Source organism: Anopheles stephensi, unplaced genomic scaffold, assembly GCF_013141755.1.
Source record: "Anopheles stephensi strain Indian unplaced genomic scaffold, UCI_ANSTEP_V1.0 ucontig69, whole genome shotgun sequence".
NCBI classification, from domain to species: Eukaryota; Metazoa; Arthropoda; class Insecta; order Diptera; family Culicidae; genus Anopheles; species Anopheles stephensi.
Genome location: NW_023405437.1, coordinates 1 through 110,000, shown reverse-complemented (window position 1 = coordinate 110,000; position 110,000 = coordinate 1). Strand labels below are relative to the sequence as shown.

Below are 110,000 nucleotides of genomic sequence, written 5' to 3'. Positions count from 1 at the left end.
CAGTCTAAAGTATCTCTTATTAGCGATGTTCATCAAGATTACCCGTTTCACGATAATTTATTTTCCTGCAGTCATCTTCTGTAGGGAGATTGCATATCATAATCGAACGAATGGCTTCGAATGGGGCTTATGCTTAGCAATGATCATCTCGCTCAAAATTTTCTGCCCAAACGCTTCTGCTACAGTTCAAGGCTATACGGAAATTAACATCCATTTGAAGCTTTCGTGTGTTAAACGTTATTAAGAAGTATTACAAGATTTGTCAGCTCATCGAACAAATGTAAGAATAACGAAAACAATACTAGATGTACAATATTTGCAGTTCCATAAGCGGTAACTCCGGCTTCATACTGTAACGGTAGCTAGTGCTCCTTTAGAGAAGCGTCATATCCTAGCAGGTAGTAGTGCAGCGTCAGATGCTGCAAAGGTCTCATTAGTTCTTTCAGTAGCCAGAGTTGTCCGTGAAGCCAGAATATTTTAACCAAGAAGTCATAAAACTTCAACGACTTCTTGGTTAAACCGTTTTAATCGTTTATCTTTGCTGGTCACTTGGAAATGTAAGGCGGAGGTTTTATTCATTGAAAATCAGCTAGTTCCCAGTAGTAGTAGTAGTAGTAGTAGTCTCCGCTGTAGGCCTTGTAAATGCTCTCTGTGCTGATTAACTCCATGAAAAAACAAAAATAACAATTTCCATCTTCATCTTTACAATTTCAACTCGCCATCAAATATGTCTGGCTGACTAGGGAGCCAGAAATGCCTCTCGAGGTTGTAGAGCCACGTAATTAGAAAAAAATTGTATGCTGATGTCCCTCAGCAAAACATTTTTTGAATCATGGTTCGTTAAGGAAGTTAGAAGAAGAACAACTCGATTTGCTATTAGGCTTCTTCCACGGAGACCTGATGAGTGATACGCCATGATTACATCAGTGGCTGTCTGGATTGCAAGGTTTGCAGGAATTCCCAACAACATGAACGAACGCCCAACGCTGGACGTCTTTGGCCGAGTTCGGTGAGTGTTTTTGTTTGCATGTGTTACAGCCTAATCTAAGATTCTGCGATTCAGTGTAATGTCCTGTTAGTCTATAAGTATTTCGTTCATTACTACTTCAACTTTATCCGAAAAACAGATAAAATAAATAGACAAAATTAGTTGGCAATCATGATGTTCAATCTAATTTCAAGGAGTTTCTGTTCTTGGTTTCAATGAATCTTCGGTCGTGGTCCTTCAACGATTCAAATAGACATATCAGTCTTATTAGTAAGAAAAAATCAAATATTTAAAATAACACATCATTTAATTTTCGAATGTCTGACTGCCTAAACAGGGTTTTTATTATTGCTGATGAAAGTGTTCTGACGTTATCCTTAACCTAGCAATAACAACAGAATATATCAATTTTCCATGAACGGGACCAAATAAATTTACTCATTGATTTATTTTCAGGATAACCCTTTTTATTGTTAGCGTTTTGTGAGTAAACCACTTTATTATTCATTAAAAAAATGGCCAGGCCGTATTGCTTAGTTAACGTTTTAGACAACCGTCATTCAAATATGCTTTCAGTTAATGTTAAAAATGTTCAAAATAATACATTGCAATTTGCTAAACCTATTTTCCCACTCAAATGCCAGCTCCATTAACAAACGACTAGATGATCTTTAACCTTATCTTTAAACCAACACCAACTACCTTGTGACAGCAACTATTTCCATACCGATAGATTGCACCATGTCGTTGGACGAACTATCCTAAATGCTGCCGCCGCTTCGAATTCCGTCCAGTGGTGGAGCTTTGGCTGCTTCCGAGAACTCGGTGAGCGTTCATTAACGAAAATCACTCCACACTTACACACCTCCGGGACAGGTTTCGCTTCGACACCCGTCGGCACAAAGCTGAAGTGTCCTCGTTAATATCCGACCGTCGAAATATGATTCCTGCACTGACACTGGCATTAAAAATACCACCGGAGCGCCCTTCAACTCCGCTGCCCATCCCTCTCCAACTACCTCCACCCCTCCCACCCCATCACCCATCCCTTCCAAAAAAAAATACGGACCATTTTCGGCCGCTTGGTAAATTTGCTTCTGCGTCACCTTTGTCCACAATGGGGACCTTTCAGCATCGTGGGCAAACACACCGGGCTCTTAATGAAATTACACATTTCCTGTAATATACCTCCACACGTCCTTCGCTGCACAGGTCCTGCGGTCCGTGGTGGCGACGGCCGCGGCCCGTTCGGTTTGCTGTCGTGCCTTACGCCGCCATACGAAGCGCCACAGGAAAAATGAATAGATGGTTGCGGTGCGTGTTAATAACATTAAAACGCTCTCGTTGGTAATTATACACCATGTCGAGATTTTAATGAACGTTAGCTCACTAAATCGCGCCGTTCATCGCGCGTGGATGTGACGGTTGACCGAGTGTGGGCCGAGCTTAGCTTGAACGAAGCTGTTGTTTTTTTCGCCCCCTCTAATGCACTCTCGGTGCATGTCTGAAAGGATAATTCTGGAACGGTGTGACACGGTGTCGAAAATAATTCAGACCAAACGGAGAGATATGTCGCGCAGAGTAAACACATACCTTTAACGATCAGCCTCAACTTCAATCAACTTCAACATCAAGAAGTTTCTTTAATGGCTCGTGGAACGAAGGAGCGAGCAAACAGCGGGCTAATAATTTTCCCCCGGGACAACCTGTTGATGGAAGGGGAAGGGAATTCTTCCGAAATCTCCGTTTTGCCTTTGTTTTGCCCCCACACTCACGGTTGGGTATGGCTAAGGCATCAAACAATTAATTAAGGGGAAATTCCACCGTGCTCCTTACGGTAGTCACATTCTCGGTATTCACGTTTCCTTCATCCTTCGGTCTGTGAACGCAAAAAGGGGTTTAAATGTGATGAAAGTGATTGGGAAATCCAATTACAGATACATTTACCGTTCCGGAGTGGAAAAGCATATTTTCCAGCCACCGAGTGATGTGAACTTAATACCCACAGTGACAATTACCTGGGAGCTTTTAAATGCTGGAAAATCCACTGGTTTTGTGAGGCTTAACAGCGGTGGATTCTTAGCACCGCTTGCTTTAGCTTGAGAGTGCCATAAAGCGCGAATAACACTTTTTTTCTCTCGTGTCCTTAAGCCTCGTTTTCCGAACGCAAAATCTCACAAGACATAACATTTTTATACGGCACGATGGCATATCTCGGGAGCAAATAATGTTCCCGTGCACTTAATATGATCGTTCTAACTCCGGATAACATCTCACGTCTATCACAACACCGGCGAAGTAGGAGGAAAATGTGTCTGGTGTTGGTTTTTGTCTTGGATGCAAAACTCCCACCCAACACGGCCAGCCAACCAGTGAGATAAACCAACCAGCCACCCAGTCGAGCCAATGTCGGAGGTGATCCATAAAGTATAGTGTGGCTGCCCGGTTGAAAGATATATTGCGTGGCCGCAATATAAACGCGACGGTTTACGGTTGGCCAGTACTACTCACCGGCGCACCGGCATGTGTGACCTTTCGGAGGTTGTTAATATTATGGTCCAGAGCTTTTGCATTCCCATGCATTAGTATGCATCTCGGTACGCTTGGCTGCAGTGTGAAGGATCTGCCGTGTGCATTATCGCTCATCGCTGGCGAGACGCGATAGTGCAGCGGATGTTTGCCTTTCTCGGAAAGATGCACCGAATGTTGTGCACCTACGCGATGCTTTTTGCCACACGTGTTGGCGTTGAACCCGTACGATGTATCCTTCGAACGGGTAGAGCTACAATTGTGTCCGTGCGCTTGTACGCTAAGAACATCCGACGCATTTGGGGTGCAAACAGAAACGAGCAATGCTTACACAGTGCTTGGAGAAACTTTCAATGTCAAGATCATTTTCTTAGGGTTCTTGATGTTTGGAGGGGAGTACAGTTTCTAACAAACGATGGAACACTTGTTGGAAAATTTTGCTTGATGAAGACATTTCAGAACAACCTTGTGTTCAATAACTTGCGTGATAATCTATGGAATGCTCTTGTCTATATAACGTTTAAAAATGTCAATAAACTGAAAGAAATATGTAACAAATGATGCAATTAATTATAATATTTGAAAAAAGAGCATTTGGTTTATTTTCATTTTTAATGACAAAATGCTTCATGAAGATGTACCAGTCAACTATCAAAGTATACATTCTGCCTGGAAGAAGTACAAAAAATTGTTTTAGCTCAAGAACAATTCCTCTTCTGAAATTAAATAATAAAACTTTAACTTCAACTGAAGAGAGATGGGGAACACTAAAAGAACAGTTCAAATTAGTACAAATAACTCAAGCAGGACAAAAGGTTTTACAAATATTAAAGCTTTAAACAATCCACATGAAATGAGCAACCGATCGCCAGTGGTGGGTCAGGATACATGGGACCCGAAGTGGAATGGCAGTTGATGCAGCTCTGATTAAGATATTAGAGGGAATGATAGGATTTCCCTCGCCGACAAGGCCTCTCTAATGGGTAAGGCCCCAATAATATCATCCAAATCATGGAAACATTCCTTAAAGATGTGAAAGATGTGAATGTGTGTAAGGGGTTAAGAGTTAGGAAAAAATCAGCAGGAATATGTCGGTCGAACGAAATCCGATCGTCTGCTGGGTGTCCTTCCTTCTCAATTCTTTCACGTCACCTTTTAGTAAAGTGACATTGGAGTCCTTCTTTCATACAACGTTAACGAATATAAAATCTTGAACAAAAATCTCTTTAGAATTTCTAAAAAACCAATCGTTTTTCCTTCTTCAAATTCATCATCCAACACGTGTTTTAACCCTTACTACATTTAATTAAAGTACCTACGTTTAATTAAATGTTAAATTGCCACGTTAAATTTTTATTGCACCCATCCCATCTGCTTGCTCGTTAATGTTCATCAGATCATAGAAAACTCACAAAGATAAAAGATGTAATAGAGGCCGAAACAAAAAAGACGCCCGCGTCACCGAACGCAAGCAACCGTATATCCTTGTCACGGCACCACGTTGTCACGTAGGCCGCACTGTTGCTTATGCAACCTTGAAGTGTGCATCGTACGCCAGGGCTTTTGCAACAGCACATTGCATGCTGCCGGCCAGCACCGACGGTCATCGACATCATCATCATCACCATCGTCATTCTGCATAGGAAAGCCCGAGCACCGAAAAGCAACACAATGTAAAGGCGTGTGCGTGGGCTACCTGGGCCGGCAGTTTGGCGAAAAAACTAACCTGCTTCCATCCATTTTGTGCAACCTTGCAACTTGGCGAGGCAAACATGCCGGCCGAGAACATTAGCCGCCGACTAGCAGCCGCAGCGAGCAAAAGGGGGATGAAAGATTGTGAACATAAATCTTAACCCCGATCCTACACCTGCCATCTTAGGCAGGTAGGGATGTGGACTAGTGTTTTTTTTTTTGCGATGCATTTATTGCCGATCCTATCCACGCCAGGTGAACCATTCCACTCTCGGCGTAGTATGGCGGTTATTGCTAGGCTGAAGGTGTACTCGGTGGCGTTAATGTGCATGTACCGGACAATGGACGCCCAAATGCACGTGTGCTTCGGTGTACAGTGGATGCCAGTTAACAAAGCAATACACGCGTTACGTTATGTTGCAAGGCGCTTGGGTTGAATAAATAATGTAGGTGAATTAATTTGAACAAAATTATTGCAGTATCTCTATTTGCTTTTTGAATTTGTGGGGGTAAGTTCATTCTTTCAGACGGTGTTTAGTTATTTGTTTTATTTTATTCGGGATTTATGATAGTTAAGTTAAGTTTCGATTTTACTAAAGTACTTGACTTTTCTCATTTTCATAGAATTTTTTCAAGTAGATATTTTGGATTCTAGATTTTTAGTCACTTTTAAAGTGGTGGTTTAAAATCTATGGTCTTCCAGACATCAGAATACTAAGAACGGAGAATGACGGACTTCACACAGGAAGATCAGAGATCGTATTCCATCCGGGCCTTTCCCTTGTATTAAGAACAAACTATCTAACTATGAAGTATTATCACATCTGGTAAGCCGTTAGATGTTCGACATGGTCACGGAAGTCGTTAAATCAAGAAGAAGAAGAAGGAGAATGGTCTCCTCGCAATCGTAGTTCAAAACGAATTTTGAGACTACCAACTTATTGTGCATCAAAAGGTTTCCCGATCAGGATTGGCTTAAATTATCGGTTAACTTGAGCTATTTTGTAGAATCTTTTGATGTTAAACCAAATTGTATTTTAACAGTGAAGATTTCAATTTTATGTTCCAATATTTATCAAGTAGATCAACCGATCATGCCCGGGATATGGCAAAGGACTAGGAAGAAATGCCTAGCCAATTTTCTTTCATTGTTTGTTTTTCGTGAATTTAATTCACAGTCACCACATGCGGTGGTGATAATACGGCATCAGTCCGTAATAATTAATTAATAAATAAAAAAAATATTTATCAAGTAAAGTTTATTAAAATAAACATTCCTTGGAGGTATCTCTCCGAGAACTTCACCTGTTTCATGATTGCAAGAATCCGTCAGTCCTTTATCCATTTCATTTATCACAAGAATCCAATAACTCCTTGAAGCTTGTGTGCTGCATACATAGGAAATTCATCTAACTCAGAGGCTTGCCTGACGAAACTTGATGATAATTGATACCGTCAAGAGTTCGTGGATTGTGTGTTAAAGCAGTTGGACGTAAAAACACATATGTTTTCAAACATAACCTTAAGCCAGAAGATCCAGTTTTGGGCATCGTCATATTTGGAACAGGACCCAGGTTTCTGGATGTATCATCAGGGGTTACTTCTTGGACTCTGACGATTCTAGTAGCAATAAAAAGTAACTGATCGATTTTTTTTAGCTTGAGTTATATTGACTTATGATATAGTCAACTTCGTCTAGAATGCGTAGGTCAACGCAAATGTGAAAGAATGGTGGATCCAACAAAGCGTGTTTCATAGTCAATTACGATACTTTTAACAGGGATTTAATGTAAAGAGCCTCGTCTGAGGACCGAGCCAGGAAAGGAGCCCATTCTTTTAAAGTTGACACTCTCAGTAGCGTAGCTTCAAATAAGTATGTAATTTTATCAATATGTTATCTAATGTAAACTTCAAAATGTATTTTTTTAAATACAATAATTGAAGCAACAATCTTATGTTTGGCTCATAAAAAAAGGTAAATTGCACATCGTTCGTGTCACGGGTCAATAGATACGTCAATAGATAGCTAAGTCTTATTATTGGAGGAACGATTTGGATACTTCCGCCTTTGATGCAAATGCAGGCAAATTTTGCATTTAATTATCTAAGACTTTTGGATTTTTGGCCCCGTATGTGTGGAAGGACAATGGAGGAGCCGCTACAACGACGAGCTCTACGAGCTGTATGATGATCTCACTATCGTACAGCGCATTAGACTCGCCAGGCTCCGGTGGGCTGGTCACGTCATGAGAATGACACCGGACGACCCAGCCCGTAAAGTCCTTTTAGGCCGTCCACTAGGACAGAGGAGGCGTGGTAGGCCCAAATTGAGATGGAGTGATGGCGTTGATGCGTCCGCCAGAACGGCCGGGATAACGGATTGGCAGACGACGGCGCTGAACCGTGAGCGGTATCGAGGATTGTTGCAGCAGGCCAAGACCGCAAAGCGGTTGTAGCGCCTGATAAGTAAGTAAGTAGTCTTCCTCAAGGGCTGAGAAATATTTAATACAGAAATAACAAAGGAAAGAGAAAGGGAAACAGAAAAAGCTATATTTATCGGAAACGGGAATGGGATTGAAGGGGAAAAGTCGAACAGAAGGAATTATGATTTTAAAAAACGCTTTGCTAATAGTATTGAATCTCTGTAGCCTATGGCAATCAATTAAGGAGGATAAGAGCTTATATGACAGTGAGAGGTACAGATTGCAGAAGCAATAAATGATACTTTCCTATGCTGCTGGACCGGACTGTATTCCCAGCGCAGAGAGCCGGACTGTATCATTGGCTGCAGAGAGGCTCTTACTTCAGTTTTAACTAAACTGTTCAACAAATCTTGACAGTTAGGAAGCTTTCCGCTTGTCTGGAAATCCTCTTGGATGTTTCCTGTAGATGGACAAGAGTAATAATGCAAACTACCAAGGTATTTCCATGCTCTGCGCCACCAGCAAACTGTTTGAATTGTTGGTTAGCAAATACTTACACTTTGGTTTACGTCAAATTTTCACTCCGGATCAACATGGAGTTATGACGAACCGCTAGGTTTCTAACAAACCTAGTTAGCTTTATACACAACTGTTACTCGTATTTCAACAAAAACAAGCAGATCGGTTGTGTTTATACTGATTTCCATGCGGCGTTTGATAAAATCGACCATACGATTCTACTGGCGAAATTAACAAAATATGGTGTGCATAGGAATTTTGTTCAATAGTTTGAAAGCTTTCTAACAAATAGGACTATAAGAGTAAATATCGGAGCGTCATTTTCTACTGAATTTTCTAACTCATCAGGAGTTCCGCAAGGAAGCGTTCTTGGACCACTATTGTTCGTTATTTTTATTAATGACATTGCGAATTTTCTGCCTGATGCATACAAATCACTATACGCCGGTGATCTAAAAATCTACGTACGTTACTAAGTTAGCGAAGTATTACAGAATAGTTAAACAAAATTCAGCGTATGGTGTGCTAGGAACCAAATGCATTTTAATGTTTCTAAATGTAACGTCATCACATTTTCGAGGAAAAGAATGCCCCTGATTTATGATTATAAAATAGCAGACTTATCCGTTCCTCGTTGTAATGAAGTTCGTGATCTCGGAGTGCTCCTCGATAGCAGACTAACGCTTCAGAATCATCTTGACTTGACGATTTCCAAAACCCTACGTGTATCAGGTTTTGTCATTCGTGTTTGTAAAGAGTTTAAAGATCCGTTCTGTTTAAAATCGATCGCCAACAAGATAGAATAGTCAGATTAGAAGCCATTCAGCGCAAATTTACAAAAAAAATATTTTATCGATTACCTGGGTCTCGTAATGTCGCCTGTCCAGACTACCGGACAAGGTGCTTACTATTTGGACTCGAATCATTAGAACATAGAAGAATGACGGCACAGTGCATATTCCTTAACAAGACTATTAGCGGAAATATTGACACCCCGTCAATACAAATACAAATGAACAGGAAACAATACAAATGATGGAGACATACATGATGATTTTGATTTTGACGATTTAATAGATTTTAACATGTCAGTTAAAAATTTAAAATCTCTTTAAGGCAACGGTTTTGATGATTATTTTTTGTAACATATCTGGTTCATGTTATGCAGGCAATTATTGTTAGATAACTAATAAACGAATATGAATATAAAAAAATATACTTGCGCATTCGTGCGACGTGCTAAGAGAGTGTAAGCTTGATGCCGGTAGAGGCGACAAAGACGTCGATCTTCATACTTTGGACCGGGGTTCAAATCCAATCCGGACCGTACCCTCTTAGTGAACACTTACTATCCAACTATGCGGTATCATTAAGTCAAGTAAGTCAGAAATGACAGGCATGGCCTAAGAAGTCATTAGGCCAAAGAAGAAACCTAAAGGTTGACAACGGACATGGTACGACGAGAGAGTGTAATGTGACGAACCAACAAATCTACGAACAGTAAAACGCTTGAAATCTTGCATCACCGAGTACACCGTAGGACGTACAGAGAGGGCAGACTATGGAATCATTTTCTAATACAGATCTAACGTGAGCACAATAAAGATCTTTAAAATATAGAGGATCAAAAATATCAGGAGCTAAACGCCGACTTAAACCAAGACTCTAACAGGCTTCAGCAACTGTCACGTCTAAGTGATGGGATGAAGTAAGCATTTAATAGAGCCACAAATCAGATCTTTGACAAGATTCATTTACTCGGCAGGAATCTCGTTTAGGGTTTATCCTGTGGTTTTTAACGAGTAAAAGGTATGATGTGGCTACAAAGGATGATTGCAAATCGCGAATCAGAATTCGCTTTCTGGTTTTTAGACACACATTTAAATAAAGGTAAAGTGCAACAACCTGAACTTTTTTAATCGCTAAGCAATAACTTTCTTCTGCATCAGAAGTTATACTTATCAAAAGCTCATTTCACCTGCACGCTCTCACGCCACGCCAGTACGCTTGATCTGTTTCAAATAGCTCGCAATACGATCGCCGCAGCCCACGGTCGCAGTGTTTGCACACCGTGTAAATGCACGTAAGAAAACTATCTCCACTCGCTCCATCTGCTTTCAGCGTGGACAGTCGGAGGCGGAACGTCGAGGATGCAGGACAGGAACGTGCAGAGCAGCACGCTAAAGTTCATCTCACCTTTCAACGAGCTCGGTAATCAGTACGACTAATGAAGAGTAATGCGTTCGCCCGGATGAAGTTAGCTCAAAACGCCACTATTTTACGGCTTGTTGCGCCTGGTGGGAACTTTGTTCTACGGTACGGTACAGTTCGAGACGGGATTTGCGAAAATTTCGGGGCCAAATGCGGGTTTTCATCCAATGGCAAACCATTTTGGCAAACGTAGTTTCGTGTTGCATTTCAAATGGCACCGTGTGCATTATCTTTTTGTTCTTTTTTTGTAGAAACTACTCTAAATACATATAATACATAACAGCTTTGCCTTTTGTGAAGCGTTTTGCACGCTTGAGAGAGCAGCAAATAGAAAAAAAATCACTCAACAAATCTAAACCGTTACGAGGCTGAGCTTTAAACGAGACCGTCTCATTCGTTGCCTTTGGCCCTTTAAGTGGTCAGCTGTATTTATTTTACTTTTTTTGTTTGGATCGTGTGTGCGTGTGGTTGCGTGTATGTTTATTCTCTCCATGTTCCATTTTTCGGCACGATTCCTATCTCGCTTTGGACCGACCGTCCGCTCGTTCCTTCCAAATAGCCTTCGGACGCATCGGCGGAAGCGGAAGTCGTTTGCATAAAAATGCATTAGAAATGACCATTTGCTGTGCGGCGCTCCGAGCACCATTAGCTTGGAGGACACAATTAACGTAGGACGAAGCAGGGACAGCGCTCGCACGAACTCGCTGTATATTGCGCCCGGTCAGCCGGTCGGGAAATCCTGGTGCGGAAAAGCGTACCTTATGCCTCGGAGCCTTGTTTGCAACAATTAAGTACGCCTCGGTTCGTTTCTCCGCTGGCCACATTGCTGAACAAGCATTATTACTTTTCGGACCATCGTTCGCTGTGTGCGTATATGGCTGTGTGTGTGTGTGTGTGCACGACCGTTTCATTTTCATCTTTTACTGCTTGCTGCCCCGGTTCCAGGTTCGGCTCATCGGCACTGCACTTGAAAAATCAGCTGGTCCGGCACAGCTGGAACGAGTGCCGGGGTTGCAGCAGCATCGAGCTCATAAATATGCTCGATTTCAAGGTTACCGTGTGCCCGGTTTTCCGAACGCCCAACCAACCTACCGTCGACCTGGTCGCCCGAACAGCAAGGACCGCTGGGAAATTGCATCCTTTCCTGCTGTTGCATCCAAGGACCGGTTCGCTCGTTTACAGTCGCCTCATGACGTCATGAGGCTGTAGCTCTCGCTCGCAGCAAGAGCGCAGAGTGGATACGCCCGGGATGCGAGTGGAGCACAAGTTCACGACTGCAGTATGTATTGGTTTCGCGTCGTTGGATGCAGATTTGCTTCAGTCCTATGGTCGCTGGCCGGGGATGCTGCACCTTGAAAAATCTGCAACCGATGACACTATCCGTGAAGCTCCGGTTCACTACCACCAGCGAACTGCTTGTGCGCTTTTCGCGAAATGGAAATGATGTTACATTGCAAAGGCGAATGGCAGATCAAGAAGATGTTTGCCCAGGACATTTAAAAACACAATCGAGTAGAACGACAGTTTGTTGAATAATTCAATAATGGATGTTAAAGACACGGGACAAATATTGCAAGGCACAGAAGCTGGAAAAAGTTTCCATGAAGCCTAGTGAGATTTACTCCAAAAAGGGTTTGCTTATTCACCATATTTTCTCCATTCTATAAAATCACATCGTTTTAGGCAGAGTTTACTTTAGTGACCTAGAACCAGGAAATATAGGATAACACTCTCCTCTCGTTAAGTGACGACTTCCTAAAACATCTGAACGAGATAGTTATTCATTTCTACGAAGCAACGGTCCGAATGACCGCTTCCGTTGCTGAACCGTTCAATTGTAGGTTACTCAACTTGTTGTTTCTTCACCAAACTGACTTTGTTACTTTTTGGTTTTGCAAGGTAATCGGAACGAATTAGTACTGCTCGATCCCATTTCTGGATTCTGCTGAGCATATTTTGGAACACTATCCAGATAGAAAAAAAGAAAGGTGTTCAGGTCATTCATGTTATGTAGATAGAAAAACATCTACATCTAAACTATTGCGAATCAGATAAACTCTAAACCCTTCTACCTAATTTTAACAAAATTGAGTTATAAAATCTTTTAATATTTTTCAGTCCTATCTCAAGATAATTCACTCGAGAGTCCGAACAGGCGGTCTGATAGCCGAGCGGATAGTAATAAAAATTTTAACACGTCAAGACTGGCTGTTGAATCCCGTCCGGACCTTATCCCAGTGCAAAGGGCTGATTATTCAGCTATGTTTCAAGCACTCAACTCAAGGATACCAGAAAAGGCAGGCTGAAGGTTGTAAGGAACCAATAGTAAGACATAATAGTGAACAAACTTGAGGAAAAAAATCTAAATATTTATTTTGTTTCATTCAGTCTTAAAATATACGTTTTTATATCTTCTTCTTCCTTGGCACTACAACCTCGAGAGGTCTCGGCCTGCCATTTCTGGCTTTCTGTGACTTAAAGTTACCCGTTGTAAAGTAGTCAGCCTTACGTACTGGGAAAGGCGGTCTGGATGAGATTTGAACCCCGGACTTGCAGTGTGCAAACCGGCTCCGTTATCGCCTTGGCTACCGGACCGCCCCGCGTTTTTATATAATACTCAATATATTTGGTGTTGAAGCTTTCATCTGCTGTTGAGCCGAACGCAACTCGTATCACAGTCAGCATACGTTGCAGAGACGCTTAAGTTCCTATCTTGACTACATCTTTCTAAACGTCTCTGCAGCAGAAATGCTTACCTCGTTTATCAGCCTTCAAATTTCCTGTTCAAACGAAACCAGACAGAAGCAATGCAATGAACTATCGCGGTATCTCTATGCTATGTGCTTGCAGTAAAATCTTTGAGGTCCTTATTAATAAATTTAGATTTATTGGACCTTTTATTTAACCAACCTCTAAGCATAGCAGCCTTCGATTCTGTCGACCATTCACTACTGCTTTCTAAGCTCTCCGATTATGGCGTCAATGGTGCGTTAGTCCAATGGTTTTTAAGTTACTTTATCAATTGGAGTATTTCAGAATAAAACAACGCTTCGTTCTCAACAACTTTCTTTAATACTTAAGGGGTACCACTAAATCAATAGTGCGCCAATTTTGTTCAATCATAAATTGGTTGGGAAATCAGTTTCTCAAGCTAACGTGGTTCGAACTGTAGGTGTTTTCCTAGATAGTAGGATAGTAGGCTACGGATTGATCGACTAGAATCTATTCACAAAGAAAAAAATACTCGTTTACCATGGTCGCTTGAGGCTTCATATCCTTCTAGGTGCCGTTCTAGGTGCCTTCTATTTGGACTGGAATCCCTTCAGCATAGACGAATGACTCAGATCGGCTCAGTGTATTTCCTATCATAAGCTAACAATTTTTTTTTTCAAATAATGACGGCTTGAAACCGTATTGTCCTAACTAGCAGATTAATGTGTAAAACGGTTCTTGTTCTTTGTTCTACTTTGTTGTGTTCACAAACGAGGTGAATAGTTTGTACAGCCCAAATAAAATCCCAAGCTAGATAGGTATGATTGCAACTTTCCACAACGAGTTGTCAATGTTCCTTTACCCGTTTGAAAAAAAAAACACCGAGTGAATCAAAAGTTCCATTATGTGATTCGACGCTGTGTAATTCAAGACAAAAGGACATTTGAAAAGCATTTTTTCTCCAGCTATGCTTTCTCACAATGTTGTAACGACTGTCAATTGCTGACCGTTTAAGCACCATTGCCATTGAACGGCTGTCAAACAAACCATTACTGGAAATGGAGACTGTCGGCAGCGGGCCACGTTCCCTCCGCCACAGGTACTAGTTTGTAAAATCGTTCTGTTGAAAATCGTTTCTTATATCCCATTCACACCACTCCGCTTTCCGTCCCAGCGAGGCGCTTTACAGCAACGGATTACATGGAGAAGCCTGGAACAGAACAAAAAACACACGCACACTTTTTACATCACGACCTTCAACCTTTACCACTGAGCAAAGGATGATTCGTCGTTGGATGCTGCAGTCCGCGTGCTAGAAAAGCCGGTTGGAGCCGGTTGGTTGCCTCGCCGGGTCGCTGCTTATGCATCTCGGTCCGCTTTCCTCCGTGCCTTATCGTTCGGGGAATATGGAGAACGAGTATGACGTTTGGGTTTGTAATTTACAACCCAACCCGAAAAAGGGAACCGAGGCTCAGAGTGTAGTGAATTTGTTTGCCGTCTGGCTACCGCAAGCGGCAGACCACCAACGGATGATCGGACAGATGATTTATTGGATGCAAAGGAAGGTTTTTTTCCGCTCTCTCTTTCCAATCTCGTGCTAACAAATCTAGAAAGAAAAAAGGAACGCACCAAATGTTACGTTGTCTTTTGGCTAAAGAAAACAAATCATTTTAAATGTCACTCTGTAGGCGAAACGACCTAACGACTTCATCCAACCTCGCTCGCTCGCTGAGAATGTTTCAAGCTAAGTAATTGTTGTTTCGAGTGTCCTGCGATAAGTACTCAAAGCAACAACAAAAAAAGCCATCATTTTGCTACCGATTGTTAAGACACTGATTTAAGTGCATCGGGTTTCGGTGTGGTGCGAGCAAAGAGTGGCAAACAAATTCATTAAATCTATCGCTCATCGTTCGGCTCCTTTGGGAGGGATCATCATTCCGGTCGGTAATGGCACGTCCTCGTGCTCCATGCTTACGGCGCGTCGACTTTCGTCATTATACTCATCCCAAAGCCTTACACCTTCATGTATCATGCATCCTAATCACGGGCGGCACCCATCACCCACGTCTGCCCCACGGTAATAGGAATTTCGACAAAAACTTCCCTAATAGACAAAGTCCCAGGCGCGCACGACGCCCAAACTTTCTACGCCTTTGCAGTGGCTGTCGCTGTCGGTTATAAAAATAATTTCGCCACACCATCGCTCCAGACGTGAGGATAGAAGTGGCAGCAACAAAGAAAAAAAACGCTGCGCACCGCCAGGAGGATACTTTTCTTTGGATTTAGTGAAGCCTTTTCGCCGATACGGGCATGTCCTCAATTAGGTGAAATCTGTTTACGCCTTTGCCTACCACACCTGGTTCCTGGAACGAGGAGCCACTCATTTTTCAACCCGCTCGCCCGGATGCCGCGTGGGGACCACTTGGAGAGGTTCACCGTTCGCCAGTAGGTGGGGTTCGTCAAGGTGGAGTTGACAGTGAAATAGCAATCTCAGCTGCTGGCTCTGGCTAGTGCGTCATCGTGTGTGTGATTCGAGAAGCAACCATGACAGTAATGGCCACTGAAAGCATTGCAGAGAAGCGTTACGAGAGTGGTTTTCAGTAACGGAAAGCAAAACACGAACAGCAACAAACAAAAACGCACACCTTATGCAAGGCTAAAGAACAACGATGCGAGCGATTGTTTTGCTGAGAAAGTGGCCGAAGAGCTCTTTCGGGAAGAACGGGGTGACCACTTGTGGCAGATAAACAATCTAGCGCCTGCTGCAGCTTCGGCTACCCCCAAGGAGAGGTTCTGTGTGTGCGTGGCGCGGAGGAAAATCCAGCTCATCAAGGATAATGAATGAGGGCGGAATAAAAGACACTAAGGCGGTTCGATGGCTATACACCAACAAGAATCTAATGAGTTTTAATTGGGAAATTATTGGAGTGCTCTCGACTCTGATCATCTTTAATCAATTAAGCGTCAGATAAGAGTTTTGTGTCCTCGTGAAATCAAACTAAATTCGAAGCTTCGAGCGGGCAGTCGAGTTTTTGGTGGTGTAATTTTTGAGTTATTAAATTTTGATTTAGGGCATCAACTGTTGTAACATCAATAAGCTACCTTGTTCATCTTAATTTATTTTAATCGATCGCTGTTTTTACACAACCCTGACGTGTTGACAGTCGACGAAAGCACGATCGTGCTTTCGTTTAGTTGGGGCACTCGCGTAGCCAGGATTCGTGTTGAGTGCAGGGGCGCTCACACGAATAAAAGTATTAAATATAAGTGCACTAGAAAAAATAAACTCTCTTACCTGCGAACTTCCAAGCAACACAAACGACGGTAAATATTCATCACTGCAGCAAAAAAACTACATCCGAAAACTCCCGCGAACGAACAATCGCTTTTCGCATTCTTAGCGTGTATAACAGGGAAAAGTATTTCATTGATCTTTTATGTTGTACTGTAATTACTGGCAAACTGGAGCTGTTAACTGGTAAGTTAATTCAATATTCAATATTTCAATTCGATTCGTATTTAATCAATAAAAATAACAATAAAATATAAAACGGACACTGCTAAATATCTACACGATGGGACATTGCGAGTCGAAGCCACCGTATCCTAAAAACTGTAGCTGGTTATCGAGACATAGTGGTTTAATTACGAGGGGAACAGTTTCTTACGTTGGCATAGTCTGTTGATGATGTCGTCTGGAACGCAGGAGATTTTCAAGCCCAAAGTAGTGAAGATTCGAACAATACGCTTCCGAATTTTGCTGCTCAGATTGTTATCCGAATATTCGGTCGTACCAAGTTAGCAAATCCTCTCTGCTTCACCTTGCAGAGCCTCCAGGTGTCAGGTACCATGTCCTCGATTAATTGATCCTTATTCTTATTCTAAGAGACTCACATTACAGCAGGATCGCGAGTCTCGCACACCGTCCATCGCCAGGTGACGTTCAATGACATTCATATCCATCAGAATGCCAAGCTTATTCCCCAAAAAAAATAACGACACACACATTTCATGGGCTGTACTAGTAGATTCTCTAGGAATACCCACTTTTACAATACATTTTCCACAGCTATCTTCAATCTGTGGTGTCGTAGGAGCATATCACTTCTTCTCATTTCTTCTTCTTGTTTATTGGCCTAACGACCTCTTAATTGGATCATCACTAAAACTTTTGGCTTACTATACTTATTGATACCGCATAGTTGGATAGTCAGGCCTCTTTATGGGGGACCGGCCCAGATGGGATTTGAACCCCGGTCCTGCCGCGTGAAGACCGGCGCCGCTGTCGTATCAACCACTGGGCCGCCCCTAGAGATTGTCACTAAGACTTAGACTAAATTATTGGTCTGATGAAGCAAAACGCGCGCGACTTCAATGAGCCGGCCTGTTCGTTTGTACGTTCTGTAATAGAATATGCTGCTGGGGTATGGTGGCTATCAGCTACTCGCTCTTTAGCACACCTTTAGTCCATCCAGCGTAAATTCTCCTGCTTTGCGCTGAGAGTGTTCCGCTGTATTATGCCTTTGCTCTTCTTGAAGTGACACACAATATTAGAAATCTAAAGAATTCATCGGTGGTATATTTACCTTCAAAAAGATCAAATGAAAAATTTCTGACGAAATGTGGTGAATGGTGCGTGAAAGATCCTCTAAAAAAATCCGTAAAAAATTAAAATCACAAAGTCTTCAACATCTTGACAATAAAATAATCAAATGAATACATACATTAGAAAATAAAGCATTTTTCACGAAGTAAAAATTAATTTTTATTTATTTATCTCAAACGCAAATTTACATGATAACAAAAAATTATCATTTTATTTGTTAATTAAAGATGACGGACTGATGCCGTATTGTCAACAAAGAATTAGGTTTTTTTTGTCCAATTAATAAATAAATAATGTGGTAAGGATAATTCAAAAGTATTTCTTCAAATCAATTTCTTCATGCCTTGCCTTCAGCTGTCTCTACATTTAAAGCAAATTAATTTTAAAACTACATCAAATTCAGAGCAAAGCGCTTGGTGAGGACCAAGACGTTAAAACGACTTTTTTAAATTATGCTAACCACAACAGATGATACTGTAACTGTACGTTCGATTAAAATCTTCGCTAGTTTAACCTACCCTATGTTCCAAAAGGGAGATCAATCAGAATAAACTCTACTGACCGACCAAAAGTAATACATTTAATTAATTGATATATTGAGATATTCTACTGTTCTTGTCGGAAAGACAGAAACTAAAATAAACATCACTCGTACTGCCAACTCCGTGGTTACAACTTATCCGACGCTACAACCGCTTAGCGATCACCGGATGCTGCAGAAGTCCTCTGAATGGTTCAAGGTCAAGTGCCATCATCTGCCAATCATGCATACTGGCTCTTCTGGCAGACGCATCAACGCCGTAGCATGTGTTTCTACCAGACAGTGGAGCGGTTTACTGTGGTTCAAACGAATTCTTAACATATTATTTGACATACCTCAGAGTTGCTTTAAAACAAATATTTAAAAAAGCTTGTTTCAGAAGTTTTTTTTACATCAAATCCTGCCTTTGAGCAGTGTGTATCACATTTCAACCAGTTAACACTTAAAACGAATATGTAACAGCTTCTCAGATTTTCTGAAACATTTTATAATTCTCAGCTTAAATTTATCGATTTGGAATGTTTTAACGCCTTAATTTACTAAGGAGCAGTTACTGTAATAAACCAACTACCATTACTGTAATACATGTCTCAACACACTCAATTATTTGCTCGATGAAGTTAATCAGTTCAGTTAAAATCTATTGTTGATTTTACTTTACTGCGATCAGTTAACAGATAACGATGTCCTGAAAAGCTCCCATTTATACTAACTTCTTACATGATTTTCATACAAAAAACTGATTCAATAACACAATTTTCCCTATTCACATTATCTGGAAATCTCATTTCGGCAAATGGTAATGGGTTTGCCATAGTTTTGTTGAAATGTAGTCCCACCATTTCTCCGCTTGCATCAACATTGACCTCAATTTTCCGGACGATGCTTATTAATGTTTATTGCTTTGGCGAGTGAAATTCGCGATGCTGGAGGACAGCGGTTTTTACTTTCCCGACCCTTTCGATGGGGTAAGTTTATTTTGGGATTTTGAAAGGTGGAGAAATTGTAGAGTTTTGCATTTTGAGGTAGTTTGATTAATCTTAATAACATATTATACAAAAACTTCCATTCCCACTAGCAAAAATTAGATCCGGTTCGTCGGTTTAATATGTTTTCCTCATTAATGTATTTCTCCTTTTAGCTTCTGCTAGCAAACAGATGCAGAATCTATAATTTATTTTTCCTCCTTTTTAATACGTTTTGTACATTCTTTCTCAATCTCTCGTCAAAAAACATATTGCCGCTTGCTTTTAGCCGCACAAGCACACACACACACACACACATTAACTGCTTGTCTGTCAGGCCCACGAAAAACAATTTACGCACACTTGACGCTAAATTTGGCCAGCCCCTAAGCGGCGTCAGCTGTTTTGAGAATTCTTTTGGAAAACGACGTGCATTTACACTGCCCTATGGGTGCCCCTAACGAAGCCGCCTATTTCTTTGACGCTCTATCGTCAGTCGGATGCGCACAGTTTGGGCACGCAAGCGCACTTCGACCGTAGAAAAAGGCACAGCAAAGCAGCAGCAGGGAAAATGCAACGTCCCGTACGCTACGGACAGACGTCATAGCGATGGAAAAGATCACCTACTGCCCTACCGCTTGATCCGTCCGGGTTACGCATCATAATGCTCGCCGGCACAGTATTTTTGTACGGCACGGTGCGAAAAATGCGAGAAAGTTTTCCGATCGGCCGACAGTCCGGTACGGCATCCGTCCGACTTGGCAGTGCGTGTTCAGTGCGCAGGCAAAGCTGTGTTAAAGTGTTTTTTTAATACAAACCCCGTTGAGTGTAAAATTGTGTTAGGTCGAGTTTTTCGAACGTTAGTTGATCTTGTGAAGAAACTTTGAGAGTGTAGAAATTACTGTAAAAAGGTGATGATAAGTGCAGGGAGTGATCATATACTAGGATTGTTATGCAACTGTTACCAAACGATGCAAAACTGTGCGTGTGTGCGCCATTAGATGCACCAATGTGCATCTGTGTCATATTTGTGGTGTTGGTCAATTATTTAGTGAAAATCTAATGGGAATTTTATTAATATTTTGTCTCTCAAATATTTGATTAGATATTATAATTTCACCATAAAAAACTGCTTCATTGTTTATTCTTATTCTATAGCAAATAAATTATCATATAAATATTGAACAAAATTTCCTTCAAATTATTCTATCAAATGCATACAAAAGAGGCAGGCATGCAAAACAAACGCAACAACGTTCACACGGAAACAAAATAGCGAAGCAATTTTCAATTTGCACACTTGTTTTTTTTGTCGCTTCCCATTTTTCCACCTCTGCTCCCATCTTGCTCCCAAGACACCTTTCTTTCCTCCTCGTTCGTCAGTTTCTATTTCCATCAGCCACCGCTTCAACCGCTGACAGGCCATAACTCGTGAACTGTATCGATAGCATGCCTCCCAGCATCCTCGCTTGTGGTCGCGCTGTTTCCAGTTTCCGTGGCAAAGTGCCGAAACAGTCGCACTTCCGCCGAAACTTTGTGTGCGTGCGTGTGAGTGCCGTGGACGGTTGTGAATGGTGAACCGCTTTCATTTTGAGCGCTCAAAGCGGGGTGAAAGAACAAACCTTTTTTCTTCGGACAAAAAAGTTTTAATTGAGTGTCACAAGGGTGGTGATGGTGTTTCTGTGCGTAGGTTTGTGTCGGAACGAGAAAAAGGTGTGTTTCTGATAGGTTCAGCGGTAGTGAGATAGTACTTGGAACTAGATATTAGGAATAAGTGTAAGAACTAAGGACATGTAAAATGTTGCATACAACGTATAGAGACGCATGAACTAAGCTCAAGAATACGTGTTGAAGGAAATCGTGAATAAATAGCAAAATTTCAGGCTTCTTTGATATTGCAGCAATCGTGAGACTAGAAGGCGTAGCAGTCGTGCAATCATGCAACCCAACTTAACAAACAAGGTAAGATTCATTGGAAGTGAAGTATGAAAGAACAAGTAGTAAAAATTGTTACTTAATCGTAATTCAATGCTTTGTGTTCGACAAATGTTTGATGACTTACTATACTTTTTAAACAACAAATTAGAAGAAGGTTGTTTGGAGCTCGATCTACGAAGCGATTACTTAACAAACATTTATTTAATTTTTCGCCCCACTTTAATCGACTCACATAGTTTTATGCTACAATTTCATGAACCACCGCAGAGCTTAATATTCCCTTTTGTATGCACTATTGACGTTTCATTTTCATCCCCCCTTTACCAACCGTGTGCAGCGTTTGTCCATCTGCGGATGGAAAAAAAGCGGCAGCGAGAAAACGAAGCTGGTGCCGTGGGATGTGATCGATCGGCTGGTGGTACCGATTATTTGCTGCCACGCTGCGGCAATTCTCATTTCCGGTGCACTGAATCTGCTGCGAATTTCCCAAGTGTCAGCGCTGGTCCTGTTCATCCTGTTCACCATCCTGACCGTCAGCGGTGTGTTCTTCTACCACAGCCTCACGGTAAGTCCAACGACCTATACCAAGAAATACAATTTGCTCCGGCTGCTGCTGCTGCTTATTGAAGCATGCGTTGGGAGTTTACCACCGTTGCATTCAATGTCCCCCGCGGGTGTGAATGGGGAGAATGGGCAGCAAATAATGCAACGCAAGAAGTAGCTACTGGCGAACCAAAGCTGGCAAAAAAGAAGCGAAGGTAGTTGCTGAAATCAGCGGCCTCGAGGGCGTACCATGGGTAGACACGGTGCGAAGCCATGCATAAATCTCAAACTTTCAAACTCTTGTCCCGATGCAGCTTCCTTCGCGAAAGCACATCCCCAGACGGCGTTTGTCCTCGTGCGGTTGCAAGTTGACAAACTAAAAAAGGAAAGAAGTAAAAAACACACAAATCCACACCTACAGTTCCCTGCACCAGCTTGGTTACATCAAAGTGGGCAGTTTTTTCCAAAGAAAGTTAACCCAGATCTGTGCAACATTCGCATCGCTCAAGCATCGTCGTCTCCATTACTCCCGGGGCTGGGCCAAGGCAACGCTGTGCCTTGCTTACTGCTTTGTGGTATTAAAACAATGCACTTGTACGTGGAATGGAAGTTTACACTACAAGAATGTATGTTTTCTTAAACTTTAGCCACTGTTCGGTCGTGCAACAAAAGGATTCATCAAGGATTCAGTGGCTGTGCTGGCTGGATCTTGAGGGCATTGTAGTGCCGTTGTTGTTTCTTGTCTCAACACTCACTTACAAGCTTGCTTCGGCAAGATCCTTGCGAAAGACCTTCAGTTTGTTTCTGTTTCAGTTATGCTTTTTACTATTGACGTCAAAATGTTGTTCAGTGTTCGCAGCATAAGCAGTTTGTTTAGAACAGTTTGTGGAGAAAATGAACAAAACCGTGCATTGTTGGCCCATTGCATCACAGATGGGCACAGGTGCATAAGCTATTAATTTATTTAGTTTATGCATTGGGAAAGATTAATGGTATTGCTCGTTTGTTGTCTATTTTGCTATTTTGATCGGTTTCTGTACCATTGAGTAAAGAGACTCAAAAATGGATGGCCTCTCAACATTGTAACGTCAAAATTAGAAGAATCATTCTTAAGCATAATTCTTTTCCGAGAGTCCTTAGCCTACCCTTGCTTGCTTCCATCGAATTTATTCTTCCCATAACTTAATATTTAGTCTTACTTAAGGTAACGCGGTCCGAACGGGGTTCGATACCCTACCAGCACCGTTGCCACTTCGCACTACGGACAGCCTCATGCTTAACTATATATCAGTCATTGTTAGGCTCTTCACAATCTTTCGTCTACCTATATATTTATAATTCTACTTATACTAAAAAAATGTATATTTTAGCAATATAAAATCACAGTATTTATTTGATAAAAAACCCCAATATTTAAATTATTCCCAAACTTTATAAAAAAACAGGTGTTTTAGCTTATTGTAACAATTCCATTACAAAAACAAATGTAGAGCAAATTAAAAACTTATCTAAAGTAAAAAGCATATCTATATTATGGATGTATCATTGAGACCAGAAACAAGAACTCGCTTTAGAAAAAACATATTCTCATCTGGTGAGTTTGTTTGAGAAGAAGAAAAGCCCTGCATTGATTACATGTGCCTGTCGTATTGCATACTTTTAGGCTGAATTTTACTTTTGCGATATGGGCCGCTGTATCTAGAACCAGTTCAGCCGATAAACATTACCCGAAGAGACTGCATCCGCGCAGTACAGCCCTGATTTTCTTCTTAAAATTTAATATTATTAACTTTTTCTCTGTATTAAATAAAACTATAGCTCCTCTGATTTTCTTCTTAAAATTTAATGTTAATAACTTTTTCTCTGTTTTAAATAAAACTATAAATCCTCTAGATGCAGCAGATGCTTTGCCACTGATTCTACACAATAATCTGTGTCTGTAGGATATCCAAGTTATGCTAAGGAATTATTATCACTATCTTTACACCTCACTAAATTCATAAGAAGACATTCCGTATGAGTTCTTCCTTCGAATGTAAGGGCATTTCCTATTGACTCTGGTTTTGAACGAGATTTTCTGACGATAACTTAACAGTTTAATCTGCAGACCGTGCAGCCCAGTTCATAAGCTTAAGATAAGATAAGATTCAATAAAAAATTCAAACATCCCAGAAGAAGAAGAGTTGTTGACATTCTTTCAAATTGATGGTATGTTTCGAATAGGCTAGCGAATGATGAGTAATTTTTAACTATTTGAATAACATGAAGTTTATCGGACGGAGGGGCGACCACGAGAAATGGTCTTCAGACGTCAGTACCGGGCTTCTAATCTCATTTGGACCGTTCCTCCACAGTGAGGACTGACCATGCAATTATGAGGTAACAATAAGTCTAGTAAGCCAAACATGGCAGGCAATATTTAAGAGGTCGTTAGACCAAAAGATTTTTCGGACGATGTTTGCTACTTCTTACAAAAGACAACACATTCACAGACACACTGCTTCATACCGTTTCTCATTTCCGTTTTATTTTTAAATTAAATAATCTAGCAAAAAAATGTACATCGCACGCGTCGGTTTTAGCTAAACATAGTATACAAAAACAATACACTGCTCCCAGAAGGACTAAACTTCGGTTTGAATGGAGGCTTCGATACGACCAACGCTACTACTAGTACCCAAGCACACACTGTAAACGCAATGGAAGTGCAACCCATGTTCGGAGGCTTAAGCTGCTGAAGTACGGTTCGGACATGGTTGTTCTGTGGCGCCCGCTCGTTGAAGGGTTCGCATCAAGATCTTGAGATCATGAAAGCCATGGACCGTGATGGAGTGATCGTGTTTGCTTAAGTGTGACGGTGTTTGTGCTCTGATTAACTTCCTTAAAGATATTTGCATCCGACTACTGTTTATCCCGAGTTGGTGATGTGTTGTTTTTTTTTAGGCCCTACACTCAAGCAAACTCCTGTGAGCATTCTGGAGCCTGCCGAATTAGGCTGGGGCGGGATATCAGTATCAGTTAACTTTGCGATAGCCCTCATCACCGTGTCCTCCATCATTCTTTGGATCCCTACAGCTTTTTTGCCTTCCCGAATGCTCCTCATCGTCATGAGCTTTACGTTACGCCTTCGAACAGTGCAAGCGGGCAACCCTCGCGCGCAAGAGGAAGAGAGATTATTGTTACGTACATAAACTAGCCTACAGGTCCTTCTTAACCTCGCCCGTCGCCTCGACGGCCGACCGCGTGTTCGCCTGGACGGCGTCCTTTGGTTTGCACTCCAACTGGTTGTTGTTCTCCTCGCCGGTCTTTGCGATACGCTTTGAGGCCGAGTTTGATTTGCGGATGTACGAGTGCACGTAGAACGAGCTGAACATGTAGATGAACAGGCCGGCGTTCAGTGTGAGCAGGGCGGCGATTGATTTCGGATAGCCACAGGTTGGCTGGAACTGCACTTGCACGGTGTGGAAGAACACGATAATGAACTGGACCTGCCCGGGTGAGATGTGCAACAAGAAGAATGCAGAAATTTCGTTAGAATTTTGACCGCTAATGACGTCAGTCAGTGCCACCTCGGTCAACGAGAGAACCTGTTTCGAGTGTTAGCCCGTTTAAGGTGAAAGTCTAACCGGAATACCATATTCGGATAATGACTTCTGAGGTTTCTTCATAATGGGGCATAAACATTCGAAACAAAATTCTTTTGACCTAGAATCGGACGCTACTTACGATCTGCATCACAGTCAGATAACGCTTCCACCACAGATACTTTTGAACCTGTTGAATAGACGGAGGTTTATTAAGTTTTACCAATACGCTGCCGTTCCGATAGAAGTGTACAAATGGCTGCAAATAGTTACCTTAGGGCCCATAGCGGCCAACATGTAGTACGCGTACATGCAGACATGGATGAACGAGTTGATGACGCCCAACAGCGTACCGTGACCCCCTGCAAAAAGTGGACATTTGAAGCAGACGAAACGAGATTTTTATTAAGAACTTTCGACAAAATTTATGACTTTAAAGGCAAAAAGGGCGGACGACATTCGGTGCTTTGCTTCTTCATAACGTCCCGGAAACGGTTAATGTTCTGAGCGATTTTTCTGTGACTTGTTTTTGCTTTAGCCACGACGTACCATTTCAGCCTGCACAGCCCATGGTTTGGCGTGATAATAAAATGTTTGTACGATCATTCACAACATTCCTTTCGAATTAGGCCTCGACAGCTCGGAACATAAATAACATATTTCAATGGAGACGAGAGCTCAAGACAAAGAAAAAACTTCCAGTTCATTTATTAGATTATTCTCAACCTCAAGCTCGTCCATCCAAAACGTGTGACGATCGTTTGTCTCATGCTACCTCATCAGTTGTTTGCTGGTGATGCGAGGTTTAAAATTCGTAAATAAATGGTGGGGACTCTCAAACCACGTCCACAGCACCACGGACTGAAACTGTCCGGGCTTTGTTTTATTTCCACAAAAACCCCTCGATGGCGTTTGATTTCGCCCCTTGGCGGACTTTTCCTCTCGGCGATCATTCATCTGCTCGCCTAATCACCCATCGCACGAAACGTTCAGCGCGATGGGAAGGTCGATGGGAGGATTTTATTTTTGTGATTCGATCGGCGAACTAACGTAAGCAGCCACTAGATTTGCAATCGCGCGTTGCGTTGTGGCGCCCAGACTTAAGTAGCGTTTGTAGGCTTAGTTGGTCGTTTTTGGCGTTAAGCAACGGATCTGATCCTGTCAGCTGTGTCGCTGCTATCGAGCGTGTTGCATTATTGACTAGAGGTGACCGAAAACTGCCGGGTTGCTGCCTGACTTTTGGGAAAGAAAGATTGCTGAACACCGAGTTTTATGTAACTGAACCGCCGTTTCTCGCTCGTAACGCTTTGCAGTGACACGTGGTGTTGAAAGATGCAGTCAATCTAGAGTTGATTAATTTACTGATTGCATTTGTCTTTCAATCAAACTGCAGCCATGTGTATAATGGGATAAGCCGAATTCTTAAATGTTCACACTCGTTTACATGCATTTTCTTAGAAATACATTAATTTAATCAAAACTGATAACGTCTTGACATGCTTAAAAGTGTACAATTTATCTCTTGTTGCATCCTCTTCAAAATACGTGTTCGATTAATAGCACCTTACTGAGCACCTAAGTATCGTCAGTAAAAGCATCTGACGATGTTAAATTAAAAAAAAGATTACTTTAATTAATAAACCAATTTGTTTCAAACACATTCTCAATCTGTTTTTTTGCTAGCATTTTGTGAAGACGTGGCTTCGTTCAATTTTTTTTCCTTTACTACTATTGATAACGACCACTTGCACATCCAATTTTCATACTACTACTTTCGATACTTCTAGGTAGAATCAAAACAAATGTTTGTTAAAGCATCCTTATAATCCTAGTTTTTTTTGTTTATATCATTTTTGATTCTGTTTGGAAACTAACAAATCACTGAGTAGGAATAAAAAAAAAAACAAGGTAGAACAGTGTTAAAGTTAAAGCCCAATTTTATAAAATACGATTCTTCGAATTATAAATTTAATGAAAAGTGTCATTTTAAAATAAGTTTATTACAGGCCATACGTTCATGAAAATGTCAACAAGATACTCAGAATCGACTTTGACAATACGGCGTCATGCCGTAATACTGGAATTATAAATAAATAAATAAATATAAATACTCAGAATCGACATCTCAATTGGTCCGATGGAAGGATCGGTTTCCCAGCATCTTAAACTTAATTCTACAAAAAAGTGAAATCATATCTTTAAATATCAGCATCATACCTCAATGCTACAATATTTAAAAATTAAGAGGCCTTATTCTGCATGATTCCATCAGCATGTTCAATAGCTAAATTTTCAATCACAGTACAGATTATCGTCAGATTTCCTCCACACTTTAGCTTTAGCTACACTTGTACTACAAGCAATTAAAAAAGTCTCAACCAGTAAAGATGACCATTAATATGCACCTGATTAAATTAAAGTAACTCTTGAAATCTGGTGTTGTGACTCCGTGGGTGACGAAACTTAACACTAGTGGAAGCCAAAATAATGATCCAATCGGTTACGTCGTATTTCCCAGCAAGATGCCGATCAACTGAATTAAACTGTACTCACTGGTTGGCATTGGTGGCACGAAAGTGGTGAGCTAATCGGTGAGCCACATTTGCTACATACAATCACATTGCCGGTACCAGAAGCTAATTATTGATTTTTGGAACCAAATCCATTATTCATTCCTCAACAGTGAGATGGATAGTTGAGGTCAGGTACATTGTTCATCTTTGTTTTTCGTTTGATTTTTGGGGGGCTGGTCATTCTGACGTAAAATAGTAGCAGGATGAATATCTTAAGCCATGAGAATTGACATTAAAATAACCTACTACCCGTCCGTCATGCGTGAAGCAGCTTCTTCCAAGGAGAAAAAGAAAAGGCCACGGGAACGCCGGTTTTTTAAAGATTCACTTAATTCACACAAGGAGTCAATGCATCCGAGCGAATCTCCAACCAGATGAGACAACAATTAGCACGATAACACCATGTTGGCCGTCAAATTTTTCCACCGATTCCCACCAACCAACTGGTCACCAGAGGAAGGACGCGCCATCTAGCTTCGGTGTGTTTGTGTTTGGAATTTCTATGAAACATCCTAAACATTTGCCACAGTTTATAGCGTTTTTATGTTAGCAGTTTTCGCTACTGTTTGCTTTTCACACTTTGACGCGAAAAAAACTGCATTCAGCGAAGGGGGTTTGGCTAAGGTTGAGGATAAGGTTAACGCTGACCGCTTCCACCTCGTAACCTTGTACCAGGAAGATTGAGCACACCTCTAGGAGGAGAGCATCAACCGCCGGCATGGTATGTTTACTGGCACCGTTTGCACGTAGCATATGTTCTACGAAACGACACTTACCGGCAAAGTACTTGACGCCAATGAAGCCACAGACCGGCATCAGGGTGTGGTGGTAGACGTGCAGGAACGAAACCTGGTTCTGTTTCTTCCGCAGTACAAAGAACACCGTGTCGAGCAGCTCCACGACCTTGCACATGTAGTACATCCAAACGGCACGAGCCATCTGGAAGATGAGAAACCAGAACACACGAAGGTGGAAGTTTGAAGGTTAGAATGCAGTTTGTCTTTAGACAAGTTGTTGTGGTCTGGCAGTGGTGCAGGAGCAGGATACATACCCTCATTGCTACCGGGTTCCGGCTGTAGTCCACGGGTTGGCAGGAGTAATTGTAATGTTTCCTCCAACCGCCTTCAATTCCCTGGAGAAAGAAAGAAATGTATTAATAACGCTTCCTAGAAATATTTTACCTAAATATGGAGCAATCGAAAATCGATCCCTTCAGAATTACTCAAACGAATGAACTTTATCTTCAAACCGTCATTAATCGGTCTTACTGGTCAGCTGAAGGCGTTAATTGTAAGACAAACCAATCAATCATTATTGCAGGCCAACTAAGATAACTTCAATTGCGTTGAAGCATATAAAAATGTCAAACACTCAGCATTATTTGACCAATAAAACACTGCCTCCGTACGATCATTTGTCCCTTTCCACTGTTGGTTTAATTTTGACCGAATTTATGGCATCTGTTTTGTGCTACGGCTGAGTTGTTTTATCGACAATAGCTCACCCACCCAACCAAAAAGTAATAAAAAAGGAACCTCATGTAAGCCATACAATCTTCGAACGATTCCTGTGATTCATTCTGCATACCATACTCTGCGCGTGTATGCGTGTGCCATCTTTCTTCCAGACCGCAAAAAACTCACATCAGATATTCATTTACATAAACTTGATCTCACTTTTTCTAGCCTTCGATGCCTCTATAGTTGATCGGTCGTCTTCGTTGCCTCTGTTTTGGAAAATCATAACAAGGACGGCCGTTAGCACTCATCGCCAAGAGACAAACAAATCTATATTTAACTTCCTGATCATAGCGTTTCGCCCCCTCCCTACTAGATCGATCGACAAATTTAAGCTACATTTTAATCCGTTCCGTTTTGCTGGGATCGCTTGTTTACTCGGCACACTACAACGGCTCTACACCCAGCTCTACTATTGCTGATACGGGTGTAGAGCTGGTTGGAATTGGAAGCCAACGAGCGCCACTCTTGTTTTTTTTTCGGTTAGGAATTCGGTTAGACGAAGGAATCGATGACGCCACTGCGCGTTGTTGCGGTGAAACGTTTTCACAAGTGATTGGCCAATATTTCAACACCGATTACATAAAAACAAAATACTAAGTCCCGGTTGGACGGGATATGGTAAACCGATCGGCCAACTTTCGCTAAGCTCGTTCATTCGTTCAAGGGTTCATTTCTCACTGGAGTAGGGGATTTCGGTTGCTCTGCTGTTACTTTGAAGTTGTCCACAGCGTTCTGACTACAAACCAACGGGAAGAGTCACTCACTTCGTACACTAGCACAATGCTGAGCAGCACCTGCACCGCGTTGTACGCAATCAGCACATTCTCCAGCTTGAAGGGCTTTCGCTTCGCCATATAGCGAGGACCAGCGTACAGGCAGAAGTACAGGTACGTCACGAGGATCATGATCAGGGGGGTGATCGATCCGGACAGGAACCACTCCTTGGTGCGCTCATCTACAATGGGGAAAGGGGGAACAACGGGACACACAATTACGACTTGGAATCATCCATGCACAACATATCGCACACAAACACACACACGCACCTTGATTATCAACGAAAAATTTCACCACACGGTCCATTATACCGTTGCTGGTCGGTTCACTTATGACGTCGGGATTCATTTTGGTGAAGCTGGATTCTCTGCGCTGTTTTGTTATGCACACTCACCACGTTGCACGTACACTGACGGAATCGTTATCTTAATCAGCTTGCTTTTAAAACTTCCTCACTAGATGCTCTTTTCGACGCTGAGACGACAGAGCAGAGAACGGGTTGACTATTTCTGAATCTTTTGTTTTTTCTTCTCTGGCAGAGAGAAAATCTGTAAAACGAGAACGAATTTAAATAAGTAAGTGCTATTTCTAATCACACTGATGCTATCTTTTGTTTTGTAAAAACTAGCTTAAAGCACGCAGCTGAGCCGTTTAAGAAGAATATCGTTCCACGGGATCGACCGCCTCGATCTCGCACTCTCACAATCGTTTAATCGCGTATCTTGCTCGATCCAGAACAATCGGAATAGCCCGCGGAAGAACAAAACAAAACGTAAAATCTCGAAATGATTACCACTTGTGATCGCGTCAGGGCTTTATCGAAGCAGCAGCATGCACTGTCGAAGTCCTGCCACACCTGTTCCGTGCGCGTGTCCGAATCGAACTGATCGTCTTTCGGCGACAACCCCCGGAGAAGCTCTAGCAAGCAGTCTAAAACCCTAATCGGCGTGTAGCGCAGGCGAACCGGAGCCAAAAACTTTGAAGCGAAAACTGGATGAGCCTGACTGCAGTGGAACCGACGAACCACCAAAAACTACCGAAAACCCCACCCCAACGTTACCTTCCTCGACTGTACTGCCTTGTGCGTCGGGCTGCGAAGAGTCTTCCTTCCCCTACTAGCCTGTCACGAGCAGGCCTGCCCACACACACCAGCACGCGTCGAACGAACGCGAAGGGGAATGATTTTCGCGCCGCCAAAGCGAGACGGCAGACAAAAGACCGCAACAGTGGCGTAAACGACGAACCGGCAAAATCCACACCGTCAGACCCGCACGGTGCCATTTGGCCTGCAGTTAATCAACGTGCAGACTTAGGGGTGGGTTCGTACGAAACTTGTCCCGCCGCTAGGCTGGAGGCTGCCGACGGAGTAGGGCAGTGGATCGGCGCTGCGTTGCCGCGTATGATAAAAGCGGACCGATCAGCCGAAACCGATCGACGCAGCGACTTCTCCCTACTGCTCCGGGGCGCCCATTGTCCATTATCTTCCGACAGGGTGACTAGGGACATGGTCGGACTTCCCATTCGTGGCTTGCTGTTGTCGTTCTGCAACGCCACCCTGAACGATACCGTGTCGAGGATAACACACACACTATATGGCCACGCTAAAAGAGGTCAATCTTCTTCTCCATCTGCTGTAGTTGGAGTAGTTGGAGCTGAGCAGTTTCTATCATCCGGGGACGCATACAATATACACAGCCGCACAAGAGCAAGTAGCGGCCATTACATAAGGAGTGACCCTCCCCTGTGCTGGCTGCTACGGTAATATGCGACACCAGTTTTTGAAGGTCGCGACCTGGTCCACGCGCAGGCCCACTTCTGCTTGGGTGAGGTCGTCTGCACCCGAGTGCTCGTGCGAGTGTCTGAGGGTTGAATCGCAGAACATCCCATTGCGATGTTCAACCCTTTTGCGCAGAACCGGAATGCGCAATCTGGTGCGTCGTCGGTTCGCCGTGGAGTTCAGCCCAGCCCAAACATGGCTTAGAGTTTTGGCATAACAACTGATCAGCTGACCAGCAGGTTTCACTTTCCACGCGACAAAACAACCGATGTCATTGAGGACCCGTGCGAAGGATATTTTGTCGTGTGTCTTTTAATTCATGGCGTTTGAGAAATTTCTCCCATGCCCACGCCATACCGATGTTTGCTGGTTGGTGTGCTTGTACAAAGACGCCCCACAGTTGCGTAAGGCCAGACGTACTGTCCCCCGGTGACAGTACCTCCAGTTCCAGTTTCTATTAATATATCTTGAGTCTATCGGGCGAAAGGTTGTCTACGTTGACTAGGGGAAACTTTAACCTCGAGCAAGCCACCTCGGATTTACAATTCCTTCAGCTGACAATCAGAACGCTGATTAGCCGCTACCACGCACGGTACGATCAACGGAGGTTGGCATGTTTTCTTACACATTGATAAACAGGTTTCGTTTCGATTGATTTGTTTCTCGGTGTAGATGTTTTTTTCCTCCCATGATCTACTGTTTCTTCTAAGCTCCCTTCCATTTGCCGAGCCAGCAACCTGCGGAAGTGTAAATTAGATCTCAAATTCAATTCACCCGCTTGGCTATCTCAATGCTATCCACATGGTGTGCGTGTCGGCGGGCAGGTCGCGTCAACCAAACCAAACAGTCAGGAGGACATTTGTTTAACGCTCGACTCGAACAGCCTTCGGAAGGTTGCACGGCATTTATGAACTTGTGTTGCCTTCGAAGCATATTCATAATATTGTGTGAAAACGCTTCTTCAGGGTATCTGTGAGTGTGTATGTCTTATGAATCTTATCTCTGCTTGTGGTATGCTGCCTTCAAATTAGACGCATAATCCATCTTTTTGATGTTTTATGCATACTTTGTGTTATCCATATCATTGTCTACAGGCCTTGTATCTAATTATAAAAATTATTTCTAGCGATTTAGGCAAAAAACAACATATCTTCGAATGACAGGACCAGGTATCAAAACGTATAATGTTCGTTCCCCCTTACCAAGAACTGACTATCCGGCTACAGGGTATAAATAAGTCTAGTCAATCATTATACAGTGATGAACGATAGCATAAGATTGTTTTTTGAATTGTATAGCTGAGGTTATGATGCCAATTTTCAGCGAAACGATTCCTCTTTTTTGTCATTCTCATGAATATATTGAAAAAAATGTATCATACAATAAAATAAATCTATTTACCTTATCTGAAAGTTAAAAAAAAAATTAGTATACAGTGTTGGGCAACCTCTCTTTCTACTTTTCATATATTTCGTAACTGGTTAATCCCTAACTCCTTATTACTGTTAATTTTTGGCAAAATGATCATGGATATATTTTTATTCACTAAGGATGGCTTGGCCTTATTGCTTTCATGGACATTTTTTGATTTTTCTTTTGTTAAGCACTTCAATAAAATACAACCCTAAAATTGTAATTAGGCTAAACGATTTTAACTTTTGATTTGATGTATTATTGATCACACACATTTCGATCAAACCACATCAAAACACATATAACATCAACATTTGTGTCAATCGCCTCAAGCGATATTTAAATATCCCGTACCGGTATACCGTGCACGAGCAGTATCGTTCAAGGTCTGCTTCTTCGGAAGGTTATGCTAAATACCACTCCACGCCTAACATCTGCAAACAAACAAAGCTGCCAATATCGTTATGATACAGTTGGCCTCGTCCACAACGTCCGCTAGCCTGCAACTGCCAGCCACGGTTCAACAACCTGACTGACCCGCACCGTCGGCGGTGACGAAAGTGCATTCAATGCATGTTTCAAACCGTTCGACGTTGCAAAGTTCAAATAGTCACCAGCCGATGAATTGCCCTCGATACATTCTGGTGTGTCTTGCCTACGACGCGCCAGTAGGTCGATTATAGAAACAAAACATACACCCAAACCACGTCCGTCGCTGGTTACATCTTCCGTTTCGCGTGGAAGGATGACTTGAAACCATGGACCCAAGTCTAACTTGTTTCGTACAAGGAGGGTGGAGTTGCATTTAAATCCTCAGCTAGTCTCAGCTAGTGATCTCTTGTTACTGCTATGCTACAAGAAAAGGCTGCAAGATTTCTTATGGACGGTTATTGCGATACTGGTGTGTAGGAGAGAAAAATATTTTATTTTATTACAACATCTCCATCGATCGCCACAGCCTTCGAAGGATGTGTTGTGAAATCGGCAGACAACTTCGCCCGCGGCAAGTACGCGAGTATTAGAGCTCCATCTAGCTCTCCCACTAAGTGCAGCGTCGGACCGAGCGAACTGGACAGCTCTTTTTGTTTTTCCATTACCCGACGATTAATGAACAAGCTGTCGACGATCACCTGCGCAAGCTCACCATCACGACAAAGAATCAAACGAAGCATACGGTTCTCCTTGCAATAACAATTTCACGCTTCTTGCTTGCATGCATGCAAAGCACACCGTTTATGATCGGTTGATTAGTCTGCCTATCTTTTCGATCATACTCTCATGCAAGCGCCATTCCATCTGGTAGCGTTATTAGAACCCTTCCAAAGGCGGTTCAGCCTCATTCTGTCGGGGTAGGTCAGTTACGATTCTTGCGCTTTCGGAAGCAACAACAACATAGAATGTGAAACTAATTTTACGTCGTCACGAGTAGGCTGTCGATCGGCTGCAAAATGCAACCTAACCAATCATATCACATCATCTTCGCCTGCCAATAAACTCATTTAACAAATCTGCCAAAAGTATGCCACAAAAACCGATGCTGCAGCGGTGGCTGAAGGTCCTATTTGCATTTGCAAACCGATTTGGAAGCAAAGTTTAGCGAACGTGAACCGGTTCACCAGATTCGCGGCTAGACGGGCCAACGCCATAAATCCATACTCAATATTTTACACAACAAAAAAGAGGATCACCCCAAAAATTGGCACGTCCTCATTTTGGATGATGATCTAGGAGTAGAAGCATATCTGTGCGTAAACTTATAACGATATGCGATTGGGACGGATTGGCAAAAAGAGCTACGTTACGTGAACCGTTCGAATGATAGTGAAATGATTTTCTAATCGTATGCGCTTGATGTTCAGCGATAGCTGCACCCTTTTTTGCATATGTCAAACCAACTTTTAAAAGTTGGGGAATTTGGAAAAGAAACTGGAAACAGAAAGTTTCATCACACATATCAAAGCAAACATAAAATAATGATGAAGAGTTTCAAACTTCATACCAGCTAATTTAAATTATTTTAAAATTAGCACCAATGAAAAAGAACGTGCGTTTGACGATATCTTATTGTAGCTTCTGTGATGCAGTTAAAAGGAATACTGATGATCTTTAAGCGCACTATCTGGATGACTTAAATGCTGCTGTTGACGGCTATTTCCATGTCCAAATGATGTCCAGACTCAATGCCCAGCTCTCTCAAGATTTGTGTGTTCATCATAAGTCTACAAGGGTCATATTTCAGACCCTTTGCTTTCCACTGTTAGTGCTAATGACACTACCTATTAATAAGTCCTATAACTGTACAAATATTTGTCTGTGCCTACAAACCTTGTTCCTCTTGATAAATTTTGTAGCATTTCCTGAATCATTCCTCTCGATAAATCCTACAGCATTTCCAGCAGGATGATGAGAAACATCCTCAGACATTTAAAATTGTTGATTAAAATGTTTTTGGAGTCTCGATTTGGGAGTATGCCTGAACTTTAAGTTGTTCTGCATCTTCTTCTGTTTTGGCACTACAACCTCGCAATGTCTCACTCTGCCATTTCTGGCTTCCTGTTACCTTATTTTTCCGTAGTTGGATAGTCAGTCTGGTGCACGTTGAGGCGTTTTTGATGATATTTGATTCCCGGTGCTGTCGTATGTCGTGCCTCGGCCATCGGACGACCCTTTCAAAGTTACTGTCCCATGATTACATCTCAATTATGGTAAGGCCATTATGACCTCATACATTTAGTTGAGGACTTATTTTTATCATCGTGAGATTACTGCTCAGTATAACTGATGAACCATTCTTTCTCTCACACTTTCTTCTCTAAGTGCTTAACCATGTATTAAGACTCCTTTGTCCGTTTTAGATCTCTTCTAGTCCATAGACTTCAAGAATCCTTTGGAAATATGGTTAAGATTATACGTCTTTAGAAAATTTAAGTAAATTCATCTGAAAACTCCTTTTAATGAATATTGCATTGAATGTTTCACAACTACCATATTAAAATCAGCATAATATATGTTTATTTGTTGTTCAATGAAAAATATTGTTTGATGTTGATACCTCTCAAGTTCATGCTAGTAATTCTGCTTCTCCTTTGTCACTATACCCTCGAAAGGTCTCGTCAGGGCAACATACGGGGAGGTGGTCTGGATGGGAATTGAGCCTCGGTCCTGCCGGGAGAAGTCTGGTGCCGCTGTCGCCTCGGTACTAATACTAATATTAACTAACTTTAATTATTTATCTAGTCGACAGTTGTAATTAGTCAGCAAGTTTAAACTTTTTTCCCTACCATGTATGCGTCTGTTTCTAAAGACAATGGAAAAGATTGCTATAACATTAACAGTCTTTAAACATTGTCTTTTGCCTTAAGCACTCTCCTGATACTGCCTCAAATGCATTTTGAACAGCTATATTAATGCAAAGAATTTAATTCATCTGGAAAACACTTCACGGCGGAATGTGCAACAAGGGCTGTATCTATTTTCAAACGACCTTGTAAAGGCTGTGTACACCCGTCCAGTGACTCCGTCGTGTCTCACAGCTTCCATTGCCAGCCAACGAGCTGCATTGTGCCACAGTACGAAAATTTAATTTCCACTCATTTATTCATGCGGTGCGGTGCGGTTGTGGCGAGTTCCCACTCGTTTTTGCTCCCTACGACCCTTTTGGGTTTACATTTCTTCTAATTCCCTCGACTTCACGCGTCTCTGGCACGATTGTCTTTCATTCGTCCATCAGCTTGTGGACGGTGTTGTGGTTTAAAATGAAGGAGGAAGACAACAAAAAGCTACAGCCAGATACGAGAAGGTAATTAATGAGCTTTGCGTAAGGTGTCTGCTTACCAGAGCTGCAGAGCAGTGTCTCACCTCAGAGTCCGGTCGTCAGTGTGCGTGTTACGCGTCCACAATCACTGAAGCACGCGAGCGCAGCGGCTGGCGATCGAGTTTAAGGGTGGGTTTAGTAGGTGTTTGGGGTAATAGGCGCTCGGGGGGTAGGAGGAGGATGCCAAAGACGGTGGTGAAAAACTGTCCCACTGAACAATGCTTTCTAAAACTCAATCTCGGGTTTAAATCGTGACGGAAGCCTATTTGATCTACATTTTACCCACACGTGTCAGGGTCTGCGCTGTGAAGAGCAGTGAAAGATCCAGCTGGGTGGTCAGGCGTGGCGCGTTGCCGTAAGCGCAGATGAAAGTAAAATTAAACCTCCAAAAGTTCACAATGGTGCGAGACGAATGTTATTTAAAGGGTTGTTCTCTTTTGGCAATCGCGTTATTAGGCCATCGTTAAATAGATACAGTTGCTTGCAGGCGTGTGAATTTCATTGCGTTTGCTAATAACTATATTTCTTACACCCCACAGCCCTTAACCATTGCCTAATCTGGTCCAGTGACAAGTCATCTGTTTGTCCTTGAAGGGCTAAAAAGGTTTTGGGAGACAGATCAACATTTGCATGAAGTAACGAAGGCTCTGAGATAACCGTGGACGGTGTATCCCATGTGAGCTTGGCTTGCATCCTATTTAGGAAATTATTTAATGGAGACTTCGTTTGTGTAGGACAGATTAGACCCTCCTATCTTCTTGACAAGATGCAATCATTTAGTTGGATCACTCAAGTTTGTAAAACATCAGATGAGGTTAAAAACTTTAACATTGATCAATTATACAAACATCTGAGCTTCAAGATCTTCAACAACTGAAAAAAAAGCTTGAAGATCACATTAATTGATGCGCTAAAAAACAATTAATCACCCTTCAAATAGCTTGAGATGACTGCAGCAGTGATGCTGGCGAGCGGCTGCGAAATAGGATGTAGCGCCCGTGGACCAATCCCTTTCAACGTAAGCCCTGCTGCTGATGGACAGGCACACAATCGCTTGTCGCGGAAGTGAGAATCGAATTATTTACCAAGCACACTGTCAATCGCCGGCAATCCGGCCAGCCCGGGAAGATGGTACTCGCTCGTGGTGCTCGTGACTGCGTGTGCACCACCAGGCCAGCCCAGGCAATCGCAATTCAATATCGCCACACTTTATATGCGCATATACGCGATTGCCCCCAGCCAGTCGAACGGATGTCCTTCAGGGCGAGCTTACGGAAGGCGTTACGCGTTAGATAATAAATATTTCCATCAGCCGCGCAGTCCCGGTGCCGCCATGTTTGTAATGTCACCCGCTCTGATGCTGCGCTAGTCGGCGCGAGATATATTGCACGACGGTTTGACGTCATTCCGCCGGCATCTGCAATGGTTTTGAGTTACCACCAGCCGGAAAGGTTCTGTCGAGCCCATCCAGGGCCGGCGGTATTAATATCATGCAATTTCTCGGGGTGCGTTATTTGCATAACGTCTACTTACGGCGCGACACATCGCCACAGTAAATCCAAGTGCGTTTGGTTGCGCTTGATCTTGATCGATCGATGCCCGTCTGATCAACAAACTCCAAAACCTGACCTTAACCGTACCGGTGCGGCTCGATATCGGTACGCGATGCAGTGCAACCTTCAATTGCTCGGAAACGCGGTAATCGTTCGGCTGTGCGACCTTCATGCGAAAGGAGAAAAGCAAACCTTGTTTCAAGGTCGCTCGCCAACTACATATTCAAGTTCCTGAGCACCACCGCAAGTCTTGGCACACACAGGCACGGCACCGTAAGTGACCGTGAGATGCGTGTACTTGATTTTCATGTACACACCGGTTCCATGCTCCACATCTTCGGTAGATGATTGGGGATTTCTTGGAGTCGCATTTCACTCTCGACTGAACATTCACGCTTACCGATGCAAACGGTCGGACGCACACACACACGCGCGCACACGAGCCCGCTATATTATGCGTGTGTGCCCATTTCGAAGCCATGGTCCGACTTCTCATCTCGCTAGCAGTGATGTAACGATCGGGCCTTTAGTCACAGTGACTCCAAAAACGAAGCATCACGCAAACACCCAGTTTCCCGTCTTGCGTACCGGTACCGCGGCCCAACACTCTGTTGCCGCACCGGATTACGGAATCGCGACGGAGGTCTCTCCAGTCGACCATTCCACGTCAGGCCGCGTCCAATGCTGCAAAACTTTCACACACCCTGAGGGTGTCCCATAAGCAGCAGATAAATTCCCCTACTCCGGATAGCTGTATGCGAAGGGAACAGACACAGGTGTTCAGTTTTGGGATAGAGGGGAATGCCCTCAACTATCAAAAGAAAACGAAAATATGCCATTCGATCGAGCCCCTGCCGTTGGTGGCTTATGCAGCCATGCTGGTACTCTCAGTGCCAGTACCTTGGCTTTGGCATGCTACCGGTTACAATTATTTGATGATAGTTATTTGGAGTTTTTTTTTTCCTTTCTTCGTATATGACCATGTGAATTGCTTTCATGGTCAAAATCAATTAAACGGTAGTTGACTTACGAACGAAGATAAACAAAGAGACCCTTTTTTTTGAGTGGTGATTGTTGAAACCATCCCGAAGATGCTCTCAAACAGGTTTAGCTGGCCGAGCTTATGGACCGGTTTCCCAACTCTCATTCTAATCGTTCCGGGTGTTACAGGGAACAAGTAAACATCGAACCTTCCTACGCATCCTATCCGTTGGCGGGAACGAATCGATCGAAGATCCAACATTACAAAGATCACTTCATTCAGGTGTACGATCGATGCGGATGTTTGGTGCGAGCAAATAAAAGCGATCTTCGAACAGCATTCAAACCATGGATCTTCTGGTTTAAACATGCGTCATTGCAATAAATTATCCACGCACAAGCGACCTTTCAGACGAATAAGCGGCAAAATAATTGTCAAATTTCTTGTGTCGTCAGAGATGCTTTCCACGCTTTCGAAATGTTTTTGTCTGCGTTTTGTGCAAGTCATAGTCTTCAGAAACAGAATTATTCTTCGTTCTGGTTTCTGAGGAAATTATAGATTTCTACCTATGGCATTGCGGACATTTCTTGCTGATTGTTTTTCTTCAACGGGAACTTTTGTTTACAAATACGTTTAATCCAAAACACAGTAGTTATTAAGTTTTTTTTTAAATTTAATGTTTTACTGATATAATTAATATAATTAATTTAAATTACCAATGTAATAGTAAAAATACAATTTTACTGACCAAAACGAACCATCCAAATAACACATTTAGTATAACCGATTCAAAGTTCGATATGTCATTTTGTGATTCTCGATACCAAATTGCGGGTTTACGGTGCAAAAGTCACAGTTGGTGCAAACGTTCGATTGTTTGATGATCGATTGGCAATGTATTTTAACATTTATCTACCTTTAACAATTTATCAGAAATTATCAATACTCCTCTGTTTTATTTAGAAGATGTCCAATGGCAGAGGCAACTGCGACGCCGATCTTCAAACGCCTGCGTCGGGATTTAAATCCCATCCGGACCGTCACTCCTCGTCGAGTGATTCCAGAATTGACAGGCATGACCAAAGAAATCGTTTGACCAAGAAGAAGCATAAGTCTTTTTAATTGAAATACATTCAAATCGTGTTGGCATGGTCTACCGCAACGATAAGTAGCTTATTTCGAAATGCATCAAACTCAAAGTTCTAGAAGAATCCCAGCTTAAATTAGCTGTATCCACAATATCCAAATTTCGAAAACTAAAGCCAACTTTATCATACTTTCAAATGTGCTTATTCCATATGCTGGCAGTTAATTTTGTTCCATTTATCATTAGTTCCGCTCGAAAAACTGTTTCAATCCATCATTAGCACACACACACATACACACTCATCGCCACCAAATGCACCCTCCCCATCCGAGTATTTCTTGGTTTCGCATAGAACTATCAAAAATCACTACCGTCTGGCCGCGCACGCCTAAATTGACGCAGATTCGGTGCAACGGCCAGCCGTTGGGTGTAACATGTATTAACTTCCAATTAGCCTCACGGGTGACGCACAATTTGAATGATTACATTTCATCATCATCATCATCATCATCACCATCCAGAATCGCATCATCGCAAAGCAAACGTCCGGAAGCTCGAAATTTTGCCCGTAATACTCTTACCGCCGCGAAGAACAATGCCGCGAACAGCCCATATGTTGGCAAACAAATCAATTGCCTTAATTGAAATTGGCACGTTGAGCAAACAGACCGGACGGTCTGGTCCGGGATTGAACCGGATTTTGATTTTGGTGAAGGCAACAACAAAAAAACACATATTAGTTTAATCAATCACCATGAGTTGGCTCATCACGGACAAGAATTCAGGTGATGAAAGAGACAAAAATTAGGGCGGATGAGAAATTAGAATAATAAACAAATAAAAAGATGGAATAAATTAATTAGTTAAAAAATGATAAACGAAATCATGTTATTGATTTTTGGGAAACGTTTGTTTGTTCCGTTTCCTTATTTCTGTATTTCAATCAAAACATTTAATTTCATGCTGAATAACATACAGATGATTATGTTTGTGTTGTATCTTTTCATCTGACTATGACTTTACTTCTCAATTCCTCTATTTTCAGTTTAGAATGTTAAAACAACCTATTTTGGACCTATCCTTCTTTTTCTCGCCCATTTCGAAATAATAGTAATAATAAGTCCTGAAGGAAGCATAAGTTTTCTGAACAAACCTTTAAAAAGGCACCTTTTCATCAGATATCGTTAATAATATTTTTCAATCACATGGCAAAAACATACACTTCTTGAAAAATGCCTAGCAATGCGGTAGGACGTGTGATACGCGAGGAGTGCAGCATAAGTGGATAATTTTAGAAAATGAGTGAACCAGAAGCGATTAGCATCCTCAAATCGTGAAGAATTGCAATGTCAAGTGACCATAAGACATATGCAGCTTATTCTTTCAAGCAATCATCACACGAAGAAGCTATGGAGTTTCGATCAGTCAAACCTCAAAGAGTGGCATAACTCAAATCGGTTAAATATCGCTCAAACTTCTTCTTCTTCTTCTTCTTTCTTGGCCTCCTCCTTTGGAGCAGGTCTAATAGACAAGGCCTGGTATCCAATTCGTTTCCAGGAGACTCGGTCCGTAGCTGTACTCCTCCACCCCCGGCTGCGTCCGATCTCCCTCAGGTCTGACTCCACTTGATCCAGCCAACGAACTAGCTGTGTTCCTCTACATCTCGTGCCGAACGGGTCGCGGACGATCACCTTCCTGGTAGGGCATGAGTATGGCATCCTCATCACGTGTCCTAACCAGCGTATCCTTCCGGCTTTGGCAACCGTCAGGATGCCTGCATCGCCAAAGAGCTCAGCTAGCTCGTGATTCATTCTGCTTCTCCACACGCCCTGCTCACACACGCCGCCAAAGATAGTCCGTAGCACTCACCGCTCGAAAAAGACGAGTGCATTGGAGTCCTCCGCCAGCACGGTCCAGGACTCGTGCCCGTAAAGGACTACCGGCCGTATCAGTGTGCAATATATGGCGCATTTCGTGCGTTGTAGGAGTCTTCTGGATCTCAGGAGCTTGTGGAGTCCGTAGTAGACACGATTCCCTGCACAATGCGCCTCCGGATTTCACTGCTTACGATGTTGTCCGAAGTTACGATCGTGCCAAGGAAGCAGAACTCCTCGACTACTAACCTCGATGACTAGAAACATGTGGAACATTTTGGAAGAAAATATGTTCAACCTGGATGGTTCTGAAAAATGGCAATATTTTGTTGCAAGATCTTCGTGAAGAACCCGATTCTGATATGCGTTGGAATATTGATGCTGATAGTAATTTTGCAAGCTTTTTCATTTAAAGGAAAGCTTCCATTTGCTACCCGTCCACGAATGCTGAAAAAATATAAGTGTCAGGTAGCTCACCATGACCGGGATTTATATTAACACACAAAATTGAAATTGTGAAATGTTTTTGCTTTCTCACATATTTTACATTATGGTTAAGCTGGTTATATGATAGCAATGATTCAAAAAGGTTATTAATAGGTTGTTTTAACGTGTTCAACCAAAAATAGAAGAATTCGTTAATAAATGCTAAAAATATTGCCAAAAAAAATGGGGGAGCTATTCTTCTTTCGCTCAGTGTATTGGCCTACAATATTGCAGAAAAGTAAACAGTTTTCTGATTTTATGGAAAATAAACACGATTTTTTTAAATTAATAACTTCTAAATTTCTGAAGATTGAGTCCAGGTCAAAATAAGGAAAGTGTAAGTAAGTACGAGTTTTTGTCCACTGGAACATAGCTTAACAGCAACTTCAAAACTGGCGTCAATTTGTCTCGCAGTACAGTATCTCTCCGCCTCGACTGCAATATACCATTTATCGTCTAATAATAAAAAACGCACAACATAAAGTCATTAGTAATGGAACCATTAAATTGCCGACAAATCTTTCAACTACCACTGCCTGCTCCCATGCTTACAACAGGCCACAACAAACCCATGCTCGTTTAGCTCACTCGTTCGCACAAGAAATCACCCGCAATTGAGCATTGAGCGCTGCAATTAAGTCGACGTGTGCCGATGTGTGAAGTCGCGTGGGAAGCAACTGCCATGACGCCCGGTCCCTCTACCGAGCTCCCATCAAACACCAAACAACGCGCAAACAATCGATTCGAGCGGGTTACAATTGAGGGAGAAAAATTGGACAAAAACAGGGGAAAACGACGACAGAAGAAAAAACCTCCCAACCAATCGGTTAAACAAACCGACCGACGGCCCCAAGTACAAAAACCCCGTGTAAACAAACATTACAAGTGGGATGCAATGCATGCGGGACCAAACGGTTGCCGGATTGTTTAAAGGTACCGATCATAACATTCCATCTTCTTTCATTCCTCACGGCATATGGGTTTATGAGTGATTTTTTTCGTATGATCACTTATCATTATTGATTGGCGCCACTTACTCGGTTCAAGTGCGGCACGGACGTTGGAAAAGATAAACAAAGCGGTGGGAAAAATTTGACCCGCAGCACGCCTCCAAGACCTGCGGAACAGCTCACCAACACAAGAGTGAGCTGCAAAAATGGAAATGCATATTCCGTACGCCTAACGACTATCGGCTGGCTGAATACATTTGCGCTCAATGCAAGATGTCTAACCCGTCCAACGAATCGCACCCCAGACGGCTTGGGACACATTTACATTGATTTCCGGCAAAGTTGCATGCGGTCGTGATTTCTGCGAGGTTTTATGTTACTTTAAATTCATTCATTCTTCCGCCGGTGCAGCCGCATTACGGGCTGATTTGACCAGCTCGATCCATGCCGGCTCAGAGCTTTCGGCCTGAGCATCGCAAAACCCTACTGTCACTGACGCCACCAGGGTCAACCGGTTTGCCGGGCAGTACGATGCACCGTACGATACGAACCCGTCCGCAGCGATCGGTTTTCTGACCGACCGGCTAGACTGCCCAAATTGCGTCCACCACGCGAGAGTCTCTTCCGGATTGAAGGTCGCACAAGTCGGCCAACGGTTCTGAACGGACGGGGAACATCACCGAAAGTAGTGTCGATCACGACGCAAGTGTTTGGCTCGGAGCTGGAATGTTGCCCCGGAAATGATGGCGGCCGTTATGGCCCGTAAACTGGGTGTTAAAGAAAATTGCTTCTACCATTTACTTTGCAGACATTGTCTTTACGCCGCTCATATTTTTATTGCAAACTTTATCATCGTGCTGGCCGAGGATCGTGTTACAGGGATTACTGGCTGTGGGCACTGATTTTTGTTTCTTCACCTCTTTCCGGTCTTTTGTTTCTGGGTTTTTTTTTGCTTACTCACGGTAAGGTTAAGGATTATAGTTTTTCATCTTTTTTTAGCGTCTTTTATTCTTCTGCAATAAAAAGCAAAAAAAGGCAACCCATCATGTCACCTAAAAGGTGCTAAATTGTATGACAAACGAAACGATTGTGCTCTCATCGCACTAGTCAGATCGATTTGCGTCGATTAGAAGCATTGGTTGTTCTGGAAGGAGTGTCTATTAGCATCTCACTAAAATGATACAACAACAGAGAAAGCTTAGTACAAAGAATGTAGGATCGATTTTGCTTTGTCAGCTTCACATGCATTTGGAGAATTGCCGTAAATGTCATCGAACCTGGGAAAATCCAAGAGAGAGAGCAAAGGTCTAAGAAGCTACTGGAGATTGTTTACCATGAAGAGGGCAGATCTCTTGTAGAGTTCGTATAAGTTACTAAGGAATAATGATTTTTTTCCTTTGTAACTATTTAAACAACATACAAGATTGACAGAAAATTTTGGTATTGTTTTAAATCTAGGGTCGGGATATTTAAGCTTATGTCCCTGACAAGCTTTTTCTTGCAAAAATATAAAATTATGTTTTAGTTTAATCGTAATAAAATTTGAATCGTAAGAGAATATCTTTTTTTTCTCTCTCTCTCTCTCTCTCTCTCTGTCTCTCTCTCTCTGTCTCTCTCTCCCTCTCTCTTCTCCGCCTAACTACCTCCTTGGTCATGCCTGCCATTTCTGGCTTATTTGACTTAATAACATCGCGTAGTTCGATTGTCAGTCCTCTCTACGAGGGAATGGTTAGGATGGGACTTGAACCCCGGACCTGTCGTGTGAAGATCGGTGCAGGTGCCACAACCACCGCCCCTATAGATTCTTTCTGTAGTAATATAACCAACAAAATCTGATAAAGTTCAACATTCCTGCAACTTCATCACGATCGTCGATAGTTGCAACAGGTTATTAAACGCCTTCCTTTTAATCTCCTATGGGTCAATCTAATTAACCTGATCATTTTTACTTACCCAACGTGCAATATAACCTTCACTTTTCCATCGACGCCCCGTTTTTGTTTCAACGCCCATCAATTAACCCTGATCTTCAACCAATTCATTAGCACAAATATTGATCCCAGACCACGCCATTAGTCGATTGAGCAAAAATCCCAATATCCCATCGTATCAATCGATCGAAAGCAAATCTGATCACTCAATACTCTCAGTTGCAAGTAACCTGCTTCATCGTCTTTCAACGCGACTAACATCCCGATAGTTACTAACACCGAACACTAGCGATCACTTCCTGCCCAAGACATGTCGTCGAAACTTTGGCTATAAAAACGTTTGCCCAAAGATCACCACCATGCTAGCTCGTGCACCGGCAAATCATTCCTCTCTCACCAGCTGTACCAGCTCCAAACATGGGCAACAGGTCGACAACTGGCAACATTACATAAGCACTCGAGGGTCGAGGAGAAAAAAGTGTTGTGGCGTTAGTCACTGGTTAGCTGTTTTGTTTGATAGGTTTCCTTGTTAAAACTTGGACGCTGCGTGCATCGTCACTGGCTGTGGTGTGTGACTCTTTGACGGTTGTAGGAACGGTTGCAAAATACTTTAGTTGTCTTAGCTTTTTTTGTGTTGTTTTCGGAAACTGACCGTCCCTTCGCTTATCAACTTCCCCGCCATTTGTAGGTCATGCCTTCAAACATACTGCAACATGTTAATTTCCTCTGTGTTTTCTTAATTGTTGTAAGAGAGCTTTGCATTGTCCCCACAAGGGCACTGCAGAATAAGATTCCATCCCAATGGAATTGCTTATCTAAGTAGCTTTCAATTAGAAAGTTCATCCAGAGGTCGATCGTGAGTGCATTTTCGGTCGTCACGTTCGTCAACAGTCACCAGTCACAAGTTCGGCTTATTTCGAATGCGATCTTGCCCAACTTTAAAGCGGTCGATTGTGCTATCTGTTCGAAACCGGATACTGTAACTTAGGCAGTGTGTTTGAATATTATCTAGCAAAAGCCTAAATTAATTCGCCTCTCGGCGTAATATCTCTCAGCTAAGAATAGAAACAGTTTCATTCGCGTCGTTGAAACGGTAAATCTACGCCATATCAATGCTCTCTGTAAACGACATTGACTGAATTTCCCTCCAGTCGAATGTATGTTAATGGAAGGTTTTTGTATGAATTTGAAACTCCACTTAAAATGTGTGTGTTGTTCAAAGTTCTTTTCGTTTTCTTCGCCATTGAACTCATTCCGGCACAAACATCAAATATTCCGCACATTTGAATATAACGGTACGAAGAATTTAATTATTAGCTACACACTCCTATAGCATGGGCTTTAGTTTGGCTAGATAAAACTAAGGCAATTTCACTCCTGACCAAACGGGCCTAGACAGCGTTCAACTTTAAACCGGTTTTAGCCAATATCCCTTGTTAATAAGATACACACGCGAGACCGATTCGTCCATAAATTAGGTTTTAGTAGAAAATTCTTTTGTAGTCCGATTCAGGGTCCTCAGGACTATCGAACGGAAGATTCACCAATTGATGGGCTTTCTAACGCGTTAGCCTCCCTTTCTCGATTTGACTTTCCATCAGCATCCTCCAATCGCAGCTGCTAATTCTCGATGTAAATTTGGGACGCTGGCTGTTTTGCATATAGATTTACACATTCCCAGACTCAAGGAAGCTATCTGCCAGTGGGGGTTTATAGTCAGTCTCACGTCTGAAATTGAGACCCTTCATTTTATTGCTGTGAAGTTGGGTGTTGGCTGTTCATAGCTATAAATTGTTCACTGATTTTGTTCCTGTGAACGTGATTTAAATTTGAAAATTTACTTTAAGATAACTGGTTTTGTTATTACTGGTCAGCGTTCGTTTGGAGCAGTCAGGCTGTAGTGGAGCAAGTCTTCCCTTCTATCCATATGGCACAGCCAAAGGCGAGGAATAAACCAAAACTATACTAGATACTAAAACCTTGCCCATACGGACGTAACTACACGAGCACGATTTAACGATCATTTGATAACGAAAATCAATAACTGCTGTGCGAAACCATTGCCCTCGGCACCGTAAACAACAAACCTGAAACGTGCCTACCCAATGCGCACAAATTTACCTTCTACCGTGCTAAATTTCGCATGGAATTCCCTTCAATTTGGAAGAATCTTATCCGGTGATCGACCGATCGAAACGCCAGTGACATTGCAAATTTTGCCGGTCCGGTTTTACGCAAATCATACCAGATTCGCTATGGGGGTCATCCACGTCTCGGAACGATCGAACTGTGCGATAAAGCGGTGGAGCAAGTTTTTGGTTTTTCACGTTGCGTTTGCTTGCTGAGGTGAATGGTTTTCCGCGATTGACGTAGAAACTTCAAGAAAAGGAAAATGGGATAGTTTCTCTACAACTACGCCCAGACTACGCCCGATGGTATTTGAAGGTTGGTGGAGACCTGGAACAACAATGGGAACACTATTGGACCACGCTTCCCTCAAGGTTATCGCGTCAATATTGGGCTTTCCGACCGGATTCAAAGCACATGCGATCGATCGCGCCTGCCACCATACGTACACTGTCCTAGCCCAGCTTAATCATAGGAATTATGTGTCTAACTGCCCCGAGACAGTGTGTCATAAACTGCACACCGTTCGCATCCCTTGCGAACCCTTCAAGGGCTCGATGACGCCATTCAGCGACTTGCGACGCAAAGCGGCGAACCATACCAACACCACCCCAAGGCTCGACTAACCGTACCGAGGCGGTTCTAAAGGGCAACATCGCTTAAATGTAAACAGCGAAAAACCACCCACCACTTGGGACGGAACCGGCTGGGAAAAATTGTGAACAAGCATCTTCATCCAGTCCACGAGAGCCTGTGATTACCTGATGACAGTTCCGTTCAGTGGTAATTATCGGTTTGTGATTATGGGACAGTGTGCGGTGACCACGGGCCAAGAATGCATGCATGTGCCGGTTGAATAACTTCTTTACCTCGTGCACTGCGTGCATGCTGTGTAATGTAAAAACAAAAAATAAACGGTGTGACGTATCGGAGAGCGGAGTAACGGAACTGTCGCGAATCGCGAAGCTTCATCGGAATCGGGAAGCTTGATAAGGGCGTTTGTAAAATGGGGATTTTCTAAGAGGTGAAATTCCCATTATATGTCAACAATCGCTGATGTAATGTAATTGTAGATTCGAGCTAAGTTGTAGAATAATACCTCTCGCCCTATTGAACTAGGGCAATCATCTGCTTCTAGGCTTAACGACCTACGTAGTCATGCCGACTAAATAATGAATGACAAGACTTAAGAGATGCCACGTAGTTGGATAATGAATCCCCACTATGGCGGAACGGTCTGGATGAAATTTGAACCCCGGTCTTGTCGTGTGAAGACCAGACCCTCCTAAGGTAATCCTGAGCCAGGGCAATATCACCATTAAATTGAGATATACTGTCTATTTCAAAACTACAGTAAGCCCAGCTACAATCAAACCACGTTTTAAAGAAAACTTTTACAAAAAAATAAAATAAAACTGAGCTCCAATGAAACACCAAGTATAAAATTGAACTAAGAGATGATAGGCTCGAAGGCTCCTCTTTTTGATGTATAGGCTGGAAGGCTCCAAGAGTATTAAATAAAGTTTAAGGAATTCTAAGTTATATCAAACCCACTTTCACACACATGATTATACAATACAAAAAGATTCTTCAAACAACTGATTTCCAGACTCTAGAATGTTGCGGATGAATTTTTCATTAAGATAAATGATCGATTACTGAACGTACTCAACGTACGTTCGTTGTACGTTCAGTACTCAACAACGTTGTACTGAACGTACAACGTACGATTACATTACTGAACGTACTCCACTTCGACTCGAGTGCCAATTTGCATCGAACCGGGATACTAGAATTAATTGAGATGCGTTTACGAACACACTTCAACAATGACCACCATTTGAATTATCGTTTTCGGGTTTCAATGGAAATGAATATTACAAAATAGAAGACTCCAGAAACATGGCTCAAAATATCGATGCATTACAGCTCTAGCTCACAATGGTATATTAACATCTAATACTTGCATATCCAGCACGTAGAAATCGTTCCTGCCGATAGCCACTTGATGCACTTGAAAACACACACACACACTCACACTTTCCAGTGTGACTTATGATAGCTTTTACATCGAAAGTGGGGTTTCTTGATGGTAGAAAGTGTACTTGCTCTAGCACTGGGACTCAACAGCCACACTAGTGTCGAAACACTCTGCAGTCAGCCAGTCGGTTCCGAACGGATTGTCTGTTCTCCTGGACAGTCGGGTGCAAACTAACTTGACGCGATCGCACACAACCCGCAATCGAAACACACGACCGTGTGCACGAGACATCACCCTTCAAGCGGGTAAACGCGCCTGTACGCGCGGTTACAACTTGCGAGTACACAAACCGCAACAGCGGTGGACAACACCTTCCGTTCACCGGGAAGGTTGTACGGCCGGGTTGAAGGAATTTTGAAAGCAGAGATCTCCAGTTTTTTTTTCGTTTATCTGCCCTTGTGAATTAAATCCTCAGCATCCTTGCCCTTGCACTGCTTGCAAACCCTCCACAACCAACGGTGAGGGGAACCCAAGGATTCGTCAAAAATAAAATGTGATGGGTTGTAACATTCGATTTACAGCTTCCTGATTGCTGTCTCCTTGAAGTTAAAGACTAAAATAAGTCAAAACAATGAGCAAGTCCCAAGCGCAGATTGAATCAATTCGACCTGAAACGAATTAAACAAGTAAAAAGATCTTTCTCGACCATCTCGGGGGAAAGTAATGTCAATGTTCACCTGCAGCATCAGCGTCATAAAGGCATACAGGCTGACCTCGACTATTCAGAGCACCACGGAAGGCTTGATGCTTTATTTAAATATTTATTCATTCAATGTCGCCATCGGGAACCTTCGATACTGGCTGGGCATAGTACACTTGTTCACTTGTGCCGAAGAACTGTTGCTTTAATTACACGCCAAATCAAATTTTGCACACTTTTCATCAACATCATCATCTTTGTTTGCTTACAAATCATTGCCATCGACATCCCGTTTCTACCATTTCCTACAATGAGTTCTGATATCCAACCGCACACTGGCAGTGACCAATTTGGATTCATGAGGTAGCATTTCGTAGGGCATAAATGGAACGGGATAAACACACAGTAAACAGGCACACCATCAAATCCCAATTTGGTTCTACCTGCGCCAATTTTTCTCTTCACTGAATTACAACCCGGGTCGAGGACACTTGACGCGTGTTCCCATGTGCGTTGGGCAGCATAACGCCCTGCCAAAAGCCCTCTCCGGCCACTGTGACGTCAGACCAACAATCGGGTCAAATCTATGATTGACATTCGATGGCAGCTGAAGCACACTTACCGGTGGATGTGCTCTTCACAATTTTTTATTATTATAATCTCTCTTCGTACGCCTTCACGGACCTTCATCGTTCTACAATGTGTTTCCTGCGGCTCTAAAGAATGGAAGTCCTCACTGGTTCCATGTTGACTGTTTTAAAGCTTCTCAAAACGCTCCAACAACGACTGTGGTATATTTTCTTGCAGTTTGATGAGACTGGTATACTATTATTGGTATACTGGTATACTATGCGCCTAAAGGTATACTATTGAATGTTCGTTGAATAACTGCTCGACGCGATCATAGCACGGTGGTATAATTTTATGATAAGCGATTGTTATGGCGTGTAGGACCTAAAAAGTCGTAAAGTTAAGTAGAACCTTCCTTTCAAAGACTAGCTACCCGGGAATGTCTGGCCGTATTGCCTAAAACTTTATTACAAAACAGTGTACAATTTACATTAGTTTTAACGTGTGTCCAAACCGTATTCCTTCTACAAACCGTTTATCGAAGGTCTATATCGTGAGTGGACAACATATCCCGTCCGTTCTAAGAGCGTGCCTATGCCATACCAAGCCCTTCCATTAACACACTCATTCATACAATACAATAAATGAATATTTATCGAGTCATTCATCCTCAGACATAAAAGCGAGAAACAACACACAGAACAGACAACCAGTAGAATTGAAAGGAAAGATGAAAAAAAAACTAAACTAGTGTACCGTTCGCTCGGTAGAATCCAAAAATTGACCTCAGGCGTCGACATTGTTTCTTTTGGGATACCCAGATGATTTGAAAATATTTCTCCCTTCCTCACCCACTACGGATTGTACGTCCCTCTAACCTACTCTTGATAGTCATTGTTCTTGGTGTAGTGTGTCGTGGTCACCCACAACTAGAAATCAAAAATGATCGAGACGATCAGGTCCAAGGCCAGATTTATTTTTCGTAAATAATCTAGCCAGCCTATCTCTCTCATACCCAATTAAATGACCAGGTGTCGTAATTAGGGCCTACAGCCTTTTTTAACATTCCGTCAATTGCTCGTCTTCGATCTACTCTTTAACAACAATCTGCAACATTCATCGATACCGCTAACCGTCCAGCGCCTTCATCTGCCAATCAATTATCCCGGCCGGTTTGGCGGACGCATAAACGCCATCACTCCATCTTAATTTGAGCCTACCACGCCTCCTCTATCCTTGTGGACGGTCTGACAGAACATTGCGGGCTGAGGCGTCCGGTGCCATTCTCATGACATGACAAACCCACCGGAGACTGACGAGTCTAATTCACTGCACTGTGGTGAAATCATCGTACAGTTCATAGAGCTCGTCTTTGTTGCCGAGCCTTATTTGTCCTTCCACACATACGGGTTTTAGCCCCTTCTGAGCATCTTCCTCTTGAACGCGGCTAATAGGGTTCCATCATTTTTGGGCAAAGTCCACGTCTCAGAGGCGTATGTGAGTGCTGGGATAGTCCCTAAGCCGGATTATTACGCTAAAACTTTTAATCTGATCTTTTGAGTACAGCTGTGGTAGCATGCTCGCAGACAAACTTATGAATTATAATAATAATATTCTTTGTATTTAATAGTAACAGCCTGACCCTATTGCTATGATAATAATAATAATAATAAACAGAAAATCTGAATAATTTTGAAATGAAAATCGAAAAAGTATGTAACAGCCCTCCCCCCTCAAGGGCATCTCCATATTTCAACTCCCATTTATAATTTGTTAATATTGTCGACACAGCTTTAAACCATCCCATTAGACAAATCCAGCCCCAAACGAAACGCTTCTCGAACGTTCTGAAATGGATTCATTACATTTCCATATCGATAGTGCGCAATCGTTCGTACATAATGGAAACACCCGTAAAACATGAATGGGTAAGCAAGCGAGTGCGGCCACCGACAACCGACCCAACAATGCGATGCGCAAAAGGGTGGGGCCCAAAAATCAACAACAGCAACGAGAGAGAGAGAACTAAACAAAAAAAAATCTGGGAAAAGGATTTTCCAAGCCGTACACCCACGGTTGGAACGCCCGAAACTAAGAAAGCCCTCGGCATGCATAATGGTTGCAAAATGTCGTACCATGTGGGTGTACGACATAGCTCACCGAAATAAAGCGCTCGATAGAAAAGTTTCGATCGCCAGACGCTAGATAGAGTGGCAGAATGGCAGAAAATAGAATCACTTGGCGATGGTTGGGCAACAACGATCGAAAAAAGACACGTGGAGCAGAAACACGTCCGAAGAGACTGAGAGATAGAGAGAGAGAGAAAGAGAGAGAAAGAGAGAGAGAGAGAGAGCATTTCTTCAGTCCGACATGTGGAATCGACTCCTCGCACCGTCTCCATATGTCCCCTCAAACAAAAAAAGCTTGCCGCAATTAGAAGCCCAAACGAAGTGCAAAACTTTTTGCACGTCGGTTACTGATGCGAATCTCGAGTAGTTCATTCCATATTCATACAAGGGGTAGGATTTTTGGATTCGGCTAAGGTTGAACGTGACCCAAGTTGAGTGCAGGGCCGTGCATAGTTTCACACGTCGTAAAGCTCGCGCATTTGTTGAGGTTTGGTAAAGAATGTTCTCTCCCGCTAAGACAAAACGGGCCGACAAGAGGATGCGAAAAGGAATTTAGATCACTCATTCAAGACTCCGGTCACATTCTGGCGCAAAGGTCGACAATACCAGGAAAACGCTCGGTGCTTATGCTTCTGCCGCGCTCGGCACACTTGCGACCTACACTGGTAAGCAGCACTTTGATTTTTCATTCCGAAGAGGGTTTCGCGGCGTGGGAAATCTGAATACTGATTGCCAACTATGCCTATGACGATGTTTCTGTGTGTTTGTTTTGCTTTCCCCTTCACTTCCATGCCTCGGCACCAGGGCAAACATCCGCCCCATCGTGGATGGATATTAGAATTGAGCCATCTTGTCGATCACTTCTTCCGTTTTTGCGGGGCACTTTGGTGCACATTTTTCCGGAATATCACAGTTGCCATCGTCATAAACAATTCTCCCCAAAGGCACCAGCTCGATGGATGAGTCACCAGTCTTTCGGGGGACATCATTGTCATTCATTGATGCGACCGTGCGATGCGCGCTGGCTGGCTGGCGTTGTTTTTTTCCCACGGGCGCGCACTTTTCATTCATTCATTCGATGATTCTGTCCGGTCAAAATGGGATGCCGAAAGACGCACACGAACGGGGGACGATGGTGGTGTGATTTTTATTCAATGAAATAGTGATACCAACACCCGGGAGCAATCCTTGGATGGGGTGCCAGCAGAAGACAAGGCCCGTAAGCGAGCCGGAAGACCTAAAACCCACGTCGGAATCTTTCTTCCGGCACCGGATATGAATACTAGACAAGGTCAGCACGGTAAAAGCGGCTCTATTCTTTCGTACTGGCCGGGTCTATCCGTCAGGCCATCGTTTATGCCGTTGAGTGCTTCCCCTTCGTCGACCTCCCGGCACTGGTTCGGAAAGTTGCCGGAAAGATGGCGTCTGTTACGCACGCTTTCTAACGCCAGTGTCATTCTCGTCTGTCCGCTTTTTCGGTGGTGACGTAGTACCGTAGTCCCACTCGAAGCAAGCCCAGGATCAAAGGGGAAGCATCAAACGAAAGGCTGCAAGCACGCGTAAGGCATAAGGCGTAAGATCGACGAGCAGTAAAGAGTGCGAAGAACGCTAAAATTGATTTGCCTGTTTCCAAGATTATGCTTCGCTCGTTCTTTTTTCTTCACGTCTCAATAAAAGTTCAAACTAACGAGAACCGGGAAGGTAGAACCTGGGGGGAAGATTGGGGGGGCGGGGGTTTGGCGATGAAGACAAGAGATGCTCAGAACAGCCAAAAAGAGGAAACAGAAATAAAATGGTCGCGCGCGTATCATAAAACGCAATGTGGGAAGATTTGTGTAATGGCTTTCTGGTCGATGAAGCGCCTGAATGTATGTGACGCATTCGCGCTGCCAGAGGACTTGTACACGTTCGCACGTCGCACCGAAAAGTTCTAAAGTTGGTATCTGTCTTTTCCCTTTCCTTTCCTACGCTAGCTATCGTCAGTGCATATCGTCAGATCTTAAATGGAGCCTGATTCATTCTCGTTCCGAACTCGTTCGCGTTGGCGTGAGAAGAAAGTTTCTGGCGACCGTCCGCCGCTGGGCAAAGATTGTGTCCACGAGACGACACGACACAGCCAGGTTGCAGTTGGTGCACGGATATTAATTTCGTCATTTCAATAGAATGATTCATTTGGCTTCGATGAGGTAGCATTGTGACCTTTTTTTTGTGCCATAGCGTCTTCGTTGAGGGTTTCGGCAGTTATGGTGGGTAGCAGCGGCGGCTTTCACTCCACGCCGTTGGCATCGCTTCAAACCTTACGGGCAACGCTTCGAGCAGCTTACGGAGGGACTTGGGTTGAATGAATTATGCTTCCACTTCTGCCGCCATTATCAAGGTTACGGAACATTGTGTCCATGATAATCACAATATATTATCCTGCTTTGCGAAGGATGTCTACAGCTACAGGCGAGTGTGTCTGTGTGCGTTTGTAGCAGCAGGAAACGGGCGCTTGGAGACGAAGCTTTTGGCCGTCCGTTTCGTTTCGTTGCATCTTTGATGCGACTCATTTCACTTAACCTTAACCGTGAAAGATGCAAAATTTTGGGTCCTTCCTTTCAGACCGTTGTTTTGTTTTTGATCGTCATGCTTTGTTTTCATTCAAACCCACAATGATAACCTGCGGTGGGGCTTTTGTGACGTCCCAAAGCTATCAAAACAGTTTCTCGCCGTTATTGGTAAATAGTCAAAACCATAACAAAGTTTTTAAATAGAATCTCTGTAATAGCAGCGAGTTCCTGATAAAATTCGATCCAAAATCCACCTGATGCTTCGCAAATTTTATCAGCAAATTTCGTCGAAAGTCAAGCCGGTACCTTGAAGCCAATATTTTTTCTTAGACAAACTTTCGCAACCATTGCCAGCAAGGCAACCTCCTCCACCGAAATGCAAGCAAACTCACGCACAAGTTAAGTTTGTCATGTTTGCTATACTTTATGTTGGAGAGAAAACATTAAACATTTTCCCCACCCCAGCAGCAGCAGAGGATCAGAGCACGCCCGATGGCTCGATACCGATCACTTCTAGCAACATCAAATACTTCAAATTCACCAAGCCACCCATTCGTCGGTTGTTTACTTTTGCTTTGCCCATCCCTCGCGCTCACCCGAGTGGGAGCAGCCCACCGAAGCGATATAGGCAAATTTTCCACCGGCTTTCGCTCTAGCTCGACGCTCGACAGGATTTGTTCGCCGTTCGGCAGTCCAAACATCCGGCACGCTGTCTGTGATCAGCGTCGCAGTGAATACGGCTAGCTTGCGGGAAAATTCACCAAAGATAATAATAGCGCTGGAACAAAATATGAAACACGGCAGTGTTGCCACGTAAAACGGGCAAACGATATGGGATCGTAGCTCATGTCTAGGCGATGCGTGTGTCAGCAGCTTCATCCGGCGAAGCTACGCGTACCTGTAGCGAATTCTTAAGCGAGCGAGTGCTTTCTTTCAGATAACTACTTAATTGACACCGAAACTCTGTGAAACGTTATGAAGTAAATCGTGAGAGGCCCTTTTTGGTATGCACACCGAAGCGTTCGGCATTTATCTTTGCAGTGGATGTCGTAACTTTGTTTTTGGAGCAGCAGCAGCAGCAGCATTAACGCTACGATGCTTGATGGATAGGTTTTTTTTTTCGAGACAAAACAAAATTAATTTCCTCCATTCAAGCAACGTGCCTCGTGGAGGGAAATTTTATGTACCTTCTTAGGTTGTTTGTGTGAGTAACGACTCATTAATATACTCACGTGTAAAGGACACACAAATGCATGTAGGATTGTTTTTTGTTGTCCTTTGAGAACAATAGCGCTTATGAAGGTTGTCTAACAGACAAATTCTCCAACAAACCTTCACTTATCACATATCGAATGGATCCGTATTCTGGTTGCTAGCTAGAGAAGTCTAACTTTCGTCAAGCTTTTGCTTTCGTCAAATCGCACCAAACTCTTGCTACAAAAATGATGACTTCGATTCGAAGATGTATCAAATATTAGACTGATTGTGAAATTTAAAAATAATAAAATAAAAGTTATTACAGTACTACCAACTGCAGAAAGAATATTTCTGTGCATTTTTAATAATACGAAATATTTTAGCTCCGTAGCATCCGTTCAGCCGTTTCTTCTTATTCTTCTTTCCGATCTTTATGGTTGATACCATGTCATATATAAATGTCTGCAACAATTTCATACACAAAAAATTCAACTCCTCTAGCCTGGGTGTACTGTAAAATACTATCGATCTTCTTAGCAGAGAATGATACCTATAAGGGTGAGTTTCCTGATATTTGGTGTTGGATTGATCGGATTAATTGGTGTCTGCAAAAATTGGACAAATTTCTTTTGTCTTAAACTATCAGCCGTAATGAAGGTTTGGTTGCGTGAGAACAAATTGTACAAATTCCACACATTTTCATTTCAAAATAAACAAACACCGTAATAAATAAGTAAACTTGCTTAGTTTTTATTCGTAAGCAATATGACTTGGCTCCCTTCACTGTCTAACGAATAGCAAATTTCACAACCATAATACTGATTTCTCGATTTAGAAATTTTTTGTCGAACAATCGAGCAGGGTAATAACGACTTGAGTTTTTTTTTAAGAATCCTTCAAGCAGCTGATTTCTTATAAAGTCTTTTTAATTAATGAAAGAAACAACCTATTACAAGGATTAGATTGTGCTGTGAGTCATATATTATAACTGCTGTGAGCATAGCTGTCAAATTTTGTATCAAGCGTTAGATCATTGGAATATACGCCTAAAGTTATGTCAAAAGCAAGACAACTTTAGCCAAATTTGTAAATAAGTAATTTTACTTTTACGTCCTAAATATTCGTGTAAATCAATTCACATACCACGGAACACATTCCGCGTGCCTCCTGTCCATATAAGTAAAAGGGCAAAGAAAACACCATTTTAATTGCTCAAAGCGTCCTCCGAGCCGAGGATTTCCTCATAAGAAGCTTCGTTTTATCGTTCCGCATGTAGCGCGCGTGTTTATTTTCCCAAATTAGTAGAAATGCGTCGATCAAACATATCTCCAACTCCGGGTGGATCCTTTCAAGGGTGCGCTTATCCATTCAAGACGCACAGCTTTCTTTCCTTGATATCAAAGGAAATATCTTTCATGAAATAAAAAATCCAGTAACAACATTCCACCGAACATTCCGACACGATGGCTTTCCGAGATTCCTCGCCGGCTCGAATGAAAATAGATCGGTTCGGAACGATTGTACTCGTTCGGTGTAAAGGCATCTCGACATCTTCTGCCATTTGGCGTTGATTTCGTTTCGAGTAATTAGACGACAAAACAAAAAAAGATGGCTCCAAATTCGCTCATCACACTCCCCGTTGACATCGGAACAGTTTCTCACCTTTCACCAAGATTTAATCGACTCAAGTTCATCCACCTGCTGACATTTATCGACGCCCGAAGGTAGAGGCGGACCGAAAACCCCTTCAAAAAAAAATCCAGTATCTATTTGACCTTTTCGAAAAGCCAAACACTTCTTCGTTGGAATCTCCTTTCCAGCGTGTTTCGGGATTGAATTGAGAAGAAATTAATTATTGGAAAATGGTTTCGTCGCAAGAGGGGTTCGAATTTTCCACTGAACTATCACGTCTCAGTTCAATCATACACGACGATGAAGTAAGGATCTTCCGTGATATGCTTTAAGCCGCTTTAAAATTTTCTCCATTTTCCCACTTCGGCTCGTTACAGATTTCGCCCCTTGGAAAGGCGGTCCTCATCACCGGCTGTGAGTCACCGCTGGCTCGCGCCCTTGCCAAGTATCTGGATGACCTTGGGTTCACCGTGTTTGCGGGCTTCAAGAAGCTGCAGGACAGTGACGATGCGACCACGCTGAAGGAAACCTCCTCCGGGCGTCTCAAATTGCTCCAGCTAAGCGTGACCAGCGAGGTCGAGGTAAGTGGGTGGCCCATGGCCCGATGCGGCACGGTCTTCCTTCCATCCACTATGCACTTTGTGCGGTAGAGGTGCACCTGATTTGAATATGATAATGAACGCTTCTGGGTGCCGGGAAAACCATACTCGCCATGGTTCGCTTCATTCTTTCGATTTGTTTTGCTCACCAGAACAGCTTCAAACCATTCCGCAAAAAGACAATCCGAGTGTGTACTAGCTCCAAGCGCAAGCTCCGCGCTTCAAATTGTGCCATTGACTTGGGCTAAATTTGGTGTGCGGCAAAACGGCTCACGGGGTGCACGCAAATGAATTTCATTTGCCAAATGACGCACCTCGCGCTGACCTCTAGCTGGGTCGGGAGGTCAGGAAGTACGTTTTGAAAGTGTAAGATCTATTTATGTTTGTTCTTGCCGGTGGACATGCCGTTTGCACAGCAGGCGAGTAAGAGATATGAAAATCTCGGTAAATCTTAGTTCTTTATTTGTAGGGAGAATATTATACACCTTTTTGTTGGTGACACTGCAGCATCACGAAGTCCTTTTCTTCCAAATAAAACTACTTGTTTTATCGCCAAATGCATTTATTAAAGATAAATTTATATCTATAGGTAACATGTCTCTATAGGGGCGGTCCGGTGGCCGAGACCGGGGTTCAAATCCCTTCCAGACCGCCTCCCCGTACTTAGAGCTGACTACTTTACCACGGGTAAAATGAAGTCACAGAAAACCAGAAACGGCAGGCCGAGACCTCTCGAGTCCGTACGATCTATCCAAAACATCATGGTCATTTGCAATAGGTCTTTTGTATAAAGTTAGGTAATTTAAAGGGGCCTCGTCGAATAGGTTGCCTATTATACATACACAACATTACCTGCAATAATCGTTGATCGATAAATACAGCTTGATCGTTAATGTCTTTTTTGAGTTTTTGTTTCTTAGCCATTTTCAAAAAGTAAGAAGATCTCATTATAAATACTGCAGGAGTGGGGAATGACCAAATGATCGACGAACTTTAATTGAACATTTGTTCCGTGTGACAACCGGCGCCATTATCGCTTTGGCCACCAGTCTGCTCCAAAACGAGTTTTATTTCTTAGCAAGGAAGTTGAAAATAGCTTTGAGCTTTGGAGAAAGACAAAATTTCTTACTTATCGGGCGCTACAACTGCTTCGTGGTTGGCCTGCTGCAACAATCCTCGATACCGCTCATGGTTTAGCGCCGTCGTCTGCCAATCCACGCATCAAAATCTTCTTCTTCTACTTCGGACGGTCAAGTCATCAATCCGTTTCCAGATAACTCGGTCCTGGTTTGCACTCCTCGATCAAGGGCTGAATCCGATCTTCGACAGATCAAATTCCACCTGTTCCAGCCAACGAGCTCGCTGTGCTCCTCTGCGGGCTTTCTCATCACGTGCCCCAGCCATCGAGAAAGGTTTTAGTCTCCGTCAGGATATCAGTATATCACCAAACAGTTCAGCTTCATTCAGATTCATTCTAGTTCTCCACACGCCTTGCTCGCAAACGCCTTCAAAGATAGACCTTAGCACCCACCACTCGAAAATAGTGCGAGTGCATTGCCATCCTCCGTAGGCATAGTGCAAGCATAGTATCAGTGTGCGATGTACCGTCTTCTGGGTTGCAGGAGTTTGTTGAGCCCATAGTAGGAGAACAATGCCTCTCAAACCAACTATGAACTTCGCTGCTAGGTTGTTATCAACAACCTATCACGGTCAGAGCCTCCGGCAAGCCGAAAGTTTGTCTTCACGATCACTCCATTTCCGTTTAGGCCTATCACACCTCATCTGTACTTGTGGACGGCCAAAAATGTCTGTACGGGCTGGGTCGTCCGGTGCCATTATCATGACATGACCAGCCCATCGGAGTCTGGCGATTCTAATTCGCTGAACGATGGTGAGAACACCCTACAGTTCGCTCGACGTCATTGTAACAGTTCCTCCATTGTCCTTCCACACATAAGGGGCCGAAAATCTTTCTGATTATCAAAAAATCTCAACAAATCCCACCGGCCCAACAGTTTTCTTTTACTGTGTAATACAGTCTCCATTGCAGATGGAGAAAATTCAAGGCATCTCCGGTATGACACTTTCGTCTAGGAATCGAAAAAACGGCGAAGAATATCCTAGAAAAAAACGACGTCTTCTATATCTAAGTCGCGCATGTGGCGATCACTCAGTATCAACAGCTCTCACTTAACTTTAGCAGTTCTTCATCTTCTTCTTACGTGGCTCTACAACCTTGAGAGGTCTTGGCCTGCCGTTTTGGCTTTCCGTGACTTGATTTTACCCAGACTTCGATAGTTAAGTCCTGCATGCAAGGAGGCGATCGGCTTCTGCCTTGTGACGACCCTCGCCGCTATCGACTCGGCAGTTACTAATAGATATTTTGAGCGACTTTCTAATGGAAAACTTCATCTAACCAGCTTAAATTTGAATCTTAGTGACTACGATTGTCACAACAGTAATGCAACATAGGAACGGTCATATTATAATAAGTTAATAAAAATCGGTTAAGGAGAAGCATAGACACGGTGGAATCAAAGGAACAAATCAAGTTCCATTTGACGTGGGGCACATGAGCCTGATCTTCAGTGATTAGATTATTCTAGTTTATTAATTTTTGATCAAACATTTCTACTTAATATTAATAGCATGTTTGTTTCCTCACTATCATGTGTCCTTCTTACCTCGTCCGAGGTTAGTTGACTGTATTTGTATTACATTACGGTATCAAAACGATCCACATCACATCACGTCACATGTTTATGCCTCAACAAAGTGCAAGTGCGTCCTAACGAAAATACACACAAACGACCTAGCCCGAGCGGAACGAATTCGCTCAACATAAATTGCTTTAAATTCATTCAACTCCTGTTCATGGCGCTCAGCAGCTCAGCCCATGATCACAGTGCTATCCCAGTGATTATCAATTCGGAGTTTTCGGAAGGACCGTTCTACACCGATTTCGTTGAATTTTTGAAATTTTTCCTGTTTTTGGATTTATCATCATCCTTCCCACACTATCAACGGTATCAAAGGACCATTACTGCTGCTGCTGCTGCTGCTGCTGCTGTTGACCTACATCCAATCGTTAGAGCCATTCGGAAAAGTGTTTCCTTCAGTTTCTTCGTCAGCTGCCGTAAAAGGAAACCATCCCAGGGTTTGGGTCATTTTTCAATTTCTCACTCCACGTTTGCTCCGCTGCTTTTAGATTCCCACACCGGTGTCCGGTCGAATGGGTAAGGTCAAACGGTACTGCTGCGTAGGTGCGAATGGGGTCTTATGCTCAAGCAGTTTCAGTTTGTTTCCAATTAAATTATGATATATCCTTTGGGGCCATGCAGACCCATCTCCCGTTTCGCTCCATCCGTGGTGATTTTGTACCAGCGTGGACGATGTTATTGAAAGCAATCTGTACAGAAAAATCGTCATCCAGCTTAAATCCACACGGAAGCCACGGTTCTCGTCCGTCCCACGTGGGAGTTATGCTATTTCTTTCACGCTCCAAAAACCCGAATCCGAAGTGGGTTCGGTTCGTTACAGCACCCAGCAACCACACACCCATTGGGCGAAGGTTGTAGATGTCGTTGATGTGTCCTTTGTGTGTGTATGTGTGTGTGATCAGGAAAATTCCAGCGTACCGAACGTTCTCTCACGACGGCACATCATGAAAATGTGCATGTGCAGCCAGCTTGTACCTTTATTCAATTCCACAAATCGTGTCAAATCTGTTAAGCACCCAAAATCGTAGGTAACGCTCCCGTGTGCCTTTTCTCGTACTTATACACGTCCGTCCGAGAGTTGGGAGTTTTTTGTTGGAGTAAGTAGAACCCAAAAAAAGGAAGGACAAATTGATCCAAAATTTGATTTCGTCGAATTTGGAACCGGTCCAACATCATCTTTGACATTTTAGTATGGAAATGTTTGCACGTTTTCACGGTCACAATGTTCCGCGTGAAGAGCTTTCCGGGAAAGTAATGTGCAAAACATGAAACAATCAGAACTATCGCAAAACAACAGCTTCGCTGCAGCTGTACCCAGTGGTTGGCAATCCGTGGAGGCTCGTAAATCTTGATAGTATAGGTGATGCAATTCACCTCACAATAGCTTGAAAAAGCTTCATTTAATTTTTTTTGTGCAATTCATACAGTTTCGTAACATGCAAGTGTCATAAACGAAGTCTCAGAGTAGTTGTAATACTTGCATAAATCCCGCAACTTTGCCGTTAAAGGTTCGATCAATCTGCATTCAGCTTCGTTGGGCATAATGGAGCGAAATTCTCAAAGTTTGCAAGTTTGCTCAAAGTAATGCACCATATTCCATAGCTATTTGAACCATTCAGCTGAGTTGTCCGGTTCGACATTCTAGGTAGGACTACCGTTTGATTCCAAGAGTCTCTTCCAGCTATGCTGAAGCTCTTCTGACTCATGTACCAAGGTCATTACTAGTGGCTAGTACCATATCCATTAAAGGGTGGACCTACAGCGGTGAAATGACTTTACACACATATTAGACTCTCAAGAAAATATTTGATATTAACTCTTTTGGTATAGCTTCAATGATTCTTCGCCCTAGCTTATTGTGCTAGGATTTTGCAAAATAAAAAAAAACATCGTTTTAACGAATCCAGGGTTGGAATCTTATTTTACCTTATTTAAACATCTTTTCGATTTTGGACCCTTTCTTTGTCTCATCTGTGGAATAACCTTCCAAACTTATCAGGTCTATAAATATGTTTTTTTTCGGTTTTTTTTACTAATGATGCCTCATAGGTTCGAATGGATATCGATTTCATTCAGAAAAATAATTTCTGTCACTTTGTACGACCTTTTCCCATCTCTTGGGCAGATTGTGGATTCCTTGGAACGGCGCTCTATGTCACGGGGCTTTAGCTCATGTGGCACCCAATGGCCCCTGTCTTCCGGATCATTTTCTTCTTCCTTGGCACTACAACCTCGAGAGGTCTCGTCACGGCCTGCCACATTTCTGGCTTTCTGTGACTTAATTTTACTCGTGGTAAAGTAGTCAAGCCCTACGTACTGGGAGTCGGCCTGGATGGGATTTGAACACCGGCCCTGCCGTGAGAAGACAGGCGCCGCTGTCGCCTCGGCCACCGGACCACCCCGTCCTCCGGATCATACCTAATTCATTTAATACGCTGACAAATGGTTGGCTGAATAACCCCAAACGCATTTGCCCGATGAGTCTGTGTTTGGATCGGGTCTTCATCAAGTGTTGTCTCCAGTTCTCGATCTTTCGATAAAGCGTGATCGCCATAGTATGCGTCTCGGTGGACGAAGTTTTCATCACAACGCAATGAAGGAAAATTCCCCGTAAATACACTTTTTCTGGAACGAATGTATTCATTTTGCAATCACACCGAAAACTATTTGTTTATTAATTAATGAAACGAGAGCTAGAGGCAAGCAAACCCTGAACAACTTTTGCCAGGTTGTGCTAAAGTAGAAAAAAGTAAACGAAGCATGTAAATGTTTATAGACCTGATAATATATATCAAGCTGCTAAATAGGCGAATATTACAATCGGCTCGTCTCGTCATATCCGATCTCTTCGATGAACCTGCCAGTGTTCGAGCGAAAACACTCCATGCTTCGATGTTATGAGACGTAGAGGAACGTCGTTTCCGATCGTTTAACCGATCGTGTGGCCGAAGTTCAAGACTAGGCTTCAAATCCGATCAAGACCGCCTCCCCGTACGCAGGACTAACCTATCCAGCTACGGGTAAAATCAAGTCATAGGACGCCAGAAATGGCAGATGGAGTACTCTTGATATTGTGAGAGCCATAGAAAAAGAAGAAGTGAGTGTGGCCTTTATTGTAACCTAACTTAATGCGAGTAACATCTTGAAGGCTATCTTGAACCCCGAACCGTGGAGATTCTGAATATATTAACAACGTATCAAACATTCCTTTGAATTAGAACAAATCGTCCGTCCATACAACAAATTATTCAACAATACTCGGGGTGATAGGTACATTGTAAATTTTCCTTTAGGACTTGCATAGGAGCTGGGTGAAAATAATAGCTAGTTGAAGTTGAACCTCATTTATTAAAGGTTCAGAACAAGTTTTAGGATACTATAGAAATATGAATAGTGTAACTACTCGTTTACTACTTCAGAAGACCAACCAACAAGTTTAATTTGAATTCGATTGTTTTCTTAATTCCTGCGTAAATATAGCTTCAATAAATTACACAAATGTACATCGCTAAAATTTTGAAATCATTCCAATCCATTAAATCATTGCCGACCTCTGACCACCACCATGTACATATGCAGCATTTGCGATGAATGCTACCGATACTTGACCAAAACCCATATTTGTTGCGGAAAAAGCTTTTGACGGGCCACCATTCTCGGTATGCATATTTTTAGCTGTCTATCCACTGTTATCGGGGTAGCCCTCCCCACACCTAATTCAGTGGCTTCGGCTGCGTACAGAAGATTCCCGCGAATGCTTTGTTTTGTCCAAGGTGCATATTTACCGCCACATCCTATTAGTGCCGACAGATAGCCGATGGCGGTTGTTTCGTGGAAACGGCATGCCACGCCGTTCACAAAAGAATAAGCAATCAGTAATACGAACTCGGTTCCCTTTTTTGTTCTTTTTTCTTTCCGTCCTCCACGTGTTTGATAGATGCTGGAAGCTTCACTTTACATCGCTCAACATCTTCCCGCCGGTGAGTCTGGGCTGTGGGCGTTGGTGCACTGCGACCTCTGGAATGCACTCGGCGAGCTGGAATGGGTCCCATTTCCCGTGCTGCGAAAATCGTTCGACGTTAACGTGATCGGTAAGTACTGGTCCGTGCAAAAAAAAAACCGTCATAAAATATGCCCGCTGACATGCGCTGCTTCTTCTGCTTGTCACAGGTGCCTCACGCCTGACACAGATCATGTTGCCCCTGATTCGCAGCGGTAAGGGTAGAATCGTATTTCTGTCGTCGGCTCTCGCCCATCTACCGTCGCCGGTGCGCGGTGTCCTGTGTGCAACGCAGGCCGCCATCGAAGGATTTGCCGTCTGTCTACGCAAGGAGCTGACGCCCCGTCAGGTTGGTGTGTCGATTGTGTGCGCCAGCGAGCTGACGGCCGGGGACGCTTGGCTGGATGATAAGGATATGCGCGATCAGGCCAAATCGATGTGGGCACTGCTGAGCGAGGAGCAGAAGAACACGTACGGTGAAGATTACTTCGAGCAAGCGATCCGTTCGCTGGAACCGTTCTGCTACGGGGTAAGTGTGTGTTAGGAAATAGCCCAACGTACTGCATCGTGTTTTCCGTTGAAATTAAATTTCAAATTCAAATTTACAGGATGGCGATTTCCATGCAACTGTTCGCGCTTTGTCCGATGCGATTGTGCGCACATTTCCGGTGTTTCGCTACACGCCACTGACGTGCAAGGAAAAGTTTCAGATCATCGCTGCCGAGTATATGCCGAGCTTGCTGTACGAGATTCTGTTTAAAGCTTAACTGCCCACAGGGTGTAGAGAGCGAAGAGGTGTTTGTATTCGTTTCGCTAGTCGATTGATGTTCTCATCTAGGAACTTGCTGTAGCTTTGCTAGCCAGATAGAAATCAAAGCTCTGTTATAAAGATTCTTGTGTTTGTTTAGTGGCAAGTAAACATGTAAATGTATAAAATACCGAAAACCTACAAACTGTTTTTTGTTTAACAAATTTTAATTGAAAGAAATTACTGAATCTATTTACTAAATCTATTACGGTCTATTGGCTAATGGCAGGCATGTCTACTTATGGCAGGTAAATATCCATACCATTGCCCCATAACAAGGAGAATCAGGGTACGAGGAATCGATAAGTTTAGCAATTGTATGGGTAAGAATTAAAAGGTTATTTAGACAAAAACATGTTTGTTTTTTTTTTATTTCAAATAATTTAATTGCATGCACAAAACAATATCATTTTGTAAATTCATGCCGCCAAAATAAACAAAAATTGTTTGAATGTTGAATTAAAACTTAAAACGGGATTGGGAAGAAGAGTGAAGTTTTTAAATTGAATGTGGAAATGTGGAAAAAATATTTGGTCATCTGTAACATTTTTGAAATTCGAAATTTTTTTTTTAACGATTCACCACCAAGAACACCAATCCTCTCAACCATTAACTTTATAAACGGATACTCAGATATGACAGTCCTTTTTATATCCACAATTTGAACGTTTGTTTAGAATGTCTAATAATGTTTAATACTGTTTTTTTCCATACCCGTTATCTCTACGCTGTTAACCCGTGTATTAAATGCATTTTAAATGGAGAATGAAAAATTTCTATATCAAAATTTTAATAACTTTTTTTGTAAACTACTATTATCATGATTTATTAATAAATAGTCCGCAAAATATTATCAAACATAATAAATTTGATCCACAAAATATGAATTTTATCTGGTATCAACTGATGACAATGTGGTAAATCATAAGCTAGAGGTTAAATAACGAATATTCTCTTCTCTTCTTGATACAACGTCTGTGTGGCCTGTCTGCTTTCTAGATTGCCAAACTTAATGATACCACATACTTGTATAGTCAGTTCTCACTATGGGGGTACAGCCGGAAAAGGATTTGAACCCAAGTCCTGTTGTATAAATACGAAAGCCGTTGTCTCATCTACCATCGGGCCGGTATTTAATAAAGACAATTAATTGAATTAATTAAATTATTCAACCTTCGCAATGACGAAAAATGTTAATATCGCACATTATTGTTTCAAAATCAATCAAAAAAGTACAATTAGAAAAATGTTGAATATTACGATTTTTTAATACATTCCTTCCCGAATGAAGTAACCCTGTAATTCTGAATCTATCATGGCGCCATCTATTGGTTTATCATCCAGGACACCAACCATTGGTAGATGAGAAAGCATCCCAAGCGTACAGTAATATTATGGTTTATTGCTTGCAGTTCTTTTTGATTCATATATCATAAATCATGCTACACTTAGTTACTTAAAATTAATCTTTTATCCCTTCAAAATCTTTCAGTCTTCTTTTTCAATTTTCCCTCAAATAAAGTTTCGTTAAATATTGCGCGTCTGCTACGTTTGACGTTTGTTTCGTTAAAAACAAACGCTGTGTTTTGTTGGTTCCTTTACCTTCGTCCAAATCAGCTGTTTTTGTTTGGATTTGAAGTGTGCATGTGTTGTTTTATTCGTTGCCCGGCGTTGGTTTGAGAATGAATTGAAAAAGCGCTGTAAGTGCAAGTGTTGGATATGGTGTAAGTGATGCAAGTGAAGTGTACAATCTTGTGTTTATGTATATTGGAGCTATCAGTGCCATGTGTATGCTTGTAGGCAAAATGGATATCCGCCGGTAGGGAGTTGTTGAAATAGTATCAGAAAATTCGAAGTGTGTTGCAAAATGTTGGTAGAAATCCACGCGGCATCGTTATCAGCTTATCAGGAGAAAGTACTACAACGGCCTCACACACAGAAGACAGTAAAGTAGCTAACCCAGTTTCATCCCCCGTATAGTCGTTGATAACTTTGTGGGATAAAATCGCCTATCGTTTAGTTCGGTTGTGCCTACCAAAAACTTCCCATCTTCATCTACTCCCGAAGTAAGATTCGTTCATTCAAAGATACGCCGCACAAAACCCGTCCAACAGCATCCCGAGACGCAATCGAAACGGAGAAGAAAACATGCAACGTCACCATGCAATCTTCCGGTCTTCCTAGATCGGTACAGGCTTTCCCCTAGATCAGGTGTCTTGCCCACCGGCATGAAAATTGCGCTCTGGTTCGTTAAGCACACAGCCACGGCGGCAACCGGTGGAATGGGATTTTTATGTCAGTGCACAACAAAAACAAAGTAGGCACGGCTAAAAGTTAACCACCGTGATTGCCGCCACTGACTGACAGCGATAAGACTCCGTGCCGTGCCGTTGCGGGCGTCGCGGTTTGGGGTTTTAACGATTTAAGGAAATCAGCGTAGAACGGAAACTTAATCCATCGTAATGTATCACCGTCATCCATCTTCATGTGCTGTTTGGTTTTGTTGTGCTCGTTGCAAGAAGTGATTTCAGTGCTGTAATTGGCTTTCGGGGTTTGGACACACAGACCGTAGCTGAATGTTTTCGGTTTGCCGGAACAGGACGCTGCAGATTAGCTTGCCGGCAGCAGTAAGAGAAAAATCCATGCACATAAATCCAATTAATAGAATCTCCCTCCTTCCAGCGCTTACGTCAAACGTGATGTCCGAAGATGTCCAACAACCTGTTCAATATTCTGCCTAATGATGATGATAATCACGATGATTGCGCACACGAAACGGTACGATGAAAAGTTTGGTGGTTTGCAATTTTTTGCAGCTTTATCATGTCTAGGCATTGCCTACCAAGCACGGGGCTTTATTCCCCAGTTTTGATGTTGATTCGATTCGATCATTCGCCTCATTTAATCGATATACTTTATTCGACGCCATCAAAAAGCATGTACTCTGCTGCTTAAATATCTGTTGCAAGTTGCCAGAACAATTAGCAATGTAGATGTTTGTTGTACAATGTATGTTGTTTTAAATCAATGCTTATTGTGCAACGAAGTTACTGTATGGTCTAATGATTACAGCTTTTAAAAAATGCGCTCCGCTGTATTTTTTCACTGCGCTTAGTGGCTTATCTGCTTTCACAAAATCGAACCCGAAATGCCTTTGCCCACCCATTTACCGTGGGTCCGTGTGAAGATCACGGTCCGTCACCGCAGCCCAACCCCGGCCCGGTTACATCAGCACAGATTCGGCACTATTTATCCGCCTGAAAACAGGTTCCGGTCGGTGTGTATGCCCGCTTGGTAAACACCAAAACCGCTAAACGTGATATAAGATTCGAGTCGGTAAAATGCGTTCGAAAGTGTTGTTTGACTTGTGTCTGTTGTTTCTTTGATTTCCGTACGCGATAATAGCACGGGAAACAGAATTTGTAGACGAATTTTGGGAACTAGGGAAAAAAATTACGTGAATCCCCCCACACAACTCATGTGCTAACAGACGAGCAAAAAAAAAAATACTCTGTACAAGTTTATTAAGTTTGATGAAACAAAATCCCCCACAAAAATCGCCAGTGTCGGGTGTAAGAAAAGAAGCAGCAGCAAGAAATCCGCACCCCTATTGAATGTCAGCAACCCATAGCTAATGACTTTAACCTTCATGCCGGCTCGTGGACCTGAAAATCTCTCACAGACAATAATTGTTCAATTGCGCTTGCAAGTGGCACGGGTAAGCGGGATAGGCGGTGGTGCGTGGTGGAGGATGTGCTCGGTTTTGCGTTTTGCGTTAATACGGCGAACAGGCAGCAACTTGTGGAACCATCTCAGTTCCACAGCTTGGTCTTCTTGCCCACTGCTCAGCTGAAGTTGAAGTTTGCGTGAAGTATCTGAAGTAATAATAGCGTTGGCCATGTAAAGCACCACATCATCCACGGAGTTCTACGCATATACGGGTTGAAGCGCTTTTCGCACCTGATGATGCCCTGATGAGCGGAGCGTATTAGGCAAAAGCTTTTCGGCGAGGCTTTTGGCCATAGTTCAAGGTTTTAGGGGTAGCAGCAGCATTTCGGAATTTCTTTACGCGATCGCGCATCTATACAGGATTCCCCTTAATGCATGCATAATGTATGATCACTAACCTAGAAATATGTTGCAAGGTGAGCTTGTATGGAAACGAAGTTTTTGGTGGAATATTCAAAACCCGGAACGATTTCTAAATGGTTCTTCCTGCTTCCTATACAGTGCACTAATCACTAAGAAAATCCTCGCCCAAAGTGCGAGCTTCGGCTTATTATTTGTTGTTAGCCAATACAGAACACTCCTGTGCAGATCTCATCTCAAAGTCTAAAGCTCATTTTTCACCCCTTATTTGTAAGAGACATCCAGTTTTTTGTTGTTGTTGTTTGTATTTCCTTTGATCGATTGCCCGTTTTTGCTCCCATTGTCTGTTTCTCAACGGTCGCGATCGTGTTCGTCGTTTACGTCACGTTAAAGTCACCGTGAGCGTGGAAGATGTCCAACGCAACGTAGAGCCGAAAAAACGGAGTAGGAAGACTCGGCCGAACCCTCCGTTGGCAGTGACCAAAAATCGAATTTATTCATCCCCACTCATCGCGCCGCCATTTGCCAGCACGCTCGTTCGTGCCGTTGAGTCGCGATCATATGACGTTGAGTCTTCGACCGGGACGGAGCACCTTTGCACGTTTTGTTCCGTGTTGTTCAGTGTAGTGCGGCCGCGTGTACCATCCAGTGCGCACGTGTTCTGATGGTGTTTTCGGATCGAAGTTACGTGCGTGTGGAAGTGAATTGCTAGCTGGTGGTGTTGCTGTGTCTTCGAATTCGATGCCCAGTGTGCCCGTGGCGGGAGCGAAAGTTAGAAGTGAAAGAAGAATTCAGACGACGCGGTGAGCTTCGATCGCGGTCAAACTAACGGGAACGTGAAATTTCGAAACCAAACGAGTGTTCCCCTTTTTTCAGTGCTGCTTTTGTAGGAAGGTGACCGAGATTTGTGCGTGTTTTCGTTTTTTCCCCAAGTTGAACGTAGTGAGCAATCGACGACGATCGGATATCGATCCCAGTGAAACGTGAAAGGTCTTAAATTCTACACAAATCATCGAATCAAATCGAAGATGGGTCTGCTGCTGATGATCGGTCTGCCCGTTGGGCTGCTGTTGGCCATCTTTTTCTTCATGAAATCGTCGAAAGAGATGCCTAAAAACTGGTCACAGTTTGTGTGCGAGGTACGGATGCAGATCTGCGGTTTCCAGGGCCTGCTGGACGATTTCATCATGCGACCGCGGAATAAAGTCGGTAAGTCTTGTTGTCGGGTTACGAAATGGGCATACTTATGTAGGTTCTATGTAGCTCCATTAGGGGGCGGCGATGCCTTCTGCGGGTGCTGAAGGAACGGGTTTAGCATTCCATTTGGGCTTTAGAGAGAGAGAGAGAGAACGAGCGAGAGATGTGGCAATCTATCGATACTGGAAACTTCCACGAGTAGTTGGCGAAGGTTTTCAAACCAGTATTAGGCAATCGCGTACGCGTGCATGCTGCAGCTTACATGCAGATCGAGATATTTGGGAATTAAGACGGAGAAGTTACCTACGATCTGCGGCCACCGTTCGCAATGGCTACGTCCTGCGGTGGGAAAAGTGAAAGGAGAGCCAAAGTACCGATGATGGTATCCTTCATTGGGCTGTACGGAGGTTAAGCAGATGGTGGCTCATTGTTTTCTTTTTCAAGCACAATGAATGATCATGAATTATGATTTTCATCAAGGTTATAAGCCGAGGGGGTTTATGATGCTGTGGCTCCACCAATGAGTAATTCATCCATTTAACGCTTGGTTCAGTTTATTTATTGGTTCACTGTTGGATAGCTTTACGACACACTGTAACAGTAATGAAGCATTGGTTATGATTCATTTATTGTTTTATGGCTTAACGGCAGGTTACGTGTGGCAAAAAAAGGTTTTTTTTTATTGGAAGGGTTCGAGCTTCGGTGAGTAAAATGAATATTCTTTTTCGAAATAATTGAATTTGTTTTGCTAACCTTTGGCAACAGCTGTGACTTTCTTGGTTTTTTATTTTGCGCCTTAATAATTTCTATGAAATGTGATTTCTTTGAATTCAGATACTCCAAATTGAAGCTCGAATTTAACACCAACATTGGCCAGCATCCATCCGTTCAGAATGAACATTCCGTGGATCGAATGCGTCGCGGCGGTGATGGTTTGGGGATTTGTACCCATTTGTACGTGGGAGCTTCCAATGTGACTTGCAAGATGAGGAAAATCCGGTTCACATAGTAAATATGAAAAAGGGCGGCCCGATTATAGATGTGACAGCGTCGCCGGTCTTCAAACGACAGGATTCAAATCCCATCTGGGCCGTTCCCCCATAGTGAGGACTGACTATCCCACTATGCGCTATCGACTAGTCTAGAAAGCCAGAAATGGCAGGCATCACCCAAGAAAGAAGAAGACAATAAAGAATAGCTCCCAAACTTATGGACGGGAGCATTTAAATGTATATTTATCTATTTATTTCTGGTTTATCTATACCTTTAATACTTATGACTTTATACCTTTTAAGAATTTGTGACCTTCCAGATCCCCAGATCTTAATCATCTGGATAATATTATGTATGGTCACAAATGTTGGCCAAGCAGAGCAAACATCAAATAAGTGCTAAAGACTTATTTATGGAGCTCAGCGCCAAGATATTGGACGAGTTATCGATAGGACAAGTGCGTGCGGCGTGCAGTTTTTGATAAATTGCGAAGATTTTGAAAGAATATGTCCGAATGGTATACTCAAGGGTTCAATTCAAATTGATTCAGAAAATATGCTTCAATCCATGCAAAATGTGTTTTTGAACTTTCAGAGCACCGTGTACATGAAAAATCCCGTTGTGTCTCTAAGTTGAATGTAAAATTCGCTATTAATGACGCCAAGGCCAATTTTACATTAAAGGGGTTTAATGTATTATTAACCGATTAAGACAAGTAAAAAAAACTTGTCCATGAACCTCAGGTTGGATTAACAAGGCGAAAACCATACTGATGGTGGAATCGCTAGTAACCCTGCTAAAACACTGATTTACGCAGGGTTGATGAATAGATAGGTGATTTAACTTTTGAAGTCGTCCAACACTTCACCTATCTAGGGTCAAAAGTCAACACCGACAGCACCATTGATGTTAACCGGTCATACTACAGACTGAGGAAACTTCTCCACTCAAAATACCTGTCGCGACGGACGAAGGTGGGGCTGTACAGAACATTTATAGTCCCAGTACTCACATCCGCCTCTGAGACATGGACTCTGTCCAAAACTAACGAAACCGTCTTAGCCAGTGTTCGAGAGGAAGGTGGTCAGGTTCGAGAGAAAGGACAATGTAGGAGCCGAGCTCTACGATCTGTACGATGATTTCACCTATGATTTAGCGTCGCCAGGCTTTAGTGGGCTTGTCCTGCGCGAGAATGACACCGGACGACCCAGCCCGCAAAATCCTTTAGACAAATGCTGTAATAAATACGCCAAAACTTATATTTAAAAAAATAATTTAAAAAATGGTGCAAAATATTTACAACCGTGCTAATTGCAACCAAACGTTCTACGGCAGCAACTGCAGCTTTATGAAGATTTTATGTCCAAGTTATGCATAACAATCTGGCGATATCGAAAATGCTGAACAAACCAAAATTGATTTGTTCGATGTCGCTGCTTGTCAGAGCATCTTAATGGGACAACTTACCTTATATGATGTAAATTCCTGGACATAGCATCATCTTACTGCCGTTTTTTTTCTAAACGACCTCTCACGGACTATTTGAGCGATGGAAACAAAGTTGTGCACGTAAACCTGAGACTAGCTTTAACCTACTCAAAATTCATGGCTAAAATTGTTAATATCGAGTTTTATATTTATTCAGCAAAAAACAGGCGATATTCACATCACGTGTCATCATGTGTTGAATCATGCTCGATTTGTAATCGCCAGTAGAAAATCGACATGCTTTACTCAATATTCTATTGTCTGTGTAGTAATTTATTTGAACCGTACATGTACAATGGCAAGAAATTTAGCTGCTTATGTCAGAGATCATGTTAGTTATAGTCAATTAGATCAAAGCAGATAAACACTATAGAATGCATAAAATTATGTGTCTTAATTAAGATGTTGTTTAACTGTTTTTTAGTACTCATTCGTTTTTGCATGACACAGGGCACATGTTTTCCATTGCATGTAACATAACACCAATGATTTCTCTTTCATTTTGCAAATAAAATCGTTGGTTGGTCACGTTTCCACGCAATAACACACATTCCATGCTTTTGTTGCCCAATTTGTGTCGTGGTTAGCAATGGTTTCAACAATCTGTAAATTCTATCAGATCTTTAGTCACTTTTCAGCATATCAACCTATCACATGTAACACAGACCGTTGAGAGAGGGACTGTACTGTCCAGTGAGAAGATAATTTGATGAACAATCGTAAAACCCTAACGAAGATCCACAATCAACATAAATTATCACCGAACCATACCGTGTTCCCGCGCAGCGGACTGGGAGTCGTACAACAATCGGTTGCCATAATGATCTCTCGCACCCTCTCCTCTGGACTCAGCCATCGCAAAAACGTTGTGGGCTGGTTGGAAATCGGCCGCGGGAAAATGCATTGTTGCTAACTACCGGTTGCGATTGCATTTTCTGATAGTGCGCTAATGTCACAAAGGAAAGCGTTTTAGTTACATGCGTTACGTGCGTGGCAAATGCATTAGATGGCCGATCGAATCTGTGCCAGATAGTGTGCCGGTACGGATTTAGTTTCCCATCACGCACCACGTTGACATACGCCACTGGAGGTAGTAGCATCGGCTAGTGTTAATAGCTTTTTAATTAGCTGCTGTTCACGCTGAAGTAGTAGTGTGGAGAGAGAGAGAGTAGCAGATTCGCGTAGAACTGATTTTACTCACTGATTCACTGTCGACGTGAGGAAAACGACCGAAAGGGCTAGCTGATTTTCCACAGCTCACGTAGTGCAGTGGAAGCTTTTAGAGCATTTTCCTGAAACCTTTTAGTCGAAAAGCGTTTAAAGCTTCGCATGCCAATGGTCGGATGAACTCTGCAGAGCACAGTGCACGATTTTGCACCTCGGATCGAACGCCTCAGTCAGACGCATCCGGCTTTGATGAAATCGGTAAATTCTTCCCGTATGCACGATCGATGCATTAGGAAGTGGCGGAAGGATGTGCATTTGCAAAAGTCAGCAAAGGGACGTAATCAACGAAGATGCAGACGATGCGATTACCCCACACAACACTCACATTGTTTGCCGAGTGTGATGGTACTGGCTGGCCGTTTGGAAGCGAGCAGGGGATGAGAGATTCGCTGATGTTACTGCTGCTGCTGCTGAGAGCGTTCGTGTTTGCTGTCGGTCAATAAGTATTGACCGGTGTGTTTGCCTTCGAAGATGCACAAACAATCCATCCATTACCAACGGCCAACCAAGCCCTTGATGCCCTGCTCCATCTTGGGAGTGTGTGTGTGTGTGTGTGTGGTGGGCGTATATATGTGTGTGTCTGTGTCTGGATGATACGATGTACAGACGAGTGGCAAATAGCCGATGGGTTCGAAGGCCAGATTTCCGTAAACGTCAATCGCATCGTACCGAGTGCCAAACACTAATCCAATACATTCGATGCATTACCGTATTTTAAATTGTATTTCTACACCAGGTGCGAAGCAGTTACAGCTCTACAATCTGAGGTTCAGGTATAGATAATTAATGCTTCGATGGTGAACTGAAATCTTTTACTTCAACCATTAAATTATTAGTTATGGAACCATTGATACTTGAATACATAAATAGAAAGAATGGAGAGTTTTAATATCTAGAACTTCTTGGCTTAACGACCTGCTAGGTCATTCTAGTCATCTCATTATACTTATTCATACCACGTAGTTGAGTAATCAGTCCTAACTACAGGGGTACGCTCCGGATGGGATTTGATCCCTGGTCCTGTCATCCAAAGACCGCCGCCGCTATCTCATCGATCATTGGACCGTCCCCTAGCATCGATAGCAATTTACTCTTTAACTTGAGTATTCCTATACGCAGATGGATAGACAGTTTTGCATACTTGGAGATGGTTCGAACTGGAATCGATAGCCACTCCTGCCGTATGAAGACCGGTTCCGCACGGACATGCCACCAGCCAAAATTCAACAAAACCAAAACTCTTCTAGAGTTGTCTTATCTTATAATTGTTCTATCTAATGATTAATGTACAAATTGTGTATAATCTTTTGAAAATTATGTATGATATAAATAAGTGTATCAGAAGCCTTATTTATTAATTTTTTTAATTATGACGGCTTGAAGCCGTAATGTGCCGACGAAGTGCAAATGTCCAAAAAACATAAAAAATCACAAAAAAATACCAGGGCATTTCCTCCCTGATATTTTGCCTTATACCGGGCGTGCTCGGTTGGTCAGAAGCCTATTTGTGAAATTTTACGATGTAAAGATATAAAATGCTTAATATTATACATTAGATTTGTGGCCATAACTTATCATGATGCATGGTTTGAGGTTTGTGAGTTTTGTTCATATTGAATTTTTATAGAGAACGGCCTAGAATTCGTATAGAACGATTAGAAAATGAAAAGTTATTAAGAAATAATTATTTAATCCCGAACTTTTCAAACATCGACTTTCTTTACTTATTTTCGTTATGTTTTTTTTTTTGCTTAACGACTAGTCAGCCACTTTCAGCCAATAAATGTGTTCTACAATTCTAAATATTTGAAATTAAGTTATCCTCTATTCCTAAATATTCCTTAACACTGATTACGTTAAACTCAGCCTTGGTATTCCGATTAACTGTTGCCGTGAAGGTTTATTTCTACGAACTTAATTACCAGTAAGGAACTTAGCATACCGCTACTGACCACTTTGTTTGTAGCTGAACGCATTTTTCACTCAATGAAAAACACGATAAGAACCAATATGGATTCAATCGTCCGTATTTCATATCTGCAGGATAATCAAGTACACCCGCAGGCAATTGCAAACTGAGGTAGCATTTATCAGCAGCTGCTATTGGTCAAACAATTTGCCCACGATGGTACCCACTATCAATCCTCCACCACTCGAATGCCACCCTCATTACCTGGATTGCCCCTTCGTAACCGCAAATCGGATCGTGGTGGAATCTTCAGATAGGGGCGAAAATGCAGTCCTTATTGGGCCATTATTGGGTGACGATAGCCCTGGATAAACACTAAGGGAAACAATTTTCCACCCTAGCTAACCCGTCCCGAGGTGTTTGGTGGGGCATCCCCATCCAAAAACCCCGTCCAAAACACCCAGCGTGAACCAGGAAATCTTGCACAGTCGGTACACAGCTCTGAATTATGACCGACGCAACCAGACAAACCCGTACGTCAAGGGTGGCAAAAGAGCGTGATTTATCATTTTCCCGACCATCCACCCAATAGCGAAGTGAGTGGAGGGAAAGCGAACCCTTATCGGCGACGCAATCGACACGGTTATGCTAAATTGGGTTTTGCAAATGAGGTTAAGTCCATCGAACGATGCGTTCCGGTGCGATTGGGTGGAACCGCCACCGCTCTTGCCCTCTGAACCCATCCGCAAGGTCCACGGACGTACCGTACCTACCCTGAACCGTACCGTACACACCAAGATTTTGGCGAAAAAGCGCCAAGCGCCAGTGTGGGACAGGAGGTTCGATATGCTGCCAATTCTATATCGGAGCAGCATGTGCATATCGTCGAAATGCAATTTGCGGAATGTTTTAGCATCGGTGGTTTTCGACGGATAACGCGCTCTACACCGGTACACCGGTGAGGCTGTGCAGTCAAGCGGTCAAAAAACCCATCTCGCCGCTTCAATTGGCAGCAAAAGGCGGACGGATACCGTACGGTGGGTGGGTGTGTGTGTGTGTGTGTGCTCCAGTTTTTGGACAGGCAAATTTCTCTTTCATCCCAAGGTGGAAACATTTGAACTGGACGTTTAGCTTGAGGTTTTTTTTTCGCTGTTTCCCGTTCATTGAAGGTGAGTGTTTGCATCACCTGAATGGAAACGTAGTACATTTTATGCGTTGTGGTGAAAATGATTCCTAAATGCCTATAACATGTCGTGTGGCATGTTTGAATATGCTTCTCCCGATAACAGGTAAGGGAGAGTTTTTATTTACAACAGTTACAACTAACGTATACACTTAATTACGACTGAAGCTCTATGCAAATATTGCACGAGTCATAAATGTAAAGAACATTCTGCAAAAATGATCGTCTCGAGTGGTCTTAGTGCAGGTATCTGGAGTACCTTAAAAAAGGTCGTTAATTGTCAGTTCTTTCGAGGCCTTACGATCAGAAAATCCTCAATCTTTTGCATGGAATAATTACAAAAAATCTGTCAATTGAGCGTGTTTTTGGGGAAATCTTAAACGTTCTTTTGATCGCTGCTAAGGAAAGTTTGGAAAAAGACTCTTCCATCAACCATCAACCATAAGGGCAGGGATGGGCTCTCGAGGTGATACTTTTACGAGAGCAGTCAGAAGTTGGTAATAATCTACTACTTAGACATGAACGGCTTTAACAAGGGGTGTTCATCTTATCCTGGATCTTTTTCAACGCCTGTTCTTGCTTCTGGGACCGAGTAATAGAATGATAAATCCCCTATTTACTCCACTTTCTTTCATTAGTTACTGGTGAATTTTACGTTCGTAAAAGCAAACTGAAAATAAAACTGAGTGTATGAAAACATCTTCTGGTTCTTGACTACAAATCAATTAATATCGTTGGAAGACAATTGTCTGCGTAATATTCTTGATTGAGTTTGGATTATTGGAAACGACAACATTGTTATGCCTGCTTCAATCTTCAACTGGAGTTGGAGATTAACAAAGCAAACCAAAGTGTTATCAGCACCAGCGAGTCAGCTAGTAAATACTAATTTACGCAGAGTTATTGAACCATCTGTTCACTCGGCAGGATGGGGTATCGAATCCCATCCCATTTTTTGTAGTGTCTGTCATACATGTAGATATATAACATATTCAATTATAAAGATGCTCAGATAGCTGATCGCACCGTCGAAGTTTATTTTTTTATTTTTTTAAAGAGGCTTTGAGTCTGATCTGACCTCGTTTGCCTCAAATTTAGGCCTTTTTTCGTTTTAGTACTCGCAAACGTTTTGACGACACGGAATGCTTTTGGACCTGAATGTGTGGACAGGTAATCGAGGAAACGCAGAAATAATGAGCTCAATGAAACATTTGCCAGGTACGGATGGTGTGACAATATCCTGAAAATGGCACCGGACGGCCAAGCCCGAAGACATAGCCTCTTAATCATGTGCGGTTTCCTGCAGCAAGCCAGACCCTGATATAATGTCTGATAAATTAGTAGTTATTCATCACGTTCGGAGTTTCATTGCTAAACGTGCATTACAAAATATTTGTAGTTTGCCAATGCCGTTTACGCAACATAATTTGAAGCTGTTTTAAAATAGTCGTCGGAGCTTACTTATTTAATTATCAGGCATCGGTCGAGCTCCGTCGTCTGTCAATTCTTGACGTAGTAGCGGACGTACCAACGCTATCATTCCAAGCTTAACTTTCATGTAAGCTGTGATATTTGTTTCGAATATGATCCGTCATTGTGGTTGTGGTAGAATTGAAACCAAATCAGATGCGTGATATCATATCTGGTCTTTTAACAAAGTCTCTTTTTATTTAGCTAGGTGCAGTAAATTAATATGCTAATCTAAGAAAAAACAGAATGCAAATTTTCCTCCAATACATCTGCATCTGCTATCTGCCAGCGCTTCTCGGAAAACAATCTTCCGCTCCACTGTAATCAATAGTGAGTTAACTGGCGGATTTGTGTATTTTATTTATCGAACTTTACTATAATTACGCAAACAAAAACAAAACTAAAACTCCTGCCCGGAATCTTCCCCATTAGAGCAGCCCGACCGACGCTTGGCCGGACAGAAAGTTGAAAAGCTAAACACACAAAGGGAGGGAACGCGTAGTGAAGATTTAATTATTCGATAGCTGTGGAGAGAAAATCCATCGAAATGCACGATTTGTTTAGTTCTTGGTGCGCTTCCTTCGCGCTTCGCGACCGTATTTATAATTCCACTTTGGCCGTTCGCGTGCACTACCGACGCGCACGGACTGCATCGTTCCGGAATGCTGAAGGAGCGCGACTTTGTTGTTTGTTTGCTGCGCAAGGAGCGCCGGGCAAGGAGTTTGCGGGAACGCGGCAGTGTCCCTAAGTCATTACGTTTATTGTGATGCAAAAACCTTGCCCGTTGTTGGAATGTTTGCACACTTTAACTGCATTTTAGCGAATGCCTTCGGCGTAAAACCTTACACAACAGTCATTTATCGTATCGCGCAAATGGACGATTCTCATGACGCTTGAGACGAGATTCCATTTTGTTTCAATAGAATTGCGTTCTTCTTCGACGTTTTTTTCCCCTACAGACTTCTGACCTGTGTTGGTATCGTAGCGATTGGAATTCTTTTTCGATTATCGTGCACAATTCTACCACCGTCGGTGTGCCGGTGAAAAATCCGCTCATAATTGATTGAATCAATTTTTCATCTCCATTCATTCTTGGCCACCAGCCTGCCCTCCCGTCCGCGCCTATGCTCTCTGTAGAATTGCACGTTTTGCCATGTCAAAAAGGAAGCAGGCGAAAAAAAAGAAACACCACGAGAGTACCGAAATAATGACCAAACCTCAGTGTAAATCAGTTCCGTTTTCCCTAGGGGTTGACATTCGAAACACGATCCATTTTCCGATTGGCGCGTATCCGATCGGTGTGAGACATGAATTCCGATGATTAAACAATCATTTGGCGGCCGGGCCTAGGCTTTCCCGCCCCTGTGTGCCTGTGCCCGTGTGTATGTGTGTGTCCTGTTAAATGCAAAATTAATTGCGCAATTTTCTCCCGTGGTTCGCTTTGTGTGTATACAGCTTTTTTTCTTTCTTTCTCTCTGTTAAATATTGCGTTCAGTTTGAAGCCAGAATACGGAACTGACTTTTGCCTTCATGTCATTCAGTGTGCATGGCATGGCGACTGTTTCGACATGCCCGAACGAGAGAACAGGATGCTCGGTTCATTAAGAGACGAGGTCACAAAGCTCACACACCTGCACACAAGCGTGCAGAGGAATATCGAGCCAATTCCCAACGCGACAGCCCGAGGGCACATAACGAGCGTACCAAACACGGAAAAGGACAGAGCAGACCGGTGGACCTGGAAAAGCAGTGGGAAAAAAACGGTGAACACCCACACCCTCCTCGGTTCGCTTTCCAAGGCTTTCCGGATCCGGAAACCAATGAAATGATCTTCCGCTCACACAATATACCACAATCCCATGGCAATTTCCACCGGGTCGGCCCGCACTTTCCTGTCCTCGCTGAATGCTGGGCTACAACTGCTTCCCGATAGCAGGAATTATATGTATCTGCTGGCAGGCAGCACTTCTAAAGCAAATTAAAGCACTGGCAGTGCCAGACTTCCGCCGGTTGGTCGTCGTTGGTCATAAATGGGATGGACACAATTTGCCTCTTTTAAATACTCGGGTATGTGGGTGTCCACGGAACATTTTCCCTTTTTTTCGCTACATGCACGGATATGCTGTACTATATCCAGCATTCCAACCGTGCCGGCTTATCGGGTTATTTTTTTTTGTCCTTTGCTTGGCGAGGCCGTTAGATGCAGTACCGGAAATTGCAGCCCAGCAGCGAATCCAGCCATGGCAAGGATATTACTTTTCATCCAACCGTAGGCTGCTAATGCGGTGTACAGTCCGTGCACAGGGATTTGCCGCCCGTTTTGGCAGGCGGCTAATCTTAATCGAGAAGTGATTGGGAATTCTTTGCCATCAGTTAAATCGGCTGCAAGTGGAGGTTTTTTTTTCTGCATTGTGGGGTGCAAGCTTCAAAGCCTCCAATGATGGTGGAAAATTTAGCTTTAGATGTTATGAAAGGCGCTAGCAGATTTAGATGTCTGCTTAATTGGTTGAATTTGTCATTTTATTTTCAATGTTTACGATGGTATCAGTAAAAATAGTAAAATCTTTTGATTCCACCTACAAGAAGACAAGTAGAATCAGTGATCTTTGCACGACATATGCGTGATTTAGCATGTTTTATCGCTCCTCCGAAAGTTTCAAGTGTTTATATACTCTTATTGCTGCAAAATTGCTAACAGTTTTAGCTTTGATAACTTGATTTTACCAGTTATTGGATAGTTTGTCTACGCCGCTACCACTTGGCCACTGGACCAAGAGTAACATCTGTCAGCCTGAAACTCCTGACTTTGGCGACTCTGTGTTGCTACATAATTCATGAATTCAACAAGACAAACAAATCAATGGTTAAATGATGAAGTTTTCAGTGAACAAAACATTACAAAAGGAGTACAAACTTCTTAAATGTAATGAGCGATTGTTTTATGTAAATATTTAATTCGGTGCTGAAAATGCAACGTCCGTGCAATATCGCGTATTGCTTCTGCTAGTAAACGAAATCCTTCGTTTTCGTGTTACTCATCTCTATTCTTTAGAGAAAGTTAAGATAACATTTGATATTTCTTGTTTTCATTGTTAGTCTAATAGCTGTTAGATTTTTCTGTTAAATGTGCATTTGGTTGTAAAGAGACTGCTCTTCAGTAGAGAAAATTACTCACGCTTTTTTATTTTTTTTTTATTTTGCTATCACTAAGTCGTAAATATAGGGGCGGTCGGGTGGGCGAGGCGATAACGGCGCCGGTCTTCACACGGCAGGACCGGGGTTCACATCCCATCCAGACAGCCTCCCCGTACGCAGGGCTGACTACTTTGCTATGGGTAAAATCAAGTGACAGAAAGCCAGAAATGGCAGGCCGAGACCTTTCCAGGTTGCTGTGCCAAGGAAGAAGAAGAAGTCGTAAATATAGTTATTTTTGGTAAGAAGTATCTTGATGATACTGATCCCTTCGCGTTAGTGACTGGCAACACTTTTAAAAAGTCCACCGCAACGTCCCTTCAACTTTGATAGTGTACTAGGCCCGCTAGTCGAGGAGACAACGGCGACGCAGGACTAGGATTCTAATCTCATCCCGACCATTCCCCCGTAGTATTAACTGGCTTTCCAACTACGTGGCATCATCGTCTAATTGATTTTATAATAAACAAATCACATAAAAGAGATGGGCATAATTCACAAAAGGAGGTTCTGGTTCCGAGTGATTAAAAAATAATTGAAACTGGTTCCAGAAGGTAAATGCAAGCGTACCTTTCGGAACCGTCGGAATTGTCGGTTGGTAGACGAATGTTAATGATTAAACCCTTAAAATTTAAAAAAAATCAAGCCATAAAAGCTTTTAAAATCGATGGACCATTAATAAAAGGTGGGTACACACTAACTACTACGGGCTGATTATGATTCAATTACTACGGTTTCGGACGTTTTCGGCGGTGCCGACGGTTCCGGCGATTCCTACAGTTCCGGCCGGTTCCGAACTGTATCATCTGGAACCGACGATACTATTTGCTTGCAATCGGACCCGGAGTCAAACCGACCGAATCCGGAGTGGAACGGTGGGTGCATTTCAAAGAACCCATCGCTTACAAATGAACAAAGAATTGTTCTAAAAAATAAAATGAAAGTTTAATATGAACATAAAAAATACAAAAATATGATATGTTGCTATAGACTACTTTATGCGGGCTCTAGCAGATATATTCGATGATCCTTACAATAATCAACAATAAACAATCAACAATAAATATAATAAAAAAATACAAAAATAAATACAAAATAGAATTTTGATTATTTTTTATTGTATAAGAGAGAAATTGACCCAAATGCAACATTAAAATCCTTTACATAAAACGATTATTTCGTGTCTTTCACGATACAATTAAGTATATGAAGAAATGTAGCAAATGCTAATTAATTCTGCTAAATCCATGGCGCTCTACCCAAGATGCACCGAAACCGGCGGAAAAGCTTTTACAACACACACCCACACAAAATGAATGAGAATATGCTAAGAGCATTATATGCACTACGCTAAATGTATGTTCTTAAATCGATCGACTTTTTGTCACCCAAATTTTATTCCTTTTAACCCATTTTATTTAATTTCAAAAACCAAAACAAACCAAAAATATGAGCGCGAATCAACACACCTGCAACGGAACAGGCTGGTGAAAATAATCACACCTCCGTGAGGCGATAAAGTTAATAAAGAGCGTTATTTTCCCTACCGTGTTGAGGTGGTACATTTTCATCGAAAAAAAAACCGCCTGTGCGTTGTTTTCGTTTCTTGATGCCATTTTCTCCGTTCTACGTCAGTTTTGTTTGTGCAAAGAAAAAAGTGAAATATTAAGCCCGAAATAACGCGATCCTTGCCTATATATATTTTTTTCCAGTTTCACTCTCCCACCGCATTGAGCGCATCAAGCCACCAAATTGAAACTTATTTTCCACCGCATGGACATCAACGATGGATGATGCGAAATTGACACTGTGGGTTATTTTGTGGAAAGTGAACAAGAAAAATATTCAACTGCAAGCCTAACAAACCAGAGAGCTTTAAGCAAAAAACCATTGCCAAATCATTTAACAATTTTTTTTAGTTCCCTATGGCTTTTCGTCTATATGTTTTCCGATGCTTCAAAAAAAAAGGACTCATCAATTCAGTATTTTATTCCGCACGGTGCAAGCATCCCAAAAGCGACCATTGCAACCAAATTCCCCATTCAATTTATACCCCCTTTTTCCGAATGCATTTTCAAAGCGATAAAACCCCACACACCTTTAATTTTTTAACATTACGTCCATCTTTGCTTCCCACACACACACACACACACACGCATTGCACTGTTGTCACCACCACATTCTACATTCTCGATTATTTGGTTCAATTACCATTTCTGGGGCGCAACAAATAAAAAAATCCCCGATCGGTGCGAATCTGTCGCCTGTGTGTTCCATCGCCTTTCATTTGCACGTGGTTCTGCTCTGTATTATGGAATTAAAATTTTAATTTTTCCACGCTCGTCTCATATCGATTGGTGTGTGTGTTTTTTGTCGTTCGTCCGTGTGTAAGCTCTCGTAGCACGATAAAGCATTTGGTGGGTGATAACAAACGAAAAAAAAAAGCGTCACTCGAATTGCGCCACCACCAGATAGCGAGGTTCGAAATTTGGGCATTTATTTGGATTCAATTATAAAATGGCAGACAGCGCTGGTGGCATCGGTTCTAGCACCATCTGGTTCTTGTTTTGTGGTTTTCCCTGTCACTGCAAGATCGGGGAAAAAGGGCAAGTAGTAGTGTGAGAGCTGGGCGCTATTGCTATTTTTAATCAGTGCCAGCAGCTGTTGCTACCTCTATATGTCGCATCGTCGCACCTTGCTGGAGTGGCAAGACCAAAGAAAAAAATAGAACGAAACCAGTATCCGACCGATAAAGACATTCTTCTTCGGGATGAGAATTTAAAAAAATGAGCTGCTCAGTGGTGGGTCAAGATAGTTGGAGGCCCTGAGCGGAATGGCAGTTGAGGCCCCCTCTAAATGCTATATTAGAGGGAAACAAGCGGATTTCCCTCACCGAACGACCGCTCCTTCCGCTCCTAGGTTGATCCGCCTGCTTCTTTCGTGCCCGAATAGTGGAATCGTGTCGAATAAAACATTCGAAGTGTTTCGGTATCAAAGACACATTCCCCGTCCTGTCAGTAAAGTCAAACTCATCATTCTTCTCTTTTTTCTTCTTCCTTCTGCTTCGCAGAACTTTATAAGCAGCCGGGCAAGATTGCGCTCATCACCGGTGGCAATCGAGGCATCGGGCTGCGCATCGTCAAGAAGCTGGTGGAGTGCGAAATCGAAGTCATTCTCGGTATGCCATCGGTACGATCCGGAGAAAGTTGTTCCGGTGTTTTTAATCGCCCTCTCTCTCTCTCACACACACAGGTGTTCGCAATCCGATCGATTCTCGAAAGGCGGTGGAAGCCTATCTGGAACATGCCAACATTCCACTTAGCAGCTGTAAGCTGCACTTCGAACAGCTTGACATCGGAAACATGAAGTCGGTGCGGGAGTTTGCTGCCAAGATTAAGACCAAGTTTGACAAAATTCATCTCCTCATCAACAATGGTAAGTTTCGAGGCGGAGGTGTACCGGGAAAGCCACTCGAAAATGAAACCATTAACCCTTTTCTCGTTGGATGTTTTTTCTAACAGCCGGTGTCATGAGCGTACCGTTCAAGCTCACCGCCGAAGGGTTCGAATCGCACATGGCCATCAACTATTACGGCCACTTTCTGCTGACACATTTGCTTCTGCCCCAGCTGCGTGCAGCCGGCACAGCGGAATGTAAAGCGCGCATTGTGAACGTGTCGTCCTGTGTGCACAAGATTGGCGAAATCGATTACAAGGACATTAACAAAGTGTAAGTATCGGGTGTAAGGTCCCGCAAATTTGGGCCCGCCGATTGAGGCAGTAAAGTATTGCTTTACTAATTGCTTGCCGTTTTCCCTTTTCCCTGCCAGTAAAAACTACTACCCAGCGGATGCGTACAACCAGAGCAAGCTGGCCCAGGTTCTGTTCGCCAAGTATCTGACGCTGATTTTCGAAGAGGAAGGCATGCCGATCCTTTCCAACTCGCTGCATCCCGGTGTCGTCAATACGGATCTCTTCGAGCACTCCAGCACCAACTACATTCCGTGGGTTCGTGCACTGCTGTTCAAGAATCCGGAGGAAGGCTCGCGTACCGTCGTGTATGCGGCCATCTCACCGAAGCTGGAGACCCGCAGCGGTTGCTACCTGAGCAACTGCCGGGAGGCGAGCAGTCACCGGTACTGGAACAATTCGGTGCAGTGCGAAAAACTGTTCAACTTCACCTGTGATACGCTCGGTATCGATGATTTCTTCTACAAGCGGAACTAGAAAACCAGCCCCAGGGCAAACGCGGGCCATTATCGCATTCCCTCCATTTTTTCGTTCTCCGGAACACCCGTTCACACTACACCATCACGAACCGGCTTATCGGGTTGATTGTTTGTTTCCATTTTTTGTACGCAATGAAAACTGAAGAAAGACGAAGTTTTGCAAGGAGTACTGTAAGTGCAGTGATTTTTCGTTGTAGCTTTTATATCCAACTGTTAGTTATTCGAAGCAAGATGACAAAACTTCAACGCTGAGGCTGCGACAGGAAAGATAATTATCCAATTAGGGCGATTTACCAAAGTACGAAGATAACGGGTTCCAATGCTTAATGGAACTGCGTGGAGTTAATCCTCTTCCGTGATCGGAACGAAAAAGGGAAGAATCAATATTTAGCTTTTACATTAAAGGGTGTTTTTTGAGTTTCGCAGAAGAAAGGCACGGGCTTTAAAGTGCTGTACATCCTCCCCTTAAGGCATCTACCTATTTAACGTGTTTGCATAGGACGTGTTTGGATTAGGGATGCTGTTGTTGTTGCGAGTCTTACCTTTCACCAGCAGCAGCTCTGCCAGCGGTACCGTTCTTTTGTAGCTGATTTTCTTTCGAAAAAAATCGCTCACTGCTGTGCGGTACGATTTCAGTGCACATTTGCTATATTTTTAACATCATCAGCATCGTTATTATTATCTGGTTTTGGTTTTTTTTTTTAATTTGCCGACAAGCGTACGCTTTTAGTTATCGTTATCGTTTATTTCTATTTTACACCTTTTCTTAGAAGCTCTTCTCTGAGCTTCGGTGTCTCGTTTTGGCATGCCTCCTCGTGTGGTTTCCTGTGTTTTTGCATTAAGTCTCGTACAGCTTTTTTATTATTTACAAAATTTTCAACAGCAATGCAGTGTAAAGAATGAGTTCCCTACTCGCTTCAAGGGATTTAGATTCTAGGAAAGAGAAAATATCACAAAAAAACCAACGAAACATGCTGAAAGGTAAGAAACGTGGTCGCAATTCGTAGTTCTTTTCCACAAATACTTAGCAGGTTGTGTGTTAGTTATCTATACTTTTGATTCCGAAACAACACCGTATTGTCTTTAGTTTTTTTTTCTTCTATCGCTTTATAATGCCACTAATCTGTAAAACTAAACCCAACCGATCATGACAAACCTAAACTCAGTCAATAAGTGAATCAATCTATCTTTCAAAAAGCCTTTGTTTCGTTCACACTGTTTCGTAAACACGCGCGCGCTCTGTCGATTCCAAATTGATTACTATCTATATGTACTGTCTTATTATACTTACGGAGAGAGAAAGAATTCACTACAATCCATTTTGACATCGATTCCAGGACAGCTGTCCATGAACGGGACTAGAGTTGTTCTGCATCATGGCTTCCCTTTTGGCAAAATAGAGAACGATTTCCTCGACTTCCGGGGTTTTTTTTATTGGCAAAAAGCACACACCTACACTCTATCCCTTTACCAACGTATCTATGTTTTTTGGTATTTTTTATTTTATTCTTGCATTGTCAGTAACACACCTTTTACTAGAAAAAAAAAATCATCATCATCATCATCATCGTCCTATGTATACGCATTTACTTTTTTTCCCATTCGGCAAGGGTTACAGGGAACACGTATGCACCTGTCCCCACCTGTGTTCGAGGCATCCAATTAAGACCGCTTGTTGATGGTAACGAGAAAAAGGGGGATTGAAATAGGGATAGATATACTAGGAGAGAAAGAAAAGAAGCGACTCGAATAGGAGGCGTTTAGGAGGCGTCCAATCGGTTTACTGTGGCCAGTTTCGTTTGCCCTAATAATACACCACCATCTTGAGAACTGACTGTCTTTTCCAAGAACCGTCTATCGGTACTGTGCCCTGGCCATGGTGATGAGACTGCTAGCGTAATAAAGAAGCGTTCGGTTTCCGGGGTTTTTGGTGCTGCTGCTGCCTTGGCGGTTGCCACTGCCACTCTAGGCCGTCGTCATAAGTCTGTTGAGCATCGCCCACCGGGTTGCTCCGGCTTGGTTGGTCGGTCACAGGAGGACAGGATTACGAGCCATGCATCTGCCACCGGCGTAGCATTACCATTAGGTGGCCAGCGAGCAGCAACGGTATGCTTAAAACCGAAACCACAGACCGCAACCGGTGGAGTTCTGCGCGTCGCCGGAAGAAAGAAATGGAAAGAACAATATGGCTGCTGTTAGTACGGTTAGCAGGAAACGGTGACGACCGGTCGAAACAATACAAGGGCTGAGGATGGATGGAAGAAAATGGCAGCAAAACCAGCAAACTGTGGCAAGCGAATTATGTTACACCGTAGCACACCCGGCATGTCACGCCGGTTCGGAAATGAAGTGGGGATGACTTTATTGGATAGGCGAGGCGAGTGGATGCCTTTCGTATTTCGGTGTTGGGCAGGAGACTGAGGCTGAGGTTAATATTGTGTAACGTGAGACGTTTGTAGGATCTGGGTGGGGGTAAATTGAACAAAATGGCTTACTACTTTTGAGGTTGCACCATGGTTCGTTGGCTACGTCTTTCCCAATTCCCGAATTGCGATGGTGCTAATTTGCTGGCTCAACCACATCAAGTACCATGATAGAGCCTGAAAGCCTACTTTTATTACGTGGTAAGGTAACTTAACTCTTCAACAGTTTAGCCTCCATAAAGCCTCGGAATGCTTCCAATCTGCCGAAGCAATTCATCGGCAGCAAAAGGTTGTACCTCTCCATCATCCATAAATCAAACCACGCATCCTGCACACGTGTCTTGTCGGCATTGGCAAGTCGATACACATCTTCGAACCACCTACAAATTAGCAAGTGATGAATTTTTCAACCCAGTTTGAGCCCCCCCCCCCCCCCTGCCATCCTTAAGGATAAAACCAAACCGCATGGGCAGTTCGAGATGGATGGCACGGTTTAATCAATTATTACCACAAGCGTCGCGTATGGTCATGAGCTTTTGCGACATCATTTTCAATTCTGCAACCAGCGGCGATGGTTTGCGTCTGCTGCTGCCAGTCGTCCCAAGAGTCACGGCAATTGCTCCCCGATGCGGGAGACCCTCACCAGCCTGGAGGGCAATTAGGTCGATTGGTATGCAATTACCTTTGCGTCTGGAGTAAGGGATCGCTTCACCGTCCCAGCGGACACTGTGTCCACCGGTCGTGGTACGATTGATTCCCGCAGCTTATAAACTGTACGACCCACCCCCGGACGCATCGTGGCACCAGTAGCGGTTTAATAATTCACCCGAGAATCGTAAAGCTAGCCGATCCAAAAACTGTGTGACCTATCGAGAAATCAATCGCGGCGGGGGGTCCCGAGGAGCTGCCTGCTGCTGAGGCCCTCGCTGTCAACGTTTCACGTACGCTCAATATTTGATCAACGCGCCATTTTCGCTTACCTAACCGGTCGGCACCGTTGTTGTAGAGCAAGTTCTCGTTGAGCAACTCCTTGAAGTCCAACACATTCATTATCTCGTCCGAGTCAACCGAATTGGACTGCTGTACCGTCAGCACTCGGGTCGAGCTGGCCGTCGGCCGCAAGCGTATCACGGACGGAATCTGCGGCCGGACGGTGTCCTTCGGGCTGGCGGTACCCGCGACGGCGGAAGAGCTCGGCTGTTGGTTCACCGTCACCTGCGTGCTAGGGGAGGCCTCCGGTGTTGCCGTCGCATCGGTCATCGTCGGTGTCGTACTGCTGCTGGTCAGTGGCGTCACCGGAACATTGGCGGTACTGCTGCTGCTGCTGCTGCTGCTGCTGCTGCTACTGCTGTAGGACACCGTTCCAAACGGGTCCAGGATGGAGTTTGACTCCCCGAACGGTCTGCTATTTACATCTGCGTCAAGAAAAATGGAAAATCGATATTAACTCATTAAATTTCTTCTTTTAGCGTTCGCGGAGGAAAGGCGGGAACACGAGTGACACGCACCTACAAACACAGTCTCCTTCGTCCGTCGGTACTCGGTCCCGGGAACGGTGAGCATACATTTGATCACATCGTCCGGCTGGAGCGACTCGTACAGCACCAGCTGTACGCTGACGGAGCTATCGTACAGACCCTCGGCCACCGGGATCTCGTTGATGGTTCCGTTCTCCAGCCGGTAGTCGTTGATCCATAGTGACAGCTCGGGCGCTGGGAAAATACCGTACACGCTACAGATGACCGTCACCAGGTCGTTCAAGTTTCGATAGTTCTTCAGCACAAACCCGGACTCGGGCACTAGCAGAAGGAAGAAAACGGGGAACGATACAAAAACACACACGACAAACGTTAAATGATGAGCCCACGCCGTACCGGGTGAAGTTGTCCCCTGACGGGTGCGATGCCTTACCGATGATGAACAGATCGGCCGACTTGATGTCGAACGATTGGAACGTCTGCACGGAGCAGCTGTACTTGCCGGCAAAGTCCTGGCTCGGGTGCATCAGTGCCAACGCCCGGTGCTTGTGCATAGCCTCGTTGCCCACCGTGAACGTCCGGTTGACGTGGTCCCGCATGCGGTTCAAACTGGACGGGCTTCGGTGGGGCGGGATCCACTGGTAAATCGGTACATCGTTGTGCAGCCACTTCAGCACGAACCCGGTCTCGTGCGGTTCGATGACGTACTCGCAGTCCAGCACTAGATGTTCGGCCGGATCGGGCGCCCGTAGCTCCGCGGACAGTGTTCGGTCCGGTTCCGCGGGATCAAACGGTATGTCCGGGTCGTCGCGAGCTTTGAGCTGGCTGCGGGCGTAATACTGGTGCTGATCGTGCCGCTGGTGATGGTAATTATCTAACACGTATACTCGGGGCACCGAAAGATGTGTTATGTGCACGGAATCGACATCTGCGAACGAAACGAACACAGGGAAAAGGTGTTGAAAGGGCACTGAATGTCTTCATTTTATTGGTGGACACAATCAAGTGGACATCGTTTTGATAGGCTTATGGGGGATGCAAAAGAGTGGTTGTCTGCTGGTTTTGGGGAAAATTTCTATTCTTACAATGTGGTATTACAGGGTTCGCGGGATGAACTAGTCATAATCGACCCATTTCTGGAATCTGTAGAAATCGAAGGGTACATTTTACTGGTAGCACTAGACGAGCAAATCTTTGTCCTTTCATTACTGGAACACAATTTCACAGAGATATATTCATTAAACAAGTGTTAACTGCCTAACAAGATTTGGCATTATTCATATTTGAATATCTGGAAATATGGTAAGAGATTGTGTTCTAGAACGTAGCAGACTTATTTCAGGAAATGTTTGTTTAAAAATGCCTGAGATCTCCTAAAAAAATTAGGTATTTGATTCTGGATGTCAATATTGGCATCTAAAATCAACAGTAGCAAATTATTTTTTGGGAAGAGCAGCGGGTGCGAGGGTGCATCACGGATCTGGAATTACATTTTACCAACAGATTGCTGTTTACCAAAGTAACTTAAGAACCTAAGCTGTTGGAATAAGGATGGGAATCTGGTCAGTTACTAGCCAGAGGTTCTCTCGCGATGACCTCAGTGTTTTGATGATATGTTAAACGATCAGTTCATCGAATAGCTAGAGGCTGCACTAGTAGATGATATCATGCATCTGATAGCTAGATGCAAAGCTGACTACTTTACTACGGGTTAAATCAATTCACAGAATACCAGAAATGGCAGGCCGAGACTTCTCGAGGTTGTAGTTCATAAGACGAAGAAGAAAAGTAAGAAGAAAATATCTAGCATTGATGAGACACGAAAGGCACTCCGTCGGCTCAAGAACAACAAGGAACCAGGCACCGATGGAAACGTTACCGAACGTAAAAACGATGATGCAGCACTCGAACAGGAAATTCATCAAATTATTACTGAGGCATGGGACAGTGAATCGATACCTTGTGATTGGAATCTTGGCATCATCTATCCCAAATACAAGAAGGGAGAAAGGCTAGAGTACAGCAACTACAGGGGTATTCCGGTGTTAAATACCGCCTACAAGATGGACGTGTCCCATTCGTTGAAGAGATAGTCGGAAACTATCAGAGAGGATTCCGAAACGGACAATCAGTAGGTCGCTGTACGATTCAAACGCGAATCTTCACTGACAGTGAATCTTTGTTACAGTATATTGGTGCATTCGAGCAGATTCGGCGTATCTTTTCGAGCAAAAAAGATTATCCGATTTTGGCGGACAACTCGAATGTTTTGTGCGAATCTTTTGACAACTCCCGTTGAGGACTGTTTATTAACGGCTTAATTAAAGGTTTACGTTAACGGCTTTGGGGGAAGAATATTTTTATTTATTCTTACTCTTTTTCTGCTAGAAGAAAGAACCGATGTCTTTTCTTATTTTATTTATTTATATATTAAATATTACGGTCCGATGCCGTATTGCCACCACCGCATGTGGTGACTGTGAATTACATTCACGCAAAAAACAATTAACAAAATTGACTAGGCATTTCCTCCTAGTTATTTGCCATATCCTGGGCATGCTCGGTTGTGACGGAAGATGGGTGGTTGTTGTCCATTTCTATTGGGTGTGTGATGTCTTTTCTTAGGTACCAGAAAAATTTATGAAAATATTCGTGCCGTGTAAACACAATAATAGACGCGATTCTTTTTTACAGCGCGAGCGATTATTTTTTGTGGTGGTATTGGTAAGATTCGCCATCAAAAAACCGTACCGTGTAAAGCGACCTAATCACTGACCAGATCTTCAAGATGCGACAAATCTTGGAGAAGATGGCGAAGCAGCCAAATCTCTCCTAGCTCCTCTTCATTGAGTTTAAAGTATCATATGTCAGTATGGAGTTGTTTTGGATTCCCGGCCAAGCTTATTAGGCTTATAAGAAAGACAATGACCAACATCACATGCTAGGTAACGGAGGATGGAAAACTCTCATTACTCTTTGCTGCAACCAAGGACCTGCGCCAGAGAGATGGGCTTGCCTGTCTCCTTTTCAACCTGGCTCTAGAGGGAGCCGTCCGAGACTCGGAGGTGGAACTTCGGAGACCATCTTCTTTAAGTCAATCCAGATCCTGGCATACGCTGATGACATGGACATCATTGGTTTGGGACTCTCCCATGTAGCAGAAGCTTATCAAAGGATCGAGCGAGCGGCACAGAACCTCGGGATGGAGATTAAACCAAAATGATGGTGGCACCACCAGCGGCCCTGCTGACAAACACTGATTTACGCAGGGCTGATGTACACGGGGGCGGTCCGGTGGCCGAAGCGATGACGGAACCACCGGTACGACCGGGGTTCACATCCCATCCACACCGGCTCCCCGTACGCAAGGCTGACTACTTTGCTACGGGTTAAATCAAGTCACAGAAAGCCAGAAATGGCAGGCCGAGACCTCTCGAGGTTGTAGTGCCAAGGAAGAAGAAGTGGGCTGGTAATGTCATGAGAATGGCACTAGACGACCCTGCCTGTAAAGTCGTGGTAGAAGATGCGTTGTAGGCCATAATTGAGACCGAGTAATGGCGTTGATGCGTTCGCTAAAAGGCGGGATAATGGATTGGCAGTTGATATTTTGAGTCAAAGTCAGTGAGTCAAATATTTTTTTGAAATTGACTTATCACGTACATATTTGCACTGTGTAACCTTAACTTCCCATAGGTGTATAACTACTATAAAAATGAAACCTTCTGATTGGAAACATTGTAAAGTAATCGGTAAGCATTTGTTTTAAAACGTCGCTACATCGCTGTTTTCCTTCCTTCTGTTTCTTCTCTTCCTTACCTAATCCATTACAAGCTTAAGCACTTAGATTCCAATGATGAATGGCACATAAAGAATTTCCTCCCCTCTGCCGGGCGGCAAATGAAGATCGTATTAACACGCGCCCTCAAAGCCCCGAGCGAAACCTTATGGTGGTGAAATAATAATTCAATATAAACTCGCACCTTGCTGGCGCAAAGAGTCCGGGCCACACATAATTCAATCGACTCCCTGGTCGTAACCTGGTAACAGGTGAGTTTTATTATACCTTCCTGCCGCTTGTCGCACTTTTTCCGTTTCTTTCGGTAAGCTGCACCAAATTAAAAATGGAAAAAAGAACCTACCGTAGTATGGCCGGTAGTAGTACAGCGTGTCACCGAACGCTACTCACTTAACGACTTTTTCGCCTAACTGCAGCAGTCCCTCTGTATCTTCTCGCTGAACAGGTCATCAGGGGGCGGTATGGGAACGCTGGGTGGGTAGGGAAGGTGGGTGGCGATGAAAAACACAAACTCGACAAATTTTCACTTTCGTTACGCTCGTAATTTTTTTAATCACCTTTCTTTTACTTTCAATTTTAGCCCACTCCCTCACCAAAACGCCGTCGTCATCGTCACCGGAATCGTCCACCGGTGGTTTCCCGGTGTAAGCTTGCTCTCTTTCTTTGAAGGTGTATCATAAGAATTTGTATCATGCTTGGCAAATGAATAAAGCCACAAAACCCACTCCGACGAAGTGGCAAACAGAAGCTCCGGAAAAGGAAGTGAGTTGGTGGATGGGAGGCTGGGATGGGTTTACCGTTTCCTGTTAGTCGGTTTCTGCTACTGTCCAGGGTGAGAGGGAGTCGACAGAGCAGAAATGTGAAGTGTTGTGAACGAAAACAACACCCGACAGTACCTACATCCGGCCTGGGACTGAGGACTGGGTACCTTTCGTACATGGTAGCAGCAGCAGCAGGCGACTGCAAATAGGCTTCGTCAATTCATTCGTCAAACGAGAAAACACGAGCAAAACAAGCACATTCGACTGCTGTCGTTCATTTGTTGACTGAAATGTTTTCATGTTCATGATTGCAGGAATCGAATTGAATGGCACAATTGCTCGACGGTTCAAAAACAAGCGATTACAACTCGGACACAACAACAGCGCGGATCCGTTGGCAACAAGTATTTGCGTGCGTAATAATGGGCACGATTTAACAGTCGACATCTGGGAGCGGTGCGTTGAATGTGACACAAAGAGTGTACGATAAGTTAGGTAAAATTGCGTTTCATTTTTAATTATAATTTTTATTATGACCTAAATTGTTTGCCATCATTTATCTTTGAGGCGCAATTCAGGGTATTGCATCAGAAGAATAAGAACAATATTAACTGCCGTATAATTTTAAAACTTTGGATGATTTATAAATTAATTACGAGCATTGTTTTTTTGTTTTGCCACTTAAGAGAAAACTTTTCATAAAAAATGCCAAACAATATTCAGGTCAATGTAAAATGTAAAATACGAAACTGGGGTATGTTTTACAAATTTCTAGAAATGTTTTGCAGTCATCAGAGGAATGTAATATGAATTTTGAGCATAAGCAATTGTCTAGAAATTCTTAAAAGTTTGGCTTTAAATCCTAAATACTTCGTCTCCTTCTTTGCTATTACACACACCTTCAAAGGTCTAACGATTGGCCGATATTCAGTTCTGACTTTCAAGGAAATAATCTATATGAACATAGTATTCACAATGCTGCCTCTCTTCTCTTGAATCTGTTGCTAGAAAGGGTCAATCGAGACACTTCGGAGGAAACTTTGAAGACCATTTTTTAACAATTCTAGCTAGTTTCTGGCACACGCTGATAACGTAGGTGACCCATGTCTCAACCCTCATGCTTGAGGCCGTCCTATGCAACACGGCTTACCACCACCAACTTACCAGAGGATCAAGCAAGCAAGAAAATTTGTGGATTGGAGATAAACGAAGTGAAGGTGGCACCATCAGCAGCCCTGCTATATTGGTTTACGCAGGGATTTTTTTAAAGATAGGACGATATTTGCAGTCGTCCAAAACTGCACCTGTCTGGGTAGTCATAGTCACCAATACCAACATAGATGTTGAGATATGCGCAAGAGTCCTGGCTGCCATCCGGTACTTCTTCAACCTGTGAAATCTTCACGATTCAAAAACCTATCGGACGATATCCTTTACAACATATGCTATTTTACATATGCTTCTGAGACGTGGATTCTGTCTAAAACCGACGAAATTGTCATAGCCGCGTTCATCAGGAAGATCGCTTGTTTTTTATTCAATATCCATAAAATGGCACGGACCCTACCTGGTTGGCAGGAGCTACCAAGTACAGCTTCTTTCACCAGTACCCCGGACGTTGCCGAATGATGTCACTTGTTTCTGGCCCAAGCTTCACCGTGTCCTCACCGACTGCAAGCTTCTTATTATCCAAATCTTTCAAAGTACTTGCTCTTAAACGGAGGCTAACGTCAGACATTGCTGACGATGCTTCACCAGGATTACGTTCAAGCGTTTCCTAGGTCAAAATCACACGCCGCTACCCTCTTACGAAGAGCGTTGCCAAATGCTTGGTTTGGAGTCAATTAAAAGAAAACGTTTGTAGAAGTTTGTTTGCCCATTCAACCACTTCTTCCTTCTTTTTGATTTTGACTCTTCGTTTGCCTCGTTTCGCTTCTACTCCTTATGCGTTACCAATATCCTTCTTTAAACTCTGCCCTATCCTGAGCCCCGAGAATGCTCTTTTTAGCTCTAAGTAACAGTTAAGCCGGTTTTTTTTTTGTTAAATCATCAAGGTCGCCATAGTATTTTAAATAAAGACTAAAGATGCACATAAGAATTGCTTGAGCCGACAAGGAAACTTGCGAGCCGTTAGACTCGCATAACATGACCAATGCTTTGGTGTGTTGGTCATGTTATGAGATATAAACCGGACGACTCGACCCATAAACCGCTAGACCGTGAGTGGTATCGGGAATTGTTGTAGCAGGCCAAGCCGTTTTAAAGTTATCATAAAGAAGATATGAGATACACTATTTGCAGTTGATCATACTTTGATGTTATTATTGAGAATTATTCAATCCCTTAATCTTCTCGACAAGCTAAATATTGGGTACAGCAATTTATTGTTTTTCATTTTAATCCTCTGCACCCCTCAATTAATTAAGTTTGAACTTTGAATCAATATCCAAAATTTCAGACCAACATCAATGGAAAACCAAATAACTAGATGGTGTCGATAAATTCTTACTAAAAAGCCTTGGGAACACTATATTATACCATCTGTTCTACTTCGCCCTATAACAGTTGTATAGTTACCAGAAATCACTTTCCTTTCCCAACTATGGTCAATAAGCTGCAATTGATATTGAGCCAAAATTAGCCACCGGATGGAAAAAAATAACTGCTGCTAACGAGATCGCCCACAAATAACCTGGATGAACGCAATCAGAAAAGGAAACCTCCCGCCATCCAGAGTTTCCCTTCCAAATTCGATTGGCACCACATTTTTACACCATCATTAGCAGACCGGGCCCGGTTGGCAGTAAATAGTAAAGTAACGAAACAGAAAGGCATTCGGGTCAAACTTTACCTTTGCCTGGGACTACATGGCACCCGAGATGTCATCATTAGCAGCAAGTAGTGCAACATTTCACTTTCTTACGATGGAAAAATGGTAATTTTCCCCCTGTTTGCCTCCATGCGGTTCAACCTCTTCGACAATTGCGGACGCTGGTATAAAACGGACGGACGGAATAGTAAAAAACAAAATGCAAAAGTTTATGTGACGTTGTAATAAGAAAACAAACCGACGCGACTAATTTATGGCTGCCTGCGCATAATGACAAAAAGTTTTATTTCTTCCTATAGTCTATTTTGTTTCGTCTGCTTTGCGCTTCTTTGCCATCGAAACCGTTCGATCACAGTTCGCGCCACCATTTGGGAAATGTAAAGTTATTGCTTTTTATCGCTTCGACCGACCCGTAGTTCGATCACGTTCTGGGGTGGCAAGGAAGGGATGGCATAAACGAAAAAAATAATCATTTTCCCGTTTGCGATGCTGCTCCTGGTGGGAAATAAATCTTATTAAAGTTCGGCTCATACTCCGCATAGATCGGTCGGCGCGTGACGCGCGAGCTGTCTCGATTCGCTAGATTATTTTAGATCATAACGCGTACGGGCGACCTTTGACCGTGGTCTGCTGGAAGAAAAACGGTAATGAAATTATAATATTTTCAAACTTTTCCCCGGCTTAGTTTTTGTTCCCCGGCAGAACTCGTTCTGGGAATTTGGAAAAGGCATAAAGCAACTGGGATTGTTCGAAGTTTTGCCGAAAAAATTGATCTTTCCACATGGTTGACAATTGATTATTACGAATTCAATTTGTTTATTTGGGACTTGTTTTGCGGTGTAATAAGGTAGAAATGGTAGAGCGAAAATTAAATCATCTTCTTTTTTCGCCCACTTCGTTAAACACAAAATGATGAAAATGACCTAACTTTTCAAAAACTTTTTCAACTGTTAACTGAACGCAACATTTGTTATGCCTTCCATCCGACAGTTCAACGCAAGGCAAAGCAAACAAACCCGACGACCAATCGAAAAAGGCATCGGAAACTCAATTTCCTGCACTATTGAATCCACACAGCTGCAATCGGACGACGAAAAAAGGGGTTTTCACCGTGAGTTGGACAGTCCGTGCTGCTCCAGAGCTAATGTTTCGAAAAATTGCACCCATTCACTAGTGGAGCTGAAGCACCGTGCCCAACGTCGTCAAACGCATCTGGAAGGATGCGGATCGTATGAGCATGTTTGCGTGTTTGTGAGTATGTGAAAAGTTTTGCTGATTTTGTTAATGGAGAATACTTTGCTATCGTTGCAAACAGACGGACGGGACACAGATAGAAAAAAAAAACCTAGAGTGTTCTTAGTGATAAAAATCATGGACTTTGTTCAGTGGCAGAGCAAAACCTGTATGAAGTAGTTAAGATGTTTGTTTGCGATCCTTGGTTTTTTGTGCCTTGAACATTCTGATGGAATGTTAATGAATTGTATTAATTTGGAGATTTTATTTGAGGGAGAACTTTATTCAATTTAGTTGAAACTTTCACGGTAGAATAAATCCTCTTGTAAGACGTTTAATAGCATATTCAAGAGAGAATGGTAGCTTGCAACCAGCATAACATATTCCCTAGAATGCATTTCAATCGGTACGCAAATGCGTAAAAATTATCACCCTCATTTTGATTCCCTATTATCTTGATACGTATCCTTTTCAAAGTAGTGCTCCTGCACTTATCGTGAATTGCAAAAACCAAAGCATTTTGCACCTCAGGATGCTCGAATCGTGGTGATGCAACGATTAGGGAAAAGAAATCTCTCCTAAGCTGGGTTTAGAATTAATTGAATCCATTGAAGTTTGGCAGTGCATGAAATTAAACACGTACGATGTACATTCCCAGCTCGAAAGTGAAGATTTTGCGTACATATCAGAGCTGGATGGTGTTGGAAATTATTTGCTACCTGATGCAGAAATCTTGCAACACCGAGGAGAATGTGTCTTTAGTATTCCACGACTGTAGTATGCCCAAACAAAAAAAAAAGAATTATCTGAATATCTATAAAAAATCCGATATATTGTTATTAACGCCTTAACCACAACCATCAACAACTTTAAGAAATCCTGTAAAAAAACATCCTGCTTTTAATAGTTTTAGAAGGCAGGACCGAGAATCGAATCCCAACCAAGCTTTATGCCGTATGCTGGGCTGACTATCCAACTACGAGTAAACCAAATTAAGGAAGCCAGTAATATTAGGCAAATACCCCTTTGAGGCTATAGAGTCAAAATAGGAAGAAGATTTTACTACCCAAGTAACTGATCGGGCCATCAACTAGAACTAGGCGAATTGCTGACAGCATAATCTAAAATTCGCGAGTTGCCTACTCCAAAAACTAGCTAAAAGATTCTTCTCCCACGATCGATAAGCGGAAATTGCGTATGAACAGTGAAGGATCAACCTATGAGAGGAAGGAGCGGCGCTCGGGACCTCGTCGGTTAGGGGGAAATCCTGTTGTCTCAACTGCCATTCCGCTCGGGGTCTCCAAATATCTTGACCCACCACTGCGCGTGAATGAAACAATGAATCCTCATTCATATGATGCGAGTTGATCGCTAAAATTCGAGGCACTTTTTGAGTCTTGACTCATCAAAGGTATCCCAAGAACCAAAGTTTGCTCGTTGCGGAAAAATCGCACTTAAAAGTTCAGTTTAAACACAAACAAATCCTTTAATTTTTATTCTCCTTACTTTTAACTGGATTTCTGTAATTTAATTTTACCCATGTCAAATTTCGATTTCGAAAATCGGATTTGAACTCCGGTTCTATCGGGTGAACCGCCTCCCCGTGTGGAAGGATGGCATGACCATGACCAGCAAAAATGACGGACCAATACTTTTCAATGTTGTGTGCCAAAGAAGAAAAAGAAGAGATTACTTATGTATTTATGTATTATATTTATTTATGTATTTATTTATTTATGTATTTATTTATTTATTTTTTGTATATTTATTTATTTATTTATTTATTTATTTATTTTTAAATTTTTGTTTTTTTAATTTTATTCATACTTCAATAATTGATCATTTTATTATTTTTTATTATATTTTTTTCTATTCTCACATAGTTTACAAAAAATACAATAAATAAGCGATTTATTTATTTTTATTTTAAGATTACTTATAAATAAGCGTAATTGCTATATTTTTTAAATCAGGGGACTAATTGCACAATATTAATTCTTCCAAAATAGAACAAATGTAGAACTGGTATATACAACAAGTTTAGCAAATTATCTAAAGCTTGTAGAACAAGATAGAAAAGACAGTAAAATCGCATAAAAACATTATTAAGTTCATAGGAATTGCCGTGGGTGGAGGGAGCATCTATGAAAACTTTAGCCCATTTGTTTTATGGGTGGAATTAAATATAAAAGTAAAAACGATACATTTAAGACTATTATTCTTCTATTTATTCGTCCAGCGTTTTTTCCCATGTTTTAAAAAACAGAGTGTTTACATGAAAATGATTAGCAAAGCAAAAGCTAAACAAGTCATCAAAGAGCTTCGAACAATAAGTTCGCTACTGTTCACTGCAGAACATCTAAATAAAAAACGGATGCTCAGTATAGGAGTGAACTGCAAACTATGTTTGAAATGTAGTTATACATTAGAAGGATCAAGCTATAGGGATTTAAAGTAATACCTCCAGTTGATTTGATTTAACAGCTTTACCTTGAGATACTTTATTTTTCTCTCACTAAAGCACATTCCTGGAGGTGGAAGTATCGTCTGGTGGTGTCATTTGAATTTGCATTTTTAATGTATGGAACTTAGAACGAACGGTACTGTGAAGAGTTCTTCAAATTCAATTAAACCTGACATTTGCATCTTGCTGATGCTTACTTTATTTATCGATCATCATACTAAGACAAATAGTTAAGAGTATTAGCACATACACATGAAGGTAATGACTTTTAAATATTTTAGAATCTTCCTCTAAGCTCAATCAGCAAACCTTTTATCGTTCCGTTGAGATCGGATCATTGGGAGTGTGTACTTTGGCCACTGACTTGCGCCTATTTTGTGTGCGCCTATTTTCTTCTCCCTGCGTGGGCTGCATTGGTACGCCATGTTCCATTTGTTTTGTTCTCCCGTAAGTTAGTACTTTCTGTTTCTCTTATTTAGGCCTTACCCAATCATGATCAAGCGCCCTGAAGAAAGATGCATATCATCATGAAACCTGATGCATAGTATGCAAACGGTATGGTAATCTTTCGTCTGCGTCTACCGATGAACATGCTGCTGCCAGCAGATTACGATGCAGAGAAATGCAAATCCTCACCAACACACACACAAACAGTTCGAGTGTTGGTGTCATGGAAATTTCCAATCCCTCAAAAGTGGTGGCTCGTGTTTGTCTGCATTCTCCCGAGGATACGGCTAACCATTTCAGGCAGCAACCTGAGCAAATATGAGCTCAATGTTTGGAATATTTCAACGCTGCATCAAAGCGTTGAGGCATTTTTGTTTTTTTTTTCTTCATTTAACATTCCCTTTCACAGTTTAGGCAGATGCAGACATCATACCTTTTTTTTTTGAAAATTTTTCATACTTGAAACCAAAGGATAAGGTACGAAGGGTAAAAATTCAGGTGTTCTTCAAGTGCTCTTCAAGGTAACGCAGTACTTTTGAAGAATCGTTCAACTGTGTCTTTCGTGATCTGTAATCTAAGTTAAGTTAACGTAAACTAAAATTCCTCTTCACTGATTGCAACATTAAACTCATCTACTTATTAAAAACCTGACCAGGAGCCGCTACCTGCAGATAATTTACGTCGAGCCGTATGGCTCATAATCCCCGAAGCTTACGGTATAAATCAACTAAATTAATCACTTGAAAGCTTATCTCCGTTAGTTGTGTCCACAGCGTACTTCGTCTCAAGAATAATGCATTGTTCGCGAAACTTTACTCCCAACTCTTGGGAGCGTTTACTTCAAATTTGCTCTTCGCCGTAAACTAACGAAGGCAACCAAATCAACTGTTTCGCTAATGGAAGCGCAACCTGTAAGCTACCCTGTTCCTATGACGTCGCACGCTGACGCGTTGCCCGTGGTGAAGGTGATTAGTGTTTCGCAAGTTTGGCAAATCTTGCCAACAAGTTAAACCCATCACGAGGCACCCCTTTCGCGACGAAACTTGCAGCATAATTCTTGATAATCCTTTTAACACGAGCGAAAGGTGAGAGTTTGTAGCTTATCAAACCAAAACAGCCCGGTGAGTGAACTTTTCGGTTGAAGAAATTCGGTCGGATCGGGCATTATTCATAATGTGCATACAATCTGTTACGAGCCGGTTTTCTCAGCATATGTGTTTTGCGTCCAGTAATCAAACTTTCATGGCTTTACACTTTCCGCGAGCTTCCTACTCATTAACACACATCCGTAAGCCTGTTGACCATTGATTTATCCTCTTGGTTTATTTATTTGCTATAGACGAGATGGGTGAGTACATTTCTAGTAACCAACCTACTATGTCATTGCGAATATACTACTTAAAACCGAAAGCAAAAAAACGCTGCAAAGTGTTGAGACTCATAAGCTCGCTCATTTCCGAAGGTAGTGTTCTACACAACAGCGTTGTTAATAGCTCACAGCCTTTGCCAAGCTCATCTTACAGTGTCCCGCTATGGACACCAATGTTTGTAATTTTAACGTAACAACAACACTTTGCAGAATTTTTGATATCTCAGAGAGATGATGTCCCAGAGAATTTCCTCTGATATGCCCATATTCTGTTCTTTTCTGCACTACTTTACTCTGATGAGTTCTGGCCGTAGAAAACTAGCGTAGCGTACCGTAACATAGGAAATCTGTTTATGATCATTATGACTAGCCTCCACCGGCAACGGGAGTCATACGAGTTGAAAAGGAAGGTGTTCAAAGTTGTCCAGATTGTAACCAGTACCCTTAATAGTCGCATGCCAACTTTTTTGAAGGAAATAGTAACTGCACCACCAGCGGCCCTGCTAGCAAACACGGATTTACGCAGGGGTAATTTACAGATAGGTGACCGCACATTTAGAGTCGTCCAAACATCATCTAAGTGGAGTCATAAGCCAGCACCGACAACAATATTAATGTTGAGCTTCTCACTAGTGCTCGCAATAGCGTTTGCTCCAATAAGTCATATTTCAGTCTAACGAAACTTATCCACTCAAAATACATGTCACGACGGACGAAGCTGACACTGTATAGAACATTCATAGTCCCAGTACTCACATACGTTTTTGCGACATGGACTCAGTTCAAAACTATCTAACCCTTTTAGCTCAGGTCGAGAAGGAGGATTCGAAGGATTATTGGCCTCGTTTGTGTGGAAGGACAGTGGAGGACCCGTTACAATGACGAACTCTGCGAGCTGTACGATGATCTCACCATCTCACCTCTCGTGGGCTGTTCATGTCATGAGAATGGCACCGGACGACCCAACCCGTAAAGTTCTTTCAGGGCGTCCACCCAGACAGACGTTTGTTGTAAACCCAAGCTGAGATGGAGAAGGTCGGGCTAATGGATTGTCTGACGCAGGTGCTAAACCGTGAGGGTTGTTGCAGCAGGCCAAGACCACGAAGCTACACCTTAACCAGGCTGTCTTAATTATATAGTAAGGCTAATATTTAGTTACATACTCTACATGCTTCTGAGTTAATGAATAAGAAAAGGTCCGCCATGAAAATTCTGGATCAAGGGAGTGATCCAGTGTCCTACTAAACTCTAACTAGATACTGGTCGTAACGTGCATTAATGATAGGTGCTGTCCAGTGATCCTTAAACGATCTTGATCAAATTATTTAAAAGCAAAGGATGTTTTCCAGACATGTATGGTTATAGAATTCGAATGATTGTTTGGCTATTCTGCAGCGATGTGCCTTAAAGTTACTTTAATCAGTTAATTCAACTGGTACGTATCAATTGGTACGTGCATACTATTTTAGTTAAAAAAATACTTATTTTAATTAAAAAAACATCATTAATGTATAGATATGAAAAATAGAAAAGACCTCTCCTTCCCATCACATAACTTCTAATTGAGCCTTGTCTACGCCACACCAATACCACCAAAGGATGAAACGTGTCGTATCTCTTTAATCCTAGCAACTCACAATCGCATTTTTCCTGCAAATTAAAGATAAAAATTACGACCACTTCCCCGTATTAGGCTGCATGTTTTACGCAATTTATATGATACAGGATATTACTTCGCTACACCTTCTTCCGGCGCCGTCATCCATTTGTTGAAAGCTATCGCCTGTAGACCAGACCGAAGATAACACGTGCTCACGCCTCTATTTGGTATGATGATAAGTTTCTTCCGTATCGCAACCGGGCCTGGTTGCTCACGAACCGACAATAAAGTCAGATTTTATCGTCGTTATTTCGTTTCCCACCTGTCCGGGACTCGTGTAGAAAAATGGTGGTGCCTTGCTACCTTGCTTCCAGTCAGCCCCTTCTAGCGGCTGCGATGCGAATAAGTGGCTAATAGAAGTGAAATTCTTCAACGACTGATAATGCTTGGCACAGAAGCACCCGGAGAGCACTCAGCCGTGGCAGGGAACTAAAACGAAAAAGTACGATTGCTGGCATTTGGAGCTTTCATTCGTCTCAATAATCCTGCTCGAGTGCTACTTTCACTATCATTGGTGGCTTTTGCTGTTCACACTGGATCGCGCCGGTGCGGGACTGTTCAAGTGCTGCTAATTGTGACTCTCCAACCTAGACCCCGTTTAGGCAGCTCGTAAATCACGATCAGCTTGCGAACCAGGCCGTGTGGAACGATAAACGAAGGTGCGGTGAGTTTAGTCCAACCGGAAGGCCTGTGCTTCATCGGAATTGCTGGATGTACCGGCTTTGCTGTGCGGTTCCTATGGGAATCGAAAGAAAAATATTTCTCTATGTTTTGCTGCAGAAAGATGTAATTGATTTTCGCAGATTTTCTGCTACTTCTGCTACCTTTTTTCTAGCAATTGGCTTTCCTGGTTTAAAGTAGAAAGCTCGATACAAAAACGAGCTTTCCAGATGATTGTTATCATTCATAGTTTTATTGATTACTTTTGAATCATTTTCTTATGAAACACAAGCCCCCAATTACTTAGTAATCTCAGTAATAATTCAAATCCGTTTAAGTTGAGAACCGAGTAACTCGGACAAAGGACTTACTAGCAAACGCAATACTTAGTGTCCAAGTATGTTTCAAAAATATTTAAAAATATAAAACAACAAGCTAGAACAACAACTACATAAGTCAATAAAGCTCATCGAAGCCACTTCTTACCATGCCGTCAATATTTCAATGCTTCAAACTTACACGACTGAAGGCTTTGAAGGTGATTTCTTAATTCCGTACGATTCTGTTTGTACGCAAAATACTGTCAATTTAATAAATGCCAACACCACTAACGCCCCAACCAAAATCACACATGACGCAGGGCACCAAAAACCCTGACAGCTTCTCATACGTTAAATCTCTGCTGAGGATGCCATATATATCCCGGGAGTCTTGTTTTCCGACTCCCAGCACAATCGACTGTGTCTCCCATCTGGGGCCCCGCGTATGGAAATTCGCAACAATCTTCGCGAATGAGAAAACACGCCTCCCGTTTGTGACGAAAACAAGTCAAAATCCGTCGACAAAACACCTCCGATTACAAGCCTGGCAGCGAACCGGGGCGAACGGGGCACAGTTAGTCTTCTCGTTTGCATCCGCCGTTCAAATGCAATTACGAAATGGACATTCGGGGAAAACCAACAAAACTGCGACTAAATCATCATCGTCGTCGTCGTCTTCTATCACGCTGAAGCCTTTCCGACCACCTGCCCGATCGTCGTGCCGCTGCACCCGCAAGACATACAGGCCGGCCGACCGTCCACGCTCCGAATCGACTGACGGGTAGGAGAGCAATCGAGTTAAGTGGTTGTGTTAGGGTGTGCTTTCGAGGACTGCCGGGATGCCTGTGCCCAGAGCCAACCGTTTTTCCCGCACAGGCCGGAATGATAAGAAGCGAAAGATTCAGTTACACCATATGAGCCCGTCCCGGGACTGAGGGCTGTGGCGACGATGATATGCAAATCGTTCATGGCAGGTGGCATTTGATGGTGCAAAAACGCAAAACAAAAACATAGTGCCCAGCAAAAAAAATCAAAAAAAAAGCGGTCGTGAACGCTCTCTATACCCGAGCCTGGGACTGTGGCTGGCGAATGGAAAGGGTTTTGTGCCTGTTGTTAATGCGCCCGTATCGTTTCTTCACACTCTATACATTTGGAAGGCAATAGGAAAAACAACATTCCTCACCTACCGGCTCTAAAACGGTAATGGTCACTTAGGATCAGCCGGTTCACTTTGATTGATAATCTTCAAAGGGAGCAATCAATATTGAGCTGATTGATAATTCACCACAGAACCGAAAGAGAAACCCCGCCATGAAGCGTTCAAGGGTTGAAATGGAAATGTTTAGGAGGACAGACTTTTACAGACAATCGAGTTTGTGGCGGGGGGCAATGAAAAATGAAAAGCTTTTCGAGGTGTGTGTAATTCGATCTGGCAACAAATAAACCCTTCTTTTGTGGATTAGGTGCCTGAGGGTTTTTCCTACAGTTTATGAACTGCTGCATGTCAGTATGGAATTATTGGACTAATCTTGGATATAGGTACGTTACTTTTAAGCCTAGTGATATCCAAGACTTCCCACCAATCTTCTAGGTCTAATTAGATTTGATGGTGCAGAATTGTGTGAATTTCTCGGTATGGTGTAATTTGCTATTTCAAATGTGAATTTCAAACACCGTTAAAACAATTATCTCGCAAAGATAACTTTTTGGCTTATGTACACAAAATGTGAGAAAAATTGAAGAATTTGATACTGAATCTTCTTATCTTCTTATGAAGTGTTATTAAGATGATGCTGCTCCGTACCACACTCCATACGGTGGAAACCAGGTGCTTTGAGGTCAGATACGTCCGGTTGGTTTTTGTTGCCGGAGACACATAAACGTAAACATCAAATAACAACGGGTTTTTGCATATTTCATCGTTGTCTCATTTCAAACCTATCCCTTTTCACTTTCCTACATCGCACTTACACAAATACGCTTTAGATTCCATGTTACGTGTTTTACCGTTGTGCAAAGTGTTTTCTTCGCTGCGTAACCTTACCACCGCAGGCTACGCAACGCAACACAAGCTTTGTTTTCTTGCAACCTATACAGCCAGACGGTGGGAGTCACGTCTGGAGTGTTGTAAACTGTAAAGAAGCAACAGCACAAATCGGGAGCGTCTCGATTTTCTTCACACACCTTCTTTAATACGATTGTTGTAGAAACAAACGGAGGCGAACAAACAAAAAAAAACTGTACACTTTTAACTTATCGCATTTTGTGGGTACCATTTTGACAGGCCCGGGTAAAATTAATTAGTTCTCGCCGAAAAGTACAGAACCATCGGGTGGAAGTGCTAGTATGGTATTCATTTGCCAACGGTAGGTCACGATGATGGTAGTACGGGGTGGAAGGCAAATGAATTTAGCCGACCGTTATTGCTCAGTGCTGAGCCGGTTGAAAACTGCTGTTTGAGCATTTTGCCTACAGAGGCACGCGAAAACTTGGATCAATTTCACTTTGGTGTTGCTGAAAGTTCTAATCTCTTTTAACCTCTTTTAAATTTATCACCGGCAAAAAAAAACTAGAGGCTCAGGT

At 42.7% G+C, this 110,000-nt stretch overlaps 4 protein-coding genes across 18 annotated transcripts; 2 read left to right on the top strand and 2 right to left on the bottom strand.

Annotated features, from left to right (window-relative positions):
- The first annotated feature begins 19,836 nt into the window (after positions 1 to 19,836).
- On the top strand, positions 19,837 to 66,961 carry LOC118517209 (D-beta-hydroxybutyrate dehydrogenase, mitochondrial-like). 6 transcript variants are annotated; one of them, XM_036063175.1, is made up of 7 exons: positions 19,837 to 20,045; positions 21,088 to 21,148; positions 21,462 to 21,689; positions 59,251 to 59,454; positions 66,130 to 66,283; positions 66,363 to 66,721; positions 66,801 to 66,961. In XM_036063175.1, exons 2-7 carry the CDS (start codon positions 21,125 to 21,127, stop codon positions 66,957 to 66,959), a joined length of 1,128 nt encoding a protein of 375 aa, XP_035919068.1. In that variant the 5' UTR covers positions 19,837 to 20,045; positions 21,088 to 21,124; the 3' UTR covers positions 66,960 to 66,961. The 6 variants fall into 6 exon arrangements, with proteins under 6 accessions (XP_035919068.1, XP_035919065.1, XP_035919066.1 ...); XM_036063172.1 differs by having other exon boundaries at positions 19,838 to 20,097; XM_036063173.1 differs by having other exon boundaries at positions 19,839 to 20,045; positions 21,070 to 21,148.
- LOC118517210 (elongation of very long chain fatty acids protein-like) lies at positions 24,173 to 50,337 on the bottom strand. Of its 3 annotated transcripts, none has more exons than XM_036063180.1 (8): positions 50,079 to 50,337; positions 30,391 to 30,669; positions 30,109 to 30,299; positions 28,876 to 28,956; positions 28,601 to 28,763; positions 25,525 to 25,613; positions 25,394 to 25,441; positions 24,173 to 25,155 (listed from the first exon to the last, which is right to left on the bottom strand). In XM_036063180.1, exons 2-8 carry the CDS (start codon positions 30,467 to 30,469, stop codon positions 24,865 to 24,867), a joined length of 942 nt encoding a protein of 313 aa, XP_035919073.1. In that variant the 5' UTR covers positions 30,470 to 30,669; positions 50,079 to 50,337; the 3' UTR covers positions 24,173 to 24,864. The 3 variants fall into 3 exon arrangements, with proteins under 3 accessions (XP_035919073.1, XP_035919072.1, XP_035919070.1); XM_036063179.1 differs by having other exon boundaries at positions 50,083 to 50,337; XM_036063177.1 differs by lacking the exon at positions 50,079 to 50,337 and adding an exon at positions 30,915 to 31,109.
- Positions 66,962 to 68,613: 1,652 nt separating the features above from the next.
- LOC118517211 (dehydrogenase/reductase SDR family member on chromosome X-like) lies at positions 68,614 to 88,151 on the top strand. Of its 8 annotated transcripts, none has more exons than XM_036063184.1 (6): positions 68,614 to 68,724; positions 71,966 to 72,298; positions 86,819 to 86,926; positions 87,001 to 87,183; positions 87,270 to 87,477; positions 87,578 to 88,145. In XM_036063184.1, the coding sequence occupies exons 2-6, from the start codon at positions 72,118 to 72,120 to the stop codon at positions 87,972 to 87,974; spliced, it is 1,077 nt and encodes a 358-aa protein (XP_035919077.1). In that variant the 5' UTR covers positions 68,614 to 68,724; positions 71,966 to 72,117; the 3' UTR covers positions 87,975 to 88,145. The 8 variants fall into 8 exon arrangements, with proteins under 8 accessions (XP_035919077.1, XP_035919075.1, XP_035919078.1 ...); XM_036063182.1 differs by having other exon boundaries at positions 68,620 to 68,819; XM_036063185.1 differs by having other exon boundaries at positions 68,621 to 68,700.
- A 1,259-nt stretch (positions 88,152 to 89,410) lies between these two features.
- On the bottom strand, positions 89,411 to 93,000 carry LOC118517207. The gene is made up of 5 exons (XM_036063168.1): positions 92,976 to 93,000; positions 92,311 to 92,805; positions 91,908 to 92,198; positions 91,380 to 91,814; positions 89,411 to 90,124 (listed from the first exon to the last, which is right to left on the bottom strand). Exons 1-5 carry the CDS (start codon positions 92,998 to 93,000, stop codon positions 90,021 to 90,023), a joined length of 1,350 nt encoding a protein of 449 aa, XP_035919061.1. The 3' UTR covers positions 89,411 to 90,020.
- Positions 93,001 to 110,000: the final 17,000 nt, after the last annotated feature.

Excerpts from the sequence above, each read along its gene's own strand:
- LOC118517211 (XM_036063181.1), top strand. The coding sequence starts at position 72,118 with ATGGGTCTGCTGCTGATGATCGGTCTGCCCGTTGGGCTGCTGTTGGCC. Across the intron at positions 87,184-87,269 it reads TCATCTCCTCATCAACAATG|CCGGTGTCATGAGCGTACCG; the intron begins GTAAGTTTCGAG and ends TTTTTCTAACAG. Across the intron at positions 87,478-87,577 it reads TACAAGGACATTAACAAAGT|TAAAAACTACTACCCAGCGG; the intron begins GTAAGTATCGGG and ends TTTCCCTGCCAG.
- LOC118517207 (XM_036063168.1), bottom strand. The coding sequence starts at position 93,000 with ATGACTAGTTCATCCCGCGAACCCT. Across the intron at positions 92,806-92,975 it reads TAGTTCATCCCGCGAACCCT|ATGTCGATTCCGTGCACATA; the intron begins GTAATACCACAT and ends TTTCGTTCGCAG. Across the intron at positions 91,815-91,907 it reads GAAGGAGACTGTGTTTGTAG|ATGTAAATAGCAGACCGTTC; the intron begins GTGCGTGTCACT and ends TTCTTGACGCAG.
- LOC118517209 (XM_036063175.1), top strand. The coding sequence starts at position 21,125 with ATGCAACCCAACTTAACAAACAAG. Across the intron at positions 21,149-21,461 it reads AACCCAACTTAACAAACAAG|CGTTTGTCCATCTGCGGATG; the intron begins GTAAGATTCATT and ends AACCGTGTGCAG. Across the intron at positions 66,284-66,362 it reads GTTCGACGTTAACGTGATCG|GTGCCTCACGCCTGACACAG; the intron begins GTAAGTACTGGT and ends TGCTTGTCACAG.
- LOC118517210 (XM_036063180.1), bottom strand. The coding sequence starts at position 30,469 with ATGAATCCCGACGTCATAAGTGAACCGACCAGCAACGGTATAATGGAC. Across the intron at positions 28,764-28,875 it reads GGAACCCGGTAGCAATGAGG|ATGGCTCGTGCCGTTTGGAT; the intron begins GTATGTATCCTG and ends CTCATCTTCCAG. Across the intron at positions 25,442-25,524 it reads TGGCCGCTATGGGCCCTAAG|GTTCAAAAGTATCTGTGGTG; the intron begins GTAACTATTTGC and ends TCTATTCAACAG.